The 127,569-nt window shown below is 37.4% G+C and overlaps 1 protein-coding gene across 9 annotated transcripts; it reads right to left on the minus strand.

Moving 5' to 3' along the window:
- Window positions 1-33,653: 33,653 nt before the first annotated feature.
- Window positions 33,654-81,200, minus strand: TSC22D2 (TSC22 domain family member 2). 9 transcript variants are annotated; one of them, XR_006207853.1, is made up of 5 exons: window positions 79,132-81,200; window positions 67,477-67,548; window positions 55,570-55,728; window positions 36,357-36,408; window positions 35,338-35,372 (listed from the first exon to the last, which is right to left on the minus strand). XR_006207853.1 is itself a non-coding variant. In XM_042957265.1 (4 exons), exons 1-4 carry the CDS (start codon window positions 81,111-81,113, stop codon window positions 35,112-35,114), a joined length of 2,367 nt encoding a protein of 788 aa, XP_042813199.1. In that variant the 5' UTR covers window positions 81,114-81,200; the 3' UTR covers window positions 33,654-35,111. The 9 variants fall into 9 exon arrangements, 6 of the variants coding, with proteins under 6 accessions (XP_042813199.1, XP_042813200.1, XP_042813202.1 ...); XM_042957265.1 differs by lacking the exon at window positions 55,570-55,728 and having other exon boundaries at window positions 33,654-35,372; XR_006207855.1 differs by lacking the exon at window positions 67,477-67,548.
- Between the last annotated feature and the right edge of the window lie 46,369 nt (window positions 81,201-127,569).

The raw sequence follows: 127,569 nt of genomic DNA on the forward strand, positions 1-127,569 counted from the left end.
CTTTTTATTGTAGTAAAGAACACATGGCATAAATTCACTATCTAAGCCATTTTTAAGTGCACAGTTTAGTAGTATTAAGGACATTCACATTGCTATGAAATGGATCTCCAGAATTTTTACAATATGGGTTATTAAGCAATAGCCGCCTCCCCCCATTTTCTCATCTTCTCAGACCTTGGCAACCCCTACTCTACTTTGTTTTTATGAATTTGACAACTTTAGATTCCTCACATAAGTGGAATCACATAGCATTTGGCTTTTTTGTGATTGGCTTATTTAGCACAATTCCTCAAGGATCATCCATACTATAGCATGTGTCAGAATCTCCTTCCTTTTTTTCTTTTATGATTTATTTATTTTTGAGGGAGAGAGAGAGACAGAGTGTGAACGGGGGAGGGGCAGAGAGAGAGAGGGAGGCACAGAATCCGAAGCAGGCTCCAGGCTCTGAGCTGTCAGCACAGAGCCCGACGCTGGGCTTGAACCCACAAACCATGAGATCGTGACGCGAGCCGAAGTCGGATGCTCAACTGACTGAGCCACCCAGGCGCCCCTCTCCTTCCTTTTTAAGGCTGAATAATGTTCCATTGTGTGCCTATATCACATGTAGTTTATCTACTTATCCAGTGATTGGCACTTGAGTCGTTTCCACCTTTTGACTTTTTGGATTTTTGCTTTAAGGAATATTTTTTGTGTTTGGGGACAAGATATATTTGAAGGAAAATAAACAGAAAAGGGATTATAGGCCATTGCAGTTATTTGTGTATTTGTTCGAAGCAGCTATACCATCTTAGAAGAACGCCTTTCCATACCAGTACATTGGGTTAGACTTTATGACCCTCTGATCATCTGTGTTACCAACCTTGTAAAGTCCCCACTTCTTCTGTGCTTACTGTTTAACTAAATATGAACCACTTGGCTAAGCTGAGACAGGTCATCAGCTGAGAACAGGATAAAGAGCAGCATCCCACACGGACACTTACTAGAGGTACTATTTCTTTCTAATTGAGATTTTATGTAATACCACATGTTTGCAAAGTGTTGTGTGATCAATTCAGTCAGGAAAGCATCTTAAAAATCCTCTGAGGAGTTTTTGAGTTTCTAATCAATTTCTCAACTACGTCTGAAGTTGAGTAAACAATATTTTGCTACTGTAAAGCACTTCCAGTGGCCATCCTTCATCGTTGATAAGGGGAGCAAATAAAAATCAGATGCATTAAAAAGAATGCAAGCCAAGGCCTGAGCAACCCCAGTCCAATAACCAAGGAAACTAGCTACAAATTTCCAGAAAGGAACAACCCCAGAAGGTACCAAATGCAGAAGCCTTAGTAGTTAGCCACAGACCCTGTCAGTATCTTGATCATCAATAACCTAGATTTTAAAGGCACCTGTCCCCAGAGAATAACTAGACAAAATCCACAGGAGGCCTCAGTGTCTCACTGCGACCTAGTGAGGTGTTGTATTTCCCAATTTAGCTGCCTTGACATTTCTGGCCATTTCATCTTTGCTCTGGCTCATTTTGCCTTCTTACGTGACCATTCACTGCGGTAGGTGCCTCGTACGCACATGTTATTATTATAATCTTACCATCCGATCTTCTCTTTTAGCTGAGCTTTAAGTACTTTGGGGACTTTGGTTTCCTGTTGACTCAGCTTCTCTTCATGCAGCCTGATCTCTACTACACTCTGCCTTTCAATCACTTGCTCATTCTAATTGAAGTGCAGTGTTATCAAGCCTTGAGAGTAGGCCTGAACAAGATTAAAAATTGACTTGGTGTCTCTGCTGGCTCTTTCCATGTTGCTAAACAGCTAAAAAGCAGGAAGCTGAGGAGCTAGCAGCCTAAACTTCAGATCATCACTATTAAAGGGCTCATCCCCCGCGGCATCTGTTCTCAAATTTTAGCCAGAAGGTCAGGTGGAAGCAAAGGAATGCCAGGCCCTGCTCCTAGAGTTTCTGATTGAGTTTCTGAATTGGGCTAGGGAATTTGCATTTCTGACAAATTCCCAGGTGATGTTAATGCTGTTAGTCTAGGGACCATACTTTGAGAAGAAAGGCTCAAGGCTAACAATATTATCAGGAAAACCACATCTCATAGTTATTGGCCACTTAGTATATACGAGACACTATTCTACGGGCTTTACTCATTTGTCTTAACAACAACTTTTATTTTTTCTATTTTCAAATGAGGAAACTGAATCATAGATAGGTTAACTAACTTTCCCCAAGTCACACAGCGAGAAAGTGCTGATGCTGGGCTGTGAACCTTGGTTGTCAGTTTCAGAGTGCACAGCTTTAAATTAACCTCTATAATATCAAGTAAAGTATCTGAGGGCTTGAAATGAGTACATTTGCATACATTTTGTATTTACTTATGTTTGAACCTGTAAAAACTCAGAAATTGTTAAGAAAAACCACCATTGTTAATATTAAGCCAATTATTGCTTTTCTGCCCAACTCTGTTCATTTTACTTACCATCCCCCCTTGTGGACCAGAAGGAAGAATGAATGAGGAATATCATAACATTTTCTAAATGAAAATTTTAAAAAGACTCACCTCTCAAAATGAAGACTGTTCGTGCATAGTTCCTTTTTTTTTTTTCTTCAAATCCCCAACAATCTTTAGTCACAGAAACATTACTTTCATGTGCTTCGATCACTTCTGAAGATGTGGTGTATGACCTTTTGTCTTCCCAGAGAATGGCCCTTTGTCGCGCGCGCTCTCTCTCTCTGCTCCACCGATGCTTTAATCGGGGCTTTTCCAGGGGCTGAAACTGAAAAACATTATTGATTTGAGAGTTTGGTGCTTGAGTGACTGTAAATTGTGACACATTAGCTCCTCTTGGGTCTCCACACCTGTGACCACAATAATTTAGAGCAAAAATAAGGTCTTGAACCAGTACTACCGTAATTCCATCAAATCGAAGATGCCGCTGATTGTAGGATGGACCGTTGTTTTATGAATCACTGAGAACGAAAATGAATGCTGCCAATTAAACTGTGGCACAGCTGAAGTCCTTATGCAATAATTGGTCACACAAATCTCTCATTACTGTGACAATTCTTTCCTCTAGTCGGAGGGATTTGGCAAGATCTCCAAGTTCTTTCAGGTGCACAGCCTGGCCTGTGCTATGCCAGCGCCTCCCAAACTTGCCTGGGCACATGAATCACCTGCGAGTCGTGTTAAAATGCAGATTCTGATCCAGTAGATCTGGGATGGAGCTGACATTTTGTATTTCTCATAAGCTCCCAGATGCTGCTGACGCTGCTGGTTGTACACCAATTGTTGGGTAACAAGGTGACAAGCAATCTTGACAGGGAATTCCTTAACAGAATGCAACTCCTCTTCATCTGCTCACGGATTATCTTCCGTTCTTAGGTCCTCGTAAAGCGTTTGTTTGTTGCTTTGCAAGAAAATATAGAGCTGCAGGAATGCGTCCAAAAACAAATATTTGCTTTACAAAAATATCAAACTTAAGTCCCACAACTTCACTACCGGCCCTTCCTTTGTATACGATGACTTTGTGTTTCAATATTGAATCACAGTGTAAACATTCTGAAGACATTTTAAAAGGCAATAAAGCTTAATGCATCCAATAGGACAATGCACGCAACTCAACAGAAGGGAAGATAATATAGACAGCCATGACCAAGTTCATTAATGCACCGTCAATGACAACCATGTCACAGCTGCTGCCTGGAATAAAATGAACACAGGATGCCATCAGTCTGTATGACCTGTTCTGGTTTCTCTACCCTTATAAAATATGAAAAAAGTAGGAAAATGAAAAATATGATAGTATATTAAAATAACAAGAACAATAGGAAGGCAAGGAAAGACATTGGAAATGAAACTATAGTACCTGGCACTTATTTGTTCATGATAGTTTTTCTGTATCTACTACAGGTGAGGCACTGTGCTTTGAGGAAATCGCAGGGACGAGGCAGATCCACAGTTCCTGTCCTCATGTGGCTTACAGTTCAGCAGGAAGGTTGACATTAAAAAAAAAATACAATCAATTCTCAGAAATAGAGTCCTCAGAAAGGGTCAAACCTAATGGATTCTGTATTTGCAAATTTGTCTATGGATGGTCTGCAAGGGCCATAACAAAATACTACAGATGGGTGGTCTAAATAGAAACGTATTTTCTCACAGTTCTGGAGGCGACCAGTCCGGAATCAGAGTGCAGGTAAATGCCGTTTCTGGCCAAGTCCCTCTTCGTTGCTTGCAGACTGATTTCTCATTATGTCCCCTCACATGACCTTTCTCTATGTACCTGCAAACACAGAGAGAAGGTGTCTCTTCCTCTTCTCATAAGGGCACCAGTCCTATTGGGTTAGGGCCCCACCCTTATGACCTCATTAATCTGAATTACCTTCTTTTTTTTTTTTTTTTTATAAAAATTTTTTTTTTCAACGTTTTTTATTTATTTTTGGGACAGAGAGAGACAGAGCATGAACGGGGGAGGGGCAGAGAGAGAGGGAGACACAGAATCGGAAACAGGCTCCAGGCTCCGAGCCATCAGCCCAGAGCCTGACGCGGGGCTCGAACTCACGGACCGCGAGATCGTGACCTGGCTGAAGTCGGACGCTTAACCGACTGCGCCATTCAGGCGCCCCAATCTGAATTACCTTCTTAAAGGCCGTATCTCTAAATATAGTCACACTGGGAGTTTGGCCTTCATCATATAAATTTGGGGATGTCTCAGTTTAGTCCATAACAGCCTACTTCCTAAAATGTATCTGTAACCCCCAAATCAGTACTTCCCATACTTTCATGGTTATGAATAGACGTAGGCAGAGCATCAAAACATTTGTGTTGTGTGTCACATATGTTCCCAGTTGAAGTCGAACAAGGTGACTTCTGCCTTGTTTCAGTTCCCATTCTCTAAACAAGTGTCTTCTTCATGGTCTGTTAGTGCCACTATTTTTGCATTTTTGTGCTTTTCGTGGGTGACTTTGCTGTTTAAAGTGGACTTCAAAAAAAAAAAAAAAAAAGTGGACCTCAAGTGCAGTGCTGAGGTGCTGTCTAGTGCTCCTAAGCGTAAGAAGGCTGTGATGTGCCCTGTGGAGAAAATGTGTGTGTTAGATGGATTTCACTCAGGCAGGAGTTGCCCGTGGGTTCAATATTGGTGAATTGGCGATGCACATTAAATAAGGTGTCTTGAGGGGTGCCTGGGTGGCTCAGTGGTTAAGCGGCTGACTTCGGCTCAGGTCGTGATCTCGCGGTCCGTGAGTTTGAGCCCCGTGTCGGGCTCTGTGCTGACAGCTTGGAGCCTGGAGCCTGTTTTGGATCCTGTGTCTCCCTCTCTCTGACCCTCCCCCATTCATGCTCTGTCTCTCTCTGTCTCAAAAATAAATAAACATTAAAAAAAAAAAAAAAAGGTGTCTTGAAAGGAAACACAGAAAACAATCTTATAAATTGATCAGTTGAAGAAAATGTGGCCAGAGTCTTGCAGGAACCTAACTCTATACTTCCCCTAGGAACAGCGGTCAGTACTCACTAATTCAGTACTCATAGACCCTAACTACGAAGAGTTATAAGAATTGAATGTAATTAGACAATTATTCATTTATATTTGTGATATGAGGGAGTATTATAAAGTTCTATGAGAAGGTTCTATAGACCCTCATATAGATATAAGGCCTATATATAACATAGTATTCATTCAACATATCTGTAGAATGAAAGAAAATAATGCAATATCAGAAGAAAAGAATAAAGGGATGAGGGGAAAATCAGCATGATTCTCACTCTGCAGTATATGTTCACTGCATTCAAAAATTGATGGTGTTCTGTGAGGCCGGATTTGTTCATTTGTTTGTGTTTTTAACAACAACAACAAGAACAACAACAACAGAGACTCATACAACAGTAGGACTTTCAATGCTGTGTGTTTTTCAGTTACAAATTTTGAATCTCCATTAAAAAACATAACTGCATCAGGGGCACTTTTTAGATGAAGATATAGGTGGTTTGAGAGAATATCAGACTCTGGTAGAAAGTAACACAAGACTTTTGAAAATTAAGAAGACTTCTCTGTTCTTGGTTCCTATAAAGAATGAAATTAAAGAAAGAAAGGAATATATCAGTCTTTCTTAGGTTTCATAACAATTGATTTTTTTTCCAGTTTGAAAACATTTTCTACTTACAGAATTTGATTTCATATACTTAAAAAAGGAATTGAAACGACTTATTTTTTCCAGTTCCATTAATGACTTGTGTTCTGATTTCCAACCACCAGGTGGAGACAAAACAAAACCAATTCCCCGTGTCTTCTGCTCTATAGAGGATGTGAGTGATTCTGAAATTTAAATTAGGGGCACAGAGAATTTTCTCCTCTTGTGATTAAGCCATCGTCTCTTAGGGAATACAACCTCACAGATCAAAGACCACATGCAAATTCATAACACACATAATTTTTCGAAGAGAACCATCAGGTGTTCAATCCATGACTTTAAAAATTGACATTGGGAAACATTTATATTTTAACTAAGTTTAACAATACATATTTATATTTCTGAGCTACATTATGGCCAGTTGGAGGATGGGTGAGATGAAGTAGAAATAAAACAGCAGAAAAAGAAGAGAAAGAGGAAGAAAGAGAAGCAGACACAGACAGGCTACACAGAGTGAAACACTGAGGGGCTGAAGGCTGAGCTGAAACACAGAATGGGAGCCCAGTCCCACTGTCTGTCTTGGGGCCAGCACCTTTTTGATCCTTCTTCTAGTCCCGGTGCACGGAGGGTATCCGGGTCAGCAATCCCACAGAGCTCTTTCAAAGGCTGATTAACTTTCAAGCATCTCCTTTCTGAACTGGGAATCGGGTCTGCTTTTATTTGCAAACTTCAAAGTTTAGTTTTTAAGTGAAGAGTTTTTTTTCCACTGAACTTGAAAGATTTACCCACCTCATGTAAAGAAATCTCTTGAGTTTTTTTTTTTTTTTTTTTAAGTTCCCTCTTTGTAACTTTAGAAGTGTCTAAAGGGGTGAGATATTTACTATTCTCAGCAGTCAGGTGGTTTTATGTCTATCTTTTTTTTTTTTTTTTAAGTTAGGGGTTGCTCATTCCATCATACTTGAAAGTTATAATTAATTCTAGTGGCCATATCATTTTTCTGAAACTTATTGCCAATCAAATCGATGGCACATGCGTGTGAGAACCACGGTGGGTTACACGCTACCTAATTAGAGCCTTGTGAAGATGGTCTGTGACAGGAACAAAGATAAAATTTCCCTTCTGGGAACGTAGTTCTAACAGCAGACCTTGCTTCCTGCCTCTTAAGGGATCTAAAAGTTTCAGTCACTACAACTCACCACAAAGAGGGGGAAATGGCTCAGTGTCTGTAGCTTACTTCTCCTTATTTACTAGGAACTGGATGCAATAAAATTAGGGGCAGATTCCAGCTATGGGCAAAACTTCTCCACGAGGGTCTCATTGTTCAGATGAAATGTCTAGCAAATTGTCTGCCACAGTTGTCATTGTAACTAGAAAATAGGGGAGATAGTGGAACCAGTCTCACTGTTTTAGAAAAGCCCGTCTCACAGGTACTGTGAATCACCACCATTTATCATATTTGATGTTTTTGTGAAACTACATCATATGAAAGATGGTAGCCTTTTCACAAAAATGGGATGGTTTTCACATTTTTTTCCTATATCACGTGGAGAGCTTTAAAAATGGAGCAAAAAAGAAAGCCAACACTGTCTTGCCATTTAACAAGTTTTTACCTACTTTTTAAGAAAGAGCTTTTTTTTTTAAAAAAATTTTTTTTTAATGTTTATTTATTTTTGAGACAGAGAGAGACAGAGCATGAATGGGGGAGGGGCAGAGAGAGAGGGAGACACAGAATCGGAAGCAGGCTCCAGGCTCTGAGCCATCAGCCCAGAGCCCGACGCAGGGCTCGAACTCACGGACTGTGAGATCGTGACCTGGCTGAAGTCGGACGCTTAACCGACTGAGCCACCCAGGCGCCCCAGGAAAGAGCTTTTAACAAAAAATTGCCTCATTGGAAGCCGGGTGTGTGGCCTTGGGAGTTTCTGGGTGTCTGAGTCTCAAGACGGAGCATGTGCAAAGGTGATATATTAGAGAGCCAGAAGAAGTGTTATAACCTTAATTTACATTTTTACCACCTCAAATGTAAAGAAAAATATTAAGCTTCACTAATATTTTATATATTAGTATATAATTTATAAATGCACAATATTTTATATATTAGTATATAATTTATAAATGCACAAATTTTGGGAGTGCATGTTCAAAAAGGTTTTATTATTAAAGCATGCGATCAAAAAAGTGTGATTACTGATCTAAACCTTTCAAAGATTAGGTAAGATTTAGTATAGTTTTTTCAAATTGCTGATTGCAAACTATTGTTGGAATGTACAATCAATTTAGTGGATTTTTAAATTTTATTTTACTTGTTTATTTATTTAAAGTTTGTTTAGTTTTGAGAGAGAAAGAGCACAAACAGGGGAGGGCAGAGAGAAAGGGAGACACAGAATCCAAAGCAGGTTCCAGGCTCTGAGCTGTCAGCACAGAGCCGGACGTAGGGCTCAAACTCATGAACTGTGAGATCATGACCCGAGCTGAAGTCAGACACTTAACCGACTGAGCCACTCAGGCACCCCCAACTTAGTGGATTTTTAAGGAGTGGAATAAAATAAGATATAAAATATCAGAGTGCATTACTCATAGCAGGAATTCAGTATTGTTCTGTGAAACTTTTCAGAAGAATATGTGTATGGGTTCCAATGTAAAATGTTTCTCCTGTTGTGGCTTGTGGTTAAAAAGGTGGAAAGCAACTGGACTTGAGTGGTTCTCAAAGAGTCATCTGTGGGCCAGCAGCAGCATCATATTGGAATTTATTAGGAAGGCAAATTCTCCAGTCCCATCCCAGATTTACTGTATCAGAAAGTGGGAACGGAACTCAGCCATTGTGGTTTAACAAATGCTCTGGGTGATTCTGAGGTTCTAAGGTTGAGAGCCACTGGCCTAGAGCATTTCTGGGACTCACCTGGTTGCAAAAGTGTAAGACTCAGTTAGATATTCATTTAACTAAGGCAATGTTTTTCACATTTACCTGATCATAAAAATCACCTGGGTGATTTACAATTACCTCCGAGTTCCTAACCAAGCAAGTCTGGGATGGCACCTTGGAATCTTATTTTTAACAAAAGTCTCAGGTGATTCTTGTGATCAAACAAGTTTGGGAGACACTTTACCAAGAAACGTGGAGAACAGAGAGTCTGTAGAACATATTTTACAGAGCAGAAACACTGTTTTAAAGAAACCAGATCTAAAGTGGGAAAATAAGCAATTCAAACCAGAACTCTAGAAGTTAAGAATTATCTAAACATTTTTAAGCTGAATGAAATGATCTTTCTTTCATTTTGTGTGAGTGGAAGCTGAGATTCACTTCTGAAAATCTTGCTCTGGAGTTCTGTATGGCACTTTGGCGGTAACACACAGTAGATGCTAAAAAAGTTCTAATTCTATGAGCCTTGAATGCCTACAGTATTTAACTCTTGGGGATGCCGGCAGTTCCTGGATTCCGAATTTGGGGTAGATCCTGGAGGAGATGGTCTCAAATTCCTTCATGGCTGAATCAGGCAAGATTTCAAATATATTGGTGGGGTAGAGACCCTGCTTTCAAAAGTATCACAATTGACTTAGTTTTGCTACTGCTAAAACTCCATTCACAGTTGATTATAATTAAAAATAAAATCTTTGTAAGTTAGAAGAAGAATGCACATTATAAATAAATTCAATAGGGGCGCCTGGGTGGCTCCATTGGTTGAGTGTCCCACTTTGTCTCAGGTTATGATTTGTGGTTCATAAGTTCAAGCCTGATGTTGGGGGCTCGTTGCTGTTGGTGGAAGCGTATAGCCTGCTTCTGATCCCCTGTTCCCCTCTCTCTCTGCCCCTCCCCTGCTTGCACTCTCTCTCAAAAATAAGACAGGGGTTCCTGGGTGGCTCAGTTGGTTAAGCATCCCACTTGGGCTCAGGTCATGATCTCAAGGTTTGTGAGTTTAAGCCCCATGGCAGGCTCTGTGCTAACAGCTCAGAGCCTTGAGCCTGCTTCGGATTCTGTGTCTCCCGCTCTCTGCCCTTCCCCCGCTCATGCTCTGTCTCTCAAAAATAAATAAACATTAGAAAAAACTTTTAAAAAAGACATATACATGAATGAATGAATGGATAGATGAATGAATGAATAAATAAATTCAATAAAAATGTGTATAAAAATCTGAAAATTCTTTCACACCCCTCTCATTCTCAGCTTCAAAACCCCAAGTAACTATTGCTAACAATTTGGAGGATATTTTCTGATTTTTTAATATACATACATATTACTTTTAAAAAACAAAATTAATATTAATGATATTCTATAGTTTTTCAGGAGACGATTGTTAATATTTCTGTGCCATTCCATATCTAGCCAAATATTTTGAACACCAGCAGATCTTAAATGTTTAATTTAACATACAATGAACTTATCTGACCTCAGAACACTTTTAAAATTAGAATGTATTTAAAAAAAAAATTTTTTTTTTAACGTTTATTTACTTTTGAGACAGAGAGAGATAGAGCATGAACGGGGGAGGGTCAGAGAGAGGGAGACATAGAATCTGAAACAGGCTCCAGGCTCTGAGCTGTCAGCACAGAGCCCGAAGTGGGGCTCGAACTCACGGACCGTGAGATCATGACCTGAGCTGAAGTTGGCCGCTTAACCGACTGAGCCACCCAGGCGCCCCAAAATTAGAATGTATTTTGAGTGAATATCCACAAGAACTCAAGGGAGACAACATGTGCTTGGATTAAAGAAGGCAGCTTAAACAATGTCTCCTGAACTCATTAAAATTGCAAGAAATGATATAAATTACTTATTGCATGAAAAACGTTTCCAACAGGAAGAATAATACGAGTGGAAACAAGTTAAATCATTGCATTTTGCTAAGAATAAAGCATACTAAGATTAAGTAAAATGTTTTCATTTTATATATTGTTATAAAATGTGACATAAAAAACTTAAAAGTAGCATTTTGGGATTATTTTACCTTATAGCTTAATAGCTGCAGTATTGTTTGGGGGTAAAGATCTTATATGTGGTTGGGGCGCCTGGGTGGCTCTCAGTTAAGCCTCTGACTCTTGGTTTTGGCTCAGGTCATGATCTCACGGTTCATGAGTCCTGGCCCCGCATCGGGCTCTGTGCTGATAGTGAGGAGCGTGCTTGGGATTTTCTCTCTCTCCCTCTCTCACTGCCCCTCCTCCACTCTCTCTCTCTCCCCTCTCTCTCAAAATAAATACACTCAAAACAAGATCTTTTATGTGGTGAAATATCAGATCTGTTGCTAATATGTTGTCTCACAGCACAACATTTTTAAAAGTCCCATCTTTTAAATTAAAACTAAATAAATAAATAAACAAACAACAAAAAAGATCCCATTTTTAAATATAAGAACATTGTAACCAAGGAAAGAAGTTCATAAACAGTACATTTTATAGTCTCTGTGTATCTTGATTTAGATGCTCTGAAAATCCTTAATTATTTCCCGTTTAATAGCTCTCTGCTGATTTTTCTAGAAACTTATGGGTACATGCATTCATTTGTATGTTAGACATATTCAAACATTTTGTTTTTTTAATTTGCGCAAAGCTTTTGAGCCACAAGACTGTTTTTCATTGGAAACTTTCTCCTTTCAGCCTTCAGTCCATGGGGAACAATTCTGTATATTATATGTGCTTAATAATATCATAAACACCAAACAATAACCTCAAATGTGCATGGCGGCTGTGAGATAAGACACCTAGCATGGAGCGAGCAATTGTCACCCGGGACAGAAGGCGTAAAGGGATGGTTAGATGTACGAGCTTCCCAGACATGCACTTACACCTGAAGTATATTTCTCCTGCAATCTCTCAGCATTCCAAGGTTTCAGGAAGCAACCTTAGTATTCACTGAAGCTTTATGGTTTAAGGACACAATTGTTATATTTAGCAAGGGAAAAGGGGCCCCTCGGTAGCTCAGTGGGTTAAACATCAGTCTCTTGATTTCGGCTCAGGTAATGATCTCACGGTTCAAAAGATGGAACCCCACATCATGCTCTGTGCTGACAGTGAGGAGTCTGCTGGGAATTCTCTCTCTGCCCCACCCACACTCGTATGCGCTCTTTCAAAATAAATAAATAAATAAATAAACGTCTTAAAAATGCTAATAAGAAACCATGGATTTAACTTTTGGGTCAATTTTTTTCTGACATTAGAATCCAACTCTTGAATCTGGGTTACTCAGCCCAGGACTCAGGCCCAAGGGGGGATGCTCCTCTACTGAGATGTTTGTTATTAATTCAATTAATATTGATGGTGGGGAGGAGAGGAAACACTCTAAAATCACTTTAAACAGGCTTTATAACTTTCTTTTATAGGCTACAGAACATTTTCCTATGTAGCATTTTATTCAGCCCTTAGAAACAACCTATGAGAGAGGTATCGTTGTCATTTTACAGACAAGGAAACTGAGGCTCGGAGTGGTAAAGTGACTTGTGTGAGGTCTCTAAAATTCAAATTTGTACTTATTTGATGTCAAAGTCTGTGCTTTACCCACCATGGCAGGATTCCCTATGCTTCATTTTCTCACCATTAAAATTTTCATTGCATGTACTACAGATTCATTTTGTGGTTAAGATATATTTTTAAGTTGATTCATTTTTGCGTGTGTGTTTTACATAAGCATATTTTTAAAAGACATCTTATATTAGTGACTTATATTAGGACTTCAAAGTGGTAAGTGAAGACTTTACAAAGGGAACAAAGCAATGATAGTTTTAAGGCAATTAATTTCCAGATCCTCAACTTCCACAGGTATTCTTTACAAACACAAGTCTGAGAACATGATCTTTCCTCCTCTTTCTTCCCTGTCCCATTCTTACTCTGCCATGGCCTTGCTCTGGGGAATAAAAATCTCTGGGGTCTAAACAGACAATCTGAAACATGGGTTTAGGTATTGATTGGGTAACAAGTCCTTTTGCAACCAGGAGTTTCTCAGTTTTTATTTCGACAAAATTGAAGAAAGACCTAATTGAATTTTCAACATGTTGATCACTAGAAATAATGTCTGAGGAGAGATCACTATGTGGATTTGGGGATAGAATTCATGAATTCAAGGATCGATGTTGCCATAATAAAACTCCCATTCCCACCATCTATTTATGTCAGCAAGGTTTGTCAGAGCTGACATCTATAAAAATGAAAAGGAAAAGTGGAGTTAATGCTAAATCTGTCTCATTCAACAAGAAAACAATATTCATCCATGGATACATTAATCAATTTAAAAATTCTCAGCCATATTTCTCTTATTAAGGTAAGTGTTCCCAGTAGAGCTTTTTAAGTCTAAATTAATCATGATTTTTCAATATTTTTGTTTTTTAAATCAATTGTTTACTGATATAATGATATACTAATAACTTAATAGAAAAAAATTTAACACATAGAAATCTATGGTCATGTGTAATAAAAATTGTTTTAGTCTGTTCAGCCTGCATAACAAAAATACCTTAGACTAGATGGCTTATAAACAACAGAAAATTTGTTTCTCACAGTGCTGGAGGCTGGGAAGTCCAAGATCAAGGTGCTGGCAGATTGAGAGAGTCTGGTGATGACCCCCTTCCTGGTTCATAGACAGCCATCTCCTTATTGTCTCCTTACATTGTGGAAGGGATGGGAAATCTGTCTGAAATATTTTTTCAAAAGAATATGAATCCCATTCATGGTTCCACTCTTATGACCTAATCACTTCCCAAAGGCCAATTGCCAACACACTGGAGTTAGGGTTGCAAATATGAGTTTTAGGGGGACACAAATATTCAGCCTATAGCAACAATGTATTTTAATTCTTATAAGCATATTTTTATTGCATTAAGCAGAGTTACAAAGACTTTCAGGCTTAACAGTGTATTACATGGAGCCAGGGTTTCTTAACCACAATACATTATGGGGCAGTTAATTGTCTGCTGTTGTTTCGGGGCTTGCTCTCCTGTGCTCTTAAGAATAAATAGCAGCATTCCTGGCCTCTACCAACTAGACACCAGTAGCATATCCCCTAACTTCCTAAGTGATGACAACCAAAACTGTGTCTAGATATTGCCAAAAGTCCCTTGCGGCACAAAATCACCAGCAGTTAAAAACCACAGCATTAGGTTATAATTTTGTGGGGGGAGTGAAATGGAAAATGGAAATTCAAGAGAAAAGCCATCACGTGCATTTTCTGCCTCTTAAAGGAGAGCTTGTTCATCTTTAGTAAATAATGGATATCTGATCACTATGAGATTTAGATTCTGTTGTTCTATATCACCAATATTCCTTGCTGTTATGGATTAAATTGTGGTCATCCTCCCAAAGATATAATGAAGTTCTAACCCCTATTTCCTCAGAATATCACATTATTTAGAAATAGGGTCATTAGAGAGATAATCAAGTTAAAATGGGGTAGTTAGGGTGGCGTCCTAATCCAGTCTGATGGTATCCTTTATAAAAAGGGGAAATTTGGGCACACAGACATGCATGAAAGGAAGACAATGTGAAGATGGCCATGTGCTGTGGGAAGCAGAGGCCAGGCTGATGCAGCTGTAAACCAGGGAACGTCAAGGATTTCTGGGTCACTACAAGAAGCTGTTAAGAGGCAAGGGAGAATTTTACCCAGAGTCCCAGATGGAGCACGGCTATGCCAACACCTGGATTTTGGATTTCTAGCCTCCAAAACTGTAAAGCGATTAATTGTTTTCTAGTCACCCAGTTTGTGGTTCGTTGTTATGGCAGCCCTTATAAACTAATACACATGCCATAAAAATAAAACCAGAAAAAACGAACACAGTAAAGACAAGACAATGCTCTTAAATGGTATTAAATTCCAGCGAGATGCTTAGAAGCCTACTGAAAACAGGCCTGAGCCTCACCATCTATTTATTAAAAGGAAAGAATAGTCAGTGTCATGACCACGTTCATAGCGGTGTTATTTGCAATAGACAAAAACCGGAAGCAGCTGGAGTATCTGGATACTGGATGTATCCACTGTATCCACTGATGGACGAAAGGATAAGCAAAATACGGTATACACATACAACGGGATATTATTCATACTTAAGAAGAAATGCTGATGCAGGCTACAACCTGAGTGAACTTAGAGGGCATTCGGCTAATGCCACAAATACCATTATGTCCACTTACATGGAGTACTTAAAGTAGTCAAATTCATGGGGACAGAAAGTACACTGGTGGTGGCCAGGGGTAGAGGGGAGGGGAGAATGGGGAGTTACTGTTCCATGGGTACAGAGTTTCAGTTTTTCAAGATGAAAACGGTTCTGGGGATGGATGGTGGTGACTGTAGCAAGCAGTGTGTATGTAATTTCTGTCACAGTTGGAGTGGTTAACACGGCAAGCTTTATAGTGTGTATTTTACCACACACAAAAAGAATAGCTAAGGCTAAGAGAGACGTCGAAGGCAGAGCAACGCAAACTTGAAGTGACCTCATCATGCAAACGAGAAGTGAATTGAAATTTGAATGGCTTTCTGTGTGGCTCAATATTCCTTTTCTTCAGTACCTGAAGTCATCCCACATGGTGGGAAAGGCTACCCTCCCTCATGTGGTGACTTCCCCTTTGACTTCCCCTTCTCCTCTGTGAAAAGCCACACAGAGCCAGGACCGGGGCTTGGACCTCTACGCTCTTTGACTTTTAGTTCAGCACACTTTCTTTTTTTTTCATTTGACTATAGTTTGACACACAGGTTACATCGGTTTCTGGTGCACAACAACGTAGCGATTCAACAAGTCTATACACTACACTGCTCTCCACAAGTGCAGCTACCATCTGTCACCATACAACGCTGTTACAACGCTAGTGACTATATTCCCCATGCTGCACCTTTCATCCCCGTGACTTTTTCATCCAGGACACTTTCCTTGTAACACAAAAGAACTTCTGTTGTGAAATAATCACACCTGGTCCTCAGGTATTGGACGAGAGAACAAACTGTGGACCCCCCATGTTAGGTTGGTGGTTGGCAGTGAAGCATTCTAGAGGGAAGGTTGGAGAAAGAAGAAACTCTTGGATATTCAGTTTCCAGGGAGAAGCCAGGGAGTTTTGAAGCAAAACGGAAGTGCCCAGGAGAGAGACAGTGACCAGAAAAAAGAAATACGGTTTCTGTGGTTTCATTATGATCTAATTCAGGAGGAAAAGTGAAGATCCCATGCTTGAAAATTGCAGCGAGACTCTTAGAAAAATGAAGTTATTTAATAGTTATCTATTTTATTCTTGTTTTGCTTGACCCTTCTGGGGTGCCTTGCATCTTGAGCAGCTATTATTTTTAATGTTTATTTTTGAGAGGAAGAGACAGAGCATGAGCAGTGAAGGGGCAGAGAGAGAGAGAGGGAGACACCGAATCTGAAGCAGGCTCCAGGCTCTGAGCTGTCAGCACAGACCCCGATGCAGGACTTAAACCCACAAACTGCGAGATCATGACCTGAGCCGAAGTCAGATGCTTAAGCGACTGAACCACCCAGGAGCCCCAGCAGCTTGGGTAGTCAGTTATTAAATGATAGCTGGAGACAAATATTTGGAGGCATTTAATCTGGAATTAGAAGCAAGAAAGGCTGGAGATGATTTTGTGAAGTGTGAACGGGAGCCGCAAAATATGTTCAGACCAAGTATTATTTGAAACACTAATTTTATGGCTGCATTAGAAGACACATTTTAAATGTGGGTTTGAAATTAGTTTGGAAATTGTCTTTAAGCAGGGATTTGTAAATTATTCGAAAGCTGGGCCTCATTGAAAATGCATTAAGTAACAAATCGGATACTCGTGTCTGCTAACATGATACCTATGAGGCACAGGACACCATATAGGAAGCTTCTTGCCAATAATGTGTAACTTGAATCTAAGCAAGCCTCTAGAATTAACTCCAATTTACAGGAGGTGGGGAAGGGAGGAGAGAAGAAAAGAGTAAATAATAACATTTGCGCTAAGATTTGCTTTAAAATACTTCAGCAAGGAAACAAAAGTAAAAGGAATGCGCATTAGTTTCCTGTGGCTGCCGTAACAAATTACCACAAACTGAGTGGCTTAAAACAACAGAAATTTATTTTCTTTCAGCTTTGGAGGCCAAAAGTCCAAATAAGGTATTGGTAGGGCTAGATTTCTCCAAAGACTCTAGGGGAAAATTCATTCCTTGTCTCTTCCAGCTTCCGCTGACCCCAGGTATTCCTTGGCCTGTGGCTACATCACCTTAACCTTTGCCTCCATGGTTATATTGCATCCTCTTCTATGTCACGATTTCCTCTGTCTCTTTCTTACAAGGATACACGTGATGGCATTTCGAGTCCACCTGGATAATTCAGAATATGCGCCTTCTCTCAGTATCCTTAACTTAATCACACCATTTGCTATATAATACACTCTTTTGCCATTTGAGACAATATTAACCACAGGTTGGGGATTAGGATGTGGGCGTATCTTCTGAGGGCCACCATTCAGCCCACTATAGAATGGAAGGCAAAATCTTGATAACTGATACATTTTATTATTTATTTATCAAACTTCATTGAGGAATAATTAACATATATATACATATATGTACACATATTTTGTACATATAACATATATATAATTGTATATATTTGTGTAACACGATGATTTGATATACCTATAAATTGTGGAATGATTACCAAGATCAGGATAATTAACATATCCATCACCTTACATAGTGAATCTTCCTTCCTTCTTTCCTTCCTTCCTCCCTCCCTCCTCCTTCTCCTTCTTTTTCTTCTTCTCCTTCTTCCTCCTCTTCTTCTTCTTCTTCTCCTTCCTTCCTTCTTTCTTTCCTTCCTTCCTTCCTTCCTTCCTTCCTTCCTTCCCTCCTTCCTTCCTTCTTTCCTTTTTTGTGGTGAGCATGGTTAAGATCTGTTCTCAGCAGATACTGTATATAATACTGTACACAATACTGTATTATTAACTATAGTCACCGTACTGTAGATTATTAGGTTCTCAGAACTTACTCATCTTGATAGCTGATAAATTTGAGTCACAGGCCTAGGCAGGTTTTAGTTTTGGATAAGTTTGTAAATTTTCAATATTAAAAAATTTGAATTTCTACCTGTGGCAATGATAGATTAACTAAGATCAGATTTAACCTTCTGTCATAAACAAGTAGAAAACAAGACATAATATAGATGAAACAACTGTTCCCAAATACTAGACAAAAGATTTCAGACCTGTGACCCCTGACAAAAGGAAAATAAATGAGGTGAATACTATGGTCACCCTAACTTTCTACATAGAGGAAATTTCCAGACCACTGCACAGGAAGGGAGAACTCAAATAGGGCACAAAAGTATGAGTGAACTGAGAAGACTGAGATTGGAGTTTAGAAAAGCTGAGGAGGTGGAAATAGAGCAAAGTGCTGAAAACAAGGGAGCTAAATGGAGCTACAGGTCCAGAAAATTGAATAGAGGTCCTATTGAGTATATTGCTCAATCCCAAATTGCACACATGTAGAGCAAAATTACACAAGACCAGGCAAAGAGTCACCATGGAGCTGAAAGATGAATATCTGAGAACTCATTCTGAATTCCAGCCAGCTACAGTATAAAATCCTCATTGAACATCTGGGCCCTCTCCAGAGATCACAGAGTCATACCTTAGAAGTGGGGCTAGACTAGTTCCAGAGTTAAGGCTACTCTAGGCCTGCCCTTTAAAAAGCTCGAAAATCAGCCTAAAAAAGATCAAGCTTATTTTCAATTTGCTTAACTGTCAGAACAAAGTCTGACACTCTTAAGGAAGTCAACAAAATCTAGGAGTCAAGAATGAAAAACTTACGATGCCTAGCATCTGGTCAAATATTACTAGGCATGTGAAAAAGCAGGAAAACATGACCCTTAATCAGGAGAAAAATAAGTAAATAAATATAAAGGGTTTTTCATTTTGATAATTTTTTAAAAGATAAAATATAAAAATACAGGATAAAAATAATCTTAAAAAAAAAACCCTGCAGTTAACAATATACTTAATGCTAAAAAACTGAATGATTTTCTCCTAAGATTGGAAACAAAGAAAAGAAGTCTTGTTCAACATTTTACTACAAGTTCTGGTCAGTGTGGTAAAGAAAATAACATTAATTAATAATATTAATTAATTAATTAAAGATATTCCTAATGGGAATAAAAAAGTAAAACTGTGTTCATAGATGACATAATCCTGTATGTAGAAAATCCTAAGAAACACACTACCCCTCCCAAACACACACACACACACACACACACACACACACACACTGGCTGAACTAAGATGAATTCAGTAAGGTTACAGAATATAAGATCAATAAATGAAAATTAATTGCATTTCTATATACTAGTAAAGCACAATTTGAAAATGATCTTGAAAAAAATTCCACTCACAACATCTCAGAAAGAATAAAATGATTAGGAATAAGTTTAACAAGGGAAGTGCAAGAATTGTATACTGAAAATTATAAAACATTGGTGAGAGAATTAAAAATCTAAATAAATGGAGAGAAATGCTCATAGATTAGAAGACTACATATTGTTCAGATGGCAATTCTTTCCAAATTGATCTATAGATATAACACAATCCCTATCAAAGTTTTAGCAGAACTTTTTTTTAGAAACTGACAACTGGATAGTATATTTTCTTTTCTTTAATTAATTAATTTTTTAATTGTTTTTACATTTATTTATTTTTGAGAGAGAGGAAGAGACAGAGCATGAGTAGGGGAGGGGCAGAGAGAGAGGCAGACACAGAATCCAAAGCAGGCTCCAGGCTCTGAGGTGTCAGTACAGAGCCTGATGTGGGGCTCAAACTCACAAACAGTGAGATCATGACCTGAGCTGAAGTAGGACACTTAACTGACTGAGCTACCCAGGTGCCCCGCAGATTCTATATTTTAAATAGAAATGCAAAGACCTCAAGATAGGCAAAACAATTTTGAGGAAGAAAAACAAATTTGAGGACTTAAACTATTCTATTTCAAAACTTGCTATTAAGCTACAGAAATCAAGACAGTGTAGTATTGGAACAAAGAGAGACATGGAGCAGAATTGATAGAAATAGAGGTTACATTTACAGTGTAAGGTTTTTTCATCTATAGTGAATCAATTTTTGACAAAAGTGCCGAGGTGATTCAATAGGGAAAGGATAATATTTGCAAGTGGATCCATATACCAAAAGGATAAATTCAACCTCTTACCTCATACTATATACAAAAATTAACTCAAAATGGATCATAGGTCTAAATGTAAAAGCTAAATATATAACATTTCTAGAAGAGAACAAGGGAGAAAATCTTCATGACCTTGGGATAGGCAAGTATTTCTTTTTAGATTAGACTCCAAGAAGGGGAAACATAAAAGTTTTGGTAAATTGTACTCCATCAAATTAAAGCATTCTGCTCACAGAATGCAAGTCACAGATTGCAAGAAAATATTTGCAATACCTATATGTGATAACAGATTGTACACAGCATATACAAAGACATCTTACAATTAGATAATAAAAAAAAAATCAAACAGCCTAATTAAAAATGGGCAAAAGATTTGAAGAATCTTTCATACTTCATGAAAGAAGATATATCATCGGCCAACAAGCACATGAAAAGATGCTCAATCAACATCATTAGTTATAAGGGAAATGCAACAATGAAACACCGCTACTTACTCCTTTGAAGTCTAAAATTAAAGAGTGGTAATACCAAGTCCTGGCAAGGATGTGCAGCAACTGGAACCCTCGGTGAGAAAGTATAATATATAAACATTTTGGAAAACATTTCAGCAGCTTAAAAAATCAAGTTGACTAAACATTTACCATAGGAACCATTCCTAGGCATTTACCCAAGAGAAATGAAAACAATACATTCATCCAGGGCTGCCTGAGTGGCTTAGTGAGTTAAGTGTCCAACTCTGGAATTTGACTCCAGTCATGATGTCACAGTTCCTAAGATCGAGCCCCGTGTTGGGCTCTATGCTGACAGTGCAGAACCTACTTGGGATTCTCTCTCTCCCTCTTTCTCTCTGCCCGCCTCCCTCTCTCTCTCTCTCTCTTTCCCTCTCTCTCTCTCTCTCTCTCACACACACACACAACCTCTCTCTCAAAAATAAATGAATAACTTAAAAAAAATATGTCCATTGAAAGACTTGTTCATGAATTTTCATGCAGCTTTATTCATAATCGCCCCAAATAGGAAATATTCCAAATATTCAACATTAAATGGATAAATCGTGGAACATCCCACCGTGGAATACCACTCAGAAGTACAAAGAAATAAATTACTGACGGAGCAACATGTATGAATCTCTAAAAACATTGCACTGGGCACAAGAAGCCAAGTCCAAAAGATTAATTTGGCATGATCCTATGTATATGAAATTCAAGAAAGGGGAAATCTAAAGTGTCCAAAAAGCCGGCTTAGGGCAGGGGACAGGTAGGACTCAACTGCAGAGGGGCAGGAGGAAATTTTTGAGGTGATAGAACGGTTCTTCGTCTTGACTGTGGTTGTGGTTACATGACTTGCACCTTTGTCAAAACTCATCAAACAACTTATTTAAAACGATGCATTTTACTGTACAGATTAAACCTCAATAAAGTGGATTAAAAGATATTAAAATAAGAGGTTATTTAAAATAATGGTTCCCTGCTTTGAATAGTTTCCTTGGAACCCCTAGACTTTAACCATTTTTCCTTTTTTATCCCACTCAATTTTTCCCCCCAAGGCAGGTAGTTTTATAGCTAAGTGTGTGTGATTATCTGAGCTAAGTGGGATAAAGGAGTACATGGGGTTCAAATAAAAGAAATGTAACATTTTGATATCTTATCATTAGAATAGTAATATATTTGGAAGATAAATATAATTTGGGTTTTGGAGCTGGGGAACTGAAAATTTGTTCTAATTACACATTAGATAACTACAGCTAATAATACTGTATTGCACATTTGAAAGTTACTAAGAGAGTAGATCTTAAAAGTTCTCAGCACAAGAAAAAAATGTGTAACTATGGTGACAAATGTTAACTACACTTATTGTGATGATTATTTTTCAATATATACAGATACTGAATCATTATATCATATACCTGAAACCAATATAATGTTATATGTCACTTGTATCTCGATTTAAAAATTAAAATAATTTTGAATTATTAAAATAATAAATAATTAAAGTAATTTAGAAATAATTGTGAAGGACTCCCATCACAAATAAATGAAGGTGATTATTTAGCGCATTTATGCTAGGTTTGAAGATTACTGTATGTAAAATTCTTTGCTTTTCACAGGTTAAAATTTATCTCATTGTTTTAATTCTACATGATTTTTTTTTTTAACCTTTATTTATTTTTGAGACAGAGAGAGACAGAGCATGAACGGGGGAGGGTCAGAGAGAGGGAGACACAGAATCTGAAACAGGCTCCAGGCTCTGAGCTGTCAGCACAGAACCGATGCGGGCTCTGGTGAGTTCACCAACAGTAAGATCATGACCTGTGCCAAAGTTGGTCATTTAACTGACTTATTTAAAACGATGCATTTTACTGTACAGATTAAACCTCAATAGAGTGGATTAAAAGATATTAAAATAAGAGGTTATTTAAAATAATGGTTTTATTATTAATTATTATTATAATTATATAAATATATAATATATTTATATATTATATAATATATATTAATATATTATATATATTAATATTATTAATTATTAATTATAATAATTATAGGTGCCCCTCTACATGATTTTATGTAGCATGCAGATGTACAGCCCAAACAAGAAGAAATTAGAACAAATGACAAGTATTCTCCCCTTATCAGCCTGTAATAAATCCCAGGCAAGTATTTCAGAAGACTTTTTAGAAGGTGACATAGTGTCAACAGGAAAGGATTCCTGAGAAGCCAAGGACTGTAGAGTAGTAACACAAGTCATGCTTATGTAGTTGCAAAACAAAAACAAAAACCTCAAAAAGACCAAATTCTGGTTTTACTTTGTGTGCGCCTTAGCTCTCCACTTTTATATAGTGAAGTGACTTCATACCCACAGGTCAACCATGCTCTTTTCCTAGCTACATGGCGTGAAGGCAAAGGACTCAAGAAATGTAGGCTAATACCGTTCTTACTCCGGGGAAATTCTCACGCAATTGGACAAAGGTATATGGATAAGCAATTTTGGTTATAGGAAAAAATCAAGTGCCAATCGCCCATTAATAGGGAAGTGTTATGGTATGGTTTATTATAGAATACTACACAACCATTTATTTTTTTATTTTTATTTTTTTAAATTTTTAAATGTTTATTTTTGAGATAGAGACAGAGCATGAGTGGGGGAGGGGCAGAGAGCGAGGGAGACACAGAATCCGAAGCAGGATCCAGGCTCTGAGCTGTCAGCACAGAGCCCGATGCGGGGCTTGAACCCACAGGCCGTGAGATCATGACCTGAGCCAAAGTCAGACGCTCAACCGACTGAGCCACCCAGGAGCCCCACTACACAACCATTTAAATGAATAAAGATGATCTCTGTGCTGTTACACAAGGATGTCCATTGATTATCATAGATTTATAGAAAGCAAGTTGAAGAAGAATATGTTTGGTATGATACCAATTAAATAAAAAAACCCGCACAATGTATGTGTGCATGTATATCTGAATTATATGGAGAGAAAACTGTTAGCAGAGATTGCAGAGCAGGGTTGAGAATGAGTAGGTAGGAGAGGGTTTGCCTCTCTAAAAAAAAAAAAAAAAACACAAAAATCTTCTTTATTGGAATCTTTCAATGATCATGTGGTACTTAAGGGAATACACATTTCTAACAAACAAAAAGCACTCCTCCCCTGCACGGAGGTTGCAGAAATCAGATATCAGTAAACTGAATGCAGTCTGGTTGGTATTCTATGAATGGAGTCTTACCTCACCTTTCTTCATTCCAAGGAGGATATATTGTCACATATTGTCCTCACTTCACCCATCCCATATGGCCATCTTTTGAATCACAGAGCTGCCTCAATGAAATAAAATAGATGAATCAATGAATAGGAATAATTTGTGTACAGCTTCAACTTAATTTGTTCCAGAAAAGGAATTCCTTTTTTCTTGTGACCTCCAACCCTTTTGAGTACAACAGGGAGAAAAACGGGATATGGCACCCCACAGCCTGGAATCTAGTTCTACCACTAATCAGATCTGAGATCTTTGGCAGATTACAAGCTCTCAGGATTCTCTAAACCTGTTTCCTTATCCATCAAATGAGCAAAAATACTTGCTTTTCCAAACCTTATCAGAGGATAGTTGTGAGGATGGGTCAAGGGGGGGGAGGTGACCTGATTTTGGAGGTGACCTGAATTATCATAGGTGGTATTCCCATGCCTTAAAAATCACCCAGTCTTTTCCTAGACCTTTTTGTCAAAAAGTGATGAGGAAAGAGAGCATGGCCTCAATCATGCCCAGAAAGAGGTACAAAGAAAACCAAGAGCAAGCATTTACTGCATGCATGCAGTGGGCCAGATCCCAGTTAAGTGATATACATGCTTTACCTTGTTTAATCCTCACAAGAAGGCTATGATATGGTTATCTCAGGTTACATTTACAGTTCAGAAAACTCAAGAATAAAGTATGTGTAACATAAGTGTGAACCCTCCATCCATCCATCCATCCATCCATCCCTTCATCCATTTAATAACTGTACTAAGTACCAGGAATACACCTGTGAATAAAAAAGAAGTCTCTGTTCTCACAGAACTACCTTTGAGGGAGACCTGGTTTGAAGTTTCCCAGCCATCAAAGGGCAAAGGGGGATTCTCATTTAGTTTCACACCACTCAGCTTCTGGCTCTAGGCATTGGCAACCTTCTGTGCCACATTTCCTAGATAGTTCATTTTAAGTCCCACAGACTGGTCCCAGGACCACAATGCCCTTTCTTGTCCTCCTTCTAAGACTCTCTACCTTGAGCCAACATTTTGGAATATTCAGGGGTAGAAGCTTGTATTAACCAGTTGCTTTTTCTCGAAAGGTGTGATTATCTGAGCAAGGAAACTTCCAAGAAAGCTGCACTCCCAGATGAGTCAGCTGTCATCATGGCCATTACCTAATGCTGAACAGGGATGGGTTCTCTCTGGAGAACAGGACAGGGTAGCCTTCAAGAGTCCCATTTAAAAAGAGGCTGAGAGGGGCGCTTGGGTGGCTCAGTCAGTTGAGCATCTGACTCTTGATTTCAGTTCAGGTCATGATCTCATGGTTTGTGTGTTGGAGCCCCTCGTGGGACTCTGTGCTGACAGTGCAGAGCCTGCTTGGGACCCTTTGTCTCCCTCTCTCTGCCCCTCCCTCACTTGCATGCATGCTCTCGCTGTCTCTCTCTCTCTCTCTGTGTCTCTCTCTCTCCCTCTCTCTTTCTCTCTCAAAATAAATAAATAAATAAATAAGCATTTAAAAAAATAAAAAGAGGCTGATATTCCTGACAAGGAGCTTCTTTTCAATTTTTCTCAGTGAGTGCTTAACAAGGACAGTCAACTGGGGGCAGGATAGAATGGAGAAGAATGGGAGAGCAATGGGCCTGAGAAAGGTGGATGGAAGAGTGGTCTCTAGGAGGTTATACAGACCTAGGTTCTTGTGTCAACCACCTAGATTCTTAAGCTGATGTCCCAACACTGAAACCTCTTCTTGTGTCCAGAGCAATACCATTAAAACGATAAGCTGATTCCCATGGAGAGTCAAGACATGGTTAACAAAGGCAATAGGACACATGGGTACTAGTGTTGCTGATCTTTATTGCATTGCTTAGACATAATGCTGCATAAGCTAATTATCACTCATCCCACGCTGTGTTTCTTAGGAAACCTCCTGATTTGGAAGGGTAGTATCTCCACTATCCATGTGGTAGAAAGCGGGCACACAAAAGTCCACTGTTCATTTGTGTAACTCTTCATTCTCTGGTTTCTCAGGGTTCCCTGTCCTGATTTTCCTGTCTGCTGATGCTGCTCCCAAGCCAGCCTCCACTGTGCCTGGAGTGTGGCTTCCTCCCCGCATTCCCTCAAGGTACTCTTGACTCAGAAGTTACGCCCAGACTCAGCTGTAAACAGACAAGTCTATCTACCAACTTTTTGGGAGTCATTGTTTCCTGGCTTCTCCCTACTAACACTGAAATACAGCATCCTAAATCAACTTACTTCATTCCCCTCCCTCTTCTCGGAATAAATATCAGAGAAAATCTTCCTTAATCACTCCTCATTTATTTTTATTCCTTTGTAGGAATTCAGCTTATTATTTTGAAAACCGAGATAGGAAAGGAAAGAATTAAGTCCCTGCCTTCCTCATATGAACTGTACCTCAAGGTAACTGAACAGATGATAAGGGCGAGTTCCTCTTTAGAGAAGTAATTTCACTAATGACTGAGAAGGAATGATAGAATTTATAGGCTAATGAGTCTAGACAGTGATTATTAACTGCTGCCCAAATCCCAAAATAGGGACAACCAGGCAACATGTGATGGAAATATACACCATCACTTAGGAATTAATCTGGACAAAATATGAACCTGAAAATGACTAAGCTCCTAGAGCTAACTAATTTACAGGAACTCTAGGGGACAGATGATTCCACAAGAATATAACCAGGAAAGTTCAGACTTTGGAAAAGCTACAGGACAAACAACCCTAATTTTTAAAGAATTCAAGGGAAAAAAGAGGGGGTTAGAGAGTCTATAGATGAAAAGAGACTTCAGAGGCATACCAACCAGTTGCACTGTATGGACGTTATTTTGATCGGATTTCAAACAAATGCACTATAAAAAATTTTAAGACAAGCAGGGGAATGTAGACATAAACTAGATGTTTAATGATATTAAGGAATTATGGTTATTGTTTAAAGTAGTATTATGGCTGGTTTTTAAAGAATTCCTATCTTTTAGAAATACGTGCTGAAATATAATAGGAATGGAGAAGGTGCTATGATATCTTGAATTTCTTTCAAAAGAATCCAGAGGATGGTGGGAAAACCGGTGCGAGTATAAATAATACAAGATTGGTCACAAGTGGATAATTGTTTAAGCTGGGTGATAGATACAGTTCCTTATACTGTTTACTTTTGTATATGACTAGAAATTTCCACAGCAAAATGATAAAAAAAATTTAGAAGGTAAACAACTGCAAGAATAGATGTGGGATGTATAACATCCCAACAATCAGAGGGGTAAAATATGAATCAGAAAACAATCAATTGAATAAAAGCCAGGAAAAGGGAGAAAATGGGCGGAAACCTAGAAGGGATTCTAAAGAGAAAACATAAAATAAGATGGCAGAAATACATCAAATATGCCTGTAATAATAATATACAAAAATGGATTAATCTATTAAAAGAAAACTAGGAAATTCAGCCATATATATATGTATATTGTAAACACAAGGCTGTAAATTCCGCCACATATATACATATATATATATTTTTTTAACAAGAGTAGCCCCTAAAAAAATGAAAAGGAGGGAAATGAAGAGGTAGAAACCTTTTTGCTAAACAAATGATAATAAACTAAAATTAGGTAAAACAGTTCAATAAGGTAAGAAACGAAACTTACTGGAAGGAATTAGCAATACGGTGATCATTGGTGACCTTGTGGAAAATGGTTTTGGGGCACACGGAGAACTCCTACCAGGTCAGATTGTGAGCGACAAGCAGCGAGTGGAAGTGGAAGAAGTGGAAAGGCAGAATAGGCAGCTGAAAAAGCAGGTGGAGGCCTACTCATTTATCATTTATTTACATATTAAGCCTGTATAAACACTGGCTGATGTGATGAAGTCCGAGGAGAGGGTGAAGGAGAAGAAAAATAGAGAGGGAAAGGGGGAGGGGAGAAGGCTGAAAACGGTGAGACCCAGGGCACCAGGGAGGACATTAGCAGAAGAGACAAGAAGGAAACACTTTCTATTTAATTTTATTTCTAATTTATTAATTTGTCATTACACAAACAATACATGAATGCATACTCAAAAACATTGAATATTACAGTTAAAGCTAATGCACTCCACCAAACTACTATTAACAGTTTGGTTAGTATCCTTCCAGACCTTCTCTATACATTTTTATAATATACAAATAGGTACTTAGGAAGTACACTATACAGTATTTGTGTGTGTGAATATATGTGGTATGTGTTTTAAAATCAATGGTATCATATGTATTGCATGTGTTATCCGTTTTTTCCCCAAACTTTGAAAAAAATGTATTGTATCTAAGAGATCTTTCCATGTCAGTAGGTGTATGAATCTTGCTCTTTTTTTTTATTGATGCCCAGTATTTTATACTGTTCCAGCCTCTTGATGGGTATTTTGTTTTTCCAATTTTATTCTATTACAAAGTTACAAGTGACATCTTTGTACAGGCCACCCTGTGAACACAGAATGGGAGTGTGTTTCATTATAAACTGGAAATGTTGAGCGACAGGGCATGTGAATTTTACATTTTAATGGATACCAGTTGACTGCCTTTAAAGGTAGCTGTGCCAATTTATCTGTTTTCCCACTCTTGCAGGCTTGTGATTTATAGAGATTTTAAATATTTGCCAACTAGATTTGAGATAGCTTCTTTTTATTGTGCATTTCCCTTATTTTGCTGAGTTTGGGCATCTCTTCATAATCTTATAAAACTTTTTGCTTATCTGAATTTTTACAGGGAGATTTCTACAAGGGATATGTGACCAAAAAGCAATAGACTTGTCTAGCTTGTCTAGCTGGATTTAATTTTTGTGAGCTAGAGATCTATTTTCTCTCCCCAAATGATTATGTTGTCTCAATATTATTTGTTGAATAATCCATTCTTTTCCTACTAATTTGAAATGTTACTTTTATCACTTATTCAATACATAGTTGTTTCTGGATTCCAGCTCTATCAGATTTATTTTTGGCATCAGGCACCTGAGTTATTCTTAACTTGGTTCACTGAATGGTAGCTGGTTTTGTCAGCCAAGATAATGAGTGTGTTGCTTATAAGACAATAGAGAATATAACTCATTGACACACAAATTCTATTCTAGTTAAGTTTGATTTAAATCAGTTCCATTATCTACAAACTTAAGAGTATTAAAAAATGTGTAAACTTCTCTCTCAGATTAGTTCCATTTTTTTAGGGGACACCTCACAGGCTCAATTATAGAGTTTCACCAAGTCCCCTCTTTCTAAAAGTACTGTTTGATGTTAAAGCTTTTTGGTGATGTAAAGTTGCTTCCTGGCAATGTCATGTGGCAGGGCAATATTATGGTTGATTTACATGAACCTTTCATTCAACAGATTATATGACATTCACAAACTATGACATACACTTTGAATAAACAATGGCACTTTAGTTTTTACTTCTACATGAACTCCTGGAGTTCTACATGTGCTCCTGGAGTGCACAAATCATGTCTCATTTATCTATCTCCAAACATCTATTACAGGGTGCAGCACCTGAATTGAAATAGAACTAAAGTGCATTCCAACGGTGTTTCTATAAAACAAAAAATAAAACCCAAACTTCTCAAAAACAAAACCTTTAGGGGATTGACAAAGTTACACATAGTCCTTTTTTCTGATTAAATTATATGTTATCTATTTTAGTAGAAATACTGGAATAAGACACTGACCTGGTAAATTATTTCACGCCAAGTGTGGGGAAAATATTCCCTTGTTGTCCATGGACTTCCTCAGGTGTGACCTATCTCTAGATGTGTTGCTTGCCTGTGAAATGAGGATAAGAACTGTGATCTGGAAAACAGTTGGATTGCAGTAGGCAAGACTACTTTACACTTGTTATATAGAAAAATGAAAAGGTAAAAACTTTTTATATGGGCAAGTAGAAGTGTGGCATTTGCCTTGTTTTAAAATTCAGTTATTTTTATGATCTAAGTTACCACACCTCTTTCTTCCTTCTTTCAAAGGGATAACTTTGGCTTCTGTGGGCAATGTCTTAGTCCATAAAGTTAGATGCTGTTTTATAGCTCAATCTATGACAACACATCATGGAAGAATTCTCAAAACTGCCTAATCTATCAGTTTTCCTGGTAAGGAGAAGAAAAAAAAAATAAAGCTAACTCATTATGTTGAACAAATTTTATGACCAAGTAGACTGTATCAGTGCAAAATACCAACTTTTTACTTTACCATTACCAATCCCGAAAGGCTGTCTTACTTTTATTTATGATGATTGTTAAAAAAAAAAAAAAAATGTCTATGACCTGTAGCTTGCTTTGTGTATGTGCCTCACTTACCATTTTTCATCTGTGAACATAGCATGCCATACCAACTGTAGCCCACTAAGCAAATCATTAAATAGCACTTGTACAGTGATATTCTCCACTGACAAAGGAATACATACATTCAAAGAACAGATCTCACTACAGAAATTCTGTGACTTGGCATAGAAGTACATGTAACAGAGTTGCATCCTAGAATGTTGAAAGGGTGCAAATATATGTCACTAAATAATAAGCCATTAGGTTAGTATTGCTAGAAAATAGAAACATGGGTTACTAGGCTTGAGGCAGGAAGGGGAGGGAGAAGAGATTATTTTGCTTAGGCAGGGGACTTACAGGGAAGAAAGAAGCCTTCTGAAGTGAACTGTGTCAAAGAATGAAAAGGTGAAGCCAACAAAACCTATTTTGACTTGGGTTTCAGTATCTGCAATGGGGCCAAAACTCACATTATCCTTCTTGGGGAAGGATAGCCTTGAGGGACAGGATTTGGACTCATGCTCTGGGACACTCTAATTCTAGTCACCATAAAGGAACTAAATTTGGTTTACCTAGAAGGCTGAATTTACAGAGGCATAAATATGAAGCCAAGGGTCTTCCATTCCCCCTACCCTTTTGCTAAATTCTTGAAATTCCTTTAAACAAAGACTTTCATTTCATTGAAGTATTATGGCTGTTGGAAGGAAGAGTTTGACTAAAACATTCTAAGACATAAGGTTCTCTGATCTTTCTTTGGAAGCAGAAAGAACAGACACCGGATGTTGGGAATGGAATGTTCATTGTAGAGGGGATAATGGTATAGAAAGACCCAAGACAAACTTCCTCATGAGCATCACTAATCTGCCTATTTATCATTTTGTAATTTTGCCTATTCATTTCTGGATTATTGTACCTCCTAAATTACTTTCCCACTTCCAGTTTCAGTCCACCAATTCACCTCCCATTGGTAACTAGAATGATTAATTTTTCTAAACTGCTTATCTGGTCACAATCCCACTGCCTAAAATCATTCGGGAAGTTATTTTTGTTCTAGCTGCCAACCTACTATGGTGAGTCAGACTTTGCCTGAGTCTGTCTCCTGGGAAACAATTCTGTGGCAATTCAAGGAGTTTTGTTTGTGCTCTCCTTTAAACTTTGGAGCACTGTTTCCTTATCAGGTGTCATCTCTGTGAGGGAACCTCCCCTGACAAATCCATCTTTGTATGTTTTCGCTATTGCATTGTACATGTTGGTTTGTCTAAGTCCTCAAACTGTGAATCTTTAGACCTGGGCTTTGTCCTTTTAAAAGTATTGAAGAGAATTGAGTCAAGTCACAAGGTGCCTGCACTGAGACTCCTTTAAAAAAATTAGACTTCAGATCATCTGAAAAATTTCCCCCCCAAATTAGCTGTTATTTTATTTCTAGTTCTACAGAGGTGAATTTCCATCTAAGAACAGGTATTTTAGTTACTCTAATCTTAAGGACTTGCCCCAGCTCTTTTTTAAAAGGTCTAGGAGTGACCAGTTTGAATTTCGAGAAACATCATCATCTCTGACCTGTGATAATTCTTTGTGGATAAAGACAGTTGTGATTACCTATCTCTGGGGACTTGATGGCAAAGCATTCCACCTTAATACTTCTACTTAGCTCAGAACATTTATAATAGAATTGAAATATCCAGCTATTTTGAACATACAACTATGAGTTAAAGTAACCGCATGTTTAACGCCTCATAAGCCTTTTTTTGGGAGGGGGTGTAGCAAGCTGTAAAATCACACTGTTAACTACCTAAAACAAGTTCTCTTTGGGGAAAGTTCGGTTTGTATTGCAGACATATTGCCATTATCAGAAACGAATTCTTCACCTAGGATTTTCTGGTTGGTTAAAGTAAACCAACAGAAAACTTGTGTGGCACTTTGGTCTACAAGAGAAAATTACAGATGGCATTCCTGTAAGACTGTGCCCCCCAAATTGGCATCCCAATAAATATTCCAATTATGTGGACTAAGGGACCTTAAATCTGAGGTCAAACTGAAATTTCCTTAAGATCTAAACAAACCGAACACTTGGGGTAATGTCTCGATGTTGTTCTCAAATACAGTGTATTTTATTCTAAAAAACAGTTAAGCTTTCCCACCTTTAAGTCTGTCCCTGACTTCGGGGTGAGGGCGTGCCTCAAGAGAGTAGGTTTGGATGTAAAAGTTTCCTTTCACAGCTGTTTTGGGGGTTATGTAAGGGGAAGGGGGACCCAATGGGAAGGAGAAGGATGGGAGAGCAAAGGACGAGCACTATTGTAATTTTGCATCTTTTGAACACCGCACCATGAGTTATCTTATGTCATTAAACTGAAAAGTTTATTAATATTTAAGGCTCTTGATACATATTGTCAAATTACTTTCTAGAAGTACACAGGAAAGTTTGCCTTTCTACATTAGGTCCTGCTATTTAAAAGACAAATAACAATTCATTAAATATTAATTTGCATTTCTTAGGTTACTAGAGGCTGAAACTTTAGAAACTGCCATTTATTTCTTCTGTGAACTACCCATATTTTCTACTGTGGTGGTTTTTTTTTTTTTAATGCAAAAATAGTAATAATTGCTTTTAATTACCATTTTAAATTAACATTATCAATCATTTCCTTTGTGACTATTACTTTATGAAGTGTTTTTCTATCCCGAGAACCAAAATTTGTATTTTCACAAAAATCTCAACCTTTTCTAATACTAGTTTTTCTCTGCCAGTTTTAAATATCACACTTTTTTTGGACTTGAGGAGCACACCTGGTGAGCCTTGTGATTGACATTCCAACACGGAAGTTTCATTTCCTAACGCATTGGTGGTGACTCTACTTAGAATCTTGTTCCACACCTACAGGATTACTTCTCAAGCTTATGTCCTTAGTTCCTTAGTTTTTTCTCATATTATTAACATTAAAATTTTGTTTATATTCAACAATGTATCCTCCAGCACAACTAGAACATAAAATATTTGGTAATCCTACATACACCCCAATTTTACGCATTTCCTTTGTGGCTAAATCTGATGAAGTTTTAATTTTAAATAGACAAAGAACAGTTATTTATCCTTTTTTAACAACGCAGAGAGCTAACTATGGGTTCCCGTTAACTCCTGATTAGCTAGCTGGCTATAGACACACAGCATGTTAAGTTTTCTACAGGCACCTTTCTGAATTCAAGTAAAAGTTTTGGTAGACAAGGATTTCTTACTTAAAGGTCACCGACATAATATGAATCTTGAGTACAAATATTGCTCACCATTCTTGCATTCTTAAATTATTTTACTTTGAAAATTTAAGAACTATCATTAAATCATTAAGAACACAGGTTTTCATTTAAGGAATATCTTGAACTGTGAAAATACAAATCTAATCAAATTAAATTTTGAACACATATAGAGCCAAATATTTCAACAAAACTGCAGTTTAATTTCAGAAAATGTGTTAAAATATATATTTATACATCAATTTCTGACATACACTTAATGTGTTAGTATACACAAAATGATGCTTTCTCTTGAAACTGTATTTATGAAATGTACATTTTAATTTAAATACTCAGTATACACTGCACTTAATCTGCATGTTGCATTTATTAAATACATTAAAATCTGCAATGTAACAAAACGTTTTCTGCATACGAAATTCAAAACACCATTTTAAATGAACAAAAGATGGCTCACTTCATTTTTTTTTTTTTTTTTTTTTTTTACAACTAGTGTATGGTACACTAGCTCAGCTCCACCATACTACCTGTTCGTTCTTTTATTTGACATTGTTCACAGACTAGTACATATTACAATAAGAGTGCTGGATAAAAACATGAGGTACGAAAGTGGTTCAAAGATTATAGGTCATGCAGATCATGCTAGACAGCAAAGAAAATTGTGACCGAGAAAACACTAAATAAAAATACATAAAGAATGTGCATTATAAAAAAAAACTCCATTACACAGCTTTGCTTCTTTGGTTACAAAGTAGGTTGAACAATTTCACAGCTTTTTATTCCCACCCGAAAAAAGAAAGTCATACGAAATGTCAAAAAGCAGAGGAATCGTGGCAATTTCTCTATTAGAAAGTAGAAACAAATGAACAAAGTTTTCTTCATCAAAATAGCCCAATTATTTATTATATCACAATAACTGGTGACTACCTGTACAGTTGCACTATGTTCTTCATACTTACACTATACAAAATTTACATTCAAGCTGGGTCTTTACTACTGAAAATAAATACCGAAGGTAAATTGCCATTAGTGTTAGAAATATGCCAGGATTCTTTTGTTCAATTATTGCCTAAACATTTTATCTATTAAATGCAATCCTGTCTTTCAAATCCTTTACTGATACTTATAATTATTCAAAAAAATTAAAAAAGTTCTGTGACATTGTTCATGTACATTATGAAAATAGCAGCCCTGTAATAAATAAAACACAAATAAATGAAAACTTACGTAGGCAAATGTTACTGATATTGAAAGAAAAGTGGCTCTTTAGATGAACTGTTATTTATAATGTGCGAGGAAGGCTCAGGGTAAATCCACGGGTAATAGGAAACATGGGAGAGCCACCAAAGCTCTGAAAAGACCCCACTCATGCGCACCAGGTAAAATGCAGACTCGGCTTGCTTTAATAAACCCCACCTATTATTCTCCTTGTGTACTGATGACATAAAACTGGACATCAACAGCGCTGCATGACATCTCAAAGAGAGGAAAAGCTCCTGTAGAATGATTGTCTAATACTGAAAAGGCCAAACACACAACCGAAGCATGGCTACTTGCTTTCGTATAAAGTGGAAAGAATACCAGTGGCACACAAGGATAGATTGCTTTCAGTTTTTTTCTTAATGAGGCAAGAAAGCTTTATGCTGAGGAGACATTCGGCTGCTGTGGAGGTTGCGTTGGCTGCGGAGGCTGTGCTATCACTGCTTGTTGTTGAGAAGTGCTACCAGGATTGGCCTGTTGGGCTGGGAGTTGGGATAATTGATCATTGTTTGAAAGAGATTTTAACAGTGCATTTTCTCGTTCAAGTAAAGAGTTTCTTTCAACTAATTCTTTTATTTGTTCCTTTAGAACTTCCACTTCTTCTCTTACTGCATACATCAAATGGCTTTTCACCAGATCCTGTGAAAAACAAAATTAGTAATGTCACAAAGAATATAAGGGAAAGGTGTTGCTATTTGGTTCTGGCCTACCTGGTGCCTTATAAACATGAGGCATTTTTATATTAGTTCTTTTGCTCTTGCTTTTAATGTTTCTACTGTATCTTGACTGGCCCTAAGGGAGATAAGAGTGGAAAAAATCCAGTTTCCAACTAGGCAGCTAGCCCAGGATTTCTTTTCAAATTTTGGAGTGATTTCCAAAAATACTAGGCTCCTTAAATTGTCAATTATAAGCTTAGAATTAAAAAAAAAAAAAGTTTAAAATCACATGCTTAGATGTTAGACCAAGAGAACAAAGGATATTCAAGTGATACTTAACTAGTTCTAGCACTTCTTTAAGAGACAAGGTGCCTACGATTTCCAACTCTAAAATCTTAAAGAAAAATAGTTTGAGACTAATGGTCCTTATTTATAGTCTATAATTTTAATAAGCTTGAATCAAAATATTTTATATACAATATGAGCAGAATATCTTTAAGGGAATAAAAAAATTGATAGTAATAGCAGAAATCAGAAACAGATTCAACATGAACAGGTCTATTCATTAGAGATGAGTAAAACATCATCTATAAATGGATGACAAAGGTTTCTAGCTGAAATTTTCATTTTAGTATTCTTTTGTCAATAAACTATTTTTGATGCTGGAATATTTGAAGGCACATAATGCATTCTGATTATGTATGCCCCTTAAAATGGCCCTGATTTATCAGTGGTAATGCATGAAATGTGAGACGTTCAAATGGGAGAAATAGTAACTCCACTGGTATTTCTAGGCTAAAAATTCTCAATGTTTTTTTTAGCAGTTTCAATTAAATGTCATTATATAAAAAATATACTTTGGTCATCTTGGTTTAAAGAATTTAGGTGTTTTTCAGAATTGATAAAAACCAACTGCCTCCTACAACAAACAACCTATAAAATGAGAGCACTATTAACTTTTACTTACCATTGCTTGTTCTATTTTGTTGTCAATGGCTACACCACCTCCCCCAGATGCACTGGAAAAAATTAGAATATTTCATTAAATTATTCTAAAAAATGTAACATCCTTTCCAACTCTTAAAATAATTAAAAACATTTGTTTTACTTAAAACCAAAAATAACTTAAAATAGCTTAAAAGTCTACTCTCAAAATTTCAGTACTCAGAGCTCTCATTTTGAAAATGAGGGATCTCAGTAAATACAGGACTTCTAGAAATCCTTTGTAGTTCCAACATTTCTAATTTCCCTATGACATACATACGCTACTTTAAAGTAACTCCCTATTCAGGAGTTAACTCTGAACTTTTAAAAGGATAAATTTTGAAATGAGCACTACACTCTCCACATCTTTTAAATTTCATTTACTAACTATATATTCTAATTGACCTTCATGTGGAAATTCCAGTAGTCACTTACTGCATTAAAATTCAGATGATGACTTTTCTTCTAGAGATTTTAATTCTGGCTTAAAAATTTTCAGAACTGGCTTCTAAAGGGCCTTTGGGCTGGTTAACACCGTTCTCAACATTCTGGCAAATCTACATACTTTGATTGTAGGTTACTGGCTGGTAAAAATCACCTACGAACGTATGTGGTTTAGACCAGTTTTTCCTGGAAATAATTTGAAGTAGTCTAGCTGGTAAATATATCCCAAGGTCAACCTTAGCATTTGTATGATAATTACACAGAAGATTCAATAACTGTCCTCTTAACTAGTAAGAACAGTGAAGATCTATATCCTTTTCTTGGTATTTTTGTAAATTTTGAAGAACAGTCATTAGATTTTCATGTAAAGACAATCTGACACTTTAATCTACTTTAACAATACAAAAAGAGATCTTTAAACAATTTTGATATGAAACTTTGCAAAATTACTCTTCATAAAGTATACCCTAAGAAAATTTAGATGCTAATATATTTGAACACTTTTATTTTAGATGATGTAGACCCTCAATGTTCTATCAGACTGAGGCGCAGAAATATCCCGTCTTATGTAGTGGTGCCTTTTATATTGCAATCCAAGTAGATATGGTTATAATTCTGGTTCTGCTACTCACTACCTATGTGACCATCAGCAAAATCAAGTATTTAACTTCCCTGGACCTCCTTCCTCATCTGTAAAATGAAGGGGTGCTTGTCAATGCCTCAGTGGACTTCCTACTTCTAAATCCTTGAAACTGAATCAGTACATGAAAACATTAAACTTGTTTATCTGAGCATTAACCACATTAATTATAGCATACTCTTTCACTTCTTGCTGCTGCTATTTCTAAGATGAAACAGGCTTTTGTAGACCTAATAACTAGAAACGATATATATAGATTGTTAATAAATAATTATACATGTTAGGCTTTAAATGCTTGTAGAGCTACGCAAAACAAAGTATGGCTATATGTAACTATAAACGATAGAACAACTATATAAACCATAAGGCTTCGGTGTAAAGTTCAGTTCAAAGACCACTTAGATATGGTCACCAAATATTGCCTACAATTTGCAAAGAAGACATTAGCATTACTTCTAGGCATTTAGATTAGAGTCTGACCATCCTAGATTGCACTTTCTATATTGTTTATTTCTATGTCAAGGAAAAACTATATTAGTTTTAGTCAATTCTTGATGTGAATACATGCAAGCCTTTTAACACATCTGTTTTAAACAGAACACCTTCAATGCTAACTTTAACACCAGTTTTACATATTAACAAGCAAGCAAAACAAAACAAAAAATAAACCCTAACCCCTAAAAAGGGTTTATTACTTTTTTTTTATGATTAAAATAATATTAGTAAGTTTCCAAACCATTCCCTTAGGCTAAGGAATAATTATCATCCTATTCTTTGCTGATATAATAAACTCTAATCCTGACTCAGACCTCTTTTACAGCAATGGAGGAGTAAGTCTGCAAAGTATAAATGGATATGAAGATGTGTGTCCCTTAAAAGGTATTAATATCCCAATTTTGTTAAGCATTGTACTTAAAACAGAATTAAATCAGTCACAGACACAATTACTATCACTACAGCAATCTAGTTTGAAGGCTGTTTTTAAAGAATTCTATAACCCATGGCAGTGGTTCTTAAACTTTAGCACACACCAGTCATCCAGAGGACTTCTTAAAACAGACTGCTGGGCTTCACCTCAGTTACTGATTCAGAAGGTGTAGGGGGGAGCCCAGGAATCTGCATTTCTAACAAGTTTCCCGGCGATGCTGATTCTGCTACCTGACAGAACATACTTTGAGAACCATACTTTGAGAACCAATGGTTTACAAAGATGAAAGTCATAAGAGAAAATAAAAAAACCTAATTCTATTTTTAAAACTTCTTAACCTGAATACAAAACTTCTTACCCTTCATGACTTTGACCCCTGCCTTCTATGGTCTCCTTTCTTCTCACACTCCATCTGGCTGGCCAATTGTGTTATGTCTTACATAACTATTTACAGTCTGTGAAACATATGTTCTCTCAGGTTTCCATGGCTTGGCAGAACTGCTCCCCGAGCTGCAAATGCTCATGCCTCCAATTCATCTGGCTACCTTTTACTTGTTCCTTAAGATGCTCCAGTGCCACTTCTTCTGTAATGCCTTCTGATTTCCTAAAGCAGAACCAATTACTCCATCTCTCTTACGGTTCACCAATCTTCACAAACTTTTTGTACTGCATAACCAGGAAAGCAAAATAGTGAACTCCAGCTCCTCCACACACTCACTGTGTGAATTCTGGGAAATTATTTAACCTTTCTAGAACTCAGGTTTTTTATCTAAAATAAGAATTATATACCTCAATTCATAAAACTCCCGTGAGGACTAAATGAGTTAAATAATACTGCCATTGTTAGCTCCTATCAGACTGAGTTCCTTCAGAGAGGTTCTTTATCTTTCACCTGTATGAAGAAGTAAACTCAGTGCTTGGCACATAGGAACTCAAGTGCATACTGTAAGAGTAAATAGGATAGCAATTAGATTTGAAACAATTACTGGTTTATGTCAGAAGGCCATTAAAATATTTTGAGTTTGAATAAATCAGTAATTCTCAAAGTATGGTCACTGAACCAGCAAAATCAGCATCATCTGGGAACTTGTTAGAAATGTAAACACTTGGGTCTACCCCAGACCTACTGAATTATATACTCTTGAGGCGGGACCCAGGAAATCTATTTTAACAACTCCTCCAGATGACTGATAGAAACTAAAGATTGAGAAACTGATTTATAATAAGGATATCAACATGGCACTCTTAAACAATCAAATAGGAGGGTATTCTATTTAAAAATCCCTGAACATGGTTTAAGACTATTATTTCAACGAGGGTTTTCAATGAGGGTTACAAGTTGTTTTCTACCATATTCAAAGTCAACATAGTGGTTTGGGCTTCACATTCTTAAAAAATGAAACTGATCAACAAAAGCAGAATGAAAAATTTTCCTTTATTTGCTTCCTTGACCTAATGTTAAAGTATTATGTCTTGTTTTCTTTTTTATAATTGTATTCACCACACTGTAAGTTGATGGTTAACCAGTTTCTGAACTTAAGTTCCCAAGACTTTGTAACTATTCTGGTAAACTGTAAGTGCTATAGAAAGGGATAATTTTTAAAAAGAAACTTTGTTTGCTATGGGTCACTCTTTTAGAATAAAAACATATCGTGATTAGTATTTACTAGAAGAATTAAAATTTGTGGGTATTGAGGAAATGGACATATAGACATATAAATAATAAAAATATCCTTTATAGGATGATTTTCCCCTAAAACTACAGCACCCCCCCCAAAGAATCAAATGAGCTTGAATTTAGTTTTTTTTTTTAAGATTTCATACATTTTTAAGTAATCCCCACACCTAATGTGGGGCTCAAACTCACAACCCTGAGATCAAGAGTCACAAGCACTACCAACTGAGCCAGCCAGGAGCCCCTAAATTCAATGGTTAAGTAAATTACAATTATATTCACAGGAAAAATAAAACTCAATGTATCAAAGGTACAGCAAGACAGCCCGGTTCAAAACTGTTCATTTTTAAATTCATCCCAATTGGCTCCCCACACCACAGCTTTTCTTCCCGGGCCTCCTTACTCTTATCACAGTAGATTACTTGGCAACCTTACTGAGAAGAGGCCAGATATGAACCTCTGGCTTTGCAAGTTCCCTACATTTTCATCTTTATTAAAAGGCTAACTGCCTCACTCACGCTCTCAGCTCAGTGACTGTACAAATCATCTCCAGTCTCTCCTCTCTAAAAATTAAAATCCATGAAGGCAAGGTTAGGCTAACTGGATCTCACTTTTTAAAAAACTCTTTATGAGAAATCAACTTTTTTCTTTGCCTTTACTAATGTGGACAGAGACATCATGGCTACTTGTTTAAAATAAAAACAGAGCAAATTTCTTCTCTTACATCTTGACTTCTTTGCTCTTTTTCTGTTCTCCCCTCAGCACAAATGCTAAGTAACAGAGCAACAAGGTAGAGACAAAGAACACTTAAATGACTGCCCACTTTTGCAGGCACACATTAACTTTAGTGAGTCCTTACTGCCAAGCTTGAGAAACAATCTCATTTTACAGTTCAGGAAACTGAGGCCAAGTAATTTACTCAAAGATACAATGCTACAGACAGAACTGAAACTAGACAATGTCAAAACACATGCTTTTTCTACCTTGACAGTAAGACGGTGTGAAAGGAATAAGCAACTATTAACCTAAAAGAAATAACAGACTTATGTATATTATAAATGCTTTAACTATGTACCAAATGTCATTTGTGAAAGCATAAGCATGGATCCAAAGATTAAACTATGTGCATAATACTACATTTATCTTATCTAGCACATTCCTAAAAGAAGATGAGCTCTGAGAACAAGGGAGGTAACTTCTTGGAAAAGACTCAGTGATCTTTAGACAGCCAGTATAGCTTACCTATTTACCAAGAACTAAAATGCTCTTTTCCTGTTAGAAAGCTGAAGAGATCTTAAGCTCATATGTATCTATATGCAGAAAATTATTTTAAAAATTACCTTTTGCTAAAAGACCCTTCTAACTTTCTGTGTTGAGTCACAATCCCAATTAAAACTCCACTATAGGAATTCCCCAAACTGTAAAATCAAATCTTTTATAAGAACTTCTTTGATTGAGTTGGCAAATCTGATATACTCATGTTCAAGCCCCCTTACCCAAATAAGGTAATGATTCTTCATAAACTCCCAAGTAGAAGCTACAGTCTTTCTTAGAGGCTAGTCCTCAAGAATCATGTACTGTTTCCAGTAAATAATCTACAACCTTCACCCCCCCCTCCCCTGCCAATAAGCTCTAAAATATCATCATTACTACTAAAATGGATTAATTCTAACCTGGGTAACATCTGACCTCTTTTCTAAGAAACAGGTATCTGTATTTTTTAGAAAGAAAACTATCAAATTGCTGATTGCAAAAAATGTATCTAATGAATGTACGCTATGAAAGTTAAAAAAAATTCATCACTCTTCTATAGGAGGAATTTAAAAATATTTACAGCTTAACACTTAAGAGCAAATAACAATTCTCCTTCTGAAAAAGCCAAAATGAGTAAAATTCATGTAAACTTACTCTATGGCCAAATGCAAACTTCTGCAGTCAGGAATAAAACTATCAGACAAAGTTAACAGTAAATTAAGCTAAGAACTAAAAAATTTTACGTATTCTAATTAGCTGACCGTAAGTTCTCTATCAATATAAAAACAAAAATCTATTTAATTTCATTATTAAGTTCACAAAAGGCCCGATGAAGATTTTTATTAATAACACAAAATAAGTGATTTTTGTGCATGATAAAAGCTATTTATTATTCATGCTAAACAAGCAGGTAAAATGACTACTCACAAAACTAAATGTTATTATTTTCTCAAGTAACCAGTCTTACAATGGTGCAAAAGTTTTTATCACAGAACAGTTAAAAACTCAGTTAAATATTTATATAAAGGTATTTGTTTTTAGCATCTACAGAAACCAATTATGTCCTTAGCATATTTTACATTCAGCTAATTAACTTAAGGTCAAACTCCTGGCCCGAAATGAATATTTAAAGAGTAAAAAAGAATACATGCTGTGGATTGTACCAACGTCAATTTCCGGGCTTTGGATGCTATAGTCATGCAAGATGTTACCATTGCAGGAGGGGGGCAAGGAGACAGGACACATACCACTGGGTGAAAGAGTACATGAGACCTCTCTGTCCTTTTTTTTGTTTTTTGGCAGCCTCTTAGGAATCTATATTTATTTCAAAATAAAAGATACATGCACATGGTAAAAAATAAATTCATAAAATTCAAAAAGGTATACAATTAATACAAAGTCTCTCTCCTACCTCAGACCCCCTTTGTCCAGTCAACCATATCATCTGTATACGGTCTTTTAAAAAAGCCCATTTAGGAAGAACTTCTGTAATACTCTGGAGTGGGAGAGGCCTAACTAGATGCCTCAAAATATAGAAAAATAAAGAACTCTTTCAATACTTTCACTAAAATATAAAGTACTTCTACAAACCTGTAAGATTAGAATAGAATCCCAATTAGAAAAACTGGGTAGATTTCACATGCACAGTTTAAAAGACATGAAAAAAACTCAAGATGTCATTCATAATAAAAATACAAATTAAAACTATAACATAATACCATTTCCCTAAACAGACTGGCAAACATATTAAAATTTAATACACTGTGAGTGAGGCGGTAGGAAATGGGTCTTCTCGTATAGTGATGTAAGTCATATACTGGCCCTTATAGAGAGCAATTTGCTTATATCACAATTTTATACACACACACACACACACACACATATTCTCACTCTATTTATTCTTTGAGTCACCCATCCTACATGTGGGAATTTATCCTATAGATATTTTTACATACATAGGAAATAATATATTTACAAGGCTACTCATTATCGCACTGTTTGTAACAGCAAGATTTCTAATTAATAACAGGGAATTAAGATCATGGTATAGCCATCATGGTATAGTATTCAACTGAGTACTACTGATCTATAAAAAAGACCCCATAAAGATGCTTTTCTGTGTACTCAGATGGGAACAACGTACCCTGGAGATCTTTAAAAGTAAAGGTGCAGATGTATGTATATGATCAGTTGTGTGAGGGGGATATGGATATAGATACAGTATTTGCTTGAATGTGCATAAAGAAACTGGAAGTTTGTGCATAGACACAAAGAAAGTGGTTATCTGTCTGGGAAGGCAGGCAGATGGGGGACAGAGATAGAAGATACTTTCATTGCACTTTGGAGAGTACTCAAAAACAAAACAAAGCAAAACAACAACACATTCCAAAATGAAAATGACTCACAGAAGAGTTATTACCCTGTACAACGTGAACTCAAGACATGAACAAATGGCAGACAGGAAACAGAAAAGGGAGAAAGGACGGAAAGAGAGCCAACAACTCTACTTTCTTATGAACCACTTCATTCCAGAAGATAGGTACTATGTTCAACATTCAAAATAACAATCAACATAAGTCATACTTGTGATTTGTAAAATTTACTTCTTTGGCTTACAATGAATTATAATCACTTAAAAATATCATGTAAATAATGTCTATAACTCCTAGTATAGTTATTTTTGTTCAAAGTGATTCTGGTAAGAAAAAAATAAGTCTGTGATAAACATTTTTTTGATATAATAGGCTACATAACTTTATATAATAAAAATGTTACTTTAAAAGTACATTCCAGAGAAGGCATAGATAAGAATAATGTAAACTTTACCTTCTTTTTCCAGATCTCTTTACACTTCCAACTAAGGATATCTTGGGGGAATTATTTTAGTATTAAGCATAAAAATTCTGATAACATTTTCTTGTAAAGCCACTCCAACAAAACAATTTAAAAACTAACCAAACTAAAATTCTTTCTCTTAAAACACTTAAAATAGAAGATGTAAAAATTTAGTCTGGAAAAACTGGAGAGTAATACAAAGGTAAAACATGCACAGCAATTTTACCACTATAATCCAAATATTCTAAATAAACTAAGAAAGTTTAATATTCTATTATTTCAAGTTAAATACTTAAATGTAAAATCATATCTACTTAAGATAAATGAGCTTATGCACTAGCTAGTTATTTTTTTATCAGACTAACATTAGGCAAGGTTTGACAGGATGAAAAAGTTATTTTCTTCCTTTGAGTCAGACTGAAATAAGAAAGGGTGTGAGAAAGGGGTAGGAGGAGGGTGGCATTTTCTCTAATGTTGGAGTGCTTACATTTACAGCAGGTTCTCTTGAAAGAGATTTCATTGGACTATTTACACAGCAGCAATAGGTTATCTGATGACAGCATAATCCATTAGTGCGAAGTGGCTTAAACCCAAATTAAAAATCTGACACTACAGTCCTGGTTACTTTAATTTACTTCCTGAAGACTGGGAAGCCAGTATATGACTGACAATTATCTAGACTGAGATATACACTTGCATGTAGGAGTAAAAAAGGAAAGAGAGATTAGAAAGGATTTCAAATGTTGCCAACTGATGTCTAGCCCAGAATACCTTACAAAAATAATGTGATTATACTGAAAGGGAGTAAAGTAGATGTAGTCCCGTATATTCATTCTAGATATTCTAAAGCCATTCTTTTAGTTGCTAAGATAGAAGCTGATATTTGACCAACTTCTAAAAACATCAGAATTGGTGATTAAAGTAAACCTTAATTTAACAAAAGATCTGTTTTTCAGTGACCTGAAGGATGATCCTTCCTAGAAACATAGAAAATTTAAACAGAAAAAGAGAGAAAAACTAAAAAATTCGTTATGTGAACGAGGACATTAAAAACACCTAAGAGTGCAAATTACTTCAGCTGTGTTAGGAAAAGGATAGGTTTAGCAATCATTTTGTAGTAAAAATCAATTCTCCTTTAAAAGGTTAACAATAGCATTCCTTCCCTTTGACTATGAACAAATAATAGCCCTTTCAATACCTAAGGAAATTTTCATGGTGCAAGTGTATGAAAATGAACAAAACTGGAGAAAGAACATGATAGAAAAGAATGTCAAGGGAAATAAAAACAGTAACAACAACAAAAAAACCAACCAAAACACTCAATATTTGTGTTTCATTTCAGAGACCAACAAGCATGCAGTGGACCTATTATAAAAACAATCTTTTTATATAGCTAAATACACCTAACATTTCTAAAAGTAATTCAGAATTCTTCAGCAAGGACAAAAAATGGGTCAAACAAACAAAAAATCAGAACCAGCTTACTATTTCTAATGCTAACATTTACATTATTCCCTCCCATTCCAAATGCCTGCTCAACTTTTAAAGCGGATATCGAAAACTCCTGGAGACTCTCCGTGGTTTATTCTCACACTTTGCTCATACTGTTTCTCATTCTCTAAATACTTCTGTGGAAATTCTACCATTCTTTTATGGCTGTCAGCTCAAATATTTTCTTTTCTGTAAAGGCTAGTTTTCTAACCTTTCTAGAAGTAGTATAGTCAGTCATGTCCCACACTATCCTTATGGCTCTAACCATGTACCTACCATAGACTGTGTTCTAATAGCTCCCACCAGACAAAACTCTATGTGCTATACACAAAACCTACCATGGGCTGTCAGCCATCTACTAAAGAATGCTGTAGAAGCCTGAACTCACAAATTGTATAGTTGGAATTTGAGTCCTAAATATATCATTTACGACTTTACCTCTGGGGCCTCTTTCTTCAGTTCTAACATAAGGTAGCTATACTAGACCACCTCCAAAGCTATTTCCCATGTTTAACGGCAAAATTGACTTTTCCCAAAAGTAGCCCTTGCCATCTAATGGACATGGTTAATGCTTCATTTTAGCTAAATTCAAAACAAACAATTTGGGAAATATTCCTTAATCTCGTTCCTCATTTTCAGTCTGAAACGAAACTTGCCATATCTTCTTGCTGGCTAATATCTAATTCATACATCTAGGTAATCCAAATTCCTTTAGAGCCAACAGAGCATAATCTTGAACAAACTTTGCCTCTAATTTCCTATGTAGCCAAATCTCAGTAACATTTATCTTTCTAGATGACACTTTTATAAAAAATGATAAATTCTCATGTCTCCTCTGCACACTGCCCAATGCTCAATGAACACTAGTTGGAAGATTATGAAGTTAGATGATGTCCACCAGTGGGAAGATCACTAGATATGGAATTAGCACACACATGCTGCATCTTGGCCTCACCTCGGATTTGCTGTGTCCTGAGGCTAGTTACTCCCACTGGGCTTTCTCCGTCATTTAGTTTCAAAGGTTTTTATGGAACTTAGTGTAACCTTCACATCTGGGGTTTTTTGGTATGTGTGTGAGGTGGGGTTGGTGAGAAGGAAAGATAGTAACGTGGATCTTAAAAAAAAAATAAATAAAAGAACTAAGCCAGTAAGGAGGAGGGAGAAGAAATATCAGGATACTGCAAAATGCTTGGTCATAGGTATTAAGCAAGGAAAAAGTGAAACAGTTTTTACAATTGAAGCACAGAGGATCTATGAAAGATCAGAGGGATGATAAAGGAAAGAGATTCACCTATATAACAAAGAAAATGCCACGGATGGCTGGAGTTTCTTTAGCTTGGAAGCAACTAGGAGTAGGGAGATGGTTAATATGTCATGGGAAGATGGCTAGATTTTAGAGGCAGGGGCCAGGGAGTGAGTAAAAGAGGAACCTGAGAATAAAGGTGAGAAAAAGAGAAATTTAAGTTTCACTTGGGACTGGTGAATTTTGAGACCTCTGGGATATAGATTCTGGTGGAGAAATATAGAAAGAACGTTGCTGGAAATAGATATCTAGAACTGTAGAGTAATCTCTGGCCTAGAAGTCTAGATTTGAGAGTTTTTGGAATGTGGTAGGTGGCACAAAACCGTGAGAGGTGAGCTTGCTTATTAAACACTGAAAAGACAAATGGGGCCAAAACAATGGAGAACACTAAGATGAAGAGTTAATGGAAGATGAGCTTGGGAAGAAACTACCCTTCTTCGGAAAGCTAACTATTTCTTTCATTGAATTGAAAGGCCTCACAGTTGCCTTTTCCATCTCCAGCATTCTATATACTATTATTTTTTAAATAGTAAACAATTCTTCCTGAAGCACCTGGGTGGCCCAGTTGGTTAAGTGTCTGACTTTTGATTTTGGCTTAGATCATGATCTCACTGTTGTGAGATCCAGCCCTAAGTTGGGCTCCGCAATGGGCTTCGTGAAGCCTGCTTGAAATTCTCTCTCTCCCTCTCCATCTGTCCCTACTCTGCTTGTGCAACAAACACATGCACGCATATGCATGCTCGCTCTCTCTCAAAAAATAACAGATCTTCTTGAAAAAATCCTCTCAATCTCATTTTCTCAATGAGGCCTAACCAAATGAGTGAAAATGAGACAATCCCCCTGAATAGGAAACGCCAAATACCAGTGAAGAGCAACAAAGATAATTTTGTTTATCCAAAGCTAATCTTTTCACTTACGCCCAATTCTTAAAGATACAGAGATGTTATTTATAAAAGCTTTTTAGAAAAAGCATACATAATTGTATGGACAACATACTTGACAAAGTAAAATTCTATCACGCTAGCCCTGAGGATTTTCTGATCAAAACTAGCTTGTGTTTTTAGGTTATTAACTAGTCTTTCTTTGCCACCTTATGTCTCTTCCTAATCTGTCCCAAAGTCCAGGGATAGTAATAAATAAAATGAAGGTTACCAATGCACTGTTTCAAAATAGGGATAAACCCAGAAGAATAAAAGTATCACAAAGTTTTTAAAGAGACAGATGCTTTATTCTAGTTTAGACTAAAGGAACAGTCATCAGCTCTTAACAAAATGAAGAGAATATCTTATCAGGGAAAAACTCTGGTCTATTTTACTTTTAATAAATCAATAAATATTTTCCAAGTGGGATATTTAAAAATTTTGGATTGGCTTGGGTGTAAGCAAAAAATTAAATTGCTCACTTTCAACAAATATAAAGTATTGTGAATATATGCCCAGAAGAGCTAAAGTTGTCTAGGTCATCAGTTTACCACTTGCTTACTTCTCTTTTGTTCTCTACTTCATTCTGGGGGCAAGACACCTTCTTTCTTAGCAGCTGCCTAAGCAAAAGACTAAATTCTCAAAGAATAATAAAGTGGTTTTAAGAGCACAGGATTCAGAAATTAGACAAGCTTGTTTTAAATCCCAATTCCACCACCTTCTAGTGGGGTGATCATAGCAAGTTAACATACTAAAACCAGTTTCCTTGTCTGTAAAATGGGGTTATAGTTGTACCTGCCCTAAAGGATTGTGTGATGATTATGACATTTGTCAACACTAAAAAAATAAACACTAAAAAAATAATTAGTTCCTTCTACCGTTTGGATAAAATTTGGACTGACAGTATATAAGGTTACTATTCCAGTGTATCTTAGATCGTGAATGAAGCAGTGAGGTACAAATAAAAATCAATTATGATTAGTATTACACCTCACCCAAAGAACGAAATAATGCTAGTTATGCCTTAAATTTACTTGATTCCTTTGTAGTCAATGAGTCAAATGTTAAAGATTTAAGGAAGTCACAAAATATATGCTATAATAAAAATTGCTTGAGATTTAAACTTACATCAATATTTATTAAGCACAGCACTCCTGTGGATTGAACAATAACAACTGTTTAGCATAAAAATAATCTTAACTTACTGTGGGAGATATTTCCAAAGTCCACTGATATATAACTGAATTATTTCAACATAAAAATTTCAAAAAAAAAAAAAAAAGTGCTTAACTAAAAATCTCCTGTGCCTTCTTTTAGTGTTACATGATATTTCAACAATTAAATATTACTGAAAACAAATCAGAAGAGTGGGACAAGTACTGCTTTGCTTCTATACATCACTCCAGTTGAGAATCACTGCTTTAAAATTACTTAATTCAAAAAGAGATTCTGACAGGACAATGAAGAAAAGGATAAAGCAGCACTACTATAAAATCTAAAGGGTTGTATGTCCTTGAATTTTTCTCGGTAAATATAATACTGTGATATAGACATGGTAAATGATAGAATTTTACAATCATTTGTATACTTCAAATTGGGTAAAATCATTTATGATGAATTCTAAGAATTATATCATGACCCAAATTTTGTTAAATCAATTTAGATTCTAGCACTAAGACACAGTCATCTGAAATGGAAATGTTTCACCTACATTCTCTTTGCTCTCTTCCTTTCTTGCCAACAGACCCCACCCTTTTCATTCTTCCATAAATAATTGCTTTTGTTGTCTCTATTGAATGTTCATCCTTGAATTAAACTGTAAAGGGAGGAAGTGTGTTCATCTGGAGGGTCTACTAATTATAACACTTTGCATAAAATTGATATTAAACATTTAATTGAAAAAAAAGATGGAATAAAATAGTATTAATATGTTATCTAATTGTATTTTGTAAGTTAGCATGAACTTATGTTATGTGGGCTAATCGTGCCAGGAAAAAGAACTAATAAATTACCCATTAAAATTTTTTTCTTCTTTAATGTTTACTTATTTTTCAGAGAGACAGACAGAGAGAGAGAGAGAGAGAGAGAGAGAGAGAGAGAGAGACAGAGCAGGAGTGGGGGAGGGGCAGACAGAGGGGAGACAGAATCTGAAGCAGGCTCCAGGCTCCAAGCTGTTAGCACAGAGCCTGACACAGGGCTCGAACTGACAAACCATGAGATCATGACCTGAGCCAAAGTCGGCCGCTTAACTGACTGAGCCACCCAGGTGCCCCATGAAATTACCCATTTAAATATTAGAAACTAATGAGAAGGATATCCCTAGAGCATAGTAAAAACGGGCATGTCTCCTGAGAAATTTTTTCTCATTGACTAAAACATCTTAAATAAAAGGTCAATAAACCTTTTTTTTTGTGATGTTCCTTGCCTCTGGTTGTTACTCACTGAGGAGGAAGAAAGGGTACTAGTTTCTATTTAATGGCAATTGAAGTAAATAGAAAAATGGTTTAAGTCTGAGGAATAGAATAGCTAGAGTTCTATGTACTTTCAGGTTACTTCTGACAAAATTATGCCAGTGAATCCCAGCAGTTCCATAGAAGTGATCGTGGTAGTGACAAAACTCATAGAAGACTTTGTGGAAAATAAAGTGGACTTTAAAATTCCTAAAGATCTTTTGGATAAAAACCTTGACAAAGATCTTTTACATTAGAATCATGGACTTAGGGAAAATAATTTTGTGAACCTAATGAAAGGCTTAATTGTATAAACATATATCATAAATATCCATGTGTGAGTTCTCTCAATTTGCCAATATCATTCTATACAGATGATTAAAATAGAATCTAAAGAGAAGAAATGAAAAAAAAAAAACCACAAAAAAACAAAAAAAAACCCCAAAAGCTATCTTGAAGGTGGAAAGAGACCACAGGCTTGCTAGTTTGGTTAGATCAGATAAAGAAGACAATTCAAATTGGCATGCCTTTAAGGATGTCTCACAAACAAGTGGAAGTTCTAAGTGAACTAGATCCAGGAGTCTGAAGAAATTCATATGTACAGTACTTTGCTCTTTTTACACACTGGTGGATCAAAGCAGTATAAAGGAGTTCTGTGAAACCTTTGCATCTTTACTAGAATCAGTAATTATGAAGTAGGAAAGCATTTTTGTGATCTCTAAGATGTTAAGCAATGTCTCCTTACCCATTTTTGGAAAAAAAACCTTTAGAAATGCATTTATATTAACACCGATGATTTATGGCTACGAACTGCAATCCATATTCTTAATTATTTCAGCTATGAAAACACTAAATTAGAGAATGTTCTCACTTGAAGGTTTCCACAGAATACGCAATACAGCTTTTATTTTTACATAAACCTAATCTCTTTACTCAACGCTTTCAGTGATGGCAATCATCTGATTTTTCTGCTTCATATTTTAGATTTTCTGATATACAGGAAGAATTTTTACAAGGTTTAAATATGAGCTGTAAAAAGAAAGAAGACCAGGACACCATGATCAACATCACTGGGGGTGTTCAAAGGCTAGACAACAACTAAGAAGGTATGTTATACACAGGAGACAAGTATGAGACAAGTGGTTGGCATAAATGACCACTAAATTCCCTTCCAAGTCAGATTTAGAATTCTAGACTCAGAAGATAAACTCAGAGATGGTAGTGAATAAAAAGGCTTTGGCTCTGGAGTCATACCCAGGTTTGAATCTTAACTCTATCACTTTTATAATATGACTTCACACAAGTTATTTGGCCTCTCCAAAGAATAATGATAGGATCAGACAACAGTATTCGGTGAGATAATGCATTAGTGTCGGGCACATATTAAACGCTTAACATATTAACTATATAATTTGTATGAGTAAGGTAGAGTGGTCAAAATCTAAATATCATAAAATACACAGGGAACACTAACTTAGGAGTGAGACGATGTGGTTTCTACATCTGACTCCTGCCTGTAATGTATAATTTCTAACATTCTTCCCAGTTACTAACTTTTATGATGCTACATTTCAGGGGGATTTTAATGTATTTAAACATTTATCAGATGCTGATTATGGAGACACATTACAGAATAAACATTACCCCCAGAATTTATGAATGTAAGTGTGGGAGATAGACAAGTTAGAGGTATGATAAATGCTATGACAGGGTAAGATTTTAGAGGGTGTTTGGGGAAACATAATCAAGATCTAGGGTCAGGAAAGAATGTTTAGTAAAGGAAGTGCCACAGTTGGGTGGAGAAAAGGACACACAGACAAGTAAAAAGACACAACAGTAGGTACAGTTAGCCATGCTAGAAAACTCAAATAATGAAGACCAGTTAGAAGATTTCTGCATTTCCACGTAAGAAAGGACTGTGTCCCAAATGGGGATGAGAGAGACGGATAGGCTGAAGAAATACTCAGGAGGTAGACGTGGCAGTACTTTGCAATTAACTGGCTATGGGAGAACACAGAAATTTGAATGTTAAGGAGAAATGCCTAGGTACAAGTTTAGAAATGCCACAAGTTTAGTGCCTAGAGCATATAGATGGATTCCTATAATATACAGATGACACTCAGAACCATCTACATGTTCTTAGCATGGCGAAGAATGTGAGAAGAGGGTATTGACAGCACCCTGAGGACACTAATTAATACTTAAAAGGACAAACAGAAAGGCAAAGCCTGCCAAGGGGACTGAGAAGAAACCAGTGAGGTAGAACGAAAAACTAGAAGAGACGGTATCAGAGATATCAAAATTATCAGTCACAAATTTAAAACCTATGACATGCCAGTATCAGCTTTGTACAAATTGGAGAAATTTGTGGAACACTAAAAACTATTTAAAAGCTACATAACTGTGATCGCAATTGTTGATATGCTTGCATATGTACTCAAAGTCTGGAAGGGAATATGCAAACACCGAGACAGTAATTGTGTTCAACACTTGGATTAGGTGCGATGGCTCTTATTCTGTTTCCCAAACATTCTGTGTTTTAATTTTGAAAAGGTGAATATGTTACTACTAAAGAAGCTGGGGTTCAAATATATTACTGAAAAAAAGACTTCTAAATATTCTCATGTTCTGATGATCTATCAAATTGTCGTACACCTTAAACCATGGTCTTGAAGAAATTAAGTTTATACTTGATATGCAGACTAGTTCAACTTAACTGAAGAGTAAACAAATTCTTACAGTTTTACTGGTTTTTGTTTTAAGCAGTACTATTATTGTGGATTTAACTTAAAGTCCTACTTAGAACTTTATTATAAACACTTAGGAAAAGGTTGTAACGTTTGAAGCTCATCTGAAAATAAAATTAAATAGAAAAGGATTTACACAAAGTAGGGACTCAAAATAAAAACCATGTGTCTAAAAAATAAATTTTGCTGCATACATGTTTTAAAAATAAACACTGACGAGGTATCTTAATAGAATTCTTCACAACTAAGGGCAAATGGGAAACTGATATAGCACTTAGTAGAAGGTTTTACATGAGATTCATTCCCTACCCAAAGAAACATTTGCAGTTCAAAGTAGATTTTTAAACTGCTTCCCATTGTTTGCTATTTATAAATCCTAAATATCAAAGGGCAAGTTCCTTAATGGTTACACTTGGTACAATACTAAATACTAAATACTTCTAACACATATATAGTTGCTTAAAATCACAAGCATTAAATTCAAATAGAAGTTATTTTCGAATGCAATACATATTTAAATAGCAACTTATCAAATTAGTTTTTTGGACAAGTGCTTTAAACGATGGTTTTATAATAAAGGACGACCCATTGCTAGTTAGGTTCAAAGGAAATCAAATTTATATATTCACGTCTTCACTCAATATAAAATTCTCCCTTATCCTTTAAGTTCCCCAGGGTTACTCTCTGCATACCGACATACAATTGAGAGTCATAGTTCCAGTTAGAAAGCTAGATTTGAATCCCAGCCCCACTACCTAATGGCTATGTGACATGAACAAGTTACCCAATCTAAGCTTTCAATTTCCTTCTCTGTAAACTGAGGATACTACCTACATAATACAACAGTTGTGAAAATTAAGTAACATGCCAAAAATAGGTAGCGGTAGTGCCTGATACATAGTAACCACTCCGTAGCAAAACTAAATTATCCTGTGGAGAAATCCAATCAACATTTGAGCACAGAGACTGACAGTATGAAATTCCTAAACTAAAAGTGGGTAGGCTCTGATTTGTTCCATCAGTCTAATGATCACTTATGATAAATCAGCCTTGGATAAAATTCAGTAAGAGTTACAGAATCAGTGTACTCATTAAAAATTTCTTTCCTACACCATGTAGTTAGGTATATTACAAGGCTGTGTCTCTTAAATACATTCACTAACAAATGTTATTCAACTGTCTTTGAAAATCTGACAAATGCTCTGAACCTTTCACCAAAAACTGAACATAAAGTTTCATCCAAAATTTCACAGGGTTCATGATCCCTTGAGGCCCACCCACCCATTGACTACCAAAGATGGATATCCTACACTAAAGAAATTAGAAATTGTTTTCCTAATTACCCAAGGTATATAGAATTATTGTAGTAAAGGAAAAAAATAAAAACTAAAAATCTTATAGAATATGGGACAATTATTAGTTTGTGATATTTCCTTCGAGACTACTACTGATTGTAATTACTGCTTTAAGAAACTTAAGTTTATATAATATGATCAAAGTCATGTAATACAATCAGAAACAATTTAGAATATTATTCAAAAGATAGAATATATGTAAGGGAGAGACTAACATATCTCTGGTTGAGAATAAAGTTAGACATAGATATGGAAGCCTATTTATATAATTTCAAAAAATCTTTGATACACTTACAGGATATGTACACCATACGTTAATGAACATACTTTTTCTACAACTTTATGACCTTGGACATAAAACTTAACCCAAAATAGCAAAATATGATGATGATCTTTTGAAGACTGAAGATTAAGATCTTATCCTAGTCTAAACTGTATTTTCCTTAAGAGTCTCCTACAAAATACAGCTGTGTAAAACAAAGTGAAATAAGAAGACCTATAAAACAAGTTTAAAGATTTTTGTTTCCCAAGCAGAATACAATGCTGAAAGGAAATGTTTTATTTTCAGGGCATACAAAAAAGTATATTGACTTATAAGTTTATCATTTTCATTTAATATTGGTTCTTAAGACAGAAACTGAGAAAAATTTTCTGGCTTTATTTTTACAGACATCTAGCAGAAAAATGCCTTTTATTAACAAAAAATAAAATCCCAGAAGCAATAAAAGTAATTTAAACTATATTGTATGAAAAAATGGATGTAAGGTGGTTTTTTTTTTTTCTAATAAAAGATTAATATATTAGCTCTCAAATCTCTCCTGGGATAATAACTAGAAAGTATTTGGGGGCTCTTAACTACACTGTGAACATCTACAGCAGATGTAATAGCAATATTTAAATAATGTTACTATAGCACAGGATGTCACTTTATTTTTTAAACTGACTATTTATTAAACACCACTGCAAAGATACGGCCTTCAGCCTCATGAAATTTTGAAAGGATTACATACCCCCAAGTATTTAAAATTCCAAGTTTGAACTTATATTTAGTACTATACTCTTAGTTATACAATGTGCTCATTTTGTTCATAAATATTCATCTCAATACAATAACATCAGGTATAATACATAAAATCTAATCCATTAAGTCTTACCAATTTATGACCTGATGAGACACTCTTGTGGACAACATTCAGTCCTTAGAAGCTAGAATAACCCTCCAACCATGTGAGGGCATCACAACTTTTAAACTTTCGGCTTTCGATCATTATTATGTCACATTCCTCCTCCGATGCTGAATTCTAAAAAAAATTCTAGCAAAGAGTTTAAGTAAATAAGTGTTTTAATCAAATAGCCTTTAAAAATCTTTTATAGCAAAGTTTTATGTTTTACCATGATTACACAACTGATATTTTGTACTTAAATTTTTTTTAATGTAAAATAATTTCATATTTAATCTGGATACTTCAAACTTTAAATTTCAACATGGACTTTCAGGCCATCAGGAATACTTGTTAGTAAAGAGTCAAGGAGAAATGGAAACCAATTAAAGGTTTAAGATCATGATCCAGAAATTATGATGTAACACCATTAACTTGCTACAGACAGTTTTGTAGTCCTGTAGAATGGCACTTGAATCTATTATCTGGTTCACATCCACATGATTTTCTAGACTTACATACAGCACACGTGGCTGGATCAGTAATAATCCATACCGATCATTTAAATGCTCAAGACAGCATTCAATTTTTATACCTAAATCCTAATCTGTCTCTACCATCTCCAACTTAAAAATTAGACAACATGATAGAATAAAATTTTATTATGCATTTTATATAACAGACATAACAATGTATCCTGTTCAGAAGTGGTCCTACAGCTCATCTGTGTGTGGGCACAGAATGAAATTAGGGGTAGGAATATTTAATAAATGATAAAAAATTACTTAAGAATAATCTTGAATTTATTAAATTTTACAAGAAAGCTTTCAATTGGGCATCTATTTTAATTGTTGAAGGGTAATATTTGTAACATTTTCTATCTAGTGTGAATACTCATTTCTGTTTTTAGTTGCCAGTAATCCACAGAAAAGGCAGCCCACACATTCATGGGCACATTTTTGCCAATTTCAATTATCCCTCTAAATAAAAAGACATAACAGGGCAAGGGAAAGGGGGGAAAGGAAGCCATTACTGAGGAAGATCAATATATGCAAAGCCACAGAAAACTCAAAGACAGCATTGTAAAGGAAACTCTGCAGCAATCTCCAGAAATATTCGACCCAAATGTAGAGGGTTGGAGTTATGCTGTTACAGATTTTAACTTTTAGTGGATTTTTTTCTATCACACACAGTCTTTAAAAGTCTCCTACACAATCTGAAGAACTATTAGAATTTTTCCAATTTATAAATATCTTTCCAAATGTAATCTCACAACACATTTGACTTCAATAAAATCATACAACTTTACTATCTTTTGTCAAAGTACAGCCTTATAATGTAATCACCTGGTGAAGGCAAAAACCCATAACGATGAGGTAAGTAGTAGTTTAAAGTCATGGTCATTTCATTAACATATTATCAAAACATTTTAAGCAACTCTTGTCTCCTATCAACCACAATACTACCATGATTTTAAAAAGTCCTTTTTGATGATGTACTCTTTTATGGGACAAGTCCCATGAGAAGACACAATACCCAGACATATGTAGCAGAGTAAATGCTTCCTGAAATGCTGGTAATTTGCTTGTCTGTAAAGGCTCTGATGGACTGGCCATTTAAAAGCCACACTACCTGGCCCTCTGTTAAAGGGCCTGCCAACAATAAGCACTGTTAACGATAAATGCCTGGAAAGATTCTGGAGTAAAGAATCACACCAGTCATATAAAGCAAACTTAGTTATTTTATTATGAAGCTTATAGAAAAAAAAACTTTAAGAAGTGTGTGCATTACACGAATGTATGGTAAATTTAGGACTTAAGAGCTATATTACATTCAAAAATACAAAATTTTCCTTATCAGATTTTTCCCCCAGCATGTATTTTCAAAATTAGCTGCTACCAAGTACAGGGGTCACATTTGAAGGGTTTCAATGACTAAATTCCAAAGTGTAGGAAATCCTTATTAAAAATGTGAAATAAAATTGGGTAACTAAATCGCTTGTAGATGAACATAGTTAAGACTAATTAGATATTCTTTTTAAAATTAGAATTCTCCCCAAAATGAATATTTATTTAGAAAGTTGTTCTAATAAATCAATCATAATCTTGAATCTCTGGCAAGATTGCTATCAAAAACAAATTCTGAACATTTGCTATATTTATCATTTCCTTCTTTTTCAATTTGTGAGAAGGAAAAATCCCATTTAACCAAGTATGTGCTATTGAAAGTTCTTATGGTATAGTCCAGGAAGAACTAGGCTTAGGTTTACCATGATTTAGCTAATTTTATGGCAAATTTATATTGATAGAACAATGTAGAGAGCACAGGGGCAAGAAAGTGGATGATCTACAACTTCCAAGTCATCTGAAAACCGATACGCAAAATCAAACAAATCTGCAAGAGTTCCTAAAGGAACTTGCTATTTGAATAAATGTGCTTACGTTTGGTCTGATATAAAATTTCACTTTCACGTGTAAACCACATCCTTAAAAACTTCACTACATTGTTTGGAGAAATCCTAGACATGATAAATCAATGCTTGCTTTTCTAAAGATCAGAAATGCTTGTTTTTTAAATGGAAAAAAGGGGGGAATGGGACAACTCTGTATGCTCCCAATAAATTAAGTATAGTCTTTCCACAGATGACGTATTGGGGAAAGGAAGCTAAGAATATCAAAGATACACTTATGGAAAAGTTTTAGTCCAAACGTACCTAACAGAATAAGAACACTGGAAAGACAGTGTGTTCTAAGAAACTTACATATAAAAAGACATACACAGTAAAGGAAACCTATATCTGTGGATGAGCCAAGGTAAAATTTAAGATGATTAGCTATGTTAAAAATATTAAAGAAGGTGTTTAGCATGCTGTGCACTATATCCAATCCACCTTTTGGTGAAAGAAACACAAAATATATGGCTTAAAAATTTCATTCATACGGCTCTGAAAAATACCTCTAACACAATAGGTTATTGATGTTTTTAATAGATCATGTTCATTCATAAGTGATTTACACTCCTCATTCTTTCAAAAGGAGTAGAAACAGCTTATAGAGGATTAAAATAAATTAATTGGGAGTTGGAAGAGAAAATAAAAATGGAAAGCAGAGTAGGTAGAAGCCAATTATATGTTATTTAAATACATATGTGATAAGGAATGGCAGGCTTTGTTAACAGAAGGCAGGATATCTGACTCTGAGCTTTTATTAATAACAGCTAACATAAGGAAATATAACTGCTCTTAAAATTTAAGAGAGCATCACATATTACGCTTTTAAGAGTTAATATCTCCTTCTTGAAACATAATATAACCATCCCAAACATACATTTAGCAACATTTTCTGAACTAAGTAATACCTAAAACAGAAACAGGTGCTGCAAATAAATTTTCTGAAGCTCAATGGTTAATAGTCACTCTGAACAGAAGGAGTGGGATTAATCAGACAATACAACTCTTCCGGAACTCCTTGTTACCTTCAAATAGTGGGTAGACCCCAGGGCAAGAATACTTTCTTTACCCTGACATTACCCACAGGGAGATATACAGTAAGACACACTTTTGGCTTCCAAGACACTGGTTATATATACCACTGTTTCTGGGTCAAATATCAAATTAAAAACTGAAAAAAAAAATAACAACCAGCACCTTCCAAATCTTTTGGTATTTATAATCAAGGATCTTTAAACCTTGAAAACAACCAGGAAACAAAATTGCATAAAAATGCTATTTATTAAGGAACAATATCAAAACATATTCTAAATTATTACCACCTATTTAAATTTATTTCTGTCAAATATGAAAAATGTTTTAAAAGTATTCAACTGAAACCTAAACACAGAAGATAATTTTTGGTACACTAACACATTTAAGTGCTTTATATCCATCACAAAAATCTAATATACTTCCTGATTTGAGTAATTTATTTATTTATTTTTTTCAATATATGAAATTTATTGTCAAATTGGTTTCCATACAAAACCCAGCGCTCATCCCAAAAGGTGCCCTCCTCAATACCCATCACCCACCCTCCCCTCCCTCCCACCCCCAATCAACCCTCAGTTTGATTTGAGTAATTTAGAATATTAGTACGAGTATGCGTGTGCACACATAAATAAATAAAGAAAATGCCAACTAGAATATAGTCAGTCATTTCATCTAACTACGTACCAACCCAAATTAAGGAAACAAAAATATAAAGTAACTCCACTTGGTATTTGTTTCTTCCTAAAAGGCTGCCAAACTATCTGGAAGTTTAAATACACTGAGTGAAGTGTGAGCTTAAAATTTTAAATTGTTTAAGACTAGAAAGAAAACAAAACAGATGCTATATATATTTGTTCTGGCTCAACAACTTCAGGCTATATTTAAATATCCTCATCCGAACAAATTCAGTATAAGTTTTTCTTAAAAAGCTTTGTTAGAATTCTAGATTCCATAGAAAAAATAAATTGGGTTTAGCAAATTAGTTTACACACTAATACACACATACAAGTTTCTGTTCTATTCAAAGGTTTGGTTTACTTAAAACTATTCTGGTGAAAAGAAATAAATTAACAATAATAAGACCTTACCAACTATTTCCACTTATTTCAACTGTTTCTCAAATTTTACCCTGAAAGTAATTACCATGACCTCTCAGAGTAGGCTTTGGTGACTTATGTTAAGAAAATTTACTAACTAAAGAAGAAGGTGGTAAACACATGAGCAGAAGCATATAATAATGGATAAGCTGTTAATAATTTATCATCATCAATTCTGAAGTCTGGTCATGTGATGAAAATAATGTCAGCAAGTCAGGTGTCCCATTTCAGCCGGCCATAGAAAAGCTAAGAGAGGAAAAGAAATGCTTAGAATCCACCAAACATCACATCAAACAATGAGACGCAGATCTATGTTTAAAAATCTGGTAGCAGATAATTCACCTTACACAACTATCAGAATAAAATTAGGAGGATACAACAGAATATAAAGGATAGCAATTACATAATTTGTAACCCCAACAGGTGAGTAAAAAGGTCTTCAAATTACACTACTTTTTCCAATTCCAGATTAGAATCCCAACTTAATATGTATGTATAAAAATCACCTAACAGAAAAAATTGGTACATGAATACACATGCATTTCTGTTCTAAGGGACACACCCACATTAATATCCACAGGTTCTTCTGTTGCCATTACCCACCCCGCAAGTTTTTTTTTCCAGCCCCAAGAGTTGTTTCAGCTGGATTTTAGGCATCTTGCCTATCTCCTCTCCCCAACCCTGACAATACAGACTAACTAGGCAGATGTGTTTTACCTTATCATTTTATCCAGAATACTAGCACTCCTTTTTTGTGGTGAATATTTAAACTTTTAACAATCCTAGAGAAGACTAATACAAGAGAAGTATTTAATTACATAAGAAGGAGGAAAAAAGACAGGTGTTTGATAATTAAATGTGATCTATGATCTTGTATTGGCTCTTGGATCAGGTAAAAAATGGTAACGAAAGACATTACTGGGACAACTGCAAAATCTGAATATAAACTGTGTATTAGATAATAGTATATTAAACTTGAATTTGCTAATTATACTGTTGTTAGATAATAGAATCTTCTTATGCTAAAAGTATTTTTGGGTCAAATGCACAGGATGTCTGCAACTTATTCTTAAATGGTTCCTAAATAATATGTAAAGGTCATAAAAGCAAGTATGACAAAATGTTAATGAATGCTTAATCTTGCTAAGATTATTGGAGCTTTTTATTATTCTTGTAATTTTTCTGTAAATTTGAAATTTTTTCAAAATTCAAACATGTTCCCTTCTTTTTTAGTTAATAAATGATATTCCCAGAATCTATCTTCTACTTTCCAAGATCACTTACCCTCTTCAGAGCTTTTCCTGTTCTCTAAAAGTAGATAATGTTTCCCAAGGTTATGGCTTGACCCTTTTACCCTACTCTGCTCACTCCTTGGCAAACTCAGCTTTCCCTAAAGCTTGAACTCTATATGCATATATACATACATAAAACAAACAAATGGTTCTTAAATCTCATCTAGCCTTGGCTTCTCTACCAAGCGGCAAGTCTGCAGCTCCAGTTGTACCCTGAGTATTTCCACCTTGACTTTCCAGCAGCTCCACACATCCCAAAGTAGCTAATACCAGAATCTCATTACTATTTTCTCCTTCCCAAACCAATTCTTTTACTAATTCTTCCTATTGGTACCACCATTCTCTCAGTCAATTAGGTTCTAGACTCTGGAGTCAAATACCCAGTAAGTTATAACATTGTGTAATTCCTACCTTCTGATAACTATTCTTTTCTCATCTCCATTGCCTAATTCAGGCCTTCATTACCTTTCTATTCTCTGTGGTCTCTGTCTAACCCAATATCTCTTCTCTGGTGTCTTCAAATGTTTTGTGCAACAAATTTAACCATCCTTACCACATATGCTCTATACTTACACAGTTGCTCACTATATTACTCTAACTGGAATTCTCCCTTTCCCTCAGTTCTTCAACCCTGTATGAGCAAATTCTATCCACCTTTCAGGTTCCAACTCAAAAAGCCTCTTCCTAAAGAAGCCTTGCCCAGTACCTCCAGCTGTACTTGAGACATTCAAATGCTTGAATTTTAAATGACAGTTATCACTTTCAATCATGTGATGATTTTCTCACTTATCTTTTTCCATGTTAAGACCCAGCTCACTGGTTTCCCTATTGTGACCAACACTTAAATGCCTCTGGTACAGGATTCTTTTCTAAGAGTTTGCTAGTCTTCCATTCCTTAAGCAAATACACAGTTCTATGAGGTTTTCTGATAATCATGGCCAACAATGATAAAACAGAAATAGCACAATTCCAACGCCTTTCTTATCTCTTCTTTTCCATTTAGAACTAAGTGCGGGGAATAAAACTCCACAGAGCAGGGATTTTAGAAGTAATTGGCTTTAAACCTCAAAGTCAACATTCCTGACATAAGCAGGAAGACAGCTGTTAACTGTATTAATATTAATTTGTAGTGATGGAAAGACTTTTTTTTACAGAGCATGTGTCTACTTTAAGAAAGTAAGCTCAAGCCTCTCTGTTCAAACACCCACCTAACTGGGTAGAGTATAAAGAAAGTAGTTTTTAGCTACCTTTGTATTTAAAGTAACTATCCTATAGAAATGGAGTATACTAAGTCTGTCACCATCTTTTCCTGTTTCTTTGAGATCTAAAAAGATTGTCTAAAATTACATTGGCTTTTGTGACAGGACTGTCACTTGCTGATCAATACCATAAAATGCAGGCAACTAAATACATCTAGGGATTTTTTACTCTACCTATTTAACCTAAGTTTCAACTTTCCTGAATTTACACACAAGTTCTTTCAATTTCTCATTTTCTACACATGCTTCAGACTGTTAAACTTATAAATGCTATCATCTGATAATACCTATAACTTCCTACTTTATTGTCTAAACATTTTATAAACATGTCTTTAGGTTTTTCTCTAAATCTGAGATCCAGTCCTAAAAGGTGACAGGTTACTAAAACTTTGTCCTCTAATTTTGTGTCTTTGATTATCCTCTACTGGATATCCTTAACTGGAATATGTCAAAATGTAATCACATAATAAATTACACAAGTACTATATAGAAATTATTAGAAAATATATCTGGGGTGCTTACAAAACAAGTCAGGTTCATATCCTCAAGGTACTTCTAGTAAGTACAGAACATCTCCTAATAAGGAAAGAATATTTAACTAGTAACAATTTCCAACAACTCATTATGGTGATTCTTGAAAATTATGTACTGCTGACCCTTTAACAACATGGGTTTGAACTGCACACGTCCTACTTATATGTGGATTTTATTTATAGTTGACATGTTATATTAGTTTCATGCGTATAGCATAGTAATTCAACGTACCTTAATTTTTTATAGTACTATAAATGTATTTTCTCTTCCTTATGATTTTCTTAATAACATTTTCTTTTCTGTAGCTTAATTTGCAAGGATACCTTATTTAATACATATAACGTACAAAATATGTATTAATCAATTGTTTATATTATTAGTAAGTTACACTTGGATTTTCAACTGCGTCCAGGGGAGGGAGAGAAAAGGGCCAGTGCCCTTAATCGCTGCATTATTTAAGGGTCAACTGTAGTTCAGATCTACAACTGTGCAGAACCACATAGATAAATCTCAAACATTGGGTGAAAGAAGACAGACACAAAATAAGGAACTACAATTTTGTGTCTTAATCTGGGTGCTGGTTACAAAAGTATGTTCAGTTGAACTGTACATTTATGAATGGTGTACTTTTCTGATAAAAATTATACTTCAATAAGAAGATTTTTTTTAAAGTCCTATCACTAAAGCATTCACAAAAACTAGATTAGCCAAGTTCTAAAATCTGAGGTTTACCATCTGGGTTAGTAAGTACTAGGGGGTGTTAATGATGTACCCAAGCTTCTTGGAGGATGAGTAAAACAAAACAAATTATCTTATACAAGAAGCTTATTTCTGATTTACTCCTAACTTCAAAAATGAAATCTCATAGGAACAAAACAAAGCAATTTAAATGAAATCAGGTATCTAGTATAAAGACCAAAAATTTAGACACTCTTTAACTTAACTCATGTGCGCTATTTTCCTTATTTATTTCTCTTTAAATACTGGTGCTATCATAAGGAAGGACAAGCCAACTCAAGGGGATAGTGCACCTGGCAACTGTTACTCTCATTTGTTAACCACATTTATGCATTTTCTTCATTAAGGCAGCAATACTGCAAGCGTTTATCAATGAAGTCTAAATCCTTACAAGCTACCTAATTTCTTCCTTTAGTCTACCTGAGCAAAAGTTTCTTCCTCCCTACTCTTTTACCTTACTGACCCGATATATACAAGAGGGTAAATTTGTTTGCTATAAATCCTTACCCTCAGCTTTTTTGCAAAGGACTCAACAACAGCCTGTTCCCCAGTGATCGTTAAAATAGGTTTCTAAACTAATTTGTTACCTACCATTGCACTGGTAACAAAGCAATGCCAATAATTAAGTCTGGAAAGCTGTTCTTTACAGAGAAATAGAAAGTCAAATTTTAAAGTTACTATTCTAAAATGCCAATAAGCTAGGATATCACTAATTATAACTATAGTAAAATAATCTCCAGAAAGCTAATTATGGAAGCTTAATAAATAGTCAATGCAAACACTCTGGGCTTCCTAAGAAAGGGATGTATTATTTTTAAAGTATCAGTATCAATTGTCCTTAAATTTGGCAATGGTTTCAGCTGATTGATTCCCTGAGTGCTCTGTAAATGACAGGAAGATAGAAAACAATGATGGCACCTACAGGTAGGTGCTTAAACTTTAGTATAATAACTAAATAAAGTGCTGGCTATCAGTAGAAAGACAATCTCTAAATACAGGTAGAGGCAGATGGGTGAAAATCTTCTCAATTTGCTAATTCTAATTTAGAGAGAGAAAGAAACAAAGGGGCCATTAGGGAACTCTGAGTCAATGTGAGGAAATGTATATTAATTACTTATGTTTTGATTAAAAGATACTCTGCTAAAAGAATATGGGGGGGGGGGGGAGGGGGGGGAGGAGGGAAGATTCCAGTCTTTCAAATAAGGCAAACCAAGGATCTTCAGCTATTCAGGGCAGGTTTAAGGAAAATTGGCACAGGGTTTAAAAGCTGCCTCTACAGAATAGGAGTTCCAAGGTTTCATAAATAAGAGCCTGAAATGTACTTATCAATACTGATAAGCAAATTTATACCTCAAACTTAGATACTGTAAAGGATTTATAGTCCCTTCAACTCCTGAATGGTTCTATTCAATAAAATCATCCCCTGCAAAATACTTATTTGCCAAATTAGTGTAATTAAAAAAAAAAAAATCCTTAATTTATAATGGTAAAAAAATGAATATGGCAATTTGGTGAGATTAACACGACCATGGTTAGGATAAGTGTATTTAATATGTTTTAAAGCTTAACACACACAAATCTTCAACGCCTTGTCTGCAATGAAAAAAAACAAATAGTCCCACAATACTTTATTTGCTAATATACCTATTAAAAAGTCTGTAGCTATTTACCAACTGAACTCGTATAGTTAGAACTAATAAAGCTAGCCACTATTGCTCTCAACTGAAAATCTAGTAAGTTAGTTGAAAGGTTCAAAGGAAGCCACTAGTTCGTTTCTATGGAGTTGGACTTGTCACTTTAGTACCAAAGTGAAGAATGGCTGATCTATAATATAAGTTTGGTGTCAACACACTACAGACAAGTATCTATTAACATCTTTGGCTCTGGACAACAGGCTTCAGGGAGAAGAGAAAATACTTTCAAACCATGAGAAACTACAGATACAGCAACTTGCCTCATTTCTGATACCTTAAATATTTCTGTATCTAAAAAAGGAAAACAGATAAGGAGTATTTAGCTATAACAACAAATGATGAGCAGGCAACTTCTGTGGTTGTTTTATAATGGAACAAAAGAAAACTTTTGATATTAGGTCAAAATTATAAAAAATAAAGCTCAAACCTTTCTACATTGTTTTGATGAACAGCTCTTAATCATATTGATATCATGGTAGCTTACAAAATCTAGCTATTTGAAATAAATTACCATTCAACTAAAACTTCTCTTATTATACATTTCTAAATAGAGTGCCATTTTTCCTTTTTCTAATACAAAAGTATAAAGTACAACCCAAGCTACTCATCCTGGCTACATGTGATAAGCCATTTGAATGATTGAGCATCCATGCTTGTTTTATGCCACAATTTACACTTATGTCTTACTTTATATTGATATGGCTGTATAATTTCAAAATTGAAATTATAAACATTGTACTATAAATTTTAAAACTTCTTGTTCTACAAGTAACTATTTTAAAACATTTTCAGTTAAGGAACAGATCACCAAAAAGATACTTTGTTAGACAATTTCTTCAGAGTGACACACAGCAAATCAAGTCTAAGAATTAAAAGACTGTTACCATTTGTAGGCAATGTAAACCATGTCTTAACATGACATGTACATGCACTTAGCAATACTCTTTTCTAATGAAAGAGATGAAGTTAAGTCCATGAGTGTTATCCAAACTATGCCAGAGGACACAAATGCGTTGCCAGGCAGAGTTAAAAGAATCTAGCAAAGCTTTGTGTGAATTTTTAAAACAGCATTTGTGCTCATTCTATTAATTAAACACAGAATGGAGTGCTAATAAATATTCAGCCAAATAACTGAACAGAGCATATACTAAAACTATGTAATAAGCAGAAAGATAAACCAAATTATCTTTTGCCATAAATGAACTCTTAAGACTTCACTCTGTATTTTAAAAAGTTAAAAATGAAATTTATATAACATTTCTATGAGAAAAGCTGTTTTAGGAGTTTATAAAACAGTAATGCAGGTCTAGGGAATTCGAGCAAACAAGCTTGATGTTAAAGTTTTGCAGCAAGAATTAAACAGTGACTATTACTTTAATACCTTGGTCTCGTCCCTTCTCCAATTTCTTAATAAGTAACATTTCGCTTTGAGTCACTAAGGCGTTTACAGAGAAATATAAAATAGGAAAAAGTAAAATAATAGTTTATTTTACAGAATATATTTTTACATTGAAATATAAAGGGTAAGTGGATATTTCATATAGCAAAATTCAATAGAATATGTAAATCCTTCAAAAAAGTAAATATACTTAAAAAATAAGTAAAAACAAAAGTATGCTTATATTTAAAATATAGATTGTCCTTTTGGTTTATTTTGCTGCTTTGTCCCATGCTAGATACCACATGATTCCCCCCCTAAAATGACATATAAAGTTTAGTTTTAATGATGTGATACCAGTACAGTGCAAAGCAATTCATGCATACACTTTTGCATGTATGCATTCCATATGTAAGTATTCATACCTATCCCAGAGGTTCTTTGATTCCTGAAACGTGTTCAAATGGAACGCTTGGTAGAAAGCAGTTGAAGGATTCCTGCGAGATCCAAGAATCAAATGGAAATGAGGTTGAGAAAGTACAGTCAAATCACTATTTTTCAAAAAAAGATGGAAGATCTTAGATTTCTAATATAGTATAAAGCTTTAAAAGAAAAAAAAACACTACATAAGCTTGCTTAAAAACATTTTGAAAGAAATTAAAAAACTGGATGAAATCCAGCAGACCCTGACAATTCAGGATCACAGTTATAAAAGAAAGGAGTAATACAGATAAAATAGCACCCAATTATGTGTGTGTGTGTATGTCTACACAAACATGAATCAGTTCACAGCCTAATCAACATTAGTCTGTATCAGATGCCTTTATAAATCTCTAAACACAGCAGTTCAGCAAAGCTATTCTCAGGTACAGTTTTCATATACAATAAATTAGGCTACACCTTCATAATATGAAAAATCTTAACAGGATCTATTTAATAGGGTTTGATGATGACCAACGAGTCCTTTTCTGGGTTGGACTTGACATGATTTCTTCTACCTTCAGAACCCATTTATTTGTGTTTTCTCTGGGTTAGGGCAAAAAACGGTGCAGCAATTGTATGGCAGCTTTCTAATTTCTGGCATTAGTACAGTGCCCCTTTGAGGGGTAAGAGCTTATACACCTTAATCACCATCCATTTCTACCATTCCCTGGAGACACATTCCCTAGGGCTATAACCACAGAATCTTACCTGATGGGCTCATCAAGGCAAGCTCCCAGCCTGCATGATTCATCTCACATCCCTGGATTTCCTAAGAGACTACTAAAATTTGACTACTAAACCTGCTCTCTAATAGTTCCCCCTTTACCTAAGCATATTTCCATAGTTTTCCCAACTTCAATCTGTATGTTAGGGAGCTAACAAAAACTTGTCACATTACTTCTAAAATCCTTGATCCCCGCTGTGGCAAGGGTTTTAACAGCAAGAACATAAGTACTTATTAAATACCAGACACTATTCTGGGTTTGTCTGTTTATTTATGTATATTAACTGAATTCTACAACAGCCCCAAAAGTAGGTATTATTATTATTTCTACCTCACCAAAAGGAAAACACCTAACATCACAGAGCTAGTAGGTAGCAATCTGGTCCTACAGTTTATGCTCTTAAACTACTATGCTAAACATAGAGTTAAATTTTAACCTCTCTAGGTCTGGGTCTTTATTATTAGTACAATAAGAAAACTATTTCCAAATTCTACTGGAAGAGCGATGAATTACCGATGATCAACAATCAAACAAATACTCAACAGAATTCCAGGATTTCAAAATTCTGATTAAGACTCACTGTATTATCTATTAAATTTTTAAAAAATATATTTTTTAAAGGCTATTTTTTTTTATTTTAACCACTAGGATACCTCTTAGATGATCTAAAACTAGGAAAGGCAGACAGACACTAGATGCCAGAGTGTCACCAAAGCAACTGTTTGATTAATTGGCATTTTCAGCATATGTACTTCTCTTTGCCTGCCCTACTTACTTTAACTCTTTCTTATGCTTTTAACCCTTTCTCTGTTTTTCTCTAGACCAGGCCTCAGGTAATCAAACTGTTTAGACCTAATATCAAGGATTCAGAGCCTGCTAACTACCGTTTATTTAATAGCTTGTACCCTCTCAAGATAGATCTGTCAGGCCATTTTTTTTTTTTTTTTTTTTTTTACTGTAACTGGAAATCGGTTTACCAAATTAAACGAAAGTGAACTGAACCAACTGAAAACTCAATTGGCTTTTACCAGGCTTACTCAGGACCATATGGGGACAAGTTTGCTATTCACATAGGTCTGTTTGGAGACCCTGGATTTAAAACAGAGTGACTCAAAGAGGAAAGCAGTAAATATGAGAGGATAACAAAGAGTAAACGTGGAGGCTATTCTGCAAGGCTGGAATTTAAAATTCATTAAAGAGTATTTACAATATATTTATAAGGATGACATTCTTTAAAAAAACTTCAGATCCCCTGACCTTGGAAACATACATACATATATATTTAACTTGAATCAAATTCATATGCCAAATAAATTGGTTTTAAATGAAGTCATATGACTTGAGTTATGAGATTCCAGCATTTTTACAGCATAGACTCTAATAATGCAATGTTTCTCATAAGTTAAATGTAGAAGTGAAAAAAGAATGTATCTGCAGTTAGTCGTGGATCTTGGGGCAAAAAAGGAACCAATGAAATAAAATACTATAAATGGGCCTAACGTCTTCGGAACATGTCAGAACAAATACTCAGGTTGCAAAAGCTGGCAGTGAATCACTTTTTACATACATTCAAAATGAAGAAGCCATATGGAGTTATACAATCTATGTACTCTAGAAAAATTCAAAATAGTCTAGATTGCAAGGATAAACATTTGGTTTCTGGAATACTTCAGCAGGGTGTTTTCCATAAACAGAGGAATTTTTTGCAAATAGCAACAATTAGTCTCAAAACATTGATTAACAGGCATAGATTAAAGGAGTCAAGTCTGTTAAACCTAGCTGATCAGAACTTCAAAAGAGCCATTTGTAAATACTGAAGGGCTTGATCATCAAAGACTTCTGTTTTGGAATGGCATAAAATTGAGGAAATTAAGAGCCCAAGGAAAATGCTGTTAATGGGGATCATTTCAAGGTTATAGACTATGTAATCTGAAGGCACCACGAGGCAACTGACGTTATTAAAAATTTATTGGAAAGAAATACTGAATTTTATGCAATTTTGGTCATAAATTCTCTTCTGCCCAAGAAATAAAATTTGAAACCAGTTTTCTAATAACATATTTGATGTCAATGCTAACTATTAGTCTAAATATAAAGCCAACAAAGCACTTCTTAGGGAGACTGAGGTGTGGTTTATTCTGAATTTATTTCAGCCACCTAACTTAAAATGCTGTTTCCCCATTTGTAGACATTGTTCAAAACCAATGAACGAATATATCTTTTTCTCTGACTTTATACACTAAATAGCCTGTCCTGTTAATATCTAAGTACATGAGAGTAGTACATCACAATGTGACTCAAACATGACATATACCTACCTGCTTTGCTAAGACACTATCTTTGTAGGGTAACTGTAACAGAGAGGAAAATATAGATATATACTACACCTCAAAATTAAGCTACCAAAATTGTTGAAGCTTAAAGTATGAGGTACATGAGCCCTAAACTTAGCAAATACCTTCTTCCCTTATGTCAAAACTCAACTTCAGAGATCTCTAAATAGAAACCAGGGAAATACAATAAGCAGAGGAACAAGGGCCACCTCCAACATTATTATCTAAGGATTTAAAATAATTAAAACTATTCTTTAGGTAAAGGGTTACAACACAACAGATTAGTGGCTAGAGTAGCTTTTCCTTCCTCTATACTATAGTCAGCAAAGTAATAGAACAAAACTAACTTTGGAAAAATCCAAGAGCACTGGCTTTGGAGTCAGAAGGCCTAAGTCTGAATCCATGCTTTGTCACTTAATAACTATGTATTCAAATCCTATAAGTCTGTTTTCTTAATCATAAAAAGGGGAGGAACACTTCCTCATAGTTGCTGAAAAGTTCAAATGATATTATGCATAAATAAGGCCACAGATAAAATTAAGCTTGATTTGTGTTTAAAACAGGATTACAGTTTCCAAATCATGCTATATAAAAATCAAGTTTTGGTAGAGAATCTTAACATATACCAAATATTTCATCATTACTAAGGTAATATTGAGGCAAACAAAATACTTAAACTTAGAGCTACGTATACCAAGCTATTTTGTACATTCCATTGGATAAGAATCCTGACTTCTGGGACTGAGAGCTCCCCCAGGATTTCCTTATACACTTTATTGCAAGATTTTAATTAAAAGTACAATAATCACTGAAAAGGGTACTGAAATGGTTCCAAGATACATACTATTTTAACAATAAAAGCTTCAAGAAACACCTTTAACAGCAACCATAAACTTCTGATAAAAAAAAAAATTCAATTTCTCACTGTAACATTTAAATCCTTCACTCTAGTTCCTGTCAAATTAACTACATTTCTCAAATCTGACATCTCACTCTTCCATTGTCACACAAACTGCCATCTCTCTCTACTTGGAAAATCATCCGCTTTGCTTATCAACTGACCTAACCTAAATGGCCCTTTTAAGATTCATTTCGAGAGTTGAAGAATGCACAAGTAACAATGGGTTGATTCTGAGGACAGAAACTGGGTGGCTGGAGGATAGAGGTATCAGAGAGGCTTTCAATTTATACTCTTGTATATTTTGAACTGTACAAAAGGTATTACCTATGCAGATAATAAATTATTTTAAACAGAGGTCTACCAAATCTGGCGTTAGGCCCTAAACTATTCCCATTAGTACCTTATATTTATTCCATCACAGCCTATAATGTATATGAAAGCTTACATTTGATAATTATTTTCATATAGCCTGAGATCTTGAGAGGGCAGGATAGTCTTATTTCTGTATACCAGTACTTACTCTTAAGGGAACACAAAGAAAGTTTAAATGACTGACATTGTTACTTTAAATGTTTTCTTGGGCTTCCAACCTACTTGATGAGTATCTGTGAGCTTAATTTTTTTTTCTTTCTTTTTTTTGGTCACATGATAGTCTGGTGGCAAGAAGGCTTAAGTTGGCAGACATATATATATGTCTAAATATACAGAGTCACATACAAGAAACTTTAAAATCTAACCAAGTCTCAAACTCCTTCTTTACCAATGAGGAAAACTGAGAGAAGTTAAAAAAACTTAACCAAAGAACCTGGCTAAGTGGTAGAAAAGTCACGACCAGAACATAACTATTATACATCTTATAACATCATGACTTTTCTGGCTTAAAACAATGTCTCCCTTTCTCTTATTAACATCTATACCATGGAATTACACTTTCAGATCAGAAGACTCTTGGTATGACTCACCAAGAGGTGATCAAGAGAGCAGTTTGGACAATGAAATACTAACATTTCTGTGATGTATGCTTGCCATACATACTGTATTATGTATGGATTATTTACAAATTATTTGTATACCTCATTTAATCCTCTCAAACTCTTCAACACAGATATTATCCTCATTTTTCGAATGGGGAAACAGGAGGCTTAGAAAGCTAAATAACCAGCTCAAGGTCAAAATGCCTCAGGTATGTAGCACAGCTGGGTTTTCAGCCCAGGCATGTCTGACTCCACTATCTGTAAATGGCCATTCATATGACATGCTAATACATAATTAAACATACTACTGATTTTACTTGACCAAGAGCCTTCCTCTCCTTGTTTTTGCTTTGTTTTCAAAGGCAAGGGAGACCGAATACAAGTCAAGCAAGGATAGGTTTTGGTTTAACTTATAAAACTATTTAGTTCTCTACTTAATTCTAATTCTACTTTAGAAACTAGTTGGTTTTAAACTTTGCTTTGGGTATCCTTCATTCACAGATTAAACAATCTACTTGTGTAATAATGAAGAGGGATACCCTAAAACATTAAAAGTAACATTTAAAATACACCAGCATTATTTATAATAATTTACATATTAATCAGTTTCTATATATTAATATTCTTTCATCAGATTTTATTTTTTTTTTAATTTTTAACATTTATTTATTTGGGGGGGGCAGGAAGAGAGAGAGAGAGACACAAAATCTGAAGCCATTCCTCTGAGCTGTCAGCACAGAGCCTGATGCAGGGCTCAAACTCAAGAATACAAGATTATGACCTGAGCTGAAGTCGGACGCTCAACCGACTGAGCCACCCAGGTGCCCCTGTTTCACCAAATTTTAGTGAAAGCTTATGGGAAAAGAGGCTTTAAGTAATTTAACATTCAGACTTCACTTGTTTGTCTTGCCTACTCTAATTAGCAAGGCACTTATTAATAGTCTATGTCCTAGGTGAACACACTATTAAAATTATTAACTCAGTGATCTGCAGAAATTTCACATAACTATCACATATAATGTATGACTTAATAAGACTTCATTCTTTTTAACAAATGTAAGCTTGGGTACAAAGAAATAAAACTAAAATACTTAAATCTAATTTGGGGCTTTAAATTTGAGAAGCAATCCAGAAAAGCATGGATGAAATTTAATTCACCTGGTTTAAAAGCAGAACTTATAAACATAATTTTTAAAGATAAAAGCAGATAATACCTTAAATACCAGTCAAATCTGAAGTGTATATATTAAAATATATTATGAAAGTCACATAATGATGTATGGGAATGATATGAATTGGTTATTGTTCCTAAATCTTTATGGAGAAGTTTTTGCCCTGAACAATACTAGCTTAAGAATGTAACAAATATTGAGTAATTTGGTATGTTCAAGAAATGCTGTGGGAAAGACCCAAATTATACCAATGACTCAGGTATGCACATTCTTTGTGGATGTAGTAATTTGTTTTATACCATCTAAAACAGCAGCTTCAAATCACAAGTCCACTTGGTTTAGTATAAAGAAAAAACTAACTTAAGGGATTTATTTCAATTCAGGAATTTTGCTATACATACCCCTTAAATACTGTCAATTAATAAGATTTCTTCTTAAAACCTGCTCTTCGGGGCGCCTGGGTGGCTCAGTCGGTTGAGCGTCCGACTTCGGCTCAGGTCACCATCTCACGGTCCCGTGAGTTCGAGCCCCGCATCGGGCTCTGTGCTGACTGCTCAGAGCCTGGAGCCTGTTTCAGATTCTGTGTCTCCCTCTCTCTCTGACCCTCCCCCGTTCATGCTCTGTCTCTCTCTGTCTCAAAAATAAATAAACGTTAAAAAATTAAAAAAAAAAACAAAAAAAAACCCCTGCTCTTCCCATCAATAAGAAATTAATAAGAAACATCATCATTCAGGCTACATTTATCCAGACAGACCTGTTTTTATAAACCCTTTCTTCCTCATACTTAAAGAGTATTTAAATTGCAATGCAATTAAGAAATAAACAGTATCTGTTCAGAAAAGGAAATACATATTGGTCTAAAACAATTATTAAGAAAAGAAATTAGATGGCTTTTTCTCACTAGTAACAAGTGTTGCTGTTCCTTCTGAGACCGTATTTCATGTCATTTCGCTCTATTTTTTTCTGTCTTGGTTATGTGCCATCACTCTCTAACTCCCCCTGCCCCAACTTCTGCTATTTTAGGAAAGAAAAGTCAAGACCTTTTTATATTCCCCTATCAACCATTCTTCAGTAAAGAGACTCATTTTGGTTTCTTTACCATCTGATTGTTGGGGTGCTCTTTGTTACTAGGACACTAGAGAGCAGGACTGCTTCCAATCTCATCTGGTGCACAGAAAGACTAAACTCTATTCCAAATGACCAAGTACCAGATCCATAAATCCAGTATCATGTTTTACGATTTCCAAATTAGTGTTATCAGAATTCTCAACAAATTAATATTACATTTATTCTCAGGAAGTAGAAAACATTTATACCACACTACCAGTACTGTTAAAAAAAAAAAAAAAAGACTTCCAATAGAAGCAATTTAGTTTAACATACCCTACTTCCTCCACAGGGAAAAAATAGTGTTACTAAAATAGTTACTTAGAGTGTGTCTTACCCACACACATATAAGCCATTATGTTTTCTAATGGTTATCCAATGTTTAGCCTATAGAATTTAGTTCATATAAAAATTTAAATATATATGTCTCTGTTTAAAAAAAAAAGTCATACTCCTGATAAAACTCAGTTTTGGGAATTTTGGGTACTTTTGGACCATCAATCTTTCCGGAAATCTATGATAATTTCCTTTACTTAAAGCCATGTTTATAACCAAAGTATATTTTAGTAATCAGTGTGGCACTCTGATGGATCCACCATTTATCAGTTTTCATACTAAATAATGTCACTCACACGCAGGATTTTACACTGATTACAAAATCCTTGGTAAGAGTATGTAAGATAATATCTAGTGTGTGTGACTTAAACATCAACTGTAAATCTAGTAGGGCAAAATTATCTCTACAACTCAATATAGATAAAGAAACAAAAGCTCCCAAGAAATACAGATTCAGCTAAGGAGCTTTCATTTGTAAAGACTAAATGTAGTGAGACTTTTTGAGCTCTAAGAAGTATCTATAGATTTTATGATAAAGGTTAAGAGTTACAATCTCTTGATATACATTTGCATAATCTTCTCACTTAAACAGCAAGTTAAAAAGCTCTGTTAAAAGTGTGTGTGTATATGAGATATATGTATAACTGTAGCAACAAAATTTGTATATATAGCACATGTCAGGATACACCACTTAACATTCACAATTTATAATACTTAATCAGTAGTCATTAGCAAACTACACAAATAAAACCATTAACAAGATATAGAGATATTGGCCACTAAGGGATCCTTACAATCAGGTTTTCAACAATCTTTTGGTTGTAGTTGACAGTTCACAATTGCATCCATTCATAAGAGTTCCTGGAATGTGGCCTACAGAGTTCACATTGGTCAGCTGTCTGTGGAAAACGATCTGCGCTGTGCTCCCTTTCCAAAAGGGAATATTTTGCACTCCTCCCCATTTACAGAAAAGGAGTCTGTTAAGGGTACAGGTAATTTAAACAAATGTTGTAACTTCCACTGTAAAAGTGGCTGTTTTTTTTATGAACTATATTTTCAACCATTATTATATCCTCCAGTTTACACAAAATCAGTTTGAAGAATCAACAACTGACATAAGCCTTTTCAATGAGAAAGGCTAGAATAATATGTAAATTTTATGGTAACTGATAATAGAGAGTCAAAAGGCAATGTTAACTAAGAACTTTAAAACATCTTCTTGCTTTCTATATACAACCATCAGCCCTCTTAAAGGTATATTATTAAAATGTATTATTAGAAGATCCTCTTCTTCAAAATGAATGGTCACAAAACGAAGCCTTCCTTTAGGTAATGGAACCAAAATAACAAGATAAAGTTTTCAATATATCAAACCAAAGAATCATTGGTCTGGTCAGTCATTTTTGTTAATCTTCCATTTTCCTTCCTTTTCTCAAAGGACTAAGCTATGTTTACTGATATCTTCTTTAAAAAAAAAAAAAAAGCAAACATTTATAAATTTTTAGGATCTGAAATTTGTCAACCTATTCACAAAGTTAAAGTCATAATTACTCAATATCTCCCACTCTAATATGTTTTATTTTGCATTCAAATGACTGCAACTAAAATTGTATGCAGATTTTAACTTAAGAAGGCAACCCCAAATCACCATATTAAAATTATGATTTTGTTAGTACAGTTTCCTCAAAAATAGTCATCTCAGTAATTTAAACATACACCTAGAAAAACTGTGTCATTTAATTTCAAGCATACAACTTTAAAATGCCCTCTCTTTTACAAAGCCTTTCCATTAAAAACAAAAGCAAAACAAAAAAACTATTTCTACTTAATGGATTTATTCCTTCACCAGGTGTGTTGGTCCAGTGACAAAATAGTCAAATGTGTAAGATTACATCTTGAAAACTAGCATGTTAAATTAAAAACCAATGAAAAACTACAACAAAAGTAAGAAATGCACATTTGATAAACAATGCAGATTTTAAAAGACTGGGAGGGGAAGGGAAGTACCACATTTAATACAGGACTGCACACATATCAAAACCTCTGCACTGGATTAACTGTTGCAGTAAGAACAGATACGGTAGTATCTGTGGTTCAAACATTCACACTGGGAAATAAGATTCTTAAAATTATCAACTTTTTTAATAAAATAAGAGGATAAATAATTTCATCTTTGAGGTCATACCCTAAAGAATACATCCCAGAGTTTCCATTTGTCAACAGATCTCTCTGCTTCATGCCATATCATCATATTCAAGTCCTGAAGAATGTAATTACATATGCTGTAAACTGAGAAAGGTGTGAGGAGGAGAGAAAATACATTCTTCATTCATAGATGTGCATGTGCTTTGCAAGGAGAGGGTGTGGTTTGGGAAACCAGTCATTTCTTAAGGAGATATGGGGACAATGTACAACAGGAACAGAGAGGCAAGCAAATGGTTATTTACCAACCCATCAGAAAAAAATGGCTTCTGGTAGCTAGAAAAGGGAAGATACCTGTTGCCTCTTACCAAAGGTAAACAAACAAACTCAATCTGCACTTCAAGTGTACCCCTATGTGTGAAAAGTGAAATATGGGAAAAGATGTAAAGAGATTTTTCTGAATGGCTTGTGGAATCAGTTTCTTTACTTGGTAGTCCCATCCATATAAAATTTCTCAATGACTAGCTAGCTGAGCTCACTTATGGACACGTGGTATTCTCTAAGAGTTCTCAAATGGAAGAAAGACTCCCAACAAGCAAGTCACCTACAAAAAAAGATGAACTTTGAATTACAAAAAGCAGAGAAGATGAATTTCAGTGAGCAATTTTCAAACCAACAAAAGTATATAACAAAAATACAAGGCTAATTAGAAATGAAAAGTTAAGAAAAGAATGTGAAGGAACTCAGAAGACACAGAGGAAGAAAAAGCTTTAACAGATCTCATTGTCCTACATACCAATTATTCTAGAAATCCATAAAGATATCTTTTAATCTTTTAAAATTAACCTCTCTCAAAACAAAAATCCCAGCAAATAAATGCCTAACTGTAAAGTACCTGGAACTTTCTCTGTAATTTTAAAATGTAATTTTAAAGCTTTGTAACAAGTCGGTTTTTAAAAATTTGCAATATATGTCAAATTTCCCTGTGACATTTCCTCAAAACCACTTAAAATCCTCAATGAACCATAACCAAACATCAACTATTATACAATTGGTATGGCAATACACCAACTTTCAGTTAAACCATTAAAAAAGCATCCCTTAAATAGAGGGAGCCAATTGTTGACACGAATACTTTTACTAATCATATTACTCTAATTTCAAGAACTGTAGCTTTTACTACTGTCAAAGAATCTTATTTCATACCTCCCTTTCCTGTAGCTAAAAGAAAAAGAAAAACTAATGGAAGAGAGTATCTTTCAAACACATTTGCTTTAAAAAACAAAACAAAAAAAGGACCTTAATGAAGTCACTGGGAAGCCTCCTGACCTTATTTCTATCTCCTTTTATTAAAAAGGCTGGAGGACAATATGATCTTCAAAGCCGGGCTTGACATTTCACCATTCTCTCTCCAGCCTCTCCGGATACACTGGAAGAGATACCTTACATGGATCTTTCCCCATTAGAGGACCTCTGGTTTTCCAGAATGGAAAAATTCAAATTTTATGTCTTTGTATCAAAACTCACACTGACAGAACTCTCTTGCCGTAAGTGTTCAAGTGTGACTGTTGCCTAAGAAAAGAACAATCCAATAGGGCATAGTCTAGTTACCACCTGTAAATGTACAGAATTAATCTTAAATCCACCTTTTTGAATAAACAAATGTCGTGCCTTATCCACGTCAGTGCTTTTAAACGACAAGACCAATTTTCTCATTACACACCGTTACATTAGCAATCTAAAACCAATGCCCTTTCAAGAACTGACAAATCTTAATAAACACAAAGAAATTTTTGTATTTAAAAATGCTAAGGGCCTCAAGTTGAAAAAAAGAACTCAAGCTGCATTCTAAACTGCAATGTTTGGTCAAGCATTTCTAACAAATATTTTAAATAAGATTTCCATACCTGTCTTCATCACCATCAACAGGAATAGCTATGCTGAATACAGAGGTGGCCAAACTGTTCATAGGTGTTAACTGAAGGGGGTTTGCCAGGGCATCTGCAACAGGAGGCTTCACAACAGGCTTATTTTCAGCAATGAGAGAAAGTGGTGGTTGAGGTAGGGGTTCTGATTTTCTTCTAGTATCGTCAACTTGCCCGACTAAAGGTTGGGTCTGAGTCTGAAACTGGCTTAAGTCAGACTGTGGTAGACTTGTTGGTACACTGGGTGTGCCTTGCGCTAAGGGCAGCCCAACATGCTGGATTACGCTGCCGCTCCTGCTGACTGGCGTATGGCTGCTCAGCTGCTGCGACTGGACCAGAGGCGCGGGTACATTTGGCATAGTAACAGAGGTGGTAGACACACTAGGCACGCTTGGAGCGGGCACGGCTGCAGGCACGTTTGGAACTCCGGGCAGCACGGCGTGGGGGCCGCCAGGCACGGCCGACGGCGCACCACTGCCGCCCATCTGCGGCGGAGGCACGGACTGGGGCTGCCCGGTCCCAGGGGGAACCAGGCCCGGCTGCACCGCGCATCCTACAGCGGCCAGGGGCACTCCAGCCGGTTGACCAGGCGCGGCCTGCCCGCCCTGCGCGGGTCCCGGCCCCGGAGCCACGGCTTCACCGGGCAGGGAAGACGCGCCTATTATCTGCGCACCCACCGTGGAGGCATTCTGGCCGGTGCCCACCGGCAGGCTGGCAGGCGTGGCGAGGCTCGCTCCGGCGCCGGTGGACGAGGGCTGAGCAGGGCTTGGCGGCTGCAGGCCGGCCACGTGCGGCTGTAGGTACTCACTCTGCCCCGTGGGCTGGACGGGCAGCAAATGCCCGGGCGGGAGCGGAGGCTGGGGGTACGCGAACTGCGGAGGCTGCTGCGTCGCTGGCGCTGCGAGGGTCGGGACGGGCTGCGGCGGCAGGGGCACGCCGGGCTGCGTCAGGGTTACATTCGTCAGCGGCAGACCCTGTCCGTTGGGCCCCTGCGGGAGGACGCCGGGGCCGGCTCCCTGGGGCTGGCTGGGCTGCGGGGCTGCCATCATCTGCTGCGGCCCGGCCGCGGCTCCCGGGAACGGCGGCACTGGAGCCGCGCTTTGAACCACAGCCCCACCTACGGGCGGCGGTGGCTGTGGCTGCCCAACGCCAAAACTCTGCGGCTGGGCCGGGGCGGGCTGGCTCATTTTCTCCGACGGGGGTAGCTGTGACACAGCAGTCAAGGAACTGTCAGTTCCCGAGTCGGGCCCGTGCGCCCCCGGCATGGAGGCCACCACCACCACCACCGACCCTCCGGTGGCGCCCAGGCCGCTGTCCCGCTCCGCAGTCTGGTCAAAAGTACTGCTGTGTCTAATGCAATCCCCGGACCTGGTCAGGACGCTGCTGTCCGAATCCCGCTCATAGTATTCCATACACGTCCATCGGCCGCGGCGGTAGGGCTCCCCGCTCCCGTGGTCCAGCTTGATCACGCGAAATCGGGAACTGCAAGTGGTGGGGGGCTGCGATGGGGCCGCAGTCCCTGGCCCGGCAGACGAGCCCGCGACCGGGGGACCGCCGGGTGCCCCCGCGGAGGGGGCCGAGGTGGCGGCCGCCGCCGCCGCCGCGGTACTGGCCAGCGCCCCAGCCACGCTCCGGGCCGAAACGGCTCCTCCTCCGTTGGCGGGAGCAGCCGCCGCGGCCGCCAGCTGCCCGTCCAGGAGGAGGTTTGGGGAGACGGTCCCGGGAGTCTCCGCATCCCCAACATTGTTGAGCGTCTCTTCCGAGGAGCTGCGCTCACAGACCTCCTCAGGGCCATAATCCGTGGCCCGAGAGACGTCGAATATCTCGGAGGAGACGTCCTCCGTACGTGACTCGTCCGGGTCGTCCAGGCTCTCGGTGTCCTCGGTGATGCTAGTGGCCACCTGGGCCGTGGTGACACTAGTGATCTGGAAGCAGCTCTTCTTCTTGGCCGGCATCTTGGACATGGTGAGGAAGGCTGGAGGGCAGAGAGGCACGCCGGCTCCTCTGCGATCTTGCCGGAAACCAGGAAGGGCAGAGCAGGGGCGCCCAAAGACAAAGTCCGCGTCCGCGCTGGGGTCTGAGGCCCGCCGCTGTGAAAAGTCACTGGCTGATCCGGACGCTGGCCGCCCTGCGAGACATCCTCCTCCCCGTTTCCTTCAGTGTCGGTCTCTCCGGCTCTGCCCCCGTCGCACTCGCGCGGCGGCTCCTCCTTCCTTTTCGCCTCCCGCAGTCGCGGCGCCTCGATTCAATCCCCTCAGCGGCGGCGCGAGCGCGATCCCAGGGGCGGGCCGGCTGCTTCCTCCTCCCGTCTCCGGGGCCGCCGTGGTCAGTCCAGCTCGACGCTCGGCGCGGTCAGCAGGCCGGGCTGGGGGTGGGAGTGGGAGGGCGAAGGGGAGGAGGAGGCGGCGGCGTGAGGGGCGGTGCTGCCCCGCTCGGGCTCCTCAGGCCAGTGCCGGCGTCAGCTCTGGGCTCTCTCGGACGCTGAGGGAAGGGGAAGGAGTGGCGAGTCTGGAGCCGGGGATTCCTAATTCAGCCAGGAGCGGCGGGCCGGGGCTGGCTGAAGGTCCGCGGGCGGGCGGCGGAGCTTCGGCGCGGGCGGGCGGCCCCCTCCCCGGCTTTAGCCGGAGCTCAGCCCCAGGGACATGTCGACTGTCTCTGGCGGAAACCCGCTCCGGGGGAGGGGAAAGCAAGCTCGGTCCTCCCCTTACAGGGGAGCCACCCCCGCGGGCGGGCGGCGGCGGTCTCGGCCTCCCCTCGCGGCTCCTGAGAGAGTGAGGGGCGGCGGTGGTGGTGGTGGTGGCGGCGGCGGCCCGCTGGCCGGCGAGCGGAGGCGCTCCGGCTGTGTGAGGTAGCGGTGGTAGCTTCTTCGGCTCCTCCTCGATGCGCCCGGCTCGCAAACCCCGGAGAAACTGAAATTCAAACTGCTGAAGCGGCGGCTGCAGCTCCCTCCCCTCCGCCAAGATGGGGCTGAAATGGCCGCGCCAGGGATGCTGGGAGGAGCAGCAGCCCGGCTGCCGCCGCCGCTGTCGACTAAAATGCCGCCGCTGCCGCAGCCACCTCCAGCGCCGCAGCCGCCGCCGTTCCGTGACGCGCCGGCGTCGTGACGTCACCGCCCCGCCCCCTCCGGTTTCCTGCAGTTTCGCGTGGAGGCTGGAGGGGGGGAGGCGGTGGGCGGGACTAAAGGTTAAAAAAGGGGAGCGGTTTTTTTTCTTTAATTTAAAATTTTTTAAATTTAAAATTTAGGCCGTAGGTCTTTAAGAGTTGAAGAGCTAAAGACTCTTGAATGCCAAGCCTGGAGGAGCTTACAACCGCGCCAGTTTTGTTCCGAGGCACTGGAAGACTGGATGGAGGTCATGTGCTGTGTCTAATGTTTAGCAGAATCTTACAGAAACAAGGGCAATAGAAATGAGAGTTAGGGAGATTTAGCCAGGATAAAGAGGGAAACCGCTGGAGGAACCGAATCACTTGAAAAAGTCTTTTCTGAAAATAAATGTTCACCACTGTAGTCAGAAGAGTGAAATGTCGAGAGAAATGGGGATGATTAACCAAGAATAGCAAGCCAGATTGAGTCAGAAAACTGATCTTTCAGCCAGAAATTCTGTCTCCAACAATGGCATCAGGAGATGGTTACTTGCCCAGGGTGAGGTCAGTTTAAAAAAAGATTAGAGGTTACCAACATATTCCTGATTTTCCTGAATTTGCTGTAATTCCAGGGTCGAAGAGTTCATTTAAACTCTTGAGACTGTTTTTACTTTCAGCACGAAATCAGCTTATGGGCTCCATAAATGTAGAACCTACTGCGTTAAATAGTTATGGTTCTTTCTTTTGTTTATTCTGAAACTCTTAGTTGGAGCCAGAGTGTTAACATGGTTTGAATTGGGCCATGAACAACCAGAACAAGTCAGAAAGCACCCTTTCCTCTCCCAGTACAGAGAGCAGTTACCAAAGTACTGGAGACTTGATTATCTTTTAGCTACTTCCTGGCAAAAGCAAATGGTAAGGCCATTCTCTTAAACAGTTAAACAAAATGGGGAACGTGGCTCTTGAACTTTGACACACTAATATATCACTTAGGTAAAATCCAAGAAATCTGGAAATCAAGATTTCATATCACAGTTTTAGCAGTCATATCATGATGACTTACATAAATCAGTTAACCATTATGCTCAGTTCTCTAATCTTTGAAGAGTAGAAATACTTTTTATCCCCAAAGATGTTTCAATAATGACAATTTACTAGTAATTTTTAGGTCCTTAGTTGTAAATATAATATACAGACATATGTCTTTTAACCTTAGTCGAAACCATGTCCTCCAAACCCAAGTTCATGAGGTCAGGATGTGAAATAAGACCAGATAATAACATCCCTGTTTGTTAAGAAGATGGGAGAGAGTAAAGGAACAAAGGGTAACGTTATGCTGCTATTGTGGCAGAGATAGCTGATGGAATATTTCATTTCTAAATCTCTAATTTCAGTAATTGTTAGAGATTGTTCCATTAATAAGTTAGATCAACTGGTTAAATCCAATATAAACTTAACAAAAGCTTAATTTAATTTTGCATTTACTTGCCGTATTATTAAAAATGGTGATCAATTGGGGCGCCTGGGTGGCTCAGTCGGTTAAGCGTCCGACTTTGGCTCAGGTCATGATCTCTCAGTTTGTGAGTTCCAGCCCTGCCTTGGGCTCTGTGCTGACAGCTGGGAGCCTGGAGCCTGCTTCAGATTCTGTGTCTCCCTCTCACTCTGCCCCTCCCCTGCTTGTGCTCTGTCTCTCACAAATGAATAAACGTAAAAAAAAATTTTTTTTTAAATAAAAAAATGGTGATCAATTTTGGAAAAATAAGTACCAGATGCCTGCTTATCCCATTACATTATCTTATTACATAAACTTCCTGATTACTTGTTATGATACTCTTAAATCACACACTTAAAGGAAAAGCCTTAAGTAATCTGTAAGATCATTTCTCCTTAAAGAACATGTAAAGGATTATGAAATGACAATGATGATAAAGATAATTTAGAAGAGATCTGCAAGTGGGCTATATTTTTGATAAGAATGGGGTTAAGGATGTTAAAAGACATCTTAGCAAAAAATAAGATGTATAAAGTTAAAATGTTTTATTTATATGCTTAAAGATTTTTGTGTGTTTAAGACAATAAAATAGTTCTCTTGAAAGTAAGTTTTCCAAAAGTCTTAAAGGCCCTAGCTTCTTTTATACATTCGCTCCTTAGAGATGTAGAGAATTTATTGCATAAAACTGCTATGAAGAAATGGTAAAAATTCTGGTTGTTAAAAATAGATTTGAAAGCATTTTACAGAGGAAAAAAAAATCATAATTGTCATCAAACAATGCACAACTATGTAATGCATGGTTCACCCACAAAGGATTAAAATCCTCCACATAACTAATTAAAGTGATAGGAAGCCAGATGTACCAGCCAGGATATACACTCTGTGTGAGGAGAGCTGATAATAAGTGAAATGGTAGCCTAAGTCACTGAAACTGGGGAGACCTCTGGAGTCCCAAACCTCAAGACTAAGGGTTTTAATACAACTATGCTGGCTCCATGCTTACACCAGAAACTACATGTGGAAGCTGTGGGAGTCCTTGATGACTGCTCCAGAGCACCCAATTTGAGTGTCCTACATCTTATACTTCCCTCAAAGACTTACTTTAAAGCCACGTATGGGCGGTAGGTTTAGGAAGAACAATGCAGGGGGGAAAGAAAAAAAAAAAACAATTGCCAACAACTTAGAAACTAAGGACTGTTTCCACTGATGGTCAGAAAAAACAAAACCAAACTGAACCAAACACTACAACCACAATAGCAAGATTCCTTTGTTTGAGAGTATCATACTCCAAATTCTGCTAGGTTATTATCTAACCATATCAGTACCAGATGGTAAATTGTTTCATAGTCACAGGATCCTGGAATGTGCACTACAGATACTCAAGAAAACCTTATTTTTTTCAACAAATACATATTACATTTAAAATAGTAATAGTATATTAAATACTCTGGGATAGAGAAAAAGACTCATACTTTCAGGAGAAATTAAGCAACTGCCTAGACTAAGAGAAGTAACATTCGGAATTAATGCTATCGGTCAGTGACATTTATTGAGCACTCCCTGTGTGCATTAAGAATTGGACAGCTTGTGTCCTCGCCAACAACTTTTTCTGGGATTTAGAAATAGCTTGTGTTTACTTTCTAAATTTTTATTACCAACATGCTGGAAAATACAAAATGGAGGACTACTTTTCAGGTTTCAAAAAGCATTTGCTAGAAATAAATATCAGTTGTCTGAACAAGTAGTCCTCATTTATTACTATGGTTTTCCTGGGGTTCTATTTCTGGGACAATATCTAACTAATAACCACTTGCACTGAGGCCATTGTATAATATTGTCTGAAAATCAAACAACAACAACAACAACAACAAAACAATGCTGCAATGAAAGAAGACTAAGCATAGTGAAATTCCATAAATACTTTCATAAAAGAAAACATAATCTGATTGAGATACACAATCTTTTCATCACTTGAGAGCAAATGAAGTGTGTAAAAATTTCAAATTTAAGAAAAGTTCTATTAGATAGTCTTCTGAAGTTTGATATACTATGAAACAATAGTGTCTTTTTTAATAGGGAAGATTCCCTTGAGTCCCAGTGATCTTTGAAGTTCAGGCAAAATATAGCAATTTGGTGGGAGGAAATGGTGCATTTTGAATAATAAATATAGTGTCCTATTAAAGCATGTTTTCTTCTATTATGGCACTTAACTTAGAATCTAAAATAATTAATTATGTAGTTCTGAAATCTATCTTAATGCTGCAATGTAGGGCAACTTCAACAGAAAATCTATTAGTGACTATATTACCTTTAAATACACACACACACACACACACACACACACACACGCTACTTATGACCACTTGGGATACAATTAAAGAAATCTACATCGCCTAATTTGAGAAAACTTGAGATCAAGAGTAAGCTTCAGTTTTATTTTAAACTTGTCTTGCACTGTTGACAAATCCATTAATCCCTCAGTCTCCCATTACTAAAAAGAAGCAACATTGTGGTGAAGAGGCATTAAAACCACCATTCCCACTGAAAGAATAGATGGAAAAAGATAACACACGTGGCAGTGTTTTGGTGTCTTTGGAAGAAAAGATGGCAACTCACTGTGATATTATTGACAGTCACATTTTCAATGCAATTTGTCAATTAAAAAAGAAAGTTACTTGGGCCACCTGGCTGGCTCAGTGGGTAGAGCATACAACTCTTGATCTCAGGGTTGTGAGTTCAAGCCCCACGATGAATGCAGATATTACTTAGAAATAAATAAATAAAAACCTTTAAAAAAGGTTACTAGATTACATGATTTTATGAAGAAGCCATATTCTGTCATAGATGAGCTAGTTATTTAAAGACATTTAATGGAAAATCTTTTGGTAAGGTGAATCATCACCATCTATTCTGTCTTTCTTGTGTATGTGAATTTGGTGTATGCATGTGTAATTATGTTATTACTTCAAGTGGTAGTATACCTGTAATTTTAAGTTGTAACGTTAATACTCACAAAAGAACACTGAAAGATATTGCCAATTCTAGACTTCTAGGTTATAGTTCTTCTTTATGTTACTATTATCAGCTTATGAAGTTCAAAAAAATATGTTTTCGTGCAGAAACTTGTATAAACTGGATCGAGACATGAGGGATGGTCTAAGTGTTGACTGATAATCTGAAGGTCATTCTAACTTGGCTGATTGGACTACTTTCAATTCATAGTAAACAGTGGTTGAAAGGCACAAATAGAATCTTGACTACTTTGTATTAGCAGTTGTGTTTTAATTCCAAAATAACTATCTCTTTAGTCGTTGGAAACAAAACACTTTTAACATTTAACTTCAGAATACTTGAAATCCTACTTTGACAGCATTCATACTCATTAAAAGCTCAACCCATGACCCATGTTTGCACAAGGATTTGGGTGTCACTTAAAATGGTTACGTAATGAGCTGCTCCTCTATAAATTAATTTTCACTCCTCTCCCCCATCTTTCACCTGATATCTTTGGAGAAGAAGGAGGCTAGCAAGAAATAAGGAAATAGGAAAATGCAAAATCAAGGTGAAATGCTAACCATAGGCTTGTTGCAGTTTTGGCCATCAAATATCTAATGAATAACTATAACTATTACTGTGACCCTCATTTTGTGATATTCACCTATTTTTTTTAACTAAATTGACTAGATACAAATATATTGTCATGTTCAAAGATTTAGAATAGTTTCTCCATCTTCACCCCATTTCTTCTGGATTGTGGTACTAATCGTTTTTGCATATTGCATCTGTTTGTTCAATAGCTGATTTACTTCTAGATTTTCAGTTTATAACTATTTCATTTATATTCGTTTGATAGGTTCTCCATCAATACAATGGTTCTACCCTTTCAGGAAAAAAAAGATCAACCCTTTCACAAAAATGCATATTTTAAAGAAAGATAAATTATGTGATAATGGTTCATTCATTTTCCATGTATTCTCCCCAAGTATTGCTTTAAGCAACTACTGAATTGCTTTAAGCTTAACTACTGTGTTTAAAATAATTTTGCTTATTAATATTTTATTTGAAATATTTTATGTTGATGGAAAAAAATCAAGCTTATATTTTGAACAAACAGCTCTGAATATCTCCTTATTTACTCATCTAATATATATTTAGAAGACTACTATGTGCTGGTCTCTTTGCTAGACTTGGGGAACAGCTGTGAACTAGACAAGAAAAGGAAAGTCTTTGTTCTAATAGGTCTTATATTTTAGAACAGGAACCGATGCCAAAGAAATCAATGAATAATGCGGTAATTTCAAAGATTCATAAGTGTGAAGAAGAAACAAACAACAGTGGAAGGTGGGGGCAAAGGCATCTTAGGTGTCTGGCTGGTGGGCTTTTTGTCAAAAGCCAGCATTTAAGAAAGAGAGGCAGACACAGCACAATGGCACTGTGGTAGAAATCAGTGTGTCGCAGGGGCATCTGAGAAGTAGGCAGGCACCAGATCTTAGGGACCTCGTTGGCCCAGTGAAAGAATTTGTATTTTACTTTAAATGTAATGAGAAGCCACAGGAGGGTTACAGGCACATGATTAACACGCTATGATTTACATTTAAAAAGAAACCTCTCTGTTTTCCTAACTTCTCATAGTTTAGAGTATGTGGTGTATTATATTCAGAAAGAACTGTTAAAAGAGTCAATGATACATTTCTTTTCATATGGTTATAATACTTGTCTCATACCAAAATGGTAGAAATATTTAACAATCTCTATGACATTTTTTATACAGAGATTTAATAACTTTATAGCACAACAACTGATTAAATACCTGTGAGAGACAAGTCTTTTTCTCAGTGAAACCCTAACTAATTTAATGTCAGTGATTTCGATTACTCAAGAACTTGAAATGCCCCACCTAAAAAAACCCAAAAAACAAAAACCAAACAACCCAACTCTGAACTACAGAGAAAAAGAAGGCATTTTGTTTAAAGGCAATTATTAGATAAGTGTGATAGAACCACCTGACAAGGAGAACTTCTAACAAGTAGAGCTAATTTTAGGGAGGCTCGGTGCTGAGCCTCATCTTTCCCATGAGATAAAAATATACATAGATAAATCTAGGGAGGATGGGAGATATTCAGTTAGTCATAAAAGAGCCATAAAGAAGGGACCCTTATGGAAAAGGTCGAAGGCAAGGCCATACAGTTCAGTATCGGTGGATTGCCTTTTCTTTCTTGTCCAGGTACAATTGAACAGTGGATAATTTTCACTCTGATTCATGCGCTCTCTCTTAGCAAGAGAATGCTAGAGTAGCCTTGTTTTTAATGAAGCTACACTCGTGTTCTGGTGGCGACAGCTGGCCTCGCCACTTTCCTCACTCCTTCCTTTGTCTTCTCCCAGTTCCAGGTTTATGTGTATGAATGTTAAATTTATTCTTACCATCGTAAACTCCAAAGCAGGGCCAACATGTCTGGGAGCTTCAGCAGAGATAGATGGGTAAGCCATCCTTTTCTCTGAAGCACACAAAGTTATTTTCCCAGTGGAACATGGGAGAAGAAGCACCTACATGTTTTGTGCTACAGACCCCAGTGTAAATGTAAATGGGCTGCTATAAGTTCCAAACAAAGAAAGAAGTCTTGCTTCCCTTATCTAATACTTTTGAAATAGATTGTTTATTATTTGATGAAATTTGGTGTTTGTATGATTATAAAGCATTAAGACTTTATCCTCTTTAACAAGGGTACACGTGTTCCCATATTGCATTTTTGTTAACTACCATTCCAAAACTCTTAAATTATTTTACAGCTTAATTATGAAGCTTACACATATTGATCATATTGCTTTATAATTGTATCTTGTTGTGGGTAGGAAAATATTACTTTAAACAAACTGTATAGTCCACCTGATTAATGAACTTTACATGTAGTTGACTTCTATTTTCAAAAAAATCAAACCATTTTAAAGATGAACATTTGTTATCATCTGATGATTTTTAAAAAATGATGAATGTGGTAGAATATTGAGTTAAAAAACATTAAACAAAATTGTATCTCACCTTTGAAAGAAGGTTACACGTATGCATAGGAAAAAAACTGAGGGGAAAATACATCAAAATTTAAATAGTAGTTATCTCTGGGTGATGAGGTTATTGGCTTTTTTTGTTTCATTTAAAAAATATTTTCCAAATTTTCTACAACAATCACATACAATTTTTATCTGAGTGTGTGTTACTTTTATATTAAAAAATGTACATTTCCATACCACCTAAATTAAAAGTAGCTTTGTAAAGGTGTAACAACAGATGAAATGACAATTTTAGTCATGTGATAAACAACACTTTGTAATTTCTATCAAAAGATAAACTGCCCCTCAGTTTTGTTGAATTCCATCAAAAGGTAACATTAGGAATGAATAGTGCTTTTTCAGTTGAATCAAATTAATGCAAAAATGCTTTGAAGAGTTAATTTATGAAGTTAAAAAGGAATTTAAAAAGAAATTAAAAAAGACATAAAGGACAGAAGTGTAATTGAAATATAAGAAATAAAGTTGAATGAAAATGGGGTGTTGGGAAACCTTTGTTCTATTGTAGGCTCTGCAGAATTCTATGTAGCTGTGTGTCTTTGACCTCTCTGGGTGTCATATTCTTTATCTGTAAAATAAGGAGGTTGACTGAGAGCATTACTATTTTTGGTTCTAATATTTTATGAATCTAGAGTCCCAAAGGACAAATTTGGAGTCTTGGTTTTGCATGTGACAGCCAACATATAAATAGGTCCACAAAACATTTTTGCTTTAGCTTTGGTAATACTCAAATATGCTAATTATTGCCTGATTCCCCAAGGTACCCGCCTGCCTCAGGACCTTTGCATTTCCTGTACTTTCTGCTTATTGCCTGAAATATTTGCATGTCTAATTCCTTCACCTCCTTCAAGTCTTTGCTCAAATGTCACCTTTTCAGTGAGGCCTACCCTGACTACACTATTTAAAACTGCAAGCCTCTCCCGCTTCCAGCTCCTATCCTCTTTCCTGCTTTATTTTTTTGCTGTTGCACTTGATAACTTTTTAAAAAAAAAAAATGTTTTATTTATTTTGGGGAGAGAGAGAGAGAGAGAGAGAGCCCGGGAAGGGCAGAGATAGAGGGAGACACAGAATCTGAAGCAGGCTCCAGGCTCTTAACTGTCAGCACAGAGCCCGATGTGGGGCTCGAACCCACCATCCGTGAGATCATGAACTGAGCCAAAGTCGGATGGTAAATTGACTGAGCCACGGGGGGCCCCGCACTTAATACCTTTTAATACAGTATGTCATTTCCTTATTTTGTTTGTTGTCTATCTTCCCATTCTAAAATGGATTGCCAAGGAGAGCAAGGGCTTTCATCTGTCTTGTTCATTCTTGCATTTTTTTTTTGTTTTTAGTATGTATGCATTTTTATTCTAGACAGAGAGAGAGAGAGAGATGCAGGGAGAGGGGCAGAGGGTGGGAGAGGGAGAGAGAGAGAGAGAGAGAGAGAGAGAGAGAGAGTCTTAAGCAGGCTCCACACTCAGCATGGAGCCTGACACAGGGCTCAATCCAACCACCCTGGGATCATGACATGAGTCAAAATCAAAAGTACAATGCTCAACCCACTGAGCCACTCAGGAGCCCCAATTCTTGCATTCTGAAGGTGGTAGAGCCAGACACATAGATTTTTTAATAAATACTGTATAAATGAACTTTCCATGTTTATAATACCCTACAACATTTTCATTCACCATTATGAAAGTAAAGCAATAAATATGTCTAAAATCATGGAAGATTGGCACAGGGGAAATTCCCTGCAAAAAATAGGTACTTCATGTATCTTTAAGAGGAAATAAAAAAGAGGGGTGCCTGGGTGGTACTGTAGGTTGATCATTCGATGCTTGATTTTGGCTCAGGTCATAATCTCACAATTTGTGAGTTCCGGCCCCATGTCAGGCTCTGCACTGGGAGAGCTGAGCCTGCTTGGGATTCTCTCCCTCTCCTTTTCTCTCTGCAACCCTCCCCCCCCCCCCCAAACTGTCTCTCTGAAAATAAATAATCCTAAAAAGAGAGGAATTAAAAAAGAAATCATTTTAATTATTAGACATTTTTTTAAACTTGTTATTGAATCAATTTTAATCTTTGCAGAAACTTAAGAAAATATGCGAGCTATACATTGGATCATATGCAGAAGCCCTCGAGAATACAGCATCTTTAGTATTCCGTAGAAAGCACAGATTGAAATTTTGATCACGAATACACATTCCTTTGACACCACCATTTTTAGTCATATTCATTTAAGGCATATTAAAATGCATTTAATATTTGGTATAATAGTCTCACATTTCCTTTCATAGGAAGATTTAATAAATAGATCTACTCTATGGGTAACAAGTTCTTCCCATATAGTTTTTTAAATGTAGGTCTATAGCTATGTCACTACAGTAACAAACTTGGAAAGAAGGCTCTGTTTTTAATTCAGAGAATCTAAATGCTATGGGTTAATGAATACCTAGGCTAAAAAAATGTCTTTTATAGACTCCTTGGGCTTTGTTTTCTTCATCTGTTTAGTTTGGCTGCTCTCATTTACATACTTGTTCTCATTAGGGTTTGAATTTCAGAGCTGGCCTCACTCTGCAATGGGAACAAATGTCTTGCCATGTGATACTAACTTTCCATTACATCCTGAAGTATTTGCAGTCCCAGAGGCAAAGAATTTATGGTTGGTACATAAGAGATGGAACCATCACACAAAAGAGGCCAAATTTGAAAACATATATTTTTTTGGTGCTAATATAGTTTGAAGATAATGAGAGCTTAGAATAATCAGCTAACGACCAAAAATGAATCATTGTTAAAATTTACTGGTTTTTTGGCATAAAATAGCTAATGTTTCTAGTTGGTTGATAATTTTCATAGCAACCGTGGTATCTGGCACGTCCTAAACACCTTTCATTAGGGGCCTTCAGACCCTTTTGAAGCAGCTCATTATACTCTGAAATAGTTCTGAGAATAAGGAAAAATAATACACACATTTTGCTGATATTCTGTAGCTGTGTAGAGGGCATCATGTAGCAAGTACTTAGGATGCATTATGAGATTTCCCAATAATTCTCCAGCCAAGTAGGAAATTGAGTAGATGTAGCAAGAGATCTGAAGTATTGAAAGTCAATCCCCAAGTTAGAGTTTGGTCAGAATTCTAAACTTAATTATTTTATTCTTTAAAAAAATAAATAAATGAATCTTGGAGGCTATTTCCACAGCAGGGTCACTATTACTATCCATAAAAATAACATGGCACCATATTTTCAAGGAGTTCTGTATATTTCCCAGCTTCTTCTTACTCTTTGCTATGCTCTATGAGATGTTTTGGTGGTAAGTTTTATTTTAGTGTTGGCCAGAAAGTCAAGGGAAAAGAGCGTTAAGAACAGCAGTCAGTAACTGTGAGAATTCATCACAGATCTATTCATATTTCTGGTCATACCTTGAATTTGTGTAGTACTTTATGGTTTTCACGTGTCATATCATTTGATTGTTATGATGCTATGTCTTTGTGACCTTGGGCAAGTCATTCAGCCGTGACTGTGGTCCCCTTTAGGTAAGCTGCATTTAATAGATACCTTCTACTAAGCCCAAGGAACGCTTCGGAATTAATAACAAAGTAGTTGAACACATTACAAAGTCTTTAAAAGAAAGGTAGTACTGTAAATATAAGGTATTTTTAACCATCTAACTTGGGAAATTGAAATTTAGAGAGGTCGAGTGAGCTGGCCCTAAGTATTTAACCATGTTAGTTCAAAGAAACATATAGAACCATGGGTTAAAATGTTTATATTTTATAGCTAGATTAAAAATGGCAAGAGATTTTTATCATAAAGGGCAAAATATTGTCTCAAGTGGAAAATAACACTTTCTAAAAAATATAAACAAATATTCATTCTGAACTATGAGCTCACTAATTTTACTTAAATGCATCAAACTGAATATGATTTCATCAGTTGTTGATCAGCATTCAGGCTACATATGACAAGCTGATAAAACAAATTTTTTGTAAAAGATACCCAGTTTGGTAGTTAATCCCATAATGACTATGAATTACATGAACTGAAAGCAGAAATAGGAAATATTTTTGATAAAAGTAGTGTTTTCCAAATAGATATACAATCAGAATGGTACTTCATAAGCGACAGTTAAGGTGGTCAGCTGCTGTTCAAGCATTGTTGTATAGCTTATTTATCAGAATAAAACCTCCTTAAGAACACTGGCTATTATATAAGATGTCTCAATGTGCATAAAATGACAATCTCTAGCTTCTAAATTATTGTTTTTTAAAAATATATTATCCAAATCTGCATGATTGAAAGATTACTTGTATTTATTAAACATTGCTAGCATCTCAAAATGATCATTTTAAATTATTTTATCTTGAAATTTTTTATAATGAAAAATTCCAAATATATAGAAAAGTAGAATCATACAACAAATGACAATACTTGCATATTCAACAGGGTTCCTAGAAAATGGAGAAAAAGGGAGCAGCAGAGAGAGAACAGAAAAGAATAAGTGCTTAGTGTGTGCCAGGCAGTGTGGTAGACACTTAAAATGTGTCTTCATTTAATCTTTTTTTTTTTTTTAATGTTTACTTATTTTTGAGAGGAGGAGAGGGGCAGAGCGAGAGGGGGGACAGAGGATCTGATGCGGGTTCTGCACTGGCAGCAGCGAGCCCAACGCGGGGCTATGAACTCACAAACTATGAGATCATGACCTGAATTGAAGTCAGATGCTCAACCAACTGAGTCACCCAGGTGCCCCTTTATTTAATCTTTACAGCAACTCTATGGGATAAACATTAGCATCTCTAGTTTAGAGATGAAGAGATTGAACCTCAGAGAGATTGAGGACTTCGTCAAGAGTTTAGAATCAGAACCATATTTGAACTGGTCTGCCGGCTCTCTTTGTCCCATGTTCTCTCCATTACTCCATTTTACAATTATAATTTATGAACTAGCAGATTAGATTTTCCCAAACTTGTGAAGAGAAACTACTTTCTGACTTTTTGTTTTGTTTTGTGAACTCATCATGTTGGAAGGAAAGGCCAGAAGAAAGGGGTTGAACCTGTTCTGGATGATTTTGAGGGATAGAGCTGATAATGAGGTCCTTGACTGGGGAAGGAAGTGGGCAGGAGGTTGTTACTTGCCATATGAAAGAAGCAATGGGCCAGTGCAGGCTTTGGGGTATAGCAGCTAATTAGGCTGGTGTGTTGGGAACCACTACTGTGGTTGGGTCAGGGTCTCTAGAGGGCTTTCTGTTTACTTCTGTTAAGGAGTAGAGCTTTTATAGTAGGAGATAAAGCATTTCATTTTTCTATTCCTAAAAACAAAAAAACCAACTGGAGGTGTTGGTCTGCCATTCTATTTCAATTAAAATGAAGTTGTGTCTTTAGCTGGAATGTATGTGTAACTGTCTTGGAATTAGACTCTCCAAGGTCAGACTATCTCCACACAGCAGACAAGCAAATTCCCGGGATACCAGGCAATGTTTTCAGCAGGCTGCTGCTGCTTCCTGTCCCAGAGAAGAGGAGACGTTGGTTCTCATCCCAGCTCTGCAACTGGCAAATCATCTCACCTCTCTAGGCCTCTGTTTTTCCTCCTCTGAAAAATAAGGAGGCTAAAGTGGACAATTCCTAGACTCCCTTCCAGCCCTTCCGGTCTCTGGTTTTATGAGAACAGAAATCACAGCTATTCCTTAGGCCCTCTGGGGGGAAATAAAACCAAAACAATTACCTTCCATGGTAAAACTCTGTCTGCTGTACAAATTTTAGTGTCCAAAGATTTAAAGTCCATTTATCCGATAGACTTGCTGGGAAGCAGGTCAGTTGACATTTTCATACACTTATTTGAAGGTGTTTTAGCATTGTTAGAAAACTTTTCTGTAGGCTGAAACTTTTTTGAGCGTTAATTCAATTTTTTTTAACATCTCATTTTGAAATTCAAAGCAATTGACTTGTTTTGGGTGTCCTATTTAGGTGCTTTCCATATCTCAAATAATTTTGTCAAACACTTCAAAAGTTACACTCTGTCCTCTGAAATTGTCTTAGGGACAATTGCTTGTTATGTAAAATGGGATAGATGAAAGCTTAAATGTTATATTTCACTTATTCAAACATACACACCTTAATGACGAATGCCTACTAAAAGGAAGTGTCTTAGTAAAGTATGACTTTGTGCTTTTTAATTGCATAAGGTTCATTTGTTCATGAATGGGTGGATAATCTTGGTGGGAAAATGAGAAGACTTTTGCATGTATGAAAATACAGACTCCTTTTGGAGTTGTTGCTTGTTCAGCACACACGTGTTGACTTTCCATGTACTTGACAAGCACTGATTACTTGCTGAAGTTACACATGGGAGAAAGGTATGCTCCCTGCTTCTGGAACAACCAAAGCTAGTAGAAGGTGCTTGTAGTTTGTATGGAAAAGAAAAAGAGAGAGAGAGAGACAGAGAGAGAGAGTTGATAAAGTTTCTCTGCTATATGACCTCATTGCAACACATGGAGTGATATTATTATTTTATTATACTCACAAGGAAACTGAGTCTCATAAAGGTTAGGTTATTGTCATGGTCAACTTGTTATTACTTGCTCAGTGTCTGTTGTCCTATTTAACAAGGCCTGCGACCATGTCTGTCTTTTTCACTCCGTAGCCTCAGTACCTAGTGTGATACCCGGAACCCAGTAGGTGTTCAATACGTATTTGATCGATTACTAAATATTGGATTAGTAGCACATCCGAGTAATAGTAGCTCAAATATTAGCATTAGTAACATTAATCTTCTCACTCTTCAAGCAAGTGTTCTTTCACTATGCCGTGCTGCCTCTTTAATTATGTATCTGTTTAGTATTAACAGAATGGAAGCTTGAGGTCTGGAAAAAGAATTATGTACTACCTAATTTTTTAAATAAGGAAAGAGATGGCCTTTGAAAGGCAGAAGCTGAACACCTTTGCAAAGCACCAGGATAAATCCCCCAGAACTGGGACCTTGAAACTCGACTGTCAGAGTACTATTTTCCTAATAAAGTTAAACAATTATGGCATATGTTTCAAGGTTTCCGATTGTTTAATGATTTGAAATAATTTTGCATTGGCCATTAAGAGACATGGCAGCAAGTTTCAGAGTCTAGAAGAACCTGTGTGCTGTATTAGTAATTTGATATTTTATGAAGCTCAGTTTATGGTGGATGCTAAGATACAGAGTTATTAACACTTTTGAATACAAGGATGGAATTCGAAATGACCTTGGCAAAACCGAGAGTGGTTAATCCTAAATAGGAACATGTGTAGGCAGGAGAGGCAAAGGTACGATAACTGCAACATGTGACTGTGGCAGAACTGAATTTAGAGTACCAAATTCAGTTATCACAAAGTAATTCTTGTATTGCATTCTTCAGACTGTTACTAGAATACTCTGGCGAGTTGTGGGCCTACCCGTTTAAGAGATTTGTAACAAACTGTATGACATTCAGAGGACCTAGAAAATTATTGAGGGTTGGAGATTTGGGAATGTGAAACCATAGAAAATAAGTTGAATTTCAGTCGTGTAAGGCTTCAAAAACTTTTACGTGTCATATGCCCATTCTCAGAAGCTACTTTAGGATGTGCTCCACCAAAATGAGGGAATGAGGCAAGACAGAGGAAGACAATGGAGACAGGATACAGGCCAAGGAGGTTCCAGGAGATAGGGAAGGGAAAGCCTGGGTGACAAGTGTGCCTCTGGTGTCCAGGACCATCCATCTGGTGGTCAATACAAGGCTCATTACAAGGCTCAAGGAGGGACTTCTTTAAGAAGATGAAATTAAAAGAATCCGGATGTGTTTGAGCATTTTTTAAAAAAGGTCAAATAATGGATGGAGAATTCAATTAGTGGTAATACATAGAATACTTGATAAAACAAACAAAAAATAACCCCAGGGAAACAAAAGTATGAGCCAAAAAGAATAGGAGAAACATAGTATTTATATGACAGAGCTTAGGTATAAGTAACATTGATATGCCTACTATAATATAAACACTAACTATTAATAGAACCAAGGGGCACCTGGGTGGTTGAGCGACCGACTTTGGCTCAGGTCATGATCTCACTGCTCATGGGTTTGAGCCTCATGTTGGGCTCTGTGCTAACAGCTCAGAGCTTGGAACCTGCTTGGGATTCTGTGTCTCCCTCTATCTCTGCCCCTCCCCCGCTCACACTCTGTTTCTCTCTCTCTCTCTCAAAAATGAATATACATTAAAGGAAAAATTTTAACAACCAAAATTGTGATCTAATGATATTGAGTGCATGAAGAGGTGAGAAGGGGAGATGTGTGTGATGGGGAGGCAGAGGGCAATGAAGGAAGGCTATGTCCTTATCTTCCATAGTGAGGAGTTGTGGGGAAGGCCTATACTTTAAAAATCAGGGGCACTTGGGTGGCTCTGTCGGTTAAGCTTCTGACTCTTGGTTTCCCCTCAGGTCACGATCTTGCAGTTTGTGAGATCAAGCCCCATGTCAGACTCTGCACTGACAGCACAGAGCCTGCTTGGGATTATCTCTCTCTCTCTCTCTCTCTCTCTCTCTCTCTCTCTCTCCTCTGCCACTCCTAGCCTGCACTGTTTCTCTCTTAAAATAAGTACATAAACATTAAAAAATTAAATTAAATTAACAATGTAAACAAATACACGTACAATTGTGGAAGTTAACACCAACAACATCAACCAACCAATTAATGAGACAAACAAAACAAAATAGCTAAAAATGTTGGCTATAGTTGCCTTTCGAGTGGGGAGAAAAGTGAGGCATGAGGACGGTTATTTTTCACGATAGACCATATAAATTCCATCGTTTAAACTATGCGCATGTATGGCTTTGATTAAAACAATAAAAAATCAAATTATTTAACTACCTAAAAATATATATAAGAGGACACCTAATAATATCCGAACGTGCAGAAATTGATCTTTTCTCAGGGTGATAGCTAACTGCTTGTGGTATTTGTGAAGTCAAGATACTGCTTGATGCTATGTCTAGTGAAGGTTCTATAGGAGTTTCTAAACCGATGAGGCATTTCCTTTCCCGGAGTTGTGTGGCACTGACAGTCCACACTCAACAGTCTGGCATGTCTTGTTTATATGCAGTTATGGAGTAAGGCCTGAGTGCATTTCCCTGGCTGATCTTCTGGGTTCCTTATAACTCTGTAGGCCTCCGGCGGCAGTGGGGTGTGAGGGACAGAGCGCTGGCTTTGTAGATACACAGACCTGAGGTCAAACTCCAGCTTAATCATATGCTATTCTTACGACCTCAGAAAAGTTACCTAACCTTTCTGCACCATAATTTCCTCACCTGTAAAATGGGGCTATGTGATAACCTACCTCATTGCCATGTTGAAGTATTAAGATGAAATTATAAAGCCCTTGGCAGGTGCTCGAAAAATGTCAATTTCCTTACCTCTGAGATAGTAATCTCACGGGTGCAGGGAAGTAATCATTTGAATCCCATTATGACGGTGTCTATTTAACCTAAAACAATAAAGTAGAAAAATTTAAATATATATTTAAATATATGCTTGTTTTTACCTTTTACACGAGGCAAAACAACCAGTTCTCCCATCCTGGATGGATACGCTTTAAAGATAATTGATTTGCTCAAATTAGATAGCTATTTTGATGTCTTGTAGATACACTTTGAGTGTTTAGGTGTTACATGTGGTCTTGCTCTCATGCTACTACATGAGAGGACTCCAAAAATGCTCAAGGCCTATAGATGATGAAGTAGTCAAAACATGCCCATCCAACCAGTCTCCCAAATTGCTACATAACCCCTTGAGACCCTGTGAATCATAGTTTATAAACAACTATTCATGGATCCAGGTATTTCCCCTAGGGTATTATTTATGTGGGGCTGCTAAAGAGCAATTTTGGGGGGGCATGGTGGGGGGGGGCTTGCTAAGTATTAACTCTAGTGCCTGGCTCACAAAGGCAAAAGGATGGGAAGGTGGAGAAGAATCCATTTAAGAAGAGCCAAAGAGACTCCTTGCAGGGAGAGGATGACCAAAAAAAAAAAAAAAAAAAAAAAGCGCCTTTGTTTTTGTTTTTTTAATTTTTTAATGTTTATTTATTTTGAGAGAGAGAGAGACAGAGAGTGCACACATGAGCGAGTGGGCAGAGGGGGGGGGGAGAGAGAATGGCAGGGCAGAGAGAGATGGAGACACAGAATCTGAAGCAGGCTCCAGGCTCTGAGCTGTCAGCACAGAGCCCGATGCGGGGCTCGAACTCACGAACCATGAGATCATGATCTGAGCCGAAGTGGGATGCTTAACCGACTGAGATCATGACCTGAGCTGAAGTCAGTTGCTTAACTGACTGAGCCACCCGGGCGCCCCAGCTTTTGAAGAAGTCTTCCTAAGAACAAGGACCATGTGGTCCTATGGTCCTCCATAGTCCAGATGTCAAGAATAAATAAATGATCCTGGTTGATGAAGAGCAAACTGCCACTCACCCAACTTTGTAGTTCTGCCCAAAATGGATTTCCAGATGAAAGATTAAAAAAAAAAAATCTCGGGGGGAGCCTTGGGTGGCTCAGTCGGTTAAGCATCGGCTTCTTGATTTTGGCTCAGGTCATGATCTCCAGTTCTTGGGAAATAAATAAATAAGCTTAAAAAAATCTCTATGTTGCTGCCTCTCAAATCTGCACAGATATTGACAGTTCAGTGCATATTTTCCACATTAAGTTTCTGTCATCTGAAAAAAATATTTTCATCTTATATATTTTTAAAAAACACAACCAGTAACCATTTTTCTTTTTTCAGAATTCACTCACAATTAAGCAGATTTCTCACTGTTGATCTAGATGAAAGAGCACTGAGTTCCTACTTTGTATTATTCCATTTTATCTACCTCGAATAGGAACAAAAATCCTTTCAATCATTCAGCAATTGAATCAGTTCCTTGAATTGAGCAGCTGCTGGACTCTGGGGATACTAAATGACTGTGACAGAGTGACTGGTTGGGAGGAGCTCATTTTCTTTTCTTTTTTTAAAAGTATTTATTTATTTGAGAGAAAGAGAGAGAGAGAACAAGCAGGGGAGGGACAGAGAGAGGGGGAGAGAGAGAATCCCAAGTGGGCTCCACACAGTCAGTGCAGAGCCCAAACGTGGGGCTCGAACTCACAAGCTGTGAGATCATGACCTGAGCCGAGATCAAGTCAGATGTTTAACTGACTGAGCTACCCAGGTGCCCCAAGGGAGGAGCTCATTTTCTATTTAGGGATGATGGTGGGGGGAGAAGAACCTAGATTTGGAAATAGACGGTGACGCTAAGATGACAATAAGAGTGTGTACCCAGGTTAAGATGGCATAAAAGCCAATAAGACCAGCCCTGGGGTTTTCCAGAAAGGCTTCCACAGATGAGGTAAAGTTTTGGCTTGGTCAGAAGCCAAGTCAAGAATTTGCCAGTCAGGCAAAGGGAAATTGAGGACGTTTGTGAAAAAAAAGGAAAGGAATGGTGTGTAGTCAAGGAATAGAATCTAGAACCAAAGAATGTATTTGGGGAATGGCATGAGGCTCCATGTGGCTAGGGTAAGGAATAAATACGGGAAGTTGGGAAGTGAGAAACAGAAAGTAGGTAACAGGAGTGACAGGCTAAGATGTACTGTCAAGAGAACGCTGGTGACTGGGAGGTTGAGCTGGAGTGGGTGAGAGACTAGTTAGGAGTCATTCTGGTGAGAGATATGGAGTTCCAGAACTACGGCAATAAGTATGTCAAGCAGGGAATGATAAGTCATCAGAAGTCATTGAAAAATGTCAAGTACTATGTAAAATCATAAAAAGATATTAATTATTGGTATCACTATCTGTCCTGACTTGGAATGTGTTGTGACAACCCATCTCCAGTTTAACTATTTCCTGTGACCAGTCTAATGTGCAATGCCATCTATAATAGATATGTGCTGCCATCACAGTCTCCTTGTGACTTCCCAGAATTTATCATGAAGGCTATTTGTGGAACAAGCTCATTTTAGTCTCTTTAAACATCATAAAATAAACTTAGATTGCTCGTTTCATTTTCTGTAAATACCCTGCAGAAGACAATTAACTTTGCTTCTAGCACAAGCGATAATGTCAATATAACTTTTGTGGAATTGGTCGAATAGTGAAATTTAAGGATGTGGGCAAAGATGACTGTGATTTTATAGGCTTTTTGACTTAGATGAATGAATTGATGGCTCTGCCACAGCATTTTAGCATTCCAGGCTTGTGACAAAATGGAATCCAGTTCAAATTTCTCTTGACCTTCATTTTAAGAAACCGAGTGGCACTTGTGATTAGCTATGTTAACATTTGTCAATACACATGTTTCGATTTGACAACGACTTAATATTCTGACCAAATATCTATGCTAAATCCATCAATAAGACAGCTGAGGAAATAATTTCTAGAAGAATTTTTACTGTTCTTCAGTGTTCCTCAGGCAGGAAGCCACAGGAAATAATGTATTGTGGTGCATATTTCCCTGCAGGATTTGATGTGTCATTCATTGTGCAGAATTGTGCTTTCCAGCTGCCTGTAGTTCACATTTTTTGTACTTGCTTTTCCCTCCAGGATAATTTGATGAAGTCAGTTCCTCAGAGATAGAAAAATGTCTTTTTATTTTTTTCAGGTCAGTTTGTTCCCCCTAAGTGAGAGATAAACTTGATTAAACAAAAGATTTAAGTAGCCAGAATTAATTATTTTGACATATGAAATAACTATGATTGCAATATGAAATAGTCATTAGATAATTTGAATAATCTAATAGGATAAGTGTTTTTGATTAAATGAAAATAAGGTCTGTCAAAATTGGAGCAGTTTAAGAGGTCATAAATTAGAACCTGGGATATGGAAATAAAAACCACCCTTTTCTGAGAGAACCTTACTATTATTTTATTAGGTACTTTTTTTAAAGTTTATTTATTTATTTTGAGAGAGAGAGAGAGAGCACGTGCATACATGTGCAAGTGGGTAAGGGACAGAGAGAGAGGGAGAGAGAATCCCAAGCAGGCTCAGCGCTCCCTGCAGAGCACTACCAGGGCTCGAACCCATGAACCATGAGATCACGACTGAGCCAAAATCAAAAGAATCAGTTGTTTAACTGACTGAGCCACCCAGGCACCCCTATTAGGTATGGTTTTTACTTTAAAGTTTCATTGTGCTTTTCTTTCCCCTTCGCTTCACCCTTTCTTTATTGGAGAGTGAAACATTTTCCCCCTCTTAGATGGGAGAGTAGTAGAATAGAATGCTTTTAAGTCAGAACTAACATCCTCAAGTTAAGCAATTGTTTGGGTTTTTTTGAATACCTATACCAGTGGTTTTTTTTTTTTTTTAACCTATCTACATATTAGAACCACTTGGGAAATTAAAAAAATAAAAATAAAAATAAAAATTCACAGACTCCACCTCCAGACATACTGATTTGATTGGTATAGGCTGGGGCCTGGGTGTCCACATTTTGTAAAACCTCCCACGCTGACTCTAATGTACAGCAAAGCCGAGGCCACTGACCTCTACCATTCTTTGTACCCTTAGGCTCATTTTCAACCTGCCAACCTTGACACCCTATGCCCACTTAAAGACTGCTCTGGGGATAACTGTCACAACTGAGAGTAGGCGTCTCCAAGGGAGGGGACCATGATGATTTATTAGGGTGTGGGGAAAAATGAAATCGTCTACCTCTATTTTTAAATCTTATCCTCTAACAACAGCTGTTTTTAAAATATTTTAGGGTGCACATACTATATTAGCACAATATACCTTTTTTTTTTTTTTTCCAGATGAAGATTCACCATCAAAAAGGTTCACAACCTTTGAAGTAGGCAGAAGAGAAAATGTCTTTTTCCCCATCACTAGGTCTCCTAATTCTTTGGTGTCATCAGGATGTTTTTGTGTCTACTGATTGCTGAAGAGTCATTTATTGATTTATTTTTTAAGATTTTTCTTTTATATAATCCCTATACCCATGAGTATAGAGGCATGAATTTACAGCCTTGAGACCTAGAGCCACATGCTTCACCAACTGAGCCAGGCAGGCACCCCGATGTAGAGTCTTTTAGAGTTGTGTGTGGAATCTTACATGTTTTCCTCTACTCCACACCTGACCCCTTCCTTCTTTTAGTAAAGTTTTCCTTAGGCCTTCTAAGCTTTTCTAAAAGGCACAAGCAAATTTGGGTATAGCAACAGAAGGAGAGGTTTTATCATAGAAATGACTTCAAAATAGCCCCTGATATTAAGAAATTGTTTTTGTTTGGCTTTTGTTTTTGTTTTTTGTCTTTTTTTTTTTTTTTTTGAGAGAGAGAGAGAGAGAGAGAGAGAGAGAGCGCGCGTGAGCCTGATGTGGGGCTCAAACCCACAAACCGTGAGATCATGACTTGAGCCAAAAGGCGCCCCTTCTCCTTACTTTTTTGTGTGTTTAATTTTTTATAATAAAAAGTTTACAAGACCTGTATGGATCATTTATGGTTCATTTATTTAAAAAGCAAATCCTCAGCCCAATAGTAAGAGCATCCCAAACCACAACTCTTGGGCCTGCACAGTTTCAGATTGGGGCCTGCAATTGTGTTTTGCAGTGAATTCCACTCCTTCTGGGGCTGTTTTCCTCTTCCATCTCTAATCTTAACCTCTCTCTTTCCCTACTCCCCCACCTCCCCGCCCCCATGTCTCTCAACCTGCTGACCATCACTTTCCTACAGTGAGTATCCCCTCTTCTATCTTGTCCCTTTCATTTGACTTCATGCTTTTTCTATCAAATCATTTTAGTTTCTGCCCCACTCCCACCCCTCCTCAGACTTCAAATAGTCAAACCTAGTCAGTTGCCCCAGGCCATTTTCTCAGCCCACCACCTAGTTTTGCCAAGCAGGCTGGCCGAAGCACAATCCTTCTCTTCTGTGCTTCTGCTCTTGGGGGCCTGGTGTATGCAGTGCGAGAAAAGCAGCTTCCCCTGCTTCGTTTGTGGACGGATTCTTGATCTCCTGGCTCTGGCCTGAAGTCTCATCCTGTTGTGTTCTGCGTCCTGTCCTGTGTCCTGTCCTCTGGCCTCATATCACAATCCTGCCTGAGGGGATTTCAGATATTTGTTGATTGGGTGGATGTGACCTTTCTGCTCCCTTCTGCTGGGCCCAGTGGAAACCACCCCCCTCCTTTGTCCCCACGAAATGGAAAGTCTTGATGCGCACTTCAGAGTTTCTGTTGGGGGAATTTCTAGGATGCCTATTAATCTTCCCGAGTTTTTGTGCTCTTTTTAAATATGAGTTGCTCTGAAAGTCCCTAAAGCATTTATCTTCATAATTGCAACTCATCCCTGATATTTGGAGAATTTCAGGGTTTTCAAATAACTTGGATGTATGTAGTCTCACTTGAGCAATCATCTCTTGTTCTTCGGTAATGCACACAGCACCTGCTTTGCACATTCTGTGATGATAGGTGACAAGAGCAACTTTCAGTTACTTGGATATGAGCTCCATTCCACTGTCCGGATCTTGTTTTTCCCTAACAGCTCTCTGGTCCCCCCACCCCTAGCATGGCTATTAGATATTGCATCACCACTTCCCTTTCCCCTACTGCTCTGTGACCTACCACGTGAAAAGTGGTGTTCAGTGTGAACAAGCTGGCATCGCAGTGTTGGCAGCTTCATTCGTCTTGACCTACAGCTGGGCCTGGGTTGGGGAACTGAGGGGGAGGGGTCGGAGCTGGGAGAAGGGAGAAGAAGCTGAGAATTGTTCACTTTCTCTTCTCTCTTTGCACTTCCAATTTTACAGTGGAGCCTCCATTTCGGCTTGCATTTCAAGGACACTAGGAGAACTAAGCTTTGGACCTAACTAACCTTCCAGTCCCACTTGCAGCCTAGGACTGAGACCAAATAGGAGAAGGGAGGACAAAAAGAAGGCACCAGGGCAGGCAAGGCAGTCCTAGGAAGAGTGGGGGAAAGAGGGAGGGACGTGGGAGAAGACACAGCCAGGAGGGAGAGGAGGAGAAAACCTTTACTCATTGGTTTCTTGGGTTAGAAGAAAGCTGCATTATGCTGTGCCTTATTTAATTAACATACATTTCAGTAGGGGCGCCTGGGTGGCTCAGTCCGTGGAGCATCCGACTTCGGCTCAGGTCATGATCTCGCGGTTTGTGATTTCCGCCCCGTGTCGGGCTCTGTGCTGACAACTCAGAGTCTGGAGGCTGCTTCGGATTCTGTGTCTCCCTCTGTCTCTGCCCCTCCCCCACTCGTGTTCTGTCTCTCTCTGTGGCTCAAAAATAAATAAACATTAAAAAAATTAAAAAAAGAAAATACATTTCAGTAGACTTCTGATGAGGTATTTAAAATGTCCAAATGGTAGGTAAGTTACTGGTATGCTAGGATTTTAGAGGCGAAATGAAGCAATTTTTCGGATATTTCCCAAGGCAAGAAGCTCCTGACATTGAAGAGAGAATCATTTGTTGACCGTAGTTTCCAAGTTTACCTCATAGATCCTCAATAATATTTCCTATAATAGGTATTTCATATCAGGCTGATGTTTTGAGTCAGTTTTCCAGGCCATTGGAGGTAATTGCTTCCAACTCTTTCTTTGGCCTGTATAGACAAAGCCTAAGTGTTGATAAGATTAGTTTATTCTTTTTGTATAAATCCTGGTGGGAGAACGTAGGTAACATTTATCCTTTTCATCTAATCTGGTCAGATGAGGAAATCCGGGAAATCCAGAAAAACTACAAAAAAAGAAAAATAGAAGGCCCACAGCTCAGAGTGAGTGGCCTTTAGTATCTGGTGTGTTTCCAGTCAACCTGCTGTACATACATCCATTTCTCCCCCAATAGGGACCATGGCGTTCATTCTAGTCTGCGTTTTCCTTTTTATTTAACCCCATACTAGACACATGCCTATGTATGCAACAGAATTTTTATAGATTTTATTGCAGGATAACACGAAACTGAAAATGCACAAATTGCGAGTAGCTTGATGAATGTTGACAAAGTGAACACCCCTATTTAACCAACAGAGCCCAACGGGCACCCCAGAAACAGGACACAACAGCTCCCCCAAAGCCTCCCTCATGCCCCTTTCCAGGCACAGTGCTCCATCCCAACTTCTTTTCTTTTATTTTTTTAATTTTTTTTTAATGTTTATTTACTTTTGAGACAGAGAGAGACAGAGCTTGAGCGAGGGAGGGACAGAGAGGGAGACACAGAATCTGAAGTAGGCTCCAGGCTCTGAGCTGTCAGCACAGAGCCCGATGCGGGGCTCGAACTTGTGAACCATGAGATCATGACCTGAGCTGAAGTTGGCCGCTTAACTGACTGAGCCACCCGGGCACCCCGCTTCATCCCAACTTCTAAAGTGGATTCTTCCCCAACCTTCACTTTGAACTTTATATAAATGTTGTATTTACAGAATGGATGGTCTATTATAAAATATTTATAAAACTGCATTATTTTTTTTCTTTTTTGTTTTTGTTTAGCTCCTCTCATCATTATGTTCAGAGTAGCACTATTCATAATAGCTCAGGAGGGGCACACAACACAAATGCCCATCAAAGATAGAATGGTCAAATATGTCGTGGTGTTTGCATACAATGCAATACAATGATGAGAATGAACATCTTTGGACATATTTTCTGGTATACATTCACACTCCTTTCTCTCCTAGAAAATGGACTATTGGGTTGTCTGTTAGGCATACGTTTAGCATTACCAGATGATGCCAAATAGTTCCAAAGTGGCTGTGCCAATTTTAGACTCACTGGTAACGTGTGTTTAAAGGTTCCACTTGTTTTTTGATTTTTGGTAACACTTGGTACTTTCAGTTTAAAAAAGCCAAGCCATCAAAGGTAATTGGTTGAAACTCTTCTTTAACTTGTATGGATAAGGCCTATCTATATATTTATCCTTTCTGTATAAACTCTATGGGAACATATAGATACACTTGTCTTTTTTATTACTGTGATGATATGTTCATTTAAAGAAATCCATGACAGGGATGCCTGGGTGCTCAGTCAGTTAAGCGTCCAACTTCAGCTCAGGTCATGATCTCACAGTTTGTGAGTTCAGGCCCGGCGTTGGGCTCTGTGCTGACAGCTCAGAGCCTGGAGCCTACCTCAGATTCTGTCTCCCTCTCTCTCTACCCCTCCCCCACTTGTGCATGCACGTTCTCTCTCTCTCTCTCTCTCTCTCTCTGCTCAAAAATAAACATCAAAAAAATTTTAAAAAAGAGAAGAAAAAAAGAAATCCAGGGCAATTTTGGCCATTTGGTTAGGTGGGTAGTGATATCTCGTTGTGGTTTTAATTTTCATTTCACATATTTGTTATAGTCATTTGTCTATCCTGTCTTGTGAAATATTGAAGATTTCTTCAAGTCTTTTGTCTATTTTTCTCCTGAGTTGTCTGCTTTTTCATATTGACCTGTAGGAGTTCATTACATCTTTGAAAAATTCCTCTGTCAGGTATGTAGTACAAATATCTTCTCCCACCCTATGGCTTGCCTCTTTTTTTCTTTTTACGTTTATTTATTTACTTGGAGACAGAGAGAGAGAAAGAGAGAGCACATGCATGAGCAAAAGACAGGGCAAAGGAAGGAGAAAGAGAATTCTAACAGGCTCTACGCTCAGTTCAGAGTCTGATTTGGGGGAGGGGTGGAACCTTGATCCCATGACCACAAGACCACAAGACCACAACCTGAGCCAATATCAAGAGTCAGATGCTTAACTGACTGAGCCACCCAGGCACCCCTATGGCTTGCCTCTTAATGGTGACTTTTAATGGAATGGAAGTTCTTAGTTTTAATGTGGTCCAACTTATCAATATTTTTTTTATGGTTAGTGTTTTCTGTGTCCTGTTTGAGAAATCTGGCCTATTTTTAAGGTCATGAAGATACTCTCTTATGTTTTTCCTAAAAGTCATATATATATACGTGTATATATATATACGTATATATATACGTATATATATGTACATATATATGTATATATATACATGTATATATATATTAATTTTATTTATTTATTTTGAGAAAGAGAGAGAGAGAGCATATACACACAAGTGGGGAGGAGGGGTAGAGAGAGAGGGAGAGAGAATCCCAAGCAGGGCTCAGGGCCCATACTGTAAGCACAGAGCCCAATGAGGGGCTCAAACCCACAAACTGTGAAATCATGACCTGATCTGAAACCAAGAGTCAGATGCTCAACTGACTGAGCCACCCAGGCACCCTTAAAAGTCATATATTTCACCTTTCACATCTAGATCTACAATATAATAAAAGTTGATTTTTACATATTGCTTGTTGTAGATGATCAAAATTTTTTTCATATATCTATCTAATTGACCCACTATCATTTATTAAAAAGACTTCTCCCCATACAATGTGACTTTTACATGAATCTGTGATATTCCATCATATGGATGTGGATGTATCATTTAACTAGTCGAGAAAGCATTTTAATTGAGTATTTTCTTGTATACATTCTTCCTTAATATTAGGCCTGCATGACTTCCAAAAAATAGAAAAATGACCTCAATGAGTGCTAAAGCACTTTCTTCTATAAAGAATGAATGCTGAGATGCTAAAAACAGCCACAGATTTGTTAAAATGTGATAAAAATTCTTCGTTATAATTTTGAATTGATTTTTACAAGGCAAACAAAAGGTAGACTTTAAAAAGTGAATTTTGGGGGTGCCTGGTGGCTCAGTCAGTTAAGTGTGAATTTTGACTAAAGGCTTATATAAAGCAATAATTTGAAGGGCTTAGGTTAATTCTAGTTAACAATGATATTGTTCTCATTTTATTAGCTGTACAAAAATTAACTGAATAATTAAGGTACCATTTTATATTTTGATGACCAGTTTGGAAGTATAACAAATTATTTGATATTTACCAGAGGAAACTTGGTCTGAGAATACATTGTACCACTACCATTTTTTGTTATTACACTATTAGCATTCGTTTCCTCAGTAACTTATTTTGAGATCTTCATTCTATTTGACATGACTCATAATTGTAAACGTATTAGAAAAATGGAAACTTGTGAAGAGTTATTTGACAAAGATGGCTATAAATAAAACTTAGTGGGGCACCTGGGTGGCTCAGTCAGTTGAGCCTCCAACTCTTGATTTTCGCTCAGGCTTCTGACTCCTGATTTCAGCTCAGGTCATAATCCCATGGCCATGAGATCAAGCCCTGCACCAGGCTCCACGCTGAACATGGAACTTGCTTAAGATTCTCTCTCTCTCTCTCTCTCTCTCTCTCTCTGTCTCCCATCTCTACCTCTGCTCCTTTCCCACGCATGTGCTCACTCACTCTCTCTCTATCTCTCTCTCTCTAAAAAATAAGAAAACATGAAAAAAACTAAGCTAGGAAGTGGGTTCTGTATATTCTGATGATATATATGTGAACTCTGATTGTAATTTAACATTCTCATATGGTTAGAACAACCATTTTGAATAGTTTATTAGAATAGACTTAAGCAGGAAACATAATGTCAATTTTCTAATGGACTTTAAATATATTATAATATAAAATAGTATTGGAGGAACTTGCTATTAGTCTTACTTTTAGTTACTGAGAGAGTGTCAGTGGTATTAATTAGCCTTTGACATGGGTTTTTCTCTATTAAGTATCTATTTTATGAAGTCTAATGTATTTGATTTTTAAAAATTAATCTTAAAGTGTGCTTAATAGCTCTGCCATTTAAAATGGTTGTAATCAAAATAGGCAAGTTGGATTTGTGATGTTAACTTAATTTTTTTGCACTTGGTTGAGCAAAACTTATTAATTTTAATTTAAAAAATCTGACTACTCTGCAGTGCATAAAAATGCATTTGAATTGAATTTTAACCTTTACTAATAGACTTCTTGTTTTTCATAGAACTTAGTTTATATTCACATATATTTATCATTACATGTATCGACTGTTTTTAATCCTGTCGCAATTATTTTAAGGTGAATAAGTTGGTGAAATTAGATTTATTGAGACTCTTGCACTCTTTACTTTTACACTTGCAAACCAAACTATTGTATCTATTCAAAAAATCCCAACTCCTTATTTATTAAATGCTTCCACTGAACAAAATAGAATTGGCAGCTATAAATTACTGTAGCAAGACTTGTGGGTTGTGGAGACTGATTTTAGACCAGAGCTTCCTGAAGTACTGGTTCTCAGGATTTAGGCCTTGCTGCATTCAAACAAAACAAAACAAAACAAAACAAAACAAAACAAAACCAAACACATACAATGGCAATGGTCAAACTAATTTGGGAAATTAACGTTAACCAGGTTTTCAAAATGCTGAGTTATTCAGAGCCTTTAATATGCTAATGTACATCATGAGCACCCAGGTGGTTGTAGGGTGGGAGGTGGGGGAGCAGTGTGAGATTATTTCCCAAACTGAAACTTGAGGGTGACTTCGGGGTCTTGTCTACCATTTCTGGAATATTCTTCAGGAAATGGTTTGTAGAAACCTACTTCACTCACCAGTTCATCTTAGCTCCGGACCACTCCTCCAAGCCCCAAAGGCCCCAGTCTAAAGTGAACCTGATCATTTTGGTGCTTTCTCTGCCTTATATTCCTGGCCTGAAAAGTTAGTATAATCCTGGTTCCTATGCAGGAGGAGCTTAAGTCTCCTTTACATCCTTGAACTTGATCCCAACCCATCTTTTCCTTCCTTCAACAAGCACTCTGAGCTCTTACTCTTGTCTCAGCCTGGAACCATCTTGCCCTTGGTATGACTGGCCCCTCATCAGTTTTCAACTCAAATGCCATGATTAGGCCACTTTATTTTATGTTGTCTTTCTCCTCCCTTGCCACTTTTTAGCATATTATGCTACTTTATGATCTTCATAGCTCTTGTCCCTGTCTAGAAATATTTACTTATATACTTAACTTTATGTTAACTGTCTGATTTACCCCACTGGACCATGAACTCTGAGACATCAGGGACTTTATCTCTCTTGCTTTTTTTTTTTTTTTAATGTTTGAAATTCAAATACCTTTTAATCAAATTGAAAAAAATTAAAACTGCATTTATAGTCAAACCCTTTTGTTATGAAAATCATGAGTGTTTGTAGATTAAGACAGAGGTATTTCTGGGTTAACAAGACTAGATTTGACTTTGGACTTTATTATTTAAATAAATTGTAAAGAATGGAGGAAAAAATAGGTCATTTACAAGAAAATATGTACGGAGAGATACAAATTTGATGACAGGAGAGACTTAAGTACATGCTGGCATCTCAGAAGTAGTTCCCAAAGAGCTTAATTTTATTTTCTTGGATTTTAAGAATGCCTAAGACCCTTATTCATCCTCGAAGAAGATGGCTCCATGGGAGCCCGATAGTACTTTAAATGTCCTATATCAGCAATTTTATACTCTACAAGGGGGTACATCTGTAGACATACTGAGTGTTACTGTAGGAGAGAGTGGTGTGGCTTTTGTAAAGAAGTTCAGGTATCTCAGTGCAAAAGTTAGCTGAACAGGCTCATTCATCTCTATGGTAACATCTTCCGCCTCTGTATCCACATTACTTGTTTGTGACAACTTAATATTTCCATGTCCTCATTCTCCACTTGCAGAAAACTTTGCTCCATCTTTTGCACAGGAAATTACAACAGTGTCTCCAATATGACTGAGATCTCAGCATATATGTGCAAATTCACCAGAAGGCATCTTTACTGCACAGCTATACTCTTGTTCTGGAATTCCAAGTTGTTCACCAGCTAAATCCATTGAACCTATTAACTTCATTTCATAGATATGGGCCAGTGGTTCAGGGAGGGCAGTTGGCAGAGTGGCGGAATTGAGGTTGGCAAGGCCGGTGGGAAGAGGTGGTGGTAGGACTGAAAGACTGTGCTAAGGAGCTAGGACTTTATTCTGAATCTGATGGGAGCAGGAAAATTGGAAGGATTGTAATCATGTTCAAATTAATATTTTATTTCTGGCAGCAGCAGGGATGATGCATAGGAGGACCTGAGACTATAGGTGGGAAAGCCAGTCTGAAACCTTTGAAACCAAGCAAGTAATTCACGTGTGAGAGACCCGCAACATACTTTGCCCTTTCTCTCCTTTGTTCACAGTAGTTTTGATGGAAAACGACTTTTCTTCCATCTCCACATGCTTTAGTCTTACCTATTGTTTGAGGCCCAGCGTGAATGAATGAATATGTGTAGTGCAGGCCAAAGAGAGCCAAGTATGTAACCCTGAATCTGTTGCTGCGGGTATGCGGCAGGTGATTATGCTGATCCTTCATGAATTCATTCTGGGCATTTGGGACAGAACACTTCGATGTCTTGTTGTCTTCTACATGCCAGACCCTGTGTAAAATGCTATGTTTACAAGGGATTATCTATTTCATCCTCACAAGCACCTGTACGCTAGGTGTTATTATTAGCTTCATATTATGGATTAATCAACTGAAGCACAGTTTTGTAAATAAATTGCTCAAAGTCGCACCATCATCAGTGAAGATTAAAAATAGAATCTTGGAAGATTGGCACGAGAGCCACAATAACAGCATTATCTTGTAAAGAGCATTAGACTAAAAGTCAACAGAGCTGGGTTCTAGTTAATAAATAATAATTATCATACATCCAGCTTCATAATCCAGTAAGATAGGTGTTATCCTCGCCATTTTAATAGTAAGGATACTATGGATTAGAGGGCTTAAATTAATTGTACAAGGCCACATAGCTTTGGATTTGAACCCAGGTATATATGATTCCAAAGTTAATGATTTTAATCACTTGGAAATGCCCTTCCCGGTAGTGATTCTCTGGTACTGATTCATTTGAATGGTCCACGATATTAGACTTTGAGGTCCCAGGACTGTCATCTGTATAATGGCAGAATTGGACTGGATGGCACCAAGGATCCCTCTGCTTTATGATCTATGATCTTAGAGCATCCCAGAGCCCCCATTTGATCTCTTCCCATTATTCATCTTCACTGCTTTGGGTTGGGCTTACTCTTTTGAACAATAAGAGAAATGTGAAGAAAAAGATGGCCTGAATAGGTAGCTTGCAAGGTGAGCAAGGGGTAGAAGGCAGAGGGCTGGCTCCCAGCCAACTGGAAATTAAAAAAGGAAGTGAGGTGGTGGCAAACCTGAAGTCAAGCTCCATACAGTTGAAGTATCGGAGGAGAACACTGGGGAAACGCTTATGGAGTTTCAAGGTCGCCCAGAGGCCCTGTGAGAATCATGAGGGAATAAAGGATATGCCAGCAACGAGTGCGTGTGGCAAGTGTGGTATCTGGATAGGGCCGAGAATGGAATTCAGTGAAGAAAAACCAGGACTTAGTGGATAGTCTGTTGAGACAACATTGTGTTGAGAATAAAGGTGGAGAAAAGCAGGTCAGTTGGGTGACACCTGATCAAGGCAGCTTGTCTAAAATGGAAAGATCACATGCCATCTGGGGACATTTCCTAGGAAATGTGTTCGTAGAAAACCCAAGTTTAAGTAGATAAATTGCCAGGAAAGCTTTCAGGAGAAGAGATGCAGGTCATGTTTACGAGGCTAATTATATCATACGTAGTTGGGGCTTTGAGGTATACAATAAGCAATTTGCCTTCTTAGAGGTTTTTATGTCACGGAAACAAAAGCATAAAAGATGAGAAAGGGTGAGGTTTTAAGAGAGTGAAGGAAAAAAAGGCATAACTGGCACATGATAAAGAAAAAAAAAAGTAGGAAAATAGAAACCTTTGTTGTGCAATCGATGTGCAATACAACTGCAATAGATCATTAGGAAGGCAGGCCCCATTCCTGAGTCTCTCAGGCCTCCCTACAATTGCTTAACTCCCTCTGTCTGAAATACGGAGGCAAAGTTATAATGAGAACACGTTGTCATGGACCAGAAACATTCCTGCACTGGAATGTTTTGTTTTTTCTTTTTGTTTTTTTGTTTTTTTTGTTTGTTTGCAATATAAATTTCACGGGATTCGGTTCTTTTTAGAAGGATAGGGGCCCCTGGGTGGCTCAGTCGGGTAAGCATCTGACTTCGGCTCAGGTCATGATCGCATGGCTTGTGCGTTTGAGTCCCACGTCAGGCTCTGTGCTGACAGCTCAGAGCCTGGAACCTGCTTCAGATTCTATGTCTCCCACTCTCTCTGCCCCTCCCCCACTCGTGCTATCTCTCTGTCTCTCAAAAATAAATATACATCAAAACAAATTAAAAAAAAAAAAACAAGAAGGATAAACCTAGTCACATTTTCCCAACTGGGGCCTGATAATTAGAGATATCCATTTCATTATCCTTATCTCATTTTCTCCATATCGAGTAAGGGTCATTTAAGTAAAGCATGCTTAACATATGTTAGAGAGACTGATTACAAACCCATTGATATAAAAAAATAAAGACTAGAGACATTTTGACATGTAGATGATGTGATAGAAAAATGTAATTTTCATTCCTAGGGTCCCAAATGCTATGACATGAAGTTCTGAAAATGTGACCTACGATAATGACATAACCAACTGTACTCCTGTGTCACAACTAGGAATCTGTGAAGATGAAAACAGGAAGAAAGAAATTGTTTTAGGATGCATGCTGATATAATGTGAGATAGTTCTCCAGAGGCAAATGCGTTAATAATAAGGTAGAAACTTGAGACTTCACAGATGTTTAAGTGTTTGGGAAAACACAGAGCCTTCCTTAAGCAAGACAACACACATAACGTAGCAGATCTTCCTTCTCCTTCCGTTTGCTACTCCTAACTAGTGAACATGGGAAGAGAGACTGTGGCTTATTTTTCCAAAACTTTTATTGGACTGAAATCAGGTTTAAGGGAAGACACTGCAGGGAAGAGAAATGGTGTCTGTAGAAACAGGATAAATCCTTTTAGGGATGGGGCAAGTAAATCGGCGTATACTATTTATTGAGCACCTATTTTGTTACAGGAGCTTTATTAATTAAGTATCAGTGGCTTCATTTTATGCTCACAACAATCCAGTCTTGTTCTTGAAAATGAGGATTTGGAGAATCGGGAAGTGTAAAGATATGCCCAAAGTCACATAGCTGCTAATGAGGCCAAGTTGGGAATTGTCTTTAACCCCAATTGCATGCTTTCTCAAACTATCCAAGCTTTGCAATCATCGTGTAAGTCATTAAAGGGCAAGTATAATGCAAGAGGTAGGTGCTGTTCTAGGACGATCACTTGGGTGATGTGCTTTAGGGATGATATAGAGACATCTCTTACTCCTACCCCTACGTGCAGTTAAACAAAACAATAATAATATTATCTTTATAAATAACATTATCTATAAAAGTGATCATAATGTACATACTTGATTTGCAAACTGATTTTTGCTCAAACAGATGGCATATGAAAGAAGTCTTTCTACCTTAAAATTATTAAGACCGGGTATTTGAACAATATTTTGACAGGGGTGCCTGGGTGTCTCAGTCCGTTGAGTGTCTGACTTCAGCTCAGGTCATGATCAAGCCCCGCATCAGGCTCACTGCTGTCAGTGTGGAGCTTGCTTCAGATCCTCTGTTCCCTTCTCTCTCTGCTCCTCCTCTGTTTGTGCATGCTCTCTCTCTCTCTCTCTCAAAAATAAATAAAAAATATTTTAAAAAAGAACAATATTTTGACAAATCCATTTACATTAATGAGTGTTGCAATATTTATTAAATTTATTGAGAGTGCCAGAGGAGAAGTAAAACCACTATGTGTTAATACTATTTATATCTAAAATAACATTTATTGGGGCGCCTGGGTGGCGCAGTCGGTTAAGCGTCCGACTTCAGCCAGGTCACGATCTCGTGGTCCGTGAGTTCGAGCCCCGCGTCAGGCTCTGGGCTGATGGCTCGGAGCCTGGAGCCTGTTTCCGATTCTGTGTCTCCCTCTCTCTCTGCCCCTCCCCCGTTCATGCTCTGTCTCTCTCTGTCCCAAAAATAAATAAAAAACGTTGAAAAAAATTAAAAAAAAATAATAAATAAAATAACAGTTATTATGTGAAGCAGAGTAGCTTAATTTCACACAAATTTGATGTCCATTTAATTAATAATTAATTAATATTAACATCAGAGTACTAAAAGGGCTAGGTACACAAGGTCTAACTGTATTTCTTTTGAAACTGGAATTTCTATATCCCCTTAATCAACAACAAAATTACCAGAGGATCTTCTTTTCTGATGTCATGAGATGTCAAATTATGTTATCACATTAGTGTGGCTGAAAGAAAAAATATTCAGAGACACTATGACATAGTATTTGTCTTCTCCTCTAGGGTACTCAGTTCTATGCTTGGATCAAATAAGGCGTTTAGGCTGTAATGTATTTTTATATCTTGAGACCCTTCACTGACCTTAATGAGGATCCCTGTAAGAAACACAAACATGCAACACACTCCTACATTTGCTATAGAAATGCTATTGAGGACAGCGTCTATCATACCACTTGATGCCCCCACTGTTAAACTCCTTCAGAGAATTTGTTTTAGATCACAGTGCCAGGAAATGATGCCTTGCAGACAGCCCGATAAATAATTCTTCCTTCATCATAATAACAACAAGTTGAATGATTGTGAGTCCTAACCTTTCCATCCCCAACCAGGAAGCTTAGAGACAAATTTGATGCCAAATCAAATACATTATGTTAATAATTTTAACATGTTGGCATTTTCCTTTTTCATAGTATTGTTTTCTATTTCCACCTTATTACCCTCATTTTATATTTGTATATAAAGAACCGTTCTTCCTTGTTTTCTCGCTTAACTTAGCTAAAGCAAGTAACTTTAAAAAAAAATTTTAACATTTATTTATTTTTGAGAGACAGAGCATAGGCAGTGGAGGGGCAGAGACAGAGGGCGACACAGAATCTGAAGCGGGTTCCAGGCTGTGAGCTGTCAGCACAGAGCCCGACACGGGGCTCAAACTCACAAACCATGAGATCATGGCCTGAGCCAAAGTCGGATGCTTAACCGACTGAGCCACCCAGGCGCCCCACAAATATCTTTTCATTAAAGGAATATAGTATTATAAATGTTGTATTTTACCACCTTAATAATTTATTTTGTTCATTTTGTCGTGTGTGTGTCATCTCATAGTTTTCTCTTGATCCTTGGAATTTAGAGTGCGTCGGGATGTAGCTAGCCGTGACTCTCTTTTCAATAATCTTACCTTGCCATTAATGAACTCTTGGCCTAAAGACTAAAACCTCTCTTCAGCTCAGAGAAATTTTCTTCCTTTTTTCTTGATGATTATTTCCCCTTCATGTGATCTATTCTCTCATGAACTAACTTTTTCTTGCAATTAAGTGTTTCTTGCAATTAAGTGCAAAGTGTTCTTACAATTAAACACTTGTAAGGTGGCCAGCTCATCCTGGTTTGCCTGGGACTTTGCCAATTTTAGTGCAAACCAGGACGGTTGGTTACCCTATACTTAGCTAAGCTATTGTGTCCCTGAGGACAATGGTTTTCAAACTATTTATAGTGACAGAGGAGCTTTTAATTTTTAATTTTGAGTCCACTTTGGACTGATTTTTTTTGGAAAATACAATAAAATAAATATAACAAAAGTGAAATGAAAAAGATACACAAAATACAAGTCTAATTTTAAAAGTTAGTTTTCTTTTCTTTTCTTTTCTATCTTTATTTATTTTTAAGACAGAGAGAGAGACAAGAGTGTGAACAGCGGAGGGGCAGAGAGAGAGACACACACACACAGAATCTGAAACGGGCTCCAGTCTCTGAGCTGTCAGCACAGAGCCCAACATGGGGCTCGAACTCACGAACTGCGAGTTCATGACCTGAGTCGAAGTGGGAATTTAACAGACTGAGCCACCCAAGAGCCCCTAAAAAGTTAGTTTTAGATTCAAAAGACATACAATCACTCTGTCAAAATGTCCCAAAAGTTTTAAATGCTTTCTCTCTGTTTCTGTAGGTAGCTTGTAAGAGCTGGTGTCACCTTGTGAACCGCACGTTGAGTAGCCCTGCTCCAGGATTTTTCTAATCTGCTCTGATAATCCGTTCCATCTCCTCCACTCCACATTCTGTTCTCTCCAGCTGGTGCTAAATGCCTCTTTTGTGTCCAAATACCCCATTACATTAAGCCGTGTGCTTCTTTATTTTTTTTTAATTTATTTTTTAAAATTTACATCCAAATTAGTTAGCATATAATGCAACAATGATTTCAGGAGCAGATTCCTTAGTGCCCCTTACCCATTTAGCCCGTTCCCCCTCCACAGCCCCTCCAGTAACCCTCAGTTTGGTCTCCATATTTATGAGTCTCTTCTGTTTTGTCCCCCTCCCTGTTTTTATATTATTTTTGTTTCCCTTCCCTTATGTTCATCTGTTTGTCTCTTAAAGTCCTCATATGAGTGAAGTCATGTGATTTTTGTCTTTCTCTGACTAATTTCACTTAGCATAATACCCTCCAGTTCCATCCACGTCGTTGCAAATGGCAAGATTTCATTCTTTTTGATTAAGCCGTGCACTTCTTAGGGGAGAGAGTTGGAATCTTATTTATCTTTCTATGCCCAGCAATCCATCACACTGCCAGACAAGAGGTTTGTTAGGTTGCTACATTCATTCTTTATTGAAATCTGGAGAAATGTACAAAGTTTTAGTTACGATCGTTTTGGGGAAGAATGAGATTGTGGGGGCTTTCCTTCTTTTTTGTACTTTTCAATATTTCCTAATTTTTTTCTAACACACATGTATTACTTTTTAAATAGGAAAATTTAGGCATTATTTTAATAACTGATACTATGGAGTAAGTGAGATCCACCTCGTGGCTTATGGTCAGTAAAAAGCCCCCTTTCACAGTGTAGTTGAATTGTAGGACAGAGGCCAACTTGTGGAAGAAAGAAAAAACAATGCTAAATAATCCCTGTCTTCACTGAGGAACAGGATCCTATTCTCATGCTATTTGGACTTGGAAAATCATCAAGACATTGGAACGACTAATTTGAGGATACAGTCAAGAAAATATTATACAAATTGCCCCTTAAAAATAGAAGATAGAAAGTGTGTCCTTTTCACACTGTGTCCCTTTTCAAGTGGCTTGTGGTGTTATGAAGTTCAATAACCATTTGCATTATTCAGACACTGGAATAACTGGATGTGATCATTTAAACTATGAGTGATAGGGCCCTGCCTTCCTAACTAGACAATAGTGCTGTTTGAACTGGCAGTTAATCAGTTTAAAAGTGACTTATCGGTAATGTACAATATGACTAATTTAGCAGCTAAGCAGTTTCATTGTGATCTTGGTGTCAGTGGAATTTCTGTCACCTATCCAACAGTTAAGTCATATTGCATAATTGTTGGGTGACATCACCATGCTGCAAGATTATTGGCTGAAGAAATGAAAAAAAAGTTTCCTGGACTGTCAGCCTTTCCGGTATCTGAACGAACGACTTGTGCTGTTCCTGCAGTACAGCTGGAGAGGAAAGTAAAAATGCGAGTTGAAGTGGCTGGCTTTTGGTTTGTCATTGAAAACCACAGTCTGTAGCACATGGTATGATTCTCCAACATGCCTAATTATGAGGTCTCTTCCCTTTATGTGGGACTTCACAGTGCCAGTCATTAAGGTAAAGGGTGGGAGAGTTGAGACAATGGCACTCTCGGGTAATGAGGGCATTTAATTTTTCTGAGAACCTTACGGTCTTCTCTTTGGAGAGAATGGTTTTAAGAATGCAGCTCGCCATCTCCTACACACACAGACCCCGAAAAGATGGTCAGCTGGGACCCTGTTGAAAACCTTTTGTGGTTAATAGCCTGGCTTATTTCCAAGGGAACTGGTAGTTCGGGTTAATCAGCACAGAACACATAAACTTTAAGTTCATTTAATTAAATATCAAGCTTTAAAATGACCCACATAAAACGAGAGCTATGGCTGCTTGGACTTTATAATGCTGACGGCTAGCATTTATTGTATACTATGCATCAGCACTGAACACTTTACATATAAGAATTGATTTCATCTTATGAAGTAGATACTATTATTATCCCCAATTTATAGATGAGGGAATGGAGACTCTGGGATCATACAATTGTTAAAGAGTCGAACAAGGATCTGAACCCCGGGTAGTTCAGCACTAGAGCACACAGTCTTAACTGTTGCCCTTCGCCGCATCTTTTTAACAACAACAATAATTACTGCTCCTTCTACCTGCTGAATGCCTTTTAGGTCCAGGCACTGTGCTATAATTCTGAGATACAGGCTAAACTACTGTTATCCCCCATTGACAGACTAGGAAAGTGAATTGCAGAGAAAATAAGTTACACAGAGTAGCTAATACAAAGAGGATTCAAACCCAGACAGCACAGATCCAGACTCCATGCTGTTAGCCACCATGCAAGACTGCTTTCCATAGTTACTATTTACTGAATACTACTAAGGTGTAATCCTTACAACAATCCTGTGATTCCTGTGATCCGCAATAACACCTGCGCTGTAGGTATTATTAACCCCAATTTATGGATGAGAAAACTGAGGCTATAAGACATTGGGTAACCTGCCAGCTTCTAAGTAGCAGAGCCAGAATTCTTCCAAGTCCATTGGACTCCACCATCCCACACTACCGTCTTCAATTCTGATGCAGGGAGACAAACATGTCAGGTAAAGGGCTGGAATCTCAGAACTCACTGAGTATGAGGAGTAGTATCTTGGTGTGGGCATCTCCAGAGGATGGGGCCTGCTAAAAAGAAGCCAGAAAGGCCCTGAGAATCAGCAGTGTTCTGATGAAGAGGCATCCTTCCCTACGTGCCCTCTCCCCATTTGTGGATTCTGGGTAATCTGAATGTGGTCAGACTCCCCTCTCTCCCTTAAATTCCTTTTCTCTTTTCGTTCTCCTATTTCCAAAACTGCACTTCTCTGCCCTCCTTTGGTTAGTTCAGAACTTTGCACATGCTCAGTTCTCTTGCCTTGTAAGGGTTTCCTCCCCACCCCCAAGCCTCCTTTCCTTTTGTAGCACATATTCACTTCTGTGGAATGTGGCCACCCATAAGCATGACACACATTTTCAAAAGGCTTTAGAAATGAATGTGATTAGTGAATTTAATTTTGTTAAAGGGGAAGTGTATCAACAAGGGACACATGTAACTTATTATTTATACAGTATTGGTGTCCTACCTTCAAGAGTGTAATAATTTAAAAAACCTAAAATCACAACAAAGGCAAAAAGAAACAGACTAAAGAACAAAAGATTGAAAAAAATGGTGTGAATATTACAGAAGTATTTACCCTCAAGTTTTCAAGGGTAAAGAGTTCTTTTTAAATGTTATTCTATGGAAGAAAATCAAATGTATCCACTCATTTAAAGGATATTTACTTTGAAAAAAGAAGAATATTTATTTTGGGGAAGTAGAGATTAAAATATGTATGATATATCCTGCATGTACGTAAATACTTAAAGAACAAACTCAGATGCTGTAAGAGTGAAACAATTATAAGATAGGGTTGGTCTAATAAGGAAGTGAACTCTCTGGAAGGAATGATCTAGAGAAACTTCTTGAAGGCGCAGATACTCAGCTGGAACTAGAAGAACTGGTAGAATTAGAATAGGTTGGTTTTAGGAGTTAAGGAAAGGACAGTCCATGTAGGGGAGTAGTGTGAGGCAGAAGGACGACGCGAAGGTATAAGGCTGTAAATCCTTCTCTAAGGTACATGGCTATTAAGTAATATGAGACTTTTCAATAAAAATCTACAGGGATGGCCAGATATTTGTTCTGCTTTTCCACCAGAGAGCAGGATGTAATGGAAAAGCATGTCCCATCCCAAAATTAGAAAAGGGAAAAGCTCAACATTTTGATGTGCTATGAGCTGGCCATCCCCTGAACAAATGAATCTCCTTTTAATGAAGATAGGAAAAGACTCAGTGTTCTGAACAGTTTGACAGCACCCAGAAGGTGTGTTCATCTAAAACTCACCCCGATAATTCTCAGTGGACAGGGAGGCTACTGCTGGGTCACCTGACCTTATTAGTGACCTCAGGTCAAGTATCCTGTCTTCCCTGATCCAAGTCCATATTCCTGAAAAATTATAAGTTCCTTCAATTAGAGAAGGGCGACTAATGCATCGGGAACCTCTCTCAAGTACTTTCCATGTTCCTAATCAGTGTCTGGAGGTGACTTTATTATAGCAAAGACTGCCTTAAGATAAATAAGTTCATTTTGGTTCTTTAATCACTAAGTGCTTTGGGATATGGTCCAGAAGAGGTAAACTCCTTCCTTCCTTCCTTCCTTCCTTCCTTCCTTCCTTCCTTCCTTCCTTCCTTCCTTTTAGACATTGAATACTTGTGCCTACTGTGTCTATCAGCCTCTAAAATGGCTCCCAATGATCCCTGCCTCCTGGTATTCGTGGTCTGTGTGATGCTGTTCCACATTTATCGGGGTAGCTCTCTGTGTGACCAATAGACCACAGCAAAAGTGTTGGTATGTCACTTCTGAGATAGTTTGCTGAAAAAAAAATTGTGGCTTCTGCCATGCTTTCTCTCTTGGACCACTTGCTCTGGAGAAAGCCAGCTGCCATATCATGAGGAGAGTCCGTGACCTATGACGAGGCCCTTGTGGTGAAGCACTGAGGCCCTCTGCAAACAGCTGGACCAGAACTGAGGCCTTTTGTCAATAGTTATGTGAGCAAGCCCTCTTGGAAACAGATTCGCCAGCCCCAATCAAGCCATTGGATGACTGCAGCCCTGCCTGACACCTTGATTTGAATCTTATAAGACCCTGAGACAGAATGCTTCCTTCTAAGCTGCTCTTGGGCTTCTGACCTTCAGAAACTATACTAGATAATACATATTTATTGCTTTAAGTGGCTTTTATTTATTTATTTTATTTATTGCTTTAAGTTTGTATTTAATTTTGTTTTGTTTTTTTCACATTGCGATAAATAACTAATATGTCTACCATTTGTTTGTTACTGTGATAGATGCTGGGAATGAATAGAGGTTGATTTGACCCTCTAGAAGCTAAGGGTACTCAGAGTAGCAAGAACAACAACAGATGTCTCAGCACCTATGTACAACATAGTACAACAGATGCGACATACAAAATGCCATAGGAGGCAGGAGACAACAATGAACTCTATTTGGAGAGAAAAGGGTCCCCCAAAAGACAGAAAAACAGACATTTGGAGATTAATCTACAATAAAACATCAGGATTTTTCCAGCAAAGAAGAGGGAATAGCAAATGCAAAGATCCATTGCATGTCTTAGGGAATGTGTTCTATATAGTTATGGCCAAGGATTCATGTGGGGTTCCTTGCTAGGAAAAATGGATTTCTCCTTAGATGTGAGAAGCCCTTGACAGGGTTTCAGCAGAATGACATGATCAGATATATGTTTTAGACAGACAGCTAGTGTGGGTTTCACCAGAAAGGCCAGGTAGGACTAGGAGAGGGGAGAAATGGAGACCATATAGAAAACGGTTGCAATTCTTCTCAGCAGCTACCTCTGTTAGAGACTAGTGAGCTTCTGATGTGACTATATCACTCATATATTTTTTATTGATCCTTTAATTAAGATAATTATGTTTTTACAATAATTTTTTAGTTTTTTGTTTTCATTTTGAAATTTCAGATTTACCAAAAGGTTACAAAACTAGGACAAGGAATTCCTATATACTGTTCCCCCACTTCCTCAAATGTTAACAGCTTATGTAAATAACCACAGTACAATTATTAAAACCAGGACATTACTATAACACTTTAAACCAGTCTACTAAACTTACTCAAATTTCACCAGTTGTCTGATTAATGTGCTTTTTTCTGGTCCAAGATCACATTTCGTTTTTATATCTCTCTAGTCTCCTTAATCTCCTTTAATCTGGAACAATTTCTCGACCTGTCTTTCTCTTGCATGACCTTGATATTACTGAAGAGTACTACCCAGTTATTTTGTAGAATGTTTGTAAACTCGGGTTTAGCTTATCTGATATTTCCCCATGATTAAATTTAAGTTATGCATTTTTGGCAAGAATACCACAGAAATGATGTTATGTGTCCTCAGTGCATCATATTGGAAGTCACATGATATGTCTCATTATTGTGATGTTAATTTTGATAACTTGGTCAAGGTCGCGTTGCTAAGTTTTTCCACTGTAAAGTTATGATTCTCTTTGTAATTAGTGAGTATCTTGTGGAGAAGATACTTCGTGGTTATGCACATTTTCTGTTTTGTTTTTTAAAACAAACTTTTGCCCAGGAATTTTGACATCCATTAATGCCCGTAATAACGATTATATTTGGTGCTTGCCAGATGGTGACACTCAAGAGATTTTGAATTGTGTTGTGCGATCGTTTTAAAACATGTACACAAGTTCTTTGATACTCCATTTTTCAAGAAATGAAGCCTAATTCTTCTCTCCTTTTTTTTCAGGCTATATTTAGTGCCTCTCTCCTAATGAATAGAATATGTCAGAAGTGACTTCAAAGACCAGGTCAGAAAGGGCACTGTGATTTCCTCTTTGCCCCTCTCTAAGATCCCTCACTTTGGGAGGAGTCGGCTGCCATGCGTGAAGACGTGGAAGCAGCCCTGTGGAGGCTAGCATGAACTTGCAAGGCACAGGAGTGAGCCACCCTAGAAGTGAATCCTCTGCCCCGAGGGAAGCTTTCAGACTGCAGCCCTGGTGAACACCTTGACTGTAACTTCATGAGAAACCCTGAGCCACAACCACCCAGCTAAGGCACTCCTAGATTCCTGACCTACACTAATGAGAGTGCAAGATAATAAATATTTATTGTTTTAAGCCAGTAATTTTTGGTATAGTTTGCTCCACTGGAATAAATAATGAATTCATGCTGGCAGGTAGAAAAGAACTCGTGAGCAAAATGTTAAGGAAGAGCAAATGCTAGGAAAGAAAGTGTTCCCCAAAGAGGGAGGGGGGTAGGAAGGCATACTAAAATGAGGAGGGGGTGCCTGGTTGGCTCAGTTGGTAGAGCAGGTTGAGCATGTGACTCTTGAGCTCTGGGTCATAAGTTCAAGCCCCACATTGGGCATGGAGGTCACTTAAAATAAAAAATTAGGGGCGCCTGGGTGATCTTGGAGTAGGTTAGATATTTCTCATTTCTAGAGAGATAGGAAAATACTCATCGTAGAATCCATGAAATGCTGTTTAAATAATAAATTTGGGGTACCTGGGTGGCTCAGTCGGTTAAGCGTCCAACTTCGGCTCAGGTCATGATCTCGCAGTTTGTGAGTTTGAGCCCCGCGTCGGGCTCTGTGCTGACAGCTCAGAGCCTGGAGCCTGCTTCGGATTCTGTGTCTCCCTCTCTCTCTGCCCATCCCATGCTCATGCTCTGTCTGTCTCTGTCTCAAAAATAAATAAACGTTAAAAAAAAAATTAAACAGTCTGATAATACAACGTATAGAGAATTCTCAAACACTGCTGATCAGGTTGTAAATTGGTGGTCATTTCAGAAAATAGTTTGACATTATCTAATGAAGGTGAAGATACGCATGCTTCCAGATAAGTTATCAGAATCCTACTCCTAGATATACACGCAGCAGAAATAGGCACACATGTACATCAAGAGACACGTACATGAATGCTCAGAGCAGTTTTACTCATAATATCCTGAAACTGGAAACAATCCAAGTATCCATCAACAGTAGAATGTGTAAAGAAATTGTGGGACATTCATTCACTAGAATACTGTGTCTAAATAAAAATTAACCAACTGCAGCTACAAGCAATAATGTGGATGAATCTCAAGAACAACGTTGAGTGGATGGGATCCAGCAGAAAGAATTATATACTGCATTTATGGAAAGTTCAAAAGCAGACAAAATCAAACAATTTTTTTAGAGATGCATACTTAGGTGTTAAGTCCATTAAGCAAAGCAAGAAAAGTGAATGTCATGAAAGTCAGAAGAATGGTTCCTTTAGAGAGGAATGTAGGGGTTGTGACTGGAAAGGGACCGTGGGTAGGGTCTTTCGGAAGTGTTTACAATATATCATTTCTTTTTGTTTTTCCTAAAAATTATTCCTATGGTGGCTTCACTTACATGCAATAAAATTATTGTAATATTGGATATATGTATAATGTAAACTGTGTATTAGTCACCTAGAGGTTGACTGTATAATAACCCGTGAGACTATTCATTTGTATTCTATGCACTATATGTGTCATATTTTACAGTTTAAAAAGTTAAAAATAGAGTTGGAATACAGTCGAGGATCCTGGGAATCAGACTGGATCGAAGGTGATCCAGTTCATGTGAACTAGCCATTAGGGCTCTGTTAAAAAAAAAAAAAAAAAAAGAACACTTATTGGGAAATAAGAATGAAGGTAGCACGCGGTAGGCAAGAAGCTATCTTCCCATCTATCTCGTATGTGGAAGCATCACTGTGTGGGCCAGTGGTCAGAGCCTGACTGCCGAGGCAGGGCTTCATCCTGGGCAGTGGGACTTAAGAGCTTTCTACCTGGAGAGCAGAAAACAGATGGGCCCAAGAGAAAGCAGGCTTGATGCCGCCAAAGTTATGAAGAAGATGAAGCCTTTGTGTTCCTGCTTGTGCCTCACTTGTCCACACCTTCGTCGGACTCTCAGCTGCCTGCATACTCATGCTCCTTCCTTCCTGTCATATACTCACATCCGAAGCCAAAGCAGGTCTACAGGCCAGCTTTGTTGACTCTTGGTCTCGTCAGGGTATCACACTGGTGGAAGGTATTTGAACCTTAACCTTTATCTCTGATTATGAATGGAAGGTTTTGTGTCCTTTGGTGATATTTCTGTCACCAGTGACTCGTTGTATGAGGTGTATTTTGGGTGAAATAGGCCTTCCTGCTTCAGACGTAGCACGCTCTTAGCTCTGGTCTGATACGCCCTGGGGAGAGGAGGTGTCAGGGAACTTAAAAAAAATCACCTCAGGTGATTCAGGCATGACAACCTGTA

This window comes from Panthera tigris, chromosome C2 (genome assembly GCF_018350195.1).
Source record: "Panthera tigris isolate Pti1 chromosome C2, P.tigris_Pti1_mat1.1, whole genome shotgun sequence".
Classification (NCBI taxonomy): Eukaryota; Metazoa; Chordata; class Mammalia; order Carnivora; family Felidae; genus Panthera; species Panthera tigris.

Coding starts and splice junctions, on each gene's coding strand:
- TSC22D2 (XM_042957265.1), bottom strand. CDS start 81,113: ATGTCCAAGATGCCGGCCAAGAAGAAGAGCTGCTTCCAGATCACTAGT. Junction 67,549..79,131: donor GTTGATGGTGATGAAGACAG/GTATGGAAATCT, acceptor TGGATCTCGCAG/GAATCCTTCAACTGCTTTCT. Junction 35,373..36,356: donor ACAAAATAGAACAAGCAATG/GTAAGTAAAAGT, acceptor TGTTTTTCACAG/GATCTGGTGAAAAGCCATTT.